Source organism: Glycine soja, chromosome 19 (genome assembly GCF_004193775.1).
Source record: "Glycine soja cultivar W05 chromosome 19, ASM419377v2, whole genome shotgun sequence".
NCBI lineage: Eukaryota > Viridiplantae > Streptophyta > Magnoliopsida > Fabales > Fabaceae > Glycine > Glycine soja.
The window spans coordinates 34,801,825-34,946,003 of NC_041020.1; the positions used below are offsets into that span (position 1 = coordinate 34,801,825).

The 144,179-nt window shown below is 33.0% G+C and overlaps 9 protein-coding genes and 2 pseudogenes across 19 annotated transcripts; 4 read left to right on the forward strand and 7 right to left on the reverse strand.

Moving 5' to 3' along the window:
- Positions 1 to 26,755: 26,755 nt before the first annotated feature.
- Positions 26,756 to 31,243, forward strand: LOC114399529 (B3 domain-containing transcription factor FUS3-like). The gene is made up of 6 exons (XM_028361727.1): positions 26,756 to 27,979; positions 29,665 to 29,754; positions 29,865 to 29,965; positions 30,158 to 30,204; positions 30,299 to 30,375; positions 30,582 to 31,243. Exons 1-6 carry the CDS (start codon positions 27,581 to 27,583, stop codon positions 30,864 to 30,866), a joined length of 999 nt encoding a protein of 332 aa, XP_028217528.1. The 5' UTR covers positions 26,756 to 27,580; the 3' UTR covers positions 30,867 to 31,243.
- Positions 31,244 to 38,894: 7,651 nt separating this feature from the next.
- Positions 38,895 to 44,325, forward strand: LOC114400772 (V-type proton ATPase subunit C-like). The gene is made up of 11 exons (XM_028363402.1): positions 38,895 to 39,061; positions 39,145 to 39,213; positions 39,307 to 39,434; positions 39,617 to 39,716; positions 41,206 to 41,273; positions 41,355 to 41,496; positions 41,699 to 41,815; positions 42,007 to 42,132; positions 42,497 to 42,580; positions 42,665 to 42,744; positions 43,838 to 44,325. The coding sequence occupies exons 1-11, from the start codon at positions 38,945 to 38,947 to the stop codon at positions 43,938 to 43,940; spliced, it is 1,134 nt and encodes a 377-aa protein (XP_028219203.1). The 5' UTR covers positions 38,895 to 38,944; the 3' UTR covers positions 43,941 to 44,325.
- Positions 44,326 to 52,635: 8,310 nt separating this feature from the next.
- Positions 52,636 to 59,025, reverse strand: LOC114399421 (annotated as a pseudogene).
- Positions 59,026 to 59,158: 133 nt separating this feature from the next.
- LOC114399420 (mitochondrial phosphate carrier protein 3, mitochondrial-like) lies at positions 59,159 to 62,982 on the reverse strand. Its single transcript, XM_028361606.1, has 6 exons — positions 62,427 to 62,982; positions 61,203 to 61,564; positions 61,032 to 61,075; positions 59,896 to 60,110; positions 59,677 to 59,801; positions 59,159 to 59,584 (listed from the first exon to the last, which is right to left on the reverse strand). Exons 1-6 carry the CDS (start codon positions 62,739 to 62,741, stop codon positions 59,518 to 59,520), a joined length of 1,128 nt encoding a protein of 375 aa, XP_028217407.1. The 5' UTR covers positions 62,742 to 62,982; the 3' UTR covers positions 59,159 to 59,517.
- A 1,254-nt stretch (positions 62,983 to 64,236) lies between these two features.
- On the reverse strand, positions 64,237 to 64,616 carry LOC114398189 (TNF receptor-associated factor homolog 1b-like). The gene is made up of 2 exons (XM_028360359.1): positions 64,550 to 64,616; positions 64,237 to 64,459 (listed from the first exon to the last, which is right to left on the reverse strand). Exons 1-2 carry the CDS (start codon positions 64,609 to 64,611, stop codon positions 64,252 to 64,254), a joined length of 270 nt encoding a protein of 89 aa, XP_028216160.1. The 5' UTR covers positions 64,612 to 64,616; the 3' UTR covers positions 64,237 to 64,251.
- A 2,177-nt stretch (positions 64,617 to 66,793) lies between these two features.
- LOC114398782 lies at positions 66,794 to 68,866 on the reverse strand. Its single transcript, XM_028360928.1, has 4 exons — positions 68,747 to 68,866; positions 68,342 to 68,572; positions 67,847 to 67,944; positions 66,794 to 67,007 (listed from the first exon to the last, which is right to left on the reverse strand). The coding sequence occupies exons 1-4, from the start codon at positions 68,864 to 68,866 to the stop codon at positions 67,001 to 67,003; spliced, it is 456 nt and encodes a 151-aa protein (XP_028216729.1). The 3' UTR covers positions 66,794 to 67,000.
- Positions 68,867 to 79,005: 10,139 nt separating this feature from the next.
- LOC114398783 lies at positions 79,006 to 83,348 on the reverse strand (annotated as a pseudogene).
- On the forward strand, positions 79,259 to 80,568 carry LOC114399222. The gene is made up of 2 exons (XM_028361358.1): positions 79,259 to 79,382; positions 79,677 to 80,568. The coding sequence occupies exons 1-2, from the start codon at positions 79,307 to 79,309 to the stop codon at positions 80,507 to 80,509; spliced, it is 909 nt and encodes a 302-aa protein (XP_028217159.1). The 5' UTR covers positions 79,259 to 79,306; the 3' UTR covers positions 80,510 to 80,568.
- Positions 83,349 to 83,372: 24 nt separating the features above from the next.
- LOC114400484 (RNA polymerase II subunit 5-mediating protein homolog) lies at positions 83,373 to 93,579 on the forward strand. 11 transcript variants are annotated; one of them, XR_003663959.1, is made up of 9 exons: positions 83,373 to 83,682; positions 83,833 to 84,063; positions 84,138 to 84,197; positions 84,281 to 84,839; positions 85,070 to 85,170; positions 85,403 to 85,541; positions 85,660 to 85,728; positions 86,522 to 86,813; positions 91,745 to 92,267. XR_003663959.1 is itself a non-coding variant. In XM_028362957.1 (4 exons), the coding sequence occupies exons 2-4, from the start codon at positions 84,061 to 84,063 to the stop codon at positions 84,488 to 84,490; spliced, it is 273 nt and encodes a 90-aa protein (XP_028218758.1). In that variant the 5' UTR covers positions 83,395 to 83,682; positions 83,833 to 84,060; the 3' UTR covers positions 84,491 to 84,673. The 11 variants fall into 11 exon arrangements, 1 of the variants encoding a protein (XP_028218758.1); XR_003663967.1 differs by lacking the exons at positions 86,522 to 86,813; positions 91,745 to 92,267 and adding exons at positions 92,426 to 92,487; positions 92,962 to 93,579 and having other exon boundaries at positions 83,382 to 83,682; XR_003663963.1 differs by lacking the exon at positions 91,745 to 92,267 and having other exon boundaries at positions 83,378 to 83,682; positions 84,996 to 85,170; positions 86,522 to 87,089.
- A 2,163-nt stretch (positions 93,580 to 95,742) lies between these two features.
- Positions 95,743 to 96,458, reverse strand: LOC114399659. The gene has a single exon (XM_028361867.1). It carries the CDS (start codon positions 96,266 to 96,268, stop codon positions 95,918 to 95,920), a length of 351 nt encoding a protein of 116 aa, XP_028217668.1. The 5' UTR covers positions 96,269 to 96,458; the 3' UTR covers positions 95,743 to 95,917.
- A 3,977-nt stretch (positions 96,459 to 100,435) lies between these two features.
- Positions 100,436 to 118,705, reverse strand: LOC114400354 (nuclear cap-binding protein subunit 1-like). The gene is made up of 19 exons (XM_028362794.1): positions 118,487 to 118,705; positions 118,334 to 118,393; positions 117,689 to 117,745; positions 116,578 to 116,649; positions 113,861 to 113,923; positions 112,818 to 112,994; positions 111,781 to 111,912; positions 110,320 to 110,386; positions 108,732 to 108,931; positions 108,052 to 108,122; positions 107,722 to 107,806; positions 106,606 to 106,674; positions 106,353 to 106,471; positions 104,322 to 104,460; positions 102,637 to 103,134; positions 102,066 to 102,365; positions 101,280 to 101,455; positions 101,049 to 101,160; positions 100,436 to 100,826 (listed from the first exon to the last, which is right to left on the reverse strand). Exons 1-19 carry the CDS (start codon positions 118,568 to 118,570, stop codon positions 100,716 to 100,718), a joined length of 2,592 nt encoding a protein of 863 aa, XP_028218595.1. The 5' UTR covers positions 118,571 to 118,705; the 3' UTR covers positions 100,436 to 100,715.
- Positions 118,706 to 144,179: the final 25,474 nt, after the last annotated feature.

Below are 144,179 nucleotides of genomic sequence, written 5' to 3' on the forward strand. Positions count from 1 at the left end.
ACAAATGTGAACCTTTTACCCACGTGAGTTCATTTTTGTTTATTATAAAAAATTATTTTATGTAACTCCGCATTTTCATATATTTTATTATATAAATATGTATATCGGGGTAAAGGGTGTCATAACGTGGGATTGAAAGGTAAAACAATTTTACATTGTCACTCTATGAAACTCAATAAAAGAATTAGAAATGAATTTCATAAAATTGAGTAAGAAATGTGCCAAACAACAAGTTGGCCAAGGTAGTTTGGATTTGATCTCTGGTCTAAAAAAAAAATGAATCCTTTTCTCACCATCTGTCCCCTTCTCTGGCTGATTGAAGTTCCAATTTGTGTGTGAAGAGATGATCACAATTTCGTATCTGACCGCATTAACCACTTACTTCAACTACGGCTTGCTCTTCTCCTTCAATCAATTCAGAGAATTCTTTTTCCTATTATTTCACTCTATCATTAACACCAACATTTTGTTCTCATTCCCTTCTACCATTCAGGGTTACGCTCTTGTCTACTTAGGACTCGAGGACTTCTACATCTATCGAATGTACCTTAGCATTCAGGTTTTGCATTTGTTTCTCTTTTCAAACCCTTAGTTTCATTTGGATTGCATTTTGCAATGTAATTGTTCGTTTCTTTTTGCATTCCTTTTTTTTGCAAGACTGCTTTGGGAAATCGATTTCAAGTGCTCCCGATGCCTAGTTCGATGTCGTGGAACGCTACTATAATGATACTAACTAGACATTAAAGTATAACTCTATCTTTTCTTTTATTTTTTTGGGGTATTACGAGGTTGTTGAATGTATGAATTTTCTTTCTACGTGTTTGAAACTGTTGTGTTTGTAATTGAGTTTAATTTTGATGCAGTGTAAATATTGTAAATGACAACCAATTAAAGAATATTATAAGAGTTTAATAGACAACATAGTTAGAGTAAATGATCTTACATTATCAACCCATTAGAAATCATTTTTTCTATGACTTCGAAGGTAGTTATTATAAGGCAAATACTAACTAGTGCATTAAGGAACTAGTGTACTAAGGGCACTAATTAAAGAATAAAAATTAGAAAGTTTTAATAAAAGAATTAAATGATCTTATGGTTTCCAATACATTATCAATGTGAATTTCAATAAAGAAAATCTATTTGGAATTCCTTAAGCAGTGTCGTAAAAACACTGTTTAGCAAGATCCTTATTATAAATGTCAATAAACTTACCATTCATGGTGGCTTGCGATTAGATGACACTTGAAAATGTAAAAAAGTGTTAGAGATAGGTGGGCAACATGAAAAATTAGCCTTGAAGCTAGAAGAAGCTTGAAGAAGTTTGGTCTTTTACATGCCTACTTCACTTGAGTGACATTTGTATTGATTGTTGTATTGTGTGTTGCATCTTAGTCTCTATCTTTTCATATGTGTATCATGCATCATCATGTAGTAGTAAAAAGAAAGGTTCTAAAGTTAGAAAATTTCTTCATTGTTTAAAACTCTTTTTTTTAATCGATTACAAGCATGATCATAATCGATTACAAGCTAATCGTAATCGATTACACAGTTCATATTAGACAATGATTGGTTTTTTAGGAGTCTCTATTTTAATTGATTACCAAGAGATCGTAATCGATTACTTTTCTCTTAAAAGTGTTTCAGAAGTGATCAAGAACACTTTAATCGATTACATCAAGAATCTAATCAATTACATTGTTCTTGAAAGTTTTCCAGATTTTGGGAAGAACACTTTAATCGATTGAAATGATACTATAATCAATTACTTCTTTGAAATAATCGATTACATTATATATTTAATCGATTACAGGTGGTTATAACTATTTTCGCTATAAATATTCATCTTGTGTTCTCTCTTCTAAGTGTGCAAAAAGTGTGAAATTAGTATGAGCTGAAGTAAGTGATACAAAGAGAGAAGATAAAGGATTAGATATAGAGTGACTTGTTAGTCGTTATTTACGACTAACTTTTGTATTGAATAATTTCATTAAATTTGCATCTTTCCCCTAATTTATTGTTCTTTTTATAGGATTTGTACATATTTTTGTGTTTAGTTGATTTTTCTCAGTAGATATTCCCAATTTTGTAAACTCATAGTGAATTAACTTCAGTTTTAGGCCATTTGAAGACAAGGCTAGCTGTTGGTGTCTCGCTAAGCGAGCCTTATGTGTTTAGCGAGTAACATCCGCTAAGCGAGGCACTCAGCCCGTTTAGCGCGTCAAAAGGTTACATGCTCAACGTGCCGCCAGCTCACCCAGCCTGGAGTTTGTCCCTTCTCGCGCTTAGGGCGCCTAGCTCGCTAAGCGAAAATTCACTTATTCGCGCTTAACGAGAAAATCGCGCTAAGTGAGCCTTCAAAATATAAAACGTTCAAGAGCCTTTTTAAACACTGAAGTTTGGAGAAAATAGAGAGAGAAGAGTCAAGAAGCAGAGGAGAGCAAGAGGAGAAGCCAAAATGACAAAGCCTCAGCTTCAAGATAGTCTTAGATTTTTTGGAGTGATTTTAGGTTTCTAAAGGTGGAGGAGACATCCTCACCATTTGTAAACTCTATTTCTCTTCCAAAAATCCATTCTTGGTGCTGAAAGTTGCTACCTTGCAATGGAAGGCTAAGCCTCTTGTTGGGGATTTCTGCTGAACATTTGATGTAACAATTCTTACTATCTATTTAAAGTTGTTTTTATGTGTTCATTGCTTATATCTGTGCTTATTTCTTGCATGCTTGTGGCTTGATCACCCATTTGTGTGTAAAGTTAGGATTTTTAGCATTGGAAAGTGTTTTAAATCCTTAGAACTTGATATAGCAGGCTAGAGAACTGTATGTCTGGACACAAAGTGCAGGGATTTAGTTTATTTTATGTCGTAATCTTAATGCAACTCATTTAGGCTAAGTTCGACGAGGGATCTAGAACGATGTTTAAATAGAGTTAGGCCATTCACTCGAGGAATTGTGGTTTGGGGTAGTTGTTTTCAGCATAGAACACTAGAACAACATTAAATAGAGAAAAATCCTGAGTAACATCAAATAGGTTCAGTAAAATGACCCAACATTTTTAATCATCTGTTTCATCTCTCATTCTCATATACGTTAGCTTGTAGTTAATTAAAGTTATAGATAAAAACCACCTTTAATCATTTACTTGCTTTATACAAATTTTTACTCATTGAACGCTTATTTTCTGAATGAAACAAGTTTTCTGAGATCGATACTCGGTTTTTACCGTTTTATATTACTTGTGTGACTCAGTACACTTGCTGTCGAGCATCGCGGATTAATTCATTTAGCAAACGAACAAGTTTTTGGCCGCGAAACATGACTCACAACTTATAAAATTTTATTATGAAGATCATATTGTGAAAAATGAGTTGTGATTTTCTCTTGAGTTCAAGAAGGTACTTACTCATTCAAGCAAGGTTCTTGTGCATGATTGATCAGACTGTGTCTTTCTATTAGGCTTTTAATCACAGAGGACCCTAGGGTTGGATACCTTAGTCTCTTTTTCTGGGATAGGAACTGAGATTACTTGTGATTGCTTGTAAGAATTCTATATGCATAGTGAAAATCTAATTCAGGTTGGATTAGATAACTGGATTAGCTTCTCTAGAGATAGAGAGTGAACCAGCATAAAAATTATTGTACATCTTCTCTTGATCTTATCTTTCTTTCTCATTCTGGTCTTGATCAATTTACTAAAGGTTAAAGAAAATATATTTTTGAAGAAAGAAATTTAACAAAGGATTTTGTGTAAAAGGTGATTGATTAAATATTGGTTTATCAGAAGTTTGTGATACGATCCTTGGAAAATAAGTTTTTTTAACTCTGGTTTTTAAAGTCTATTTTGATTTAGAAACCAATTCACCCCTCTTGGTTTGTGAGTTCCATCATTTTTTTCAAAAAACCTTTATACTATTAGTCTTTATTTTATTTTTCATATTCTAAATTTGACTTTTAAAATAATTATTACAAAAGTCAACAATTTTTAGTTATTGGGAATCTATGATTGTATAATAGTTTTTAAAAAATTGACAATCATATCACATGCCAATTTTATCTACACTATAAGCGTATTTCAATTAATTTCTTTGTAATTTATGTGGCTCCCCATTCTCCTAAAGTAGACGACCACAAAAGTAAGCTAATGTCTAAACTTGGGATCATACAACTATCTTGGTTTTGCTGCAATAGATGAATACTGCACACTAAGAGTTGTTGAGACGTTGAAATATTCATCGAGTAATGTAGCGGTAGAGTGGATGAGGGTTAAGTATATTAATTTGCAGGAGTGGTTGTTTATCTATGCATGTGCTTCAAATGTGGATTCTCTCATAGGCACAACTACACTTTAGAATGAGTAGAGGAATAGGTCGCAAGCTTTGTTTGAAAGTTGACACTTATTGTTTTTGGCATGGGCTATGTGACTAACTCTACCATTCTTCCAGTTTTGATGGGGAAGGTCTACAAAAAGGGTTTAGTGATTTTGATTCTATTAGAGATGATAATTATGTATTTGAATGAATAGTTAGTGGTATTTCTATATTTTTACAGGGGAGTCTTATCATTAGTGATTCATTGAACCATAACTCAATTGTTAATGGTGCATGAGGATCTGGAGCAACTATTTGTGTTTTTCAACACAATAGTAAGTATCTATGCTACATGCCAAAATGAGAAGCATGAGTTTAGTTTAGTAGTTGTATTTTGAGTTTCCAAATACAACAATGGTTGATTGTTATAATCTCTCATTTTATTAGGAAAGGTCTTAATTTCAATTATTGGTTGGGAGATGATGATGACTACTATCGTTAGCTAAAGTGTCAAGATTATATGTTAGTAGTCAAGTTTTTCATCATTACCTACTTGTATTTGACAAGGTGGCTTGAGATATTTTATCTGTTATACTCTAAGTATCTAACAAATACAAGTTCCATTAATTTTATCCTTTTTGTTGCAATTTTATAGGCACATTAAAACAAGTAATCCTACTTTTGATTTTTTTAATATAGGTAATAGCTATGTCCTATTGGTTTACATTAAATTTTAAAATAAAACAATAGCCATTAATATTAATATATTAATGTCATATTTTTTTTTATTTGTAGGAATTGAAGACATATATTATAAGATTTTTAATAACTCACACATCATGCTCAATCAATTGAGTTAAACCCTCTTGTATATGTCATATATCTAAACCTAGTAATTAGTAATAGCTAATCATAATAAGCATTTTTTCAAAAAAAATAATAATAAATAAACTACTAATAAAAAGGAAAATAATAGCTATTAAATTTTTGCATAACCCAATGCTCAATCATATGATCATGCAAAGGCTATAGCCAATCATAATAACCAATATCCAATCACATGTTAGTAAAAATTGATAAAAATTTGGGACCTAAGTTTGTGGCATAATTGGCCTTAGATAATAGGACCATGTTATTTTATATTGTCAAAGCATAGTTTTTTTTCTCATACGATAGCAATATAAGAATTCAAAATAAAATTCAACACTTTATAATAATGTTTATCATATAAAATCATAGCTCTTAATATAGTATAATAATTTATACTATTTTATTTTATACATGAGTATAATAAGAACCATATATTAGTTTATAAAAAGGTAATTATAAGAAATTATAAATTTAAATAATAATAATAATAATAAACCATATATTTAAAGTTTGAAAATAAACATAGTGATAATGTAAAACTCTTGGCTAATAAAACATCATTATTATAAGATAATTTCAAGTCTAATATATTTATTGAATTTTGTTATTAAAGAAAACAAGTGTTACATTATTTGAGAAATACTTTATAATGATAACTTTAACTCAACAGAATTTATACTAAAAAATATTATTATTTTTATCAAAATCATATTTATAATTATTATTATAATAAAGTATCCACTCAAACTTTATTTTAATTTCAAAATAATCATAAATAATGCTTTAATTTATACACTTTCTAATATTTATACCAATAAAATAATATCACAAACAAAAGGACCACATATGGTCACATCCCATGTAGATCAACAACCATGGATTCACTTTTTACTTCATTGTCCATAAGTGTTCATAGCAAGATCCAAACCTTCAAAAAAGTTCCTCACATGTTAATATTATCTAGCATGTTTGATTAAAAAATGAGCATAACAACATCATTTCATGTTTATAACAAGATAGCAAGCTAATAACATAAACTTATAATTATAACAACTGAAACATGGATTAAAGAGTAAATAACAAGTAAAAACTAAGAGTGAGAGAACCTCGGGGGCCAAACTTTATCCCTCTCCTTCATAGAACTTAAAATGAAAAATCACACCTTACTTCTCCCCACACCTCACACCTAAATTGATCAAAGGAGTTCGAAAGTTTTTTGCTTCCTTCGTTCCTAAGCTCTCTAGCTCCAAGATGCTCCTCAACCAACTCACACTTAGAACACTTAAGAAGAAGATAAGAACATAAGAGAATTGAGATTGTTGTTATGAAAAGGCTTGGTGAGGGATCCTATTTATAGATAGAGTGGAGTGTGTAGAAGATTCTGAAGGTAATAAAGTATTCCTGTAGAGCTTTTCTTTTAGATTAGGGAGGTGGCAAGGTTGGTCCATAAGAAGGAAACCTTGTGCATGCATGCAAGTAGAACATAGTGTAGGCTTTGTGTGTGTGAGAAGGTAAAATGATATTGTGTCTAGCATTACAACCACACACCCATGACCCACCCACCCATACACACATACTATTTTTTATTTGTTTTGGGCTTACAAAAAGGATTCTAGTGTTAGGTGTTAGGCTATTGCTTCTCACACGTCCCAGTTGCTTCTTGCACTCCTTTTTTGCCTTTTAGAATGGTCAATTTGGAATGTAAAATTACATTCTGGAATGCACTCCTTTTTTTGTCTTTCGAAATTATCAATCTGGAAGGTAAAAAAAATTCTAGAAAGAGTGCAAGAAGCAACACCCTAGATGTTATTAGTAACTAGGCCTAATCTAATTAAACTATAGTTACTTAGGTTCAATTCTAATTTTAACTAAGCCCAAACATGTGTGACAACCCAGTTTTGGGAGCTACAATTCACACTACCAATAATGCAAAATTTCTCTTTTGTCCATTCTCCAAATTCCTACACCCCCTCCTCCTTCAACTTCTTAGTCCTTTAACTGCATCGTCACGTCATCCTATTGTCCACCTCCAATGCATGCGACCCCACTCTCTTCCACCAACACCACACACGACCCCATCCCCATCATCCACCACTATGTGTGGCACCCCCCGTCCTCCACCATCGCATGCGACCCCATCCTTCTTCTCCACCACTGCGCGCCACCCTTCCCCTATCCTTCACCATCGCAGCACGAAGGTCACAGATCTGGCTACGAAGGCCATAGATCTAGTTGTAAAGGTCACCAAGTTCGTGACCCTTTCGCATCCTCTCTTTGTGTGTCTCGTCGTCGTCACCCATTGCATGATGGTTAGATCTGTGACTTGTTGCCATCAACCAATCATTGTTTGTGTTATGCATTTTTTATCTTATGTGTGTGAGAATATGGGGGAGAGGAGGAGCAAAGAGATGGGGAATTCGGGGAGGGAAAGGGACAAGGATCAACTAGATGTAACAAAAATATGATTATGTTGATAAAATTACAAATGAAATCATATTTTCATTACACACCCAGGGGTGAAAAAAAGAAAAACAATAGAATCGTATTTTCATTGTTTTATTTTTTCACCCCTATGTGTGCAATGGAAAGACAATTCCATTGTACAAGTTTATAATGGAATCGTATTTCGTGAGAATGATAATTTTTAAATTACATAAAAATCAACCCATATGAGTAGTGTCAATAGTACTTCTGGTAGTGCCAATAGCAACTACTCCTACTTTTTATTGTTACAACATACATTTTATTAAACTAATGTCCAATTAATTGTTCTTCTAGTAGTTCTAATTACTAACATTCTATTTAGTTTATTTACTAACATGACTTTTTTAAATACTAACAACCTAAGTAATTGTTTTAAACATTTGATCTATTAAAACTTTATTTATTTTATTCACATAAAATCATACACATCACATATAATTCATATAATAGGAATTAAAAACAAATAAAAATGCCAAACGTATTGCGCATTAATTTTCCGCATACCAAACAATTATTTTCAAGGTATTATTATTTCAAATTTATTTGTGACATCAAAATAATTAAACCCCATAAAACTTATCTATAAAACACATAAAAGGATAAATTCCTATCAAGCGGAAAATGGGTCGTTACATGGATTACAAAGGATCATATGCATAATTATGTGTATTGCTATCTAACCCTTTAGCCAACCTCTACTTTATGAGAATATTTGTATCTCTTAAGATAGTTTGTTGCACACTATACTTTTTGTCCTCATTTATACTTTTTCATATACTCCACTATAGCATGTTTAGTTGGATCCAATTTGTTCAGAAATAGAAAAGCACACCTTGTTAAAGCCTACACATTGGTCTAACAAAGGAACAATAATGTCCCATAGTTAAACTTGCTTCCAACAAATCTATACTAGTTATAGCTTGTATAATTGGTTCCAATTTGTTCAAAAATAGAAAAAACATGCCTTGTTAAAGCCTTCACTTTGGTCTAACAAAGGAACAATAATGTCCTATAGTTGAACTTGCTGCTAACAAATTTGGCTTTCTTCACATGAAAAAATATGTCAGGCATTTTTAAGACCAACACTTCATTGAACACAATTAGATGGACATTCAATTCCCATAGATCTCAAAGGCTCAAACCCTAGATGAGTTGGAATACAATCTCTACAAATTCTTCAAACAAGTAATTTGACCTTTAGAGGAATTTGAAGTTTCCATATCAAATTCCAATCTTCAACCACTTTCAAACGAGAACTATCAACAATTTTCTCCATGAATGTTCTATAAGTTAATTTGACTGAATATTAACCATTCTTCTTGGGGAACCATATACGCATATCCACTTCAAAGGAACATGTAAAAGTGATCCAACAACATCTTTACCCAATAAATCAAATATAAGTAGAGCATTCCATCTTTTTTCACATGGTAATGTAAGGTCATTAACAGCTAAATGATGTAAAACATTATGTTGCTCACTATTAAGCCTAAGACTATGGTTTCTCCTTAACCAAGACTCCTTCCACACCTTTATATGTGATCTTGTTCCAATTTGCAATCTATATCCTTCATTTAACAATACCTATGAACTCCAGATGCTACACCGTGCATATGACAGATTGTGACCAATGATAGCGTCCAAAAAATGTTCTCCCCTAGGAAAATATTTAGCTTTGACAATCCTCATAACCATAGCCTCTAGGTTAGACATAAACTTACAACCTTGCTTCCCTAGCATTGCTAAGTTAAATCCATAGAAATTCTAAAATCCTATATCTAAAAACTCCTTATTTATAGCTAGCTTCTACTATTCCGATCACTTAATACCTTTGGTATCCCTTCTTGATGTATCGGTTCAACATACATTGGATTTCCATACTATAGGTAGGAATAGCCTAAGCCATAACTATAACAAAAACTCACGTCCAACAACATAAAGCATATATTTAAATGTTTCCTTCTTTCTCTTGCTAACATAGACTTTTCTTGAACACCAAGCATATCAAGATAGAATCACAAGTACCTTGGTTAACATTTCTACTAAAAAGAACCTCTAATTTTAACTTGTTGACAGCTTAACCCGAGATAAGAGCTAAAACAATATCCTTAATATTGGCGCGTTCTTTGATTGAAGCCCTATCAAAGAAAAGACAATCATAGATGATAAGGTGCTCCCTAATTTTTTTTAACTCCATGTATATCCTATCCACCTTCATCTTTTCTAATCATAGATGATAGACCTTATGCAAAAATGATCAAGAGATACAGAGAGAGGGTCCCTATAATGTAACCTTGTCTCAAGCTTAATAGTGCCCACCTATTTACTATTCATAAGACCAAAATAGTTAACAATGTTGAAGCAGGACCCTTTATAAGCAAAATGTTTTAATAACAACAAACTTTTAAGAAGAAAATTCTAAGTTCTTTAGACCTATGCTACTAATGGTTTTCCTTGAGTGCTTCCAAAGAATCAAGACTTAGTCAAAAAGCATGGATAAAAGGTGTGAAGCATTGACCAACGATAAAGGTTTCTTAATTCTAAAGCTTGTCCAACTACAAAAGCAAAAAACCAAAAGCAGTAGGACATTAGAAGCTACACATGACTTAAAAGCATGATCTAGAGGTAGCATTAGTCAAGGGGTAGACATTAGAAGCTACACATGACTTAAAATTCATCAGAAGATGCAATGTAAAAACAACAATGAAGACATTTGTGTCTACATAGTCAAGAAGCACACACCAGAAGTTGTGAGGAACAAAGTCATGCACTAGTGTACTAATGCAATATCATGACAAACTCCTCTAAAATCAATGATCAAATATGAAGAAAAGAGCTAGTCACGTACTACTATTCCTATATTAATAAGTTAACCGTGAGAAACAAAAATGAGTCTCTAACATCTGCAATGTTAACAAAAGGATCTACACCATTATGTAGAAGACTCACTTTTCTAAAAGAGTAGCAAAACTCATGACTATGCTGGAGAAAGGACGAGTCATGAGTCACTAACAACAGTAAACACAAACTTTAATATTTCAACATTCAAGTTGTGTGCAAGTTATTTCAACTAAGGAAGAAGGAGTCATTTGTGTGATGGTGATGACTCATAACTGATCTCCTTGGCCTCCAAGCCTCTCTAGACAAGAAGTAACAAATCTCTTTGATCTCTAAGACAAGGTGCAATAAGTCCTCTTTAAGGCTCTATATAAGGATATTGAAGTACAACTAAAGTTCTTTGCTATGAAGGAAAATAGTATAGAAGTGGTATAGTTCAGGATCCTTATTACAAATATATATCATTAGCTTTTGATGTAATACTTCCTTAGCCTAGACTCTCTAGAAGTTTAGAGCCAAATCTATCTAGCCATAGAGAGTCTGTAAACAACTTAAAAAAAGCTTACTAATAAGTTTTCCCTGAGTGATGTATTTGGTACTTGTCCATAAATAGAACTCGTTTAGGATTGGGAACCTCAGAAAAGAAATCAGTGGATTCTTACTTTTAAAGGTGATAGAGAGTTATTCAAAGAGCATAAGGACCTAGAAGCACTTCATGAGTTGAAGGGTCCAATGACAAGGTCTAGAGCCAAGCTTCTACAAGAAGAGATGACCAAGAGGATCAAGGATGGACTACTCATCAAAGGCAAGGAAAGAGAAAATCACAAGGAGCTAAATTGGAGCACATTGCAGATTGTTGAATAGCTTGCTTAGTCGCACCAGCTCGCTAAGTGCAATTCCACAATTAGGCTTAGCGCGAATGTCTAGCTTAGTGCAATTCCAACCCAAGGAGAAATTACGCATAGCCCGAGATATTCAGCTTAGTGCAATTCCAACCCGAGGAGAATTGGGCTTAGCACAAGATGTCTAGCTTAGCCCAATTCTAGCCTGAGGAGAATTGGGCTTAGCGCGAAGTGTTCAGTGTGAATTTATGAAAATTCTTAACTCTTGTTTATTTGTGTAATGGGTTTGACTTGATGTAAATAGGCCTTATTAGAAGCTTAGTTATCTTCTTAAGCCTAGTTCTATAAATACTCAGAAACTCTTAATTGTCGGAACATTTTACGTAATTGAAATTAAGCTTGTTCTTAGAGAGAGCTTACCCTCTTTTTTGGCTTTTGACTGGAAACCAAATTGATTCTTATCAAGGAAGCTATTCCTTTGTGGTGAATCTTCCTTCAACTTATCAATTCTTTGCAGATCGTGGTGTCATTTTGTTTATCTTCTTCGTCTTCTCCATCTTTTTGGATTTTCTATTCTTGTGTTCTTTGAAGGCCAACAATGGTGATCTTGAATTTGCATCCGGAACGATCTGAACCGAGTGTCCATGGCTTGGATTGCATCACGTGGTATCAAAGCTTGAATCTGAAGAGCAGTTCGAAAATATATCCATCAATTAGGTGCAGCTTATCATTTTTGTTTTTGAGTTTTTCTGAAAAATGAGAAATTGATTTTCATTTAATTCTTGTTTGTTTGTGTTTAATTGTGTGTTTCTTGTGTGTTTTTTAGTTAATCTGGCATGTTCCTTCAATTTCCCTATCTTTTTTTGAATTTGGAGTTGATTTGGTCATAATCTGAGTTTGGGTTGTTCTTCATGAAATTCATAGCACTGCTGGAAAAAATTGTGACTTTTATCCAAAAAAAATTATGTTGGAGAGCATCGGGACATTTGTGAAAATATAAAAAAGTTTCTGGTCCTTAAAGAGAAAAATACGAGGGAACAAAGTGCAAAAAGGATAACATATTTTGGGTCAAAATTAAGGACCCAAGTGCAAAAAAAAGTTAAAAAAGAATTACAAAAAAAATTTAACGATCCTCTGTGTGCTTATTGTTGTTTTTTAATACTTTCATTTGTTTTGCATAATTGCAGTGGTTTATACTCAGCCAAAAAAAATATTTTTTTTACAACATTAGAGAAGAAAATTTTTTAATTCTTATATCTTCCTATTTATTTTTTCTTTGGCATTCCATTTTGAGCTTTTACTGCTTGTCTTCTAAACTTCCAAGATTTTGTCTTAGAGTTTTCTTTCTTCTTTGACCTCTTAAGTCAAGTTTGGATCTGTTTCATCTTTCACTTTGGATACTCCTTGAATTGAAGTCTTTGGTTGATCTCAAGGACTAAAAAAGAGTAAAATAGTGGAAAAAGACAAGAGTGAACATTATAGAAAAAGTCTTATAAGTGTGAAACACGAGTGTTGAAGAGTGTAAACACTTAGTGAGTGGTAAGGTCCAATATTTGTTTTTACTAACCTTTTTCTTGTAGCAATGGTTTCTGAAAGTGATAGTGATTCACCTTCCCCTAGATCCGCTAAGCTAATGGCTTCATTGGCTAAGCAAATGGATAAGTTGCAAATAAATATTGAGAGGAGAATGGGAAAGAGGTTTGATGAGATACAAAAAAGCACTCAAGAGTTGAGTGGAAAAATGGAAGACATAGAGAGGAGGAGGCATCATTGATCACCTTATTCTTCTCAAGGGACTAATGATGGCTATGAAGAAGGTAGAAGGCATAAGCATAGGAGGAATATGGATGTCATGGATGATGTAAAGGTTAAAATTCCCAAGTTCCTAGGTACTTATGATCTGCAGGCTTACCTTGATTGGGAAATGAAAGTGGACCAAATTTTCAATTGCAACAATTTTAGTGAAGAAAAGAAAATGCAGTTGGCTAGCTTAGAATTTGAAGGTATTCATTGGTGTGGTGGAATCAAATCCAAGTGGATAGAGAAAGATTGAGAAGACATAGAATGGACATTTGGGTGGTCATGAAGAGAATCATGAGGGAGAGATTTGTCCCACCTCACTATGTAAGGAAAATGCATAACAAATTATAAAGGCTCTATCAAGGAAGTAAAAATGTTGATGATTATTACAAGGAGATGGAGATTTCTTTGATAAGAGCTAACATTGAAGAGGCTAATGAGGCTACAATGGCTAGATTTTTGAATGGCTTGAATAGGGACATTCAAGATGTTGTAAAGCTTCAAAGCTACAACAATATTGATGAACTTATACATAAGGTTGTGAAAGTGGATCAACAATTGAAGAGGAAACAAACCTACAAGAAGACTTCTTACACTTATTCATCTTGGAAGGATAAAGACACCTCCAAGAAGGAGGGTTCTTTTTCACAATATCTTGAAAAGAAGTCTTCAAGAGATAATCCTACTTCTCCTACTTAACCCCCTCCCAATAAAACTAGTTCCATTAAATGTTTTAAGTGTTTGAGAAAGGGTCATATTACATCCCAATGTCCTAACAAAAGGACCATGATTGTGTTAGAGAAAATAAAGGTGGATAGTGAGTCTTCTAGGAGTACTCCTAGTTCCTCTAGTGAAGGGAAGGATGTTGGTTTTCTTCCACCGGAAGAGAGAGATCTTTTGATGGTAAGGAGACTCATGGGAAGCTTATACAAAGATCGAGATGTTACACAAAGAGAAAACATGTTTCATTCTAGATGTTTGCTGAATGGAAAGGTTTGTTCTTTAATCATTGATGGTGGAAGTTGTACCAATGTTGCAAGCACTAGATTAGTGGAGAAGCTTGGTTTAAAAACTACCCCTCACCCTAAGCCTTATAAGTTGCAATGGTTGAGTAACAATGATGAGTTGGTTGTGGATAAGCAAGTGTTACTTAGATTCTTCATTGGAAAGTATGTTGATGACGTGCTTTATGATATAGTTCCCATGTAAGCCAGACATGTGTTGCTTGGGAGACCTTGACAATATGATAGAGATGTTGTCCATAATGGGGTCACCAATCATTATTCTTTCTTGCATAAAGGTAAAAAGACAGTTTTTTCACCTTTGCCTCTAAGTGAGGTGTGTGAGGATAAAATAAAAATGAGATTGAAAAGAGAAAGAGAAAAAAAAATCCAAGAAGGAAAAAGTCCTTTGAGAGAGAAGAGCCAACAAGAAAAAGAAGGCAAAAAGAGTGACAAGAAAGAACAAAAGAAAAGAGTAAAAAATAATTAGTGATAAAAGAGAGTTTGTTCATCAAACCTAAAGAGGTAAAAAGAGTGATGCTAACTAGACAACCTATGTATTTACTCATTCCAAATTACATGTGTTTGTCTTCTAGTGCCCTTGAGTTGCCTTAAGGTTTTGATAAACTCTTAAAGGAGTCTGAGGATGTCTTTCCACAAGACATTCCCCATGGCTTGTCTCCTTTAAGAGGAATTGAGTATCAAATAGATCTTGTTTCGAGAGCTTCACTTCCTAATAGGGTTACCTATAGGAGTAATCCGGAAGAGACAAAGAAGATCCAAAAGCAAGTTAAAGGGTTGATACAAAGAGGATGGGTGAAAGAATGCTTGAGCCCATATGCAATGTCGGTCATCCTAGTCCCCAAGAAAGATGGCATGTGGAGGATGTGCACAGATTATAGACCCATCAACAACATCACCGTGAGGTATAGACATCCTATCTCCAGACCTAATGATATGTTGGATGAACTTCATGGTTCTTGTGTTTTCTCTAAATAAATCTGAAAAGTGGTTACCATCAAATTAGAATGAGAGAAGGTGATGAATGAAAAACAGTTTTTAAAACTAAGTTTGGACTTTATGAGTGGTTGGTCATGCCTTTTGGCCTAACCAATGCACCAAGCACTTTTATGCGACTCATGAACCATGTTTTGAGGCACTTTATTGGCAAATTTGTGGTTGTTTACTTTGATGATATCTTGATTGATAGCTTAACAATGGATGACCACTTATACTATGTTAAGAGTGTCTTGAAAGTGCTTAGACATGAAAAGTTGTTTGCTAATAGGGATAAATGTGCGCATTTTGCACTAATCAAGTAGTGTTTCTAGGATTTGTTATGAGTGCTAAGGGAGTCTAAGTGTATAATGAGAAAATTAAAGCTATTAGAGATTGACCCATACCCAAAAATGTGAGTGATGTGAGGAGTTTCCATGGGTTGACTAGTTTCTATAGCAGATTTGTCAAAGATTTTAGCACCATAGCATCTCCATTGAATGACATTGTTATGAAAAATGTGGAATTTACATGGGAGAGTGAGCAAGAGAAAACCTTCAATACATTGTAGGAAAAGTTGACAAATGCATCCATTCTTGATTTGCCAAAATTTTCAAAATCTTTTGAAATTGAATGTGATGCATCCAATTTTGGCATAGGTGTTGTATTGTTACAAGAAGGTCATCCAATTTCTTATTTAAGTGATAAAATTAAGGGTGCCATCTTGAACTATTCCACCTATGGCAAGGAACTTTGTGCACTTATTAGATCTTTGCAAACTTGGCAACACTACCTCTTTCCTAAGGAGTTTGTGATTCATAGTGACCATGAGTCACTCAAACATTTGAAAAGACAAGGAAAACTTAATAAGAGGCATGTCAAATGGGTATAGTTCTTGGAACAATTTCCTTATGTGATTAAACACAAGCAAGGCAAGGCTAATGTTGTGGCTGATGCACTTTCAAGGAGATATGCTCTAATTTCCATGCTTGAAAAAAAAGATGTTTGGATTTGATCACATAAAAGATTTGTATTCTCAAGACCATGACTTATCTAAATTGTTTGATTTTTTTGAAAAGGGTTCTCATCAAGGTTTCTTTAGGCATGAAGGATAATTGTTTAAAAATAACAGATTGTGTTTGCCTTAAAGTTCCTTGCGTGAACTCATGATTTGTAAAGCTCATAAAGGGGGGTTAATGGGACATTTTGAAGTTGAAAAGACTTTGAACATTTTGCATGAACATTTATTTTGGCCTAAAATGAAACATGATGTTATCAAGTTTTGTTCTAATTGCATTGTATGACATAAGGCAAAGTCCAAAGTCATGCATCATGGTTTGTATACTCCATTGCCAATTCCTACCTCCCCTTGGACCAACATTTCCATGGATTTTGTACTTGGTATTCCAAGGTCCGAGAGGGCCAAGGATTTGATTTTTGTGGTTGTTGATAGGTTTTCCAATATGGCACACTTCATTCCATGTCACAAGGTGGACGACGCTTGTCATGTGGTAGATCTTTTCTTCAAAGAGGTAGTGCGTCTTCATGGATTGCCTAGGAGCATTGTGTCTAATAGGGATTCCAAGTTTTTGAGCCATTTTTGGAAAACATTGTAAGGAAAACTTGGAACCAAACTTTTTTTCTCCACCACTTGCCACCCTCAAACTGATGGGAAAATCGACGTAGTGAATAGAACACTCTTACAACTCCTAAGATGTTTCGTCAAAGGTAATTTGAAAACTTGGGAAGAGTGGTTACCTCATGTTGAATTTGCCTATAACAGGGTAACCGACTCTACCACTTCTTTTTTTCCTTTTGAGGTTACTTATGGTTTTAATCCTTTATCTCCTCTTAATTTAATTCCCTTACCTAATGATTCTTCTATTTTGAGTAAGGATGGGCTTTCTAGAGCCACTTTTGTTAAGGACCTTCACGAAAGGGTGAGAAATCAAATTGAGAAGAGGATGGAGCAATATGCATGTCAAGCAAACAAAGGGAGAAAGTCCATCGTATTTAAACCCGAAGATTGAGTTTGGGTACATCTAAGGAAGGATAGGTTTCCTTCACAGAGGAAATCTAAACTCCAACCTAGGGGTGATGAACCTTTCAAGGTCCTTGAGAGGATTAATGACAATGCCTACATGATTGACTTGCCAAGTGAGTATGGGGTGAGTTCCACTTTCAACGTCATTGATCTTTCTTCTTGTGATGTAGGTGTTTTAGATGCACATCCGAGGATGGATTCTTCTCAAGAAAGAGGGGATGATAGGGGACTATCCCAAGAGCATAATTCAAGGATGGATTATTTTCAAGAAGGAGGGGATGATAGAGGGTTATCCAAAGAGCATAAGGACCTAGAATCACTACATAAGTTGAAAGGTCCAATGACAAGGTCTAGAGCCAAGTTTTTATAAGAAGAGATGGCCAAAAGGATCAAGGATGGACTATTCATCAAAGGAAAGGAAAGAGAAAATCACAAGCAACTAAATTGGAGCACCTTGAAGATTGTTGAACAGCTCGCTTAGCCACACCAACTTGCTAAGCATAATTCTAGCAATAGGGCTTAGCGCGAATGTCTGGCTTAGCACAATTCTAACCCGAGGAGAAATTGGGCTTAGCACGTGATGTCTGGCTTAGCACTATTCTAACCCGAGGAGAATTGGGCTTAGCACGAAATGTCTGGCTTAACGCAAACCTTCAACGTGAATTTATGAAAATTCTTAATTCTTGTTTATTTGTGTAATGGGCTTAAGCTTGATGTAATTAGGCCTTATTAGAGGCTTAGTTATCTTCTTAAGCCTAATTCTATAAATACTCAGAAACTCTTAATTGTAGGAACTTTTTACATAATTGAAATTAAGTTTGTGCTTAGAGAAAACTTAGCCTCTTCTTTGGTTTTTGACTGAAAACAAAATTGATTCTTATCAAGGAAGCTATTCCTTTGTGAGGAATCCTCCTTCGACTTATCGATTCTTTGTGGATCGTGGTGTCGTTCTGTTCACCTTCTTCATCTTCTCCATCTTTTTTTTATTTTTTGTTCTTATGTTCTTTGAAGGCCAACAATGATGATCTTGAATTTGCATCTGGAACGATTTGTACCGAGCATCCATGGCTTGGATTGCATAAGAAGGTTGTGAGTGACCATGACAGGTTATTGTGAGAGTCAAATAGTAGGTTTTATTATGGGTTGGAAGCCTGGAGATGCTTTTCAAAAGAATACATGGGTAGAGGTTTTAACAATGATATATCTTTGATATAAAATTATTAGAAATTTTTGCAAACAACTCTTCAAGTCCAAAAAAAATTCCTACTCACATACAAAAAAGATATATAAAATAGATTCTACCTCCCTAACTCTAAATTTTCTTGAGTAGTTTCTAAATTAGTATACGATACTATCTTTGTGTGATATTTACTAGAAAAACTATTTTAAACAAAGTGCTATCAAAGGATAATGATTGCTCCTAACAAAGCTTCTTGAAGTTAGAACTCTAATATATCTTGAAAACTTCAAAAGTGCATGTTATTATGCAAAAAATCATAATTGGTTAGGTGTCACTATTCAACCCCCTACTAGTGACCTTCTGATTCACTTAAAAAAATTGTCACACAAAGAATGACCAAATTAATTTGTTGTTGGTCATATCCTAACTTACACATCATGGCTTCTAAAAACTCCTAATCAACTATGAATGCCTTGCTAATATCAATTTTAAAAGTAATCTCCCCTTACTTCCTACACGTCTTACATGTCAAATAATGAATGATCTTTGTAGCAACCAAAGAGTTATCAAGATAGATTTATATTCTGTAAAAGCATATTACTCCTTATAAACACATTTGGAGATGACTATTATGAGCATACTAGCTAAATCCTTTGATTAATTTTTGTAAACAACATTATAAATAGCTATAGGTTTCATATCTTTCATTGAACTAGGATTGTCACATTTGGGATTAAGTACTAGATTTGTATCATTTATTGTAGCAGACAAAACTTCCCTCTCTCAAGCCATTGAGAACATGCATTTGATACATTTGTGCCACAAATATCCCAAAAGTGTTGATAGAATGCAGAATTCAACCCATCTAGACCCAAAGATTGGTTGGATGCATGCTAAAAAAAGCCTTATTGAACTTTGCATGTGTAAAAGGAACTAATAGTCCAACATTTTCTAAAATAGTAAGTCAAACATGCATTGTATTGATAACTAGCTCATAAACACCTGTACAATTAGATTTCTAGCTTCAAGAGATGTGGCACCAAGGGGTGGTGACTACCACCATGTGATGATAAGCCCCTCTTCAATATTTTTTCATGTCTTTCCATATTGCTTATACTAAAATGGCTTATGCGTCTTCCAATGTAGATGTTTGAGCTTTTATGCCCATTAAATCTTTCCATAAGCTTTTAAGTCTTTAAGGACTCATTACCACCACAAAATTAGCCTATGCGAAACCTTCCTACAACAAAAAAAAACACATAAAAAAGTCCTAGATAGAAAAACTAAGGGGGTGTTTGGTTTGACTGTTTTCTGTTTTCATTTTCAGTGAAAACAAAAAATGGTGATGAAGAAGTGTTTGGTTGGATTTTTGAAAACATTTTCAATGAAAATGAAAACAGGAAACAACCAGAAAATGAAAACAATAAAATTTTGTTTTCAGTGTTTTCAGTTCAAAACAGAAACCTCATTTTGGATAAAATGAAAATGCGATGGCAAGGAATGTAATTTTAAGCAAATCTAAAAATACAAAAAGACAAGAAGTTAACATATCATAAATTTTTAGTATTTTTATTTCCTGAAAACAGAAAACAAGAAGTCAAACCAAACATATTTTCAGAATTCTAATCTTTTGAAAATGAAAACAGTTTTTAGAAAATGAAAACATAAAATGAAAATGCAAACCAAACACAGCCTAAAGAAATCTCATATGAGAACCTCAATTAGTAGTATAGTATGTAATGCATTGTACATGTTTGTACAATGAGATGTTATGGTATGTAAGATATAATGATAATAATGAGGACCTAACCTATGAGAGGTAGGATCCTCCACATGAAATGTAAAGTGAAGCCACATGCATCTGTGTGAACCATGCATCATAACATGAACTATATGTGTTTTTCGAAAGTAAGGAAATGGGTCTATTTGAGGAGGTCAGGAAGATTTATTGAACTCTGGCCTTAAGGGTGGTAATACTTTGTGTGGAAACCATGTAAGCCTATGTTAATCCTATGGGTTGTGATCTACTTGCAAATTAGCTAGGTACCTTGACAAGTCATTGAGGGTATCATCCTGGCTAAGTGCTAGTGTTAGATGCTTATAGTGTAGCGATTTGTTGACTAGATATACCTCCTAGGCTACTTTTACAAAAGAGTTTTGAATGGTATCACATGCATATAAAGCTAAGAACATAGAACACATTACATTGCATGAATACTTGAATGTAATTGTGCTTGAAAAATGTGAATGCTAAGAGATAAATGGTGTATATGTTTGTGTTGCTACCTTGTTAACTTTTATACCACAAGCATGTGGTGAGATTTATCTCACTTCATTTGTTTTTGTGTTTTCTTTTCATACCATGTTTTTGTCATTTATTTCAAGTTTTGTCATGAGAATGTATGACTTTGATAGCTTTTGACATTGAGGCTTGAACTAGTTATAGCTTTTTGTTTTGAGTTTCATAATTTCGAACTCTAGGACTTATTGCTTTTGTAAGGTCAAATGTGAATCAATATCTTTTATTGATTATTAAAATATTTATTTATGTTTGAATTGCTTATGAGTAACACGAATGATGTTCTTTACCTTTGAGAAAGAAAAGTTTTCAATTCAATATTTATTTTGCAACGAAAAACTATACCATATTTTGCAATATTTTATTTCATAGTTAGCTAAGGAGTAAAATATGTCTCACATGGGTCATTACTGTAAGGCCCAGATTCAATCCATGCTTGCTTGGACTAGGCCCACCTTTGCTCCACTTTTTCTCCCTATAATTGATATCATTTTGTCTTTCTTCATTCTATTTCATGAAACCGTCATAAATTATTAATTGCATAAATTCTTGAATTTTTAGACTCATTGATTGGCTCCTTTCCGAAATCCTTCCTCGTTTAGAACCTGATCATTAATAACACAATTTCTCTTAGGAAATTAATAACACAATTAATGCTCCCATTATTGGCCTCCAAATTGTTATTAGAATTTGAATTGTTTCTTTACTCTGAATTTCAATCATCATCACCTCCATTCTGCAACCCCTAATTGCCATCATTCCTTCCCCTTTGTCCCTAGTATGCTCTTAGAGTAACTCTATCCCGAACCTTGTCATTCTCTTCTTTCTCAAACTGTTTTTCGCAAAAATGCTCATTGTGGCCAAAATGTACCTTACAAAACAGAATGTTCCAAGTCTTTCATACTTAAAACTCACAATCTGTTACTCTACCTTCTTTTTTTTCCTTTTTGAGAGGCTCTTTAACATTAACTCGAACTGTTACTCTCAAAAAGTTCTCCATCCTCTAGAATTATTACTTGAATCATACTCCATGAATTTCTCAATAAAGTTCCCCTAATGCTTGCCAACTATTGGCCTGCAAGAATACCATTAACCTTTTATATAAAATTATTATTTACATATTTGAGAAGAAAATAATAATTTAAAAGCTTTAGTAAAAAAATTGACAACATCATCACACATGTATTTAATTTATAAATAGTGAGATCTAATTAATTTACAAGATCAATAAGATTAAAACTACATATATTTTAAATCAAAGAAACTAAAAATGTAATTAAATTCAAATTTAGTTCAAAAGTAATTATGTGTAAATGTTTTAATTTCTTTTATGTTAATTTACTTTGAAAAATCAGATTTAATTTTTTTAAAAATAAATAAGATTAAAAATGAATTTTAATTTACAGCTTTGCAATAAATACTTTTATTGTTGTAATATCAATTTATATTTGAATAATCCAAATTAGAAAATATGTGAAGAATATATGAGATATTTTGTGAAAAATGTTAATTCATGAGTATATCTTAAATATTTAGTAAATTGCATCATTTACTCATGAGACTTTGTGAAATTACATCAAGTCTTCATATTTTTTTAACCTCCACAAAAACCTCTTAATTATTTGAAAAATACTACCCATATACTCTTTATACGTTACATTGATCCCTTAATTGTTTAGAAAAATATTACATTGTGTTTTGTTACAAGGGAGATTGTCGTAAATATTTAAAAAACACGAAGAATTCGTGTAATTTATTTTCACGAAATCTCAAAAGTATTTAATATAATTTACTCTAAAATATTTAGATTTGAATTTTCAAGTTTATGTTAGAATACATTGCTCCCTTGAAATAATATATGCTTTTTACATGTTTTAAACTTTTGGCATGTGGTTTGCGTCATTACCTAGGATGTATAATTTAACAATATAGAGGCTTATTTAGTTTTAATTATTGTGAGTGCACAATTTATTTTAGAATTTACATTTCAAGTATTGATGTTTAATTCAATGTTTATAATGTTGAATTCATAATTGAAATTTCCACATTGTAAATCAGCACTTGTTATTGTTCATCAAAGACATGCAAGCATAACAACTTAAGAAGTAATAATTTTTCAAAAAAGGACAATAAAAATTTAGTATACTTACAGTACAATTGAACAAACATTGATACTCTTTTTTAAAGAGATAATCAAACACAACTGACCATGAATTTTAAAAACTCCTAATTAGAAATAACATTTGCTCATTCTTTTTTTAAGTTTAAATATCTTTTTAGTTCTTATTATTTAATTTTTTTTATTTTTCATTCTTGTAAAATTATTTTTTTAAGTCATTAAAAATTATGTTTCTTTTAATTTATTTTTGGTCCTTAAAATACTTCAAATAATATTTTGGATAGTGAAAAAAAATAGTAACAAAAAATAAAAATAAACATAATTTAGAAGGATTAAAAATAAAAATAATTTTACAAAAAAAAAAAATAAAGAACACTAAATTACAAGCAATACAAGAAATAAAAAGTATTTCAGCCTTATTTTCAAAATGAAATTCCAATCATTGAAACGATTTTACACATTAGAGATCATACACAATCAATATTATTTTAATTCATATTTTGTCAACAAATTCAAATGATTGGCAAACCAAACACACCAATAAAACATAAAAACAATCATTAAACGCGGCAAAAATTGTCCCACAAGCAAAATAGGGAATTGCAAAGTGAAGGCCACAGTCGGAAAAGAAAATATAATAGACATACAAAAAAAACTCAAAATGAATAAAAACAAATGAAGAAAAGAAAAATAAAAATGTTAATTTAGAATAAAATAATAATAAAACTAAGAATAGTAAGAAATTTATCTTCGATTGTATAAGTTATAATTATAGATTAAAAAATAATTAATTTTTATCATAAAGTTATCAGTTTAACTGATTTAAGATTTAATTCTTAGTTAAAACAAAAGCTTAAGTAAGCTTTACATGCATAGATTCTACAGCTAGCTTGTTCCCACACCCAAAAAAGAAAAAAAGAAGATATTAACCACACCGGGGGAAAAAAGATTCTACTTGTTCACTAGATTGTGGTCGTTTATCAAATATATATTAGATAATTAGATAATAGTTAAATATATCAATTTCATTTTGAAAATTTAATAAATAATACATATACATCATATTATTTATAGAGCTTAATTAATTTTGATAAACTGTCAATGTAAGGATTATTTTATATTTTCAATTAATTAAAATATTTTATATTAATAATGTTTAGAAAATGAATTTAAATACAATGATATAATATTATTTTTTCAATGTCAGAAGAATTACAATAATTCACACACCTTCTTCAACTAATTAAATTAGATCTCTTTACTTATACATTATGTTCAATCATAATTAAAGTGTCATATAATTAAAAATTATTAACTTTATAATATATTTTTTAAAAAACAATATCAAAATATTTTATAATTGATTGACGATATAAAAATGCTTATAGTAATAGTGTATGAAAATTAAAGTCATTTTTAATTATATAAAATTAAACTATGATGTAAAATATTAAGTTTTCAATACATTCTAATTAAATTTAATTTAATTCGTGATGTTTTAAACAATTATGATAACTTACTTTCTTTTCTTTTTATTATAATATATAACTTTGAATTTAATTTCTTTATTCTCTGAGGCTTTTTTATTATTGAAGAATATACTAATCATATAAAAATAGATATTAGTATCTAATAAGAGAAATTTTATTTTTACAACACTATACTTTTGTACAATTTTGTTTTACAAGTAAACGGTAAAAAAACGAGTAATATTTCTTTCGATAACAAAAAAACGAGTAATATTATGGAGAGAAATGGAAGAAAAAAAGTTATAAATAAGTTATAAAAGGTAAGTACTAGTATTTGGAATAATGTAACTCATTCAATAAATGTGAACGTCATAGACTCGTGGTTACATTCATGTTCTTGCTTTCCTTTATTTTCTTCTTTTTATGGCGAACAAACCATTCAGTGACGAATAGCTGCAACTTTATGCGCAGAATATTTGACAAACTAACTAGTAGAAGCTAATGGCCACATTAAATTGTTTTTTGTAGATTTCTTTATATTGATTCTAAGCCAGCATTTTGCCTTACGATCGAAGGCATAAGTAACTGTAAGAGTCATATTAAATGAAGGCACTTAATTGTTCAAAGACTTTAAGCGTAAAATTTTTTTTAAATATATTTGTATTTCTAATAAATATTTTATTTGTGTTTGCTTTTTTAATAAACTTTTATTTTCTGTTGAATTTTTAATAAAATAAAGTTTTTATTGTTGTCTATAATATTTTGTTTTAGTTCCTGATAAATTAATGATTTTTGTGTTTGTTTCCTAATAAATTAAAATTTTATTTAGTCCCAATTAATAATAACTAAAAAATATTAAAAAACAAATATAAAATTCATCAATTTGCCATAGACTAAAAAAAAGTATAAAGGATTAAAAATAATTTTTATTTTATTAGAGAGACTTAATGGAAGGCACAAATTTATTTGGCAACAAACAAGACAAATCCAATACTTAGAGATCATGAAAAAAAATTGATACTTTCAATTTTCAAACCAAAGATACTTACACTATTCAATATTATAGCCAAGTACGCGTCATCCCATATTTGAATACTTCTTGTTTGCAAAATAGACATTGCGCACGCAGTAGTGCTCTTAATTAGTACTACCTCAATCTCAGTAATTATTGCGTAAAAAGAAAAAAATTATTTTAAAATAATAGTTATTTTAGTTGTTTAATATAATATATATATATTTTTTTACTTATATTCTTTATAACATTAATAATATGGGTTATAAAAGTAAAAAGAAAAATAAATTAATTAATGATGATAAAATTAATTTTGTAAAATTTTTATTTTTTTTTATCTATTTATTGATATTTTTTAGTATATATAAAACAACTTAGGATAACAATTATAATGGCACAGACAAAGTAGAAATTAATATTTGACTCTTTTAAAATATGGAGATATATTTTATATAGGAAATATATAAAGTATAATTATAATTAAATTTACGATTATTGGTCCTTTAGAAAATTGAAATCCATAGTGACTAACTAATATTTGGTTTATCATTTTGATGCGCATATAGTAATACTCACATAGTAATTACCCAAAATAACTTTCTTAATTACACTCAATAAATTAATCTAGTTCTACTTTTTCATAATTAAATAAATCTCAATTTCTGTTTTGTCCTGTGGAACACTGATAAGTGAAATTAAATTTGCTCTAAAACTAAAGGCAGCGTACGCTAGAATATGGTGTAGTAGAAGTGACAATACAAATATACATATATTAATTACTACAATAACCAAGAATAGTTAACAGGTTCATCAGAGTCAAATCCTAATTAATCTTTCAATATGAAACAAATTTTGTGAAAAATAAAATATGGTTTTGTAAGCACATACTGTTCTACTACTGGTACAAAATGAAACCGTAGTAGTATATATATTAATTAATTATAAATAATAAGGCAATTAGTTGGAGTTAATAGTGTCATTAAATGGGTTTCTCAAAAGCACCTGTGCATGGTGACCAGGTGGAGTCTGGAGCGAGTTTGGGAATCCACATATGACCTCAGAAATGAAGCAACTGTACTAGTACAAGTAAAGGAACAGCAATTATACTCTGCAGCGCGCCCCACAGGACGCCAAAAAATTAAAAGAACAATCACGTGGCTCATATCATATCTCCATCACACTACCACCAAAGAATCCAAATCAAATCACCATGTGCTACTCTTGTCACACTCCGCGCCACGTGGCGCGCTCTCAGTGCCCGAGTCCAGCATGCACTAATCAACACCCAACACACAATATTATTACAACACTCACTGGGTTTTTTTTTTTCATTCATTGTGCTTGTGCCCCATGCAATGCAACCAGTTTTTTTTTTTTGTTCAACTTTGAAATACAATACATAGCACCTTCCCCAAACTCCTCCTCCTTAATTTAAGCAAGAAAGATAAATAGAGAGTGTGTGTGGGGGGTTTTATTTAAAAGATGAAAGAGAGTGAGTGTGAGAGTAGTAGTAGTCCAATGCAAATCCAAAAAACGGCATTGATTTCTGTTGTAAGTTTCAGAACTTTAGCAACAGGTGGAGGGTGTTATCGATCACCATGTTTCCTGTGTCTTTACCATCCATCCGTCACTCACTGCTTGGGCAATCTCTAACCACCACCACCACCCCGCAGCACCAAACCCTATGCCACAAACTTAACCCTGGTTTGCACCACACCCCCTATTCACACGCAGCCACATTATCATCGATCATATCATAATGTAGCCAGCAGAAAGTGCCAAATCCAAAACCAACCCATGAATCCAATCCTCACATTTGGTCACCAAAACTCATTAACCCATATCATTTAGATAAAGGGAGAGAGAGAGAGAGAGAGAGAGAGAAAAAGAGAGTGTGTGTGAATGTGAGTGGGGGGTGGTGTTTCAATTCATTTATGTTATGGTAAAAGTAAAAGGAAGCAAAGGGAGAGGATGGGGAGAGGAGTGAATGCAGGATGCACAAATGTCATAAAAACCAGACCCTTATAATCACAAAAAACCTTGCTAAAAATAGAAAAAATCCAAAAAAAAAAAGAAGAAGAGAGAGAGAGAGAATTTGGATTGAGTTGGGTTGGGGGAAGAGAAGAGTGAATGAGAGTTCCACCATTGATCTCTTAAACACCAAACCCCACACCCATTTCGTGAGTGCCGAGCGTCGTTCTATCTATTTTTTCTCTGCCTACACACACTGATACTGAGAGAAAGAGAACCAACTACTACAGTCACAGAAAACCAAAAAAACACTGTGTTGTGTGTGTGTCAAAAAAAAAACCCTAAGCTAATGATGATGGATCAGCGACAGCGAGAGAAGCTGCTTCACAAAACCGAGGCCTGTGCTTTCGTGGCAGGTGTTGTTCCGGAGCTTTCCCTTGTCACCGTTCCAGGGAACAACACCAACAACGTTAACAACAACAACAACGTTGTTTCTCATTCTCAATCTAACGGGTCGGGTCGGATCCAGGAAAACAACCACCACCTTGGACTCGTTGCTGCTGTCACCTCCGCCTTCGGTACCGTTCAAAGGAAGAAAAGGATGGCGAGACAAAGAAGATCCACTAAACCCACTTCGTTGATGAACCATCTCAACAACCATAAGCACAACAAGCCTCGTTCTCTTCCTTCTCCCAGTGCATCCTCCTCGTACGTGGCACTCTCCTCCGCAACTCTCCAGCCCGCACGTGTGAGTTCCCCCTTTTAAATGTGTTTCTTTCTCTAAATCTCTCATCTTATATACAGTCATACATAGCTTGATTCTCAATTTTGTTGTTGCTATATCTTCGGATATTGTCTTTTCCATAAATTTTCTGCTGCCCCCATTTTTTTTTCAATCTCTTATTTTTTGGATCTTTCATAAATTAAGTGTTTTTCGCAATCTTATTAAAATTTGGAGTTTTTTTTTTCATGGACAAATGTTAATTGTTACTTTTAGGAGAGATCTGATCCATGATCTTTTTTTTCTTTCTTAACTACCTCATCAATCTTATATCTTCAAGTTTCGTCATCTTCATAATTCGCGTAATAAATGGAGTTTCATCTATGTAATTTATATTAATCTTTAATTCTATTCTTTATACGTTAATTATCGAGATAAAATTCTAATTCTGATTAGAAACTTAAAGAATTGTATTTAAGATTTATCCTTTTGGGTTTTCTTTCTTTTATATGGTTGTGTTTATTTGTCTCGTGATTCTCATACTTATTTAAATAGTTTTTACGATAATCTTTTCCGATGCTAAATGTAAAGTTCTTTAATTCTATACATATATCTTTATTGTTGAGTTACTTTAGTACCATACCTGTTTAAACAAAGCATAATTTAATTGTTTGATCTTCAATTTTGGTATTTCTACGTGTGAAAGGTGGGAAGGGTGAGAACGGAGGGCAAAAGTGGCACTCTGGTAAAGAAATGAACTAAAAAAAAAATTTATATTAAATTCCCCACCGAAGAAAAAAAAGACTAAAAGGAAACACAATATATGAAGAACTACATCTAGAAGAGAATCTCTTTCGAAAACAAGTTTTTCTTTTTATGTGGGTTTCGAAAACAAGTTAAATGAAATGAAGTGAAGACGTCATGGGCTATTATTTTCTTTTAAAATTTTTTCGTAACTCAATTTGTGTTGTATATTAAGTCGCTAAACACAAGTCAGACATACTTTGATTCCCTAGCTAGCTTGCAAATCTTGGAACCTCGTGTCTGATTGTGCAACCAAAAAATATATACGCTTACACGTAAAAAGGGGAAGAATTTTATCGCGCTGCTAAAAGGGGCATGATCAATATAAGTACGGAATTAGCCTCATAATGGATATGTGTGTGTGTGTGTATATATATATATATATATATATATATATATATATATTTATATATACAACTTTTACATATATTAAAAACAAATTATGTGGAGTTACCTAAGTTTCTATCTTCAAACTTAGTAGGACATTCACTTTTTTTGTTTTACTTTACTGGGGTGGGAAAGAGTTACAAGAGGAGTTAAATTTTGGTTATTAATTGCAAAATTGCCAAATATAGTACTACTACATAATACATGGTTACTCTTATTACTGGTATATTATCTATAATGTTAATGTCCATCCTTTTGTGTAGAGAAATAAAATAAAAAAAAGAAAAAGAAAACTGATGATTAGTGGTTATTGACGGCTTCATATTTGGGAAATTGTGTATTCAAGACATCCATAAAGCATGCTGGACATGGCAGCATTGATGTCTTAGTTATACAAAATTAGCATGTTTTGCCACAATTAATTATATTTTGCTCCCCCTTTTAGGTGAATGCCTTAGTTCCATGTTTTTATAATGAGATTGATAACAGAAATTGCCTAATTTCATTTACTTTGCTTTTAGGAAATCGATCAAAGAAGGTTGAGATTCCTTTTCCAGAAGGAGTTAAAGAACAGTGATGTTAGCTCCCTTAGGAGAATGATATTGCCAAAGGTTTGGCCTATGTCAATAACTCTTTACAGTAATATTGTCTCTACTTGATTTCTATTCCTTCGTGAGCCTAGCTATAATAATGAATTGTGCGACAAATTACAAACTTGCAGAAAGCAGCAGAGGCTTTCCTTCCAGCTCTTGAATCCAAAGAAGGAATTGTAATCAGCATGGATGATATAGATGGTCTTCATGTATGGAGTTTCAAGTACAGGTCTGTTATACATATAGTTGGTTTATATGCATGGATGGCCACAAAATAAACAAAAAATTGAATACATAGTCACATTATTTTACCACGACGAAAATTGATACTAGTTGAGAATATGATTTAAGTTTATTTTTAGTTAATTGATACTAACAATTCAAATTTATAGGTTATTGTGTTTGTATTTGAATAATGCAGGTTTTGGCCTAACAACAACAGTCGGATGTATGTACTTGAAAATACTGGTAACTAACTCCTTCATTTGCTAAAAGTAATGGTCTAACTATTGGGAAAGGTTATATTTTGGTTATGAAATATTCTTATGCTGAATGTTTTCAGGAGATTTTGTCAACACACATGGCCTTCGCTTTGGAGATTCCATTATGGTTTACCAAGATAGTGAAAACAACAATTATGTATGTCTCGCCAGAAAGTTCATTTTTTTAAAACAGTTTTGAATTAATTTCAAAATACTGTTATGCACATTTTTTTTTCTGTACATTCTGTTAAGCCTTTTTAATTGTGCTAACTTTCTAATTTTATATCGGTACATTCTGTTAAGTGTTTTTAATTGTGCAAACTTTCTAATTTTGTATCGACTGCGCGCGTTACATTTCTGCAGGTTATTCAGGCCAAAAAGGCTTCTGATCAAGATGAATTTATGGAAGAAACTAGTGATACCATCAATGATATCTTCCTTAATGATTATGAGGTGAACAAACCTGGTTGCTTCAATGTAACTAATCCTGCAGTGAATGATACAGGCATGTCATTCATATATGAGACTACCTTCTCAAATGACTCCCCTCTTGACTTTTTGGGTGGATCAATGACCAATTTTTCAAGGATTGGGCCAGTTGAAACCTTTGGCTCTGTTGAGAATTTGTCACTTGATGACTTCTATTAAAGGCATCAAATCACAAAGGAAGCACTAACGTGGTACCAAGACTAGCACTGTTAAGTGTGTGCTTCTTTATTTTGGTACTAAAGAAACATATAAAGTGTGCTTTTTGTTGTTGTTGTCATGACCATGAGAGGATTTGTGTAGAATAAAAGAGTAGCCATGCCAGGTGGGCATGTTTTGTGTTCCTCTCTCTTGAACAAGTGGGACTGCTCTATGATGTATTCCTTATATTTTTAATTTGTTGAACAGCATCTATATAAATTATTTTCAAAGTTCATACAGTATTATGCAAGTAAATCATTTAGGAGGGAATTGTTTTGCATGTGTGGAATACCAAAGTGATCAATAGAAGTGTTTTGTGTGTTCCTTTGCCTTGGAAAGCACTATGATTTATTTTGTTTTTTGATACAAGAACAGCTCTATGATATATTACTTACAATTTTAGTTGGATGGAATCTATATATATGATTTCGATTTATGTTCGTTATAATCGACACATAGAATAATGTGTAAGTAAATTTTCTTAAGAGAGACTCCTAAATCCTAATTGCAGTAACACTTGAGTTAATTTTAAAGTAATATCATGGGTATAGTATTGAAAAAAGAAGGAAGGGAGGATTGGATAAAACCTAAACAAAGGTAAAATTTTAATTCTAATTGGAAATCAATACTAAAAGGTCTTATAGAACTGTATTCAAGTTTTGTTTTGTATGAAATGGAATTTGAGAAATATGAGAAATTTATACTACTTTTTGTCACACTTTTTTTGGGGTGGGGATACTACTTTTTAACACATTTTTACTACAAGAAAATTATGTATTTGTGACGGATCATACCATGGACCTGAAGTCGATATTTGGAAATGTGACTGTTACCAATGGTTTTAGTCATAGCAACTTTGGACCTTGGATAAGTAATCAGGTAGCCACTTGTTCCTGATATAGTAGTCAATAAGTTTGCATGTTTTGGGAGGGAATGAAATCTATGTGCAAAATTACTAAGAATGTGTTTGAATAGAGTAATTTAACTAGGTAATGTATTTTTTTATAGGGAATTAAATTCTTTTTTTATTAAAAGTAACTGTTTAGATATTTTAATAAAAAGAATTTAAAATTTTAGAATTTTAAAAGAGATTTTAATTAATTGAAAGAATAGAATTTCAAATTCTATTTTCAAGGAAGTGACTCTTGAACTTTTCTCTCTCTGGTTCATCTTCTCTCTTCTCTCTTAAACTTTTTCTCTCTCTCTCTCTGGTTCGTCATTCTTCGCAGCGGTAGCAACTGTTTGGAATCAATCGCGAAAGCCACGACGGCGAGCCGATTAGCCGCGCCGAGAGAAGATATAACCAACTGCATCGCACGCTTTAGCATGTGAAGTTTCGTGCCGCTCATGTTGTTGCCAACGTCAAGCACCGTCACGAGATCCATCAGAGGCCGCCGCTGATGTCCAGAAGCGGTAGCCGTGCATAATAGAGAACACAAGCGTGGTGAAGAGGATCGCGAGAACTTGGAAAGATTGCGAGAACTCGAGCCACATGAAAGACATGAAAGCGGAAATCGCATGGTAGAAGAGCTGAAAGAAAACGAGCTTACAACGTCGTAGGACGACGAGGACGATTCTCAACATGTGAAGGAAACACGAGAGGTAGAAAAGGTAGGACCAGAAGAAAACACGACCAGAGGGACTCGTCCCAAGGGGGAAACATAGCAGCCACTGGAGCGGGTCTTGTAGCGCTGCCAGAGCCACCGCGTCTCTTTGATTTCAGTGGCGGCGGAGACCAAGAGGTCGGCGAATATGGTGACGGAGATGACGGACATCGAGAGGCTATGGAGCACGGGAATGGGTCCCAGCGGAACGAGTCTGCCACATCGAAGAAACAAGGCTAATGTCAGGTGGAGGAAAATCTAAAACTGTCATTTGGTGATAATTCTGTGATTGTTGAAGAGGTTCTATCCAAATACAAAATTTTAAAAATAAAAAAATTTAAATTAAAGTATTTGAAATTCTCAGAATTTAAAATTCTTTAAAATTTTAAATTGTCTCATCCAAACACACCTTAATGGATTTCTCATTAGTAATTTTGGTGCCTATTCAAACAAAAACTTTACGTAAAAATTTAGTGATGACTTTGTTGATGATCTGACTATCGATAATGATATTTTTCCTTATGATAAGTAAGTTGTCAATAAGTGACTGTTAGATTATTGATGTTGTTTTTAATTAGCTTTCAATAAGGGTATTTTTTGGATAAAATTATTTTTCTTTTTGGCGGTTAGTTATAGTAAGTTTTGCCTAGATGAGACACACAACTTAACTTCTTCCTCATTATTATCTCATCCAGCGCTCGCCTTTTCTTTCTGCCATAGCCAACAGTAGCTAGCAGCTCCACTAGCAAGGACCACCACTGCCACCAGCCGCTGCCAGCGACTCCGTTACCCGCGAGAACCACCACCGCTACTTGCGAGCATTGCCACATTAATCTTTTCTCTCTTCCAACAACACCATAATCCTCTCTTTCCCTCTCCAGGTCAGATTTTTTTCACACACGCTTTGTATATAATTGTTGGTGATAATCTTGTTTGCATTCTTCAAATTTGAACTTGCTGGTGATGGTTTTTTTTTTGTTTGTTGTATCAAACTTTATCTTGTTTGTGTGATATGATATTCATTAAGTTAGTCATGTTAATTTATAGAAATGTTTAATATTTTTTTAACTATCATGCTTAATTTATAAAAAAAACTTGACGAATTATATTTTTTTACATTCACGAGACTTCAACGAGACATTGTTTAAGAATATAAAGTCTAGTTCTACTGGTACCACTGATATTGATTAAATGTTAATTTTAGTTTGCTGTAATGTTTAATTAGTAATCTTAATTTACAGAAATGTTACATTTAAGTGGAATAAATTTAATAATTTTGTAGCTTTTATTTTTATCAGCTATTGAGATGATAAAAAGGTTTAATTCATATACGAAGAAAATGTAGCAGGGATTCTATATATTACGAAAACAAAATATTTTTGAATTTGATTTTTATATTTTTTTTATTCTTTTGCTTTCATAAACATATCTCTTTTCTATCGTTTAATTCGATCGGTTTCTTTTTAGTTTCATTTTTTCAAGTTTTTTGTTTTATTTATTATACTTCTCTAGAGTAAATTTCTATATATTTTCATGTTATATTTAATATTTGAAGTTTTCTGATTGATATTATTTTGTAACTTTTATGTTTTCAGTTATCGAAATTATGTAAATACTTAAATTATTGGTTTTTTAAAGGGGGAAAAAAGAAAGAGAGAATTCGTACTATCTATACATATAACCTTACTCAAGTTATTTATACCTTATTAGTTTACTATTTCAGAACCCAAGTCTTACATTTGATTTGTGAAATAATTTTGTTTAATCCTCCTGTTCTTCAAGAAAAAAGATTTTAATTAATTCAAAGCTTAATAAAAAAATAAGTAAAATTTGATAAAAAAAATTATTTTCGTCAAGAATTAAATTTAAATACGATCTGAACGATTTAATATTGATTTCAGCATAATAATTACATGTGTTTGTGAAATAATTTGGTTAATGTTTCTAAATTTCTATACATCTTATAAAGAATCGGCTAATTGACCAGCACAAGTATAAAATAAAATAATTACTATCAGCTCAACCTGGATTATGGTTTGCTTGGTGCAACACTATGTTAATGGTCTCAGTTCAAGACCTAACAAACCCTTAAACAAATAAAATAAAAACTATTATCATAAGTAGTATAAACAAAAATTACCTTCGCGCAGAATTGTTTTTGCCACGCAGGTCGCCGGAGGAAGCACCAATCTAAAGGGAGACTCCAGGTGATGTTTTGCCACGATGTCGGAGGCGCCATTTGTGTGCTGCAACTTGTCAAAAATGGCAGAATGTGTTGACCCGTTGGGAGGGGTTCAACATATAACACAACCTTTAGTTTATCATTCATTAAGAGGAACCTGAATAGAAGAAACAGTGCTTGAATGAGCAACTCAATGCATGCAAGAGTGTGTGAGTGCGAGTCTTCAATGTTTTTAAACCCATCTTTGGTTTAGTTTTACTTGGTTTTTTTTTTCGTTTTTTCTTTTATCACAACGCTTCTAGGATAGGAAATCACGCACGAAATTGCCAATAACAATTAAGTAACACTAGTCGACAACAAGTGGAGCCCGTGAGGTATACGCAAATATTTATTCATCTTTTTATGTTATTTTTTGTTTTTTTAGGTTATATCTCTTTCTTTTTACGGCTTTACCTCATAACGGGTGAAAGTTTATGTTTTTTTCTTTTGGAAAAAAGTAAATTATAGCTTTAAATATAGACATGAATGTCATATATATGATATTTTAAGTATACTAATACTACCATTTTTATATTATCATAATTATAAAATTCCGTATATAGAAAGATTGTTAATTTTTATAAAAATTATTTTACAATTTATCTTCAAAACAAAATCTAATTATTAATTATTTATATAGTATGTGAAAAACATTTAAATAAAATCTAATAAAAAATTAGGTTGCAATCCCATAATAGATGCACTATTATGTCATTAAATTTGGCCCTTTTTTCACTTGAATCAAGAGAATCATCTTAGAATCTTCTTTTCAACTTTGGTCTTGAGCTTGTAAATTTTTATCTCCTTTGCTTTCCTAGCTTTTTCCCTTGCTATTTGGCTTCATGGCCTAATTAGGCTCTTACTTCCCTTAGCTTTTCATTTTTCCTCGTAAAGGCCTTCCTTGATTTGCATCTAGATTAATAGTATAAATCCTAGCTTACACCAGTGAATTTATCTAAAAAAAAGTTTAACCTTCAACGGAAACTTCATGCAAAATCTTCAACAGGAAGAGAAAATTGAAACAAGAAAGAGAAATCCCAACAGGGGAAACCCCTTGCAGTGATTCTTTCTTATTTTTCCTACATATATGTATTTATAAAGTCTCCTTTAGGTTAACCAAATCTTCTACCTAAAATGTTGGCCCACCAAATGTTAATTAGCCCAATTACACAATTTAATCCCACAAAAGTAAGTTGAGTTGTAAAGTAAAATACTCTATCTTTGTCCATGATTTACTCAACCCTCAATGTCTTCATTAAATTGTAAATAAATTTGACCTTGAAATTTTAGCATTGGTCTCATGTCTAGATTTCAATAGCTTAAGATATGCTTGAAACACTAAATATGTTAGGTTATCAAGATGGAACAATGATTTCAAATTCATGATTCGGGCTAAATTTAGTCAACCTCTTTTTGAAAAATATAAATTTTTCTTTAATATTTTCATAGGCACAAATATAACCTCAATCACATTACCATATCTCAAGTTATGATCCAAACAAGGATGAAAGGTAAAAAAGGCTTTAAAATCCAAATATGGATCAAGATTTACATTAAAGCCTAATTAAAATCCAAATATTGATCAAGATTTACATTAAAGCCTAATTAAAATCCAAAAACATAAAGCTTAGCTAAAATACTAATAGTACACACAATAAACATGCAATAAAGCCAAATGCACATCTATAACAAGAGCCTTAAAATTCATGACCTTGTAACTATAGTTTGTTGCCCATTTATGAAAGTTGTCTTCTTTTCTTTTAAAGGATGCATCAATATTTGGTTGTACATTGAGTATGTGTCCATGAAGCTTAATAACTCCTATGTTGAGCATTTATCTACTAAATCATTGATATTAGGCTATGGGTAGGAATCATTCAAGCATGTTCTATTTAAATCAATGAAGTTGATACACATTTTCTATTTTTCACTCAACTTTTTTTACCATCACTGCGTTTGACAACCACATAAGGTGTTTACCTCTTTAAGCCTCACATAACTTCTCATCATTCTCCATGGTAGCTTTCCTCTTCCCTTCTCTAAACCTCATATTCTCCCAAGCAATTGTCTTTGCCCATGGGTCTAAAGCTAGCTTATGACAAAGAAGTATGGACCAACACCGAGCATGGTAGTTGAACCCACGCAAAGACATTGACATTTTGCTTCAGCAATCTTACTAAATCGTGTTCCATGTCCTCAATAAAGTTAGACTGATATTAGCTTTTCTTATAGTATCATCTTCAATAACAACCTCCTTAAGGTCTTTATTAGGTCATAGCCAATATAATCAATAAAAGTGTCTCTAGGTTAAATATGAGAGATAAGTAAAGGTGTCTCGAGATTGGGTTGTCATAAGTGTTAACATAATCAATTTGTAATTTTATCTTCATATTCACTAGGGTGTGTGGTTCTTAGGGGCTAGGTCAAGTGTTCAAAAAAAGGTGTTCATAGGTGTTGACATAATCAGCTCACTACTTTATTATATATTGAATTAGTGGAAAATCTCAGGTGTCACTTGAGGACTAGATGTAGGTCAAGTTAACCAAACTAGTATAAAATATTGATGTACTATTTTTTTACCCTAAACTCATTTTATTTTCTTATTTGCTTATATTTGTGGTTTGTATTGAATTTGGGTTTAGGTTTAAATTTACTCTCTTTATCTACTATTCGAGCAATTGAATTTTCAGGCATGAAAGGTTAAGCACAAAAAACATTTGGTTGAAACACATCTTTGTTCTCCTCCATTTTCCCACTTTGCAATTTCTCATTTGAAAATAAAAATATTTAGTCCCTCAATTTTTGAAAATTTGTAATTTTGATCACATTCTCAACTTTACCTATATTTATTGCTTTTATTTCATACATTTTAATTAATTAAATTATTTCTTGATATACCTTAAATGATTATATTAAGACTAGGGTTGAATTATTTGAATCAACTACCTGCACCATAGTGTCACTAAAACATGCCAAATAATCATTGCAGGGATCTAATTCAGTTGGTGTGCATGAATTATTATAAATTCTCTTACACCATCTTTAATTCTTACAAATAAAAAAAGATGTCAAATAATCTAATGTCTCTCTAACTCATTGTCGCATGTTAAATAAGTTAGTCAAAGTAATTAACTTGTTCTTGTTAATTTGTCGCAAAGTAAGTAAAAAAATTCTAGAGAAATCATTGAAAGACATGATAGATTAGTAAGGTTGCCTTGTAAGAAATGTCAATATTATATCTTTTAGTGTGTCTTTAAATATCTTACAAATAGGACATCATTTCCTTCACTTTTTTTAATTTTTAGTAAATTTTAATTAATGAAAGAGAATATATTACAAGGTGTGTTTCATTCCAATCACTCTTCTATTTTTTATAAAATAAACTTATTTAATATGTGAGAAATGATTTTTGGATACCCTATTAATTAAAGTCTAAAATATGTTTTATGTAACTAATATATTAGCCAATTTTATTTTGGATCCTTAATAAATAATTTTTTTATATTGAATCCCTAATAAAATAGAAATTTTGTTTTTGATCCTTCATAATTGATTTTAGTCATCGATAAACAAATTTTTTTCATTTTATATTAGTCCTTTGAAAAATACTTGATATGGACTAATAACAAATGAACAAAAATTATTAGGGACCTAAAACAAAATTCACTAATTTATCATGGGCTAAAATAATTTTTTTGTCTTATTAGGGACTCAATGAAAAAAATAATATATTAGTAAGTAAAAAAAATCCACTAATTTAATATGCGCCTAAAATATATTTTAGTCTTAATTAAAATATCTCATCAACACCTTTTATTTTTTTTCTTATCTTTTTTTTTATCACATTATATCATCTACTATATTTATATTTTTTCTTCTTTTTTATTGCTATTGCTAATTGTAAAAAAGTGTCAATAATATTGGGGTGTCCAAGTATGTTGTTCCTTAATATACAATAAAACGTGAAAATAAGTAAACTATATATATTAAAAGTGTAAAGTAAATCCAATCCTAACATTTGTCAGACAAAAGTGTTTATTAATTTTTATAATAATTATTTTAAATGCTACCAATAATTATTTATAACTGAACAACATAATAATTGTAATAATAAGTGGGTGTTGTAATTATTAAAAAATAGAAGGAAAATTGTAGTAACTTGATTTTACTAGATCCAATAATGAACATTGAGGCGTGACTGATCATCAGAGGCAATGGCGAGCAGGTACTGGGCAGTGTCTCTTCCCGTCCACAACTCGGCATCATCTCAGCTCTGGAACCAATTGCAGGAACGAATCTCCAAGCATTCCTTCGACACACCTCTCTACAGAGTAATTACTAATATATAACAATAATAATAATAATTACTTTCTCTGCTATTCGCTCGTTGATCTTCTTCTCTTCTGGCTCGCAGTTCAACATTCCCAACCTCCGCGTCGGAACCCTAGACTCTCTCCTCTCCCTCAGCGATGACCTCGCCAAGGTGAATCCTCATTCCGCCAAATTACACTTTTCTCTGATCTTGCGTCTCTATCCATTTATTTATTCACCTGCTTCCTCTGTAATGCATTATTAGTCCAACAATTTCGTCGAAGGAGTCACGCACAAGATCAGGCGCCAGATTGAGGAGCTCGAGAGAGTTTCCGGCATCGACAGCGGCGCCCTCACCGTCGATGGCGTCCCCGTCGATTCCTACTTGACCAGGTTTGCCTTCCGTTTCATTCACCACATCCAATCAATCTCTGATCTTCGATTTATATATATATATATTACCATGTTATTGGCTTTGCCGATCACTAATTTCCGTTGGAAAACCTGATTGGCTACTTTGGTGTGTCTCCCCTCCAAGCCATTTATTTATCTGTTTTTTTTTTTTATTGGTCCAGGTTTGTTTGGGATGAGGCAAAGTACCCGACCATGTCGCCTTTGAAGGAGATCGTGGATGGTATTCACAGTCAAGTGGCAAAGATCGAGGATGATCTCAAGGTATTCATTTTCTTGCAGCTTTCTCTTAGATTTAGGAGATGGGTAGTTGTAGCAATATGTTGTAGTGCTGAATCATTCGTTTATAGTGGGATCGCGGCTAGCTAGTTATAGTAACTTTTTTATGATTGCATGTGTTCTGCATGCTTGTAATCAACTGAGGTGAAGTGGAGTTGATAATTTAGTTAGTGTAGACTGGTTTTTTCTATTTATCTAATTTTAGGCTTAGAGGGAGGGGAGGAGGGATGCTACATGCTTGAATTCAGAATTGATGTCGGAGCAGAGTAATTTTGGCTCCTTTAAATTGAAAGGGGTTCACTTTGGAAGGAAAAGTGAGGGATCTCAACCATTTATTAGTCGACAGTTGAAATTATGTTAAAATATATGCACATTCATAACAAAGTATGGATTTTTTGTAATCTATCCCTTCTATTTGCTCATCAATATTTGAGATTCCTCGCTTTTCCTCCCAAAGTGACCCCTCACTTTAGATGGGTTGAATCCTAGAGGAACATGCAATTTAAATTGTATGTTTTGTTTAAGTCAATATGCTAAAAGTTTTTCAACTTTGATCCATGCACTTTAGGCTCCCCTGGACTTCAATTGCAAATTAAAACTCAACATTTGATTGGGCAACCTTTTCTTTGATGCCACTAAACTGTCAACTATGGTCAGTTTGGTGCTGGTGTAACTCAATCTAAGGATGGTTTTGTAGTCATGCAAGAAAAAGGAATAAGCAAGGTTTTAAATTGCAGTCACGGTTGTGGTTTCGTTGTGTTTCATTATATTGCAAGAAATTGTGGACAAATGAAGCCTCTGTGAATGCGACACATTTGTGGTCGTGGACACTCCAAAATCCTTCATGTTGCAGCCAAAATCATGGTCATGGACCTTTTTTAAAACCTTGGGAATAAGACTGAAGCTGGTTTCATGCAAAAATATAAATGACAAAGGATTCACCTTTCTCTCTCTGTTTTAGCTTGCAGAGTCACAGATAGATAGTGCCTGTTCTCATGCTAACATGTTCCGTGATGACCTCTTAGAGTTATGGACCCTTTATATTTTGTTTGAATTATAGTTAGAGGACCTCAGTTTGTCCGATATCATATAGAAGGTTCATTGATAAATTATTCCAGAAGATAAGGAGAACTGTACTTTTGTTTTTTGGGTCAATCCTCAAATACCATGGGCCACTTTATCCTGTGGATTTTGCTTTGATACTGTTCTGGTCATCATCTGTGATATTAATTTCAGCCTGCTCTCTCACTTTTAAAGGACTTCATTTTAGATCCTTAAGTTACATAACATTTTATTGTGATCCACCTTAGCCATGAATTATGAGAGACACCTCTAAAGTTGTTTTCCACTTTTCCCTCACCCCCAATTGTGAATTTTGTTTTCTGAATAATCTATTGAAGAACAACATCCCTGCTTATTTTGCATGTTGATTAATTTTCCCATTTGGCCCTTTAAACTTTGTCTTCCATGCCAGGTTCGTGTTTCTGAGTATAACAATATCCGCAGTCAGCTTAATGCTATCAACCGAAAGCAAACAGGAAGGTTTGTGGATGTTGTTATGACTGGTCTAGTTTTCTAATATAGTATATTCTTTTTCTTTGCTGACCTACTTGACTATTTCAGCTTAGCAGTTCGTGATCTTTCCAACTTGGTAAAACCTGAGGACATTGTAACTTCAGAAAATTTAACTACCCTCCTTGCAATTGTTTCCAAGTATTCACAGAAGGATTGGCTCTCAAGCTACGAAACATTGACAAACTATGTGGTAAGTAGTACCATGTTCCCTTGCCATTTTGAATTTCTTTTGCTACTTCCCTTGAATTATTGTTAATGGATCTTAGTTGTAAAATCCCTATAATCTATCTAAATATTCCAATGATGTTTTTGACACTATTGAATAATTATGAGCATGCTGTTTTTTCTAGCTTTATTCCTTATTCTGATTCTTATTAGGATAAATGTTTTAGGTCCCCAGGTCTTCTAAGAAGTTGTATGAGGATAATGAATATGCTCTTTATACTGTAACACTCTTCAGTCGTGTTGCGGATAATTTTAGAACTAGTGCACGCGAAAAAGGATTCCAAGTAAGTATTTATGTATATTTCTATTTGTTAATATTGGTAATATAGGTATTCTGTGATTTTAATCCTGCCACTTTTTAATGAAAAGTTGTGGGATGAAGGAATGCATGAGACACCTAATGGCAAGTGTTAGTTAGTATCAATGCATGAGTTGATGAAAGGTGTTTAATTGAACTTTATGTCATTTTATTCAGATTCGTGACTTTGAATACAGTCCAGAAACACATGAGAACCGAAAGCAGGAATTAGATAAATTGGTACAAGATCAGGAAAGATTGAGGACTTCTCTGTTGCAATGGTGCTATACCAGCTATGGAGAGGTATTATTTACTCATTTATTTATTACTTAATTTAATTTAATTTGTAGAAGCACCCTAGAATATTATAAGGCAGAATTTACAGGTAGTAGCAGTAGACAACCAAGGAGATTATAGAAACATGTTAAGTTGAAGGACTATTTTCAAGCTGGATTTCTTATGCCTTGATGTGTCTGTTTCTGTACTGGCCTATCTGGGATTGGCATTACAGAGTGGTCCTTAGTTTCTCTGTGCTAATTTAGTAGCATATGTTGACCTTAATTTTTTACTTTTCTCGCGTTTTTATCACTCACCACATATTCTTGTCTTGTTATCCTAAAATGCTATGGTCCTTATTCACTACTTTTTACTTTATATTTTTCCAAAGGTTTTCAGTTCCTGGATGCACTTTTGTGCTGTGCGTTTATTTGCTGAGAGCATTCTGAGATATGGTCTGCCTCCATCCTTCTTGGTAATATACTCTTCTAAAATCAAAGTTCAGTCTAATGGCCCCTGGGATTTTCAAATACTGTTCACTGACCATTGGGTATTCCAGGCATGCGTTTTAGCTCCTTCTGTAAAATCCGAGAAGAAAGTACGTTCTATCCTTGAAGGGTTGAGTGATAGCACAAACAGGCAAGTCTATGATGTCCGGTTTAGAATATATGGCCCTTGGTAATTTTACATGTTGCTGAGTCTAATTTACAGAGGCACATGGCAGATGGATTCAAGATCCATGTTTTTTTTGGTGGGGTGGGGGGGAAATAGGGCACACACTAACAGTAGCAGCTAAGATCCATGTCTGGTTTTTTTATTTTGAAGAGTCTGTCAATGAACATGATGTACCGTGTTGGATAGTACTTAACCTAAGTTTCATGCAACATATTTACATAATTCTTTCAAAGACTTGAGGCTGCATATTTGGTGATTTTTCTTTATGTATCATCACAATCCTGAATCCTTGACTAATTTAAACACATTTGAGATGTTGACATGCTTTACAGCTACATGAAAGAGGAGTGGAAGTAAACAAAAGAAATTTGTTTGCGCTTTACTCAATTTATACTATACTAATTTAAAATGACAAAATACGATACTGGTCTCTTTGCAGTTTCTAATATTCAGCAGTTTAAGACAATAGGAAGTTGTTGATAGTAGATAGTTATTTCAAATTTTAAAGCTCTTCTATTCTCTTGAGATTCTCTAAATAAATAAAATAGTTTGAGATGGTAGAAAACCTTGTGAGCTTCCCTATGAATTCGAGATCTTTCTAATTATGGGACCAAGAGTAGCAATTTCTTCTTCTTAGTGTATGAGTGAGCCTCTACGTGTGTGTCTGTGGGGAAGGGGAGGAAAGTGATTCATGTGAGAGAGTCAATCTTATGTAAGAAATAAAAAGGGTGTATTTTGATCATTGTTAGTATGAATGATTAAGAATAAAATATCAAGTCGTGTGATTTCATTAAAAGATCACGTGACATGTGTATCTTAAAGTCACACAACTTGAAAAATATTTGACTATTTTTCTGATTATGTCTACTCAAAAACTGAATTTGGGTACTTCTGTTCCTGTAGTATCATGCATTCATGTCATGCATTAGCAGAACTTGCCTTCCTCGCATATCTTGATACACACTGACAGTGTTTGTTTGTTCAGTGTATCCTTTTTGCCTCTTAATTTACTTGACTATTTTACATGCTAATATTGTACCTTTAAAATTGTGTGCAGTGCATACTGGAAGAATGAGGATGAAGTAGGTGCCGGTATGGCTGGCCTAGCAGGTGATGCCGATGGCCACCCGTACGTTTCTTTCACTATCAATCTTGCTTGAGCACTCTCAGAAACCGGCCCGATACTTAATTTAGAGTCCGTTAAGGGCTCCTTTGGACAGCAATAATGCCAATGCAAACAGGATTTGAAGAAGATATTGTACATTACGATCATATTTCATTCTTTGTTATTATCTATATAATTGAAGCAATCGAAGATTCAAGAGGATTTAATGAATTTAAGGGTAGCATCTGATGCCAGGATTTCTTGTTTCCTGTACATTAGCAACTTGTATGGTTTCCTGTAAGATTTCTTGTTGGCGATTATGTGAACTTGGAGATGTGACATACTCTTGCTCATCCCTTCAGAGAATAATGCAGCCCTGGAGAGTGTAATAATAAACTGTTATCTGTACGCAATAAAATGTACTTCTCAATTAATCAATATTTAAAGTTTTGCTATGAATCTTTTTTCAGTCAAAATTATTTGAATACGAAAAAAATTATCATTTTTTGCTGTCAAAAAATACATCTTAAAAATCAAGAGGTCAATTTTTTGTTCTGTATTGACGTTTGCAAATATTTTTCATCTATCTATAACTACTCACTAATGTTAGTTATTGCAGATTGCTTGATTAACTATGCACGTATATTTTTATTAATGAATTATACTAGCGTCGTAGTGCATGTTTAGATACTAATAGGGAGGATTCAAAATTATTTCTATTCTCAAAGCATTAAATTCTTCATTCTGTTTTTTGAAATTCAAAAATATGCATTAAAATTTTTAGGTTAAATTATCTCTCTATAGTTTCACGATTTGTACTTTTTAGTTCCTATAGATTTAGTTCCTATAGATTGAAAAGTGATTTTTTTAGTCCCTATAGTTTATATTTTAATTCTCTTTTAATTCCTATAATTTAAAAGTAATTTTTTTAGTCAAAATTATTTAAAATGTAAATTATAAGGACTAAAAAATAACTTTCAAATTACAAGGATTAAAAGAGAATTAAAATATAAACTATAGAGACTAAAAAATCATTTTAAAACTATAAGGACTAAAATATACAAATGATCAAACTATAGGGACCAAATGAGAAATTAAACCAAATTTCTAACATGTATTAAAAACATATTCTTCATTTGCATAATTTCAACACCATCAAATATAAGGTAAAGGCAAATTGTTGACCAATGACATGAAGACATTGATTAAGAAATTTTTTTTATTGAAATACACATAATTATGTTGTCTATTTTTATGATCTTTATAATAAATACTTTATCATTTTAATTCCTTAATTAATATCGTAAGGGCACTGATTAGCATGACCCTAGAATGAATATATGCAATTAGTTCATTAACTTTATATACATTGCTATAAAAGCTACAGATTGTGTACTTGTATTATAAAACTTTTTTTTTTAGCTAATTCACTATGTTTAAGAAAATTAATTATTTTGTTAGTGGCATTAAATTTGTGAATCAAGTAGTTGTATTGTTCTTCCAAAATTATCATTGATATTTTTTTAATCAATTATCTCTCTTTTCACTTTATTGTTTGTCCCCTAATTAATGAATGTTCTGGCCTATTTGGATACAAGTCTGAAAATTCTTGAGTTTCTCTAGTGAAAATATAAGGCTTTTTTCCGGTAGAAAAGCTCTCAATAGCACATTCAGTGTCCAAACAGAGACTTCTATCTTTATGTAATCTGTGGCTACTCATCTTCAATCATAATAAAAGAAGATAAAGAGTATTTCTATTTAATGTTGAGCAGTTATTAGTTTTTGGCTTAAAAAATTGTTAGTTAAGGATATTTTGAAAAAATTAATTAATTCAAAAGAACTAAAAATGATCTTATAAAAATGAACAAGTAATTTTCTGGGGAAAAAAACCTTATATATAAAAACAAAGGTAGTATTATTGATCTAACTTATTGTTATTGTAAGTGGTAAAAAAAGGAATGGATATGAAATCAGTTAAGAGACCGATGCATAATTAGGAGTGATTGAACTTTTTGAGTCTCTTTAGAAACTCATTATCAAAATGGGTCTGTTTTTTATCAAGGACCAGATGAACCTGCAATTTTTACTTGTTTTATTTTCACGTAATTCTTTGCAAAAAAAAAAAAAAAAGGAGAATGGGGATGTGGCATCCACGTAAACCAGGGGAGTGTTTGAAACAGCAAAATGTATGTGCCGATTTGTGTAGCTACTGGCACGGGTATTGTATGGTGTGAAACAGAAAAATGAAATTGTTAGTTACTGTTCCTGCGCAGCCCAAGGAACCACCAAATTGAAATTGCTGGTGCATAAGTTAGAAAACTAATTGTTGAACACGTTAAATTGCTGGTTGCAACAAAATTAAAGTATAGATTTAAAATTTGAAAAATACAAATACACAATAAAGTTACAAATAACAAAAAAAAATCTCACTTGCATAATAACTTAAAAAAAATATATGCTAACAAATATAAAGATATAAATATCACATAATATATAAAAAGAAAACACTTTTACTAAAAAACCATTAAAAAATATTGCATAATTTTTCACAAAATAGATACAATCATATAACAAAAAAACATATATTACATATACATCTAATTATACAAATACATAACATATATCTAGTAGCATATAAAAAATAAGCATCAATCACAAATTATTATTTCAATCCTGATGTAATCACAATGTGTGTTGAAATAACAATTAGCAATTGTTGGTTCCTTTTTAGTGATGGACAAACAAAATTGTTTTGCTATTTCCTTATTAGGATGGAACTATTTGCAATTTCATACTTGCTGTTAACTTGGAATGCCACATCTTCAAATTTGAGTGCTGCTAGGTGCACCCAGCAAAATTTATAAATAGCAAAAATGCCCCTGGCCTTTTTTTTCTTATAAAAGCTTTTTTTTCCTGCGCTTCACACAGCATCCATTTTTGTTCACTGTTTTTGTGGTTTTCGTGCAGCATTGTCTCGGGTTCGTTGGTTCGTTGTGAACGGTTAGGTGCGGTGAAGGTGAAGGTGCGTTGCGGTGGTTGGCGGCGGCAAATGAGGTACGCAGAAGGTGGTGGCTGTGTCGCGAACGTACGAATTACTTAAGAATCAAGTTGATCCGTAAGTCTTTTACGAATCAACTTGATCCGTAAGTTGGTGTGTTACAGTTACGGATCAAGTTGATCTGTAAGTAACTTACGGATCAACTTGATCCGTATGTGACTTACGGATCAAGTTGATCCGTAAGAAGAGTAACTATTTTTAAAATGTGATGTTTTTTGAATTCTGTTTCCATTTTTTTAAATTATTAATTTTTTTGTATGAACATTTTTTTTTGAGTTGGATAGATGGACGAAGATGAGTGGATGTATGAAATAATGTTTGAACAAGCGGATATGGATTATGAAAATGAAGAAGCATGTGGTGCGAATGAACCCCATGTTGATTGTTCCGATGCGTTCAATACTTCTCAGGTTATAATGTCAATGTTTGTCACAGATTTAATAAAATGAATACTGGTAGAAAACTTAAATTATGTGGATTACTTTGTAGGTGTTTGAGTGCCGAGAGGATGTTTTGCGGTGGGTTCGATCTGTTGCTCATGAAAACGGATTTGTGGCGGTGATTTTAAGGTCAGACACAAACACAGGTAGTAGAGGAAGGACTACATTTGTGTTAATTGACTGTGAAAGGAGTGACAAGTATAGGTGTAGGAAAAAAGAATTTATAAGAAGAGACACTGGAATTAGGAAATGTAGGTGTCCCTTCAAGCTTCGTTGCAAGCCAGTGGTTGGAGGAGAAGGCTGGATGGTGAAGTTGATTTGTGGAGTGTATAATCATGAATTGACCAAGTCATTAGTTGGACATCCATATGCGGGGCGATTGACTAAAGCTGAAAAAACACTTATTGCTGATATGACAAAGTCCATGGTGAAGCCAAGAAACATTCTGCTAACTCTGAAGGAACACAATGTCAATAGCTATATGACCATTAAACAAATATACAATGCAAGAAGTACATTCCATTCTTCCATAAGAGGAAGCGATCTTGAAATGCAACATCTGATGAAGCTTCTTGAACGTGATCAGTATATTCATTGGCACAAAATAAAGGATGAAGACGTGGTTCGTGATATCTTTTGGTGTCACCTTGATGCAGTGAAGTTAGTCAACGGATGTAATTTGGTGTTTTTGATAGACAACACCTACAAAACAAACCGGTACAGACTCTCATTGCTCGATTTTGTTGGGGTGACACCGACTGGGATGACATTCTCTGCCGGTTTTGCATGTCTGGAGGGTGAACGCGTTAATAATTTGGTCTGGACTTTACAATGCTTTCGAGGCCTTTTTTTAAAGCGTGATGCCCTCCCTAGAGTTATTGTCACTAACAGAGACCAATCATTGATGAATGCAGTGAAGGATGTATTCCCTGAATGTACAAATTTGTTGTGCAGCTTTCACATAAACAAGAATGTGAAGGTCAAATGTAAATCACTAATTGTGCAAAAAAATGCTTGGGATTATGTCATGGATTGTTGGGGATGTCTGACTGATTGTCCTTCAGAACAGTAGTTTGATGAATGTCTGAAGAAGTTCGAAATGGCTTGCGCACCTTGGCCAATGTTTGTTAACTATGTCAAGGAAACATGGATAATACCACACAAGGAAAAATTTGTTTCTGCTTGCACTAATAAGGTGATGCACTTAGGAAACACAACAATAAACAGGTATGAAATTGTTCAACTATTTATATTAACGTTGATGAATTAATGGAATTGTATTATTGTATATTTTTATTTTTATTTGTGTATTTGAAATATAGGGTTGAATCTACTCACTCGTCTTTAAAAAGACTGTTACAAAATAGCCTTGGAAACTTATGCAGTGTGTGGGATGCCATGAACAACATGATTACGTTGCAGCACACGGAGATTAAAACATCATTTGAAACAAGTACACATGTTGTTGGACATGTGTTCAAAAAAACCTTATACAGGAGGCTTCTTGGAATGGTTTCAAGATATGCTTTAAATCAGATTACTGCTGAATTAGAGCGTGTTGACTATGCTGGCAAGAATCCCTCAAGTTGTGGTTGTGTGGTGACAACCACACTTGGTCTTCCTTGTGCTTGTGAGCTATCCAAATATGTTAGTGGTTGCATCCCACTGAATTCAATCCATATGTTCTGGAGGAGACTCAGTTTTTCAGACCAAGGATTATCTGAGCCCGAGGTGAGCATCAAGGAAGTAATGGAAACAATATCCAAAAGATTCGAAGAACTTGATGTTTGTGGCAAGTTTACTCTGAAGACTAAACTTTGGGAAATTGCATACCCTGATCAGAATTCGATGTGTCCTCCTCCAGCAAAGGTTAACACAAAAGGGGCATCGAAGAAAGCTATGAGCAGGAACCCAAGGTCAACAAAGTGTGATCCATCTTACTGTGAGTATATAAATGCCTTTGAATCTATGCAAAATAGCAATTCGTCGGCGAGACGTATTGCATCATCCTCTGAGCAACTGAATCGAAGAACGATGATGTCCAAGTTGGACCAATTTTAGCCATTTATGCACGACTTCATTGATAAGATTGTTGATGTCAAAGCTGATGGTAACTATGGATATTGGTCGGTTGCCGATTTATTAGGTATGGATAAAGACTCTTGGTCGGTGGTCTGCAACCATCTACTTAAAGAACTTGCCAAATTCTCAGAAGACTATATCAAGCTCTTTGGTGGCACGAAGAGATTTGAGGAATTAAGGATGTCACTACTTGTTGATGGGTTAACCAAGGTATGTAATTTATGTATTTGATTTTTAAGACTTAACTTTGAAATTAAGTTTGACGTGTATATTTGTTTCATTCAGGTGACTACGGATAAGTGGATTAATATAATGGACATGGGACATGTCATTGCATCAAGGTTTAACGTAATCATTGTATCCTTGTCTAAACAACAAAGCACGACATTCTTTTCTCTTAGAAGTCAATCGCTGGCAAATTCTTCATTGCATCGTATAATTTGTATCGATCATGTGTATGACCATCATTTTGTTGAGGTACATTGTAGATATGAAGTGTTTTTTTTTATATTTATGCAATGAGTTTTGTAGGATTGAGTTAACACTTTTTTCGCATGTACAACAGGTTTATTTAAAAGAACGTTATCCCTTACCGCCTGTAGCATTGTTATGGTCTAGCAATTGTCATCCTCAGGCGAAGCCGTGGCCAAATCCATATATTAGCATAATGCAGCCTTACAAGAGCTTCGTGATGTTCAAGAGAGACTGTGTTGACATAAATGATGATTGAACATGTAATTTATAATGACTAATCGTTTTGAATTGGATATTCACATTTATTTGTTACGTCCACAACAAAATTATTACTTAATTCTAAAAAAGCATGTATGATATATTGTTGTCTGAGTTGACAACACATTGTGAAAAAATGTGTATGATAAATTGTTGTCTGCATTAACATAAAGTGCGTGAAAGGACCTTGTACAGCATGACTACACATGTAGATCTGATGCAAGCTAAAGCATGTCACGTCATTGGTGTAGTTGACAACACATACAGAAAGCATGTGCATGTGTATTGTTAATCTTTAAAAAATGCAGCACTAATATTAAAACTCATCTATATATATGACACAACCTAACACTATAGAAAACCACAAGTTTCAGTCTCAACCCAAATGGATCCATTGTTCACAACGACAGTGGTGTTTCCTTTCAAGCTTCCACTCCAGTTCCCATTCGAGTACCTAACGGGTGTGATTTTCAAACGTTAAAAACCAGAATACACAATACCCTTAAGCTAATCGACAAGTAATTTTTGGATGAAATTTACTACCGGCAGCCTTTCACATATGCAGGTAATCAATTTCGGTTTCAATGTATGCAATTGAAAGATGATGTTGATGTTAACACAATGTTAATGTGTAATCATGAATTTTCGTTTGTTGGTCCGATTAAGTTATTGTGTAGCATTGTTAGAACCCCAAATGGTATTTTAAACTTACTTCAAGTCACTATGACCCATACTCATGATGTCCTGCTATATTACAATGGGAGGTGGGACATGTCACGCCAAAATGAGTTAGTTGGTTACTCGTTCATAGGAAAAAATCCCAAAAAGTTTGGCATTCCCACCGGATGAACCGAAGGATTTGATCAAGCAAGTTGCGCCTCCTGGGATTCCCCCTTATGGTATTGATGAAACACAAATGGTAAGACGATTGTTTTTTTGGAAACCAAATCACCATGAGTATTCAAAAAAAGTTATAAAATTCGAAATAATAGAACTCAAAACCAACGATGACGTGATGAAGGTGTTCATTGAGTCTAACTAGTGGAAAAAGATAGGACCAATAGAAATTTTAGCTTTTTTCAGTAAACTTGTATCGGAAATGGAAGACAAATTGTCCTTGTCGCAAAATTAACATGAGTTAGTTATAGTATTTGATGCAAATTTAATTTCATTCGACTATGTTGAAGTTAATGTACTGTTTGAATTCATGTATCGCATAATCGTTTTTTTTTTCTGGAAATGGAATATGACTTCTCGTTCTCTGTTAAATTTGATTTTTACTACTTTTACTTTTTTGTCAGTCTTGCAATTTTATTTTAAATTAAAAAAAAACAACTACAACAACCGAAAAATAACAATTAATTATTTATAACCGAGTAGTTCATTTTTTGTAAAGAAACTACTATAAAATTAAAATTTAATTAAAATATATTTTGTCATCAATTTAAAATAATTTAATGTTGAACTAACTAAAAATATTTAATAAAGTACATTTAACTCTGATGCAAAATATAGAAATGAAGAAAATAAATAAATTATATGAGTCAATTAGTAATTTAATATGATGTATGATGCTTCAAATGAGAAGGTTTTATTTTTTAGTCTCTCAAATTAGAAGGTTTTATTTTTTAGTCTCTTAGGAGAGAAATTAAAAAAAAAACATTTTTTTTAATTTGATAGAATAAAATTATAAAATATTTTAATTACAAGTTTTTTAATTAGAAGGTTTTATTTTTTAGTCTCTTAGGAGAGAAATTAAAAAAAAAACATTTTTTTTAATTTGATAGAGTAAAATTATAAAATATTTTTAATTACAAGTTTGTTAAGCATGTGTGTCCACAAATAATTCAAAATTAGATTCATTAAATTAGTTGTAAGGCTCAAGATTTTGTGGTTCTTAATAAATTTAATCCAATCAAAAAGTTGTGTTTAAAAGTGTGTGTTATAACATTTTCTAACTAGAAATATCTAGTTTTTACTCTTTAAACATCTTAAATAAATCTCACTATAACCCGTCATTATTTTTACTCTTGACAACTTGAACAAATTACCACTCTTAGCCAATAATTTTCAAAAAGGTTATTAATACAAACCCCACACATAATCTCTCAACCTTATGTTTTGATATCGTAGCATTTCTTAAAGGTACAAATATATTGACCCACATAAAATATTTAAGCATTGATACTTAGATAACTACATCATGCTTCCCACACTCTAATTAAACATTCTCCCTTAGCACCACATCTTTTATTAAAATAAAATATTTTTTAGTCTCGTAAAATAAAATATAAATGTTACGCTTAATTATAAAATTATAAAATATAAATACGGATTTTTATCTGAGGAGAGAAATTAAAAAAACATTTTTTTTAATTTGATAGAATAAAATTATAAAAATTTAGAAGCTAGATTACGCAAAGGGAATACACAATCAATGGAAATAAATAAAACTAATATTACTAATGGAAATAAATAAAACCAACATTACTAATGAAATGGGTTCAAGTACAATATCTGTATATACATCGAATATCAATATAAAATATGTAAATAATCTACGCTTGGTCCGTGCGCCGCCTGCGTCGAGACCTAATATATACTAGATGGTCTTGTGTAACACTCCTGGCCATCCTGAGGCATTCTTCGATCACCTCATGTGTCGATGAGCCTGGCTTGACCACCCCTAAGCTCAGATGGCGCTCCAACCTCTCAACAATCCCATGGCAAACTTCTTGTTAAATATAAAACAAACAGATCACATATATTATTATGAAAATATTGACGTAAATGACGTAAATTATTAGTATTACTTACCACTGCATGTTTAGACTCCTCCACAACGGGCCTTGCAGATGTCGACGGTGCTCCTGGCTCCGGCACGTGAGGGATATCTGTCTGTGGGGCCTGAGGGATGACTCGGGGATGCGGAGCATGACCATCTGGCAGAGGATCTGATGCCTGGTCTGATGTCATGAAAGGATGCGAGATGCGAAAGAACCAGTCCATGTAGTCACTGACACACTGACCTGACACAGTGCACACCTCACCAGCTGGAACCATATGATCCGAGTAGTGAATCCACCTGTCGTGTATATCATCATATGACACCCATGAATCGACAAGCGGAGCAGGAATGGTCTGGGTGTATCCAACCTGCCGCACGACCCTCTCTGGTCGATAATACACAGCAACGGGCCCCCAGCCCAGGAGACCGGAATAGAATGAAATCAAATGGAAGTCCCAGACTGGTCGGTGCTCCCCATATGGGATCCAACAGACATCCAAAATCCAGAGTTGGTCCAGGCGCTCCCTGTACGCCGGTGTACATATGCTCTTCATGGTCTTCTTCGTCGCAATCCACCTACAGGCACGCGGTGAATCCTCGTAGTAGTCCTGATCAGCAGTGGACTCCGCGACTGAGGGAAAGTGCTCGTATATCCAACACTACAGAGGTAACATCAAAATGATAAACATTAATAATGAAAGTCTAACAAAATTTAAAGTTAAACATTGTTGAACCTCAACGAATGAAAAACATGTTTGTTACCTGCAGTAATGTGATGTAACTGTCAAGCTGTCGGCTGCTGCTGATAGAGGCATCGTTCATCTGGTCGTACATATGCACCAGCGCAGCTACTCCCCAAGCGTACCTCCCGGTCTAACTGAGGTCACGAAGGGCCTCCAAATATACAACATGCACATTGGTTGCACTCTTGTTAGCAAACAGAGTGCAACCCAGAAGATGAAGAAGATATGCGCGAGCCGCAGTTGTCCAATGACCTGCCTGGCATCGGTGCTCGTAGATATCATATACCCATTGCAGGCGTACGTACGGTCCACGACACTGCCCTGTCTCAGCCCTGACAGCCTCTGCAGAGACCATCAATAAGTCCACCAACATCTGAACTGCATCATCTACATGCAAGGGCTGAAAGGCGTGCAAGTCGTCAACCACGGGCAGATGCAGAAGTGATGAGACGTCGTCCAGCATGATCGTCACCTCTCTCACAGGGAGATGGAAACTAGACATCTCCCGGTGCCACCGCTCGACAAATGAGGACAAAATTGTCCTATCGCCAGTGTCTACCGAACATGCGATCAGAGGACTTAGTCCTGTCCCAGCAACTAGTCCCTCAATGGCAGGGACAGACCTGCCTAAAGTATGGACCTTCCTCCCGTGAGAGGATAACTTCAACTCAGGACGCTCCTGAATTGAAGTATAAAAGAACGCAAAATTTGTTAAAATCATCATTTAAAGGAAAATTAATTTCAATCATAAAGTATAATTAACAAGTAACTAAAAATAAATATTATAAATACCTCTCTCGTCCATACGCTACAAGCAACGTGATCCGCATACTGGGTCAGCACGGATAGGTCGTTCGGACCACCCGGAAATCCCTCATGCTCATTCTCAGCAGCCTGCGGCCCTGTGTCTAGAGGAATGTCTGCACCAGTGTCCTCTACATCAGCTGGTGCCATTAGGTCATCCGGAAATACATCAACCTCTACATCTGGCGCAGGGACCACTGGCTCATCGTGCGCAGCAGTCATAAGTACTCGCTGCCTTCGTGCGGATGCGGTAGGTCGTTGACGCTGCAGAGCATCATCATAATCATCACGATTTCCTCTACCCACACCTCTGCAAGTAACGTGACCTAAGGCACAACCTAATCCTCTGGCCCTAACCATGATCTGCAAATCAGTACCGTAAATTTCATCACTGATTTCATTCACTCAAATTTCATTGCTCTAACGCAAATTTCATCTACTCAAACTCACACAAGTTGTCGGGATTGCATTGAGGAATGTGTATGCAAAGCTGCTTGGAACAAGGTCAAAACTTCCATAGACACTCTCATAACTTCCATGGACACTCTGGAATGTATTTTCTTTTTGGCTTTCGGAATGATTAATTTGAAAGGTCAAAACAATTCTAGAAAGAGTACAGAAAACAATTGGGAAGTGCAAGAAGCAACAACCCTTGACATGGGACGAGTGAGGACATTTCTACCTAGGCCATTCTTAGTTAACCTAAATACCTAGCAAAATTGATTAGTCCAACCCAATCTTAACTTTCATCCTACGGTTGTCAATATTGCCCAAAACAAAAAACCATCATGCAATGTATCATTGTATTGAACAAACATGTTTCTATTGGATTGTGATTGTTTCAAAGAATTAAGCAACAAGTATTTTTACTCTTTTTCATCAATAATTAGCTTAAACTTATACCTATAATATGTGGTTAAAATTTTGATTGAGTCATTATCCACTGCTCACAAATCTCTAGTCATGTGGAAACCAACGATTATCTTGGTGCGTAGATTGATTTTCCATATCTTAAACCATTCTCTACCATGCCATTGCCATTATCAGAGAATCAATGTTGATATATATCATTTTAAAATATATATTTTTTGTTGCACAGATCCTGTGAGAATGATTGCTAGAACGAACATTTGGACATACATAGCGTAGAAGAATTATTATTATTGGGAAGCAATTGCAATAGCAGTAGCGAACATGGAGATGTCTTTGCAACTAAACTGCAAAATGACATTCGCCAATAGAAGAACTTTTTTGGGGTTTAGAGCTGGATTGTTCTTCCCTACCACTAGCCAATGCCACCCGACTAGTTACTCTCCCAATTCATCCTACAATTGTTTTCTTTTTCATTTATTCTTAAACTTGATGTTGTATTTCACCTTCATCAAGTAACAATCATAATTTCATTCAGGCAACTGTTAATCAATATCCTATATTCTTATTAAAAAATGTTATTAACATACTCTCAGCTGTAATTTTTAATATATTTTCAACATGATGCTTACACCATAATTATGGGTTATGTTAATGTGCTTATGCTTTTAGACATCTTAATTAATATAACAGAATTAATCTTTCTTTTTTTACCATGGCGATGTCAATTCAAGGCTGGTTGGCGCTCTATTTGCATCAATGCTAGTGCAGGTTTATTAGCTATCCTTGTTCTAATTTTTTATACTTGTTATGCCATATGATTGATCCTGTCCACCTCGCTTTGTTCAAGTTTGTATAATTGAGCTATATCTTTTGGTTTAAAAAAATAGAACACATTAAATTTCTTCTATCAGTATGTACTTTAACTTCCATAGACACTCTCGTAGCTTTTCCAATAGCTGATACATAAATCCATTCTGGATTCAAGAAATAAATTCATTTCATTTTACATTCCTATTTTCTTCTATGAATATTTATAAAATACATTATCTGAATAGTGCTTAACTAGTTTTTTTTAGTCACCAATTCAGCATTCAATCCTGAATTCAAGTTCAAGGGATATAAGGTTAGACAAATGAAACTATAGCTAAGGGTATAAGGTTCATCCAAAGTAATGGCACCTTGGATGAAACCTATGAACCATACATAAACAAAGCCAAGAATTCAAGTTCAAGGGGTGATGTCATTTTGGCAGCAGGTGCATTAGGTAGTCCCCAACTTATGATGCTAAGTGACAATTATGTAAGGCAATTACATTTTTGCATTAAATCCAATTGAAACAATTGATATTCTCCAAAATGACACTATTTATCAAATATTTAGCATAGATTCAAAGGTGATCCTAATAACCAAAATTCCTAATTTCAAAAAAAAAACTCACTATTTATCAAATATTCAGCAATTTTTAAAATTAAGATTGAAATATTCAACAATTTTTAAAATTAAGATTGAAGTTTCCTGATCAACATGATCCGTAAACTATCTTCGAGTAATTTACGAATCATGTTGATCCGAAAGCATCATCCGGATCAACTTGATTCGGAAGATGCTTACGGATCAACATGATCCGTAAACTACTCGAAACATCCCTACTCCGACAACAATGGCGGAAACATGGTTACGGCGCTTACCTCGACGGTGGACGGTGACGACGCTCCCTCGACGGTGGACAGTGGTGTTGCTCTTCACGAAAACCTCCTCAATGCACCTCGCAACCTCTTCATGACAAGCTCCTCTTCACGGCAACAATGGTTCGTGGCTGAAGAAGAAGAACAACCTTTCCCGACAATGGTGACAAATGGAGACGCCGGTGAGGTCAGCAAAAAAATACGAAAATGACTGAGGTGAGGAAGAAGAAGAACGAAATGGTCTGAGGAAGAAGAAGAAGGAATCGGTCTGAGGAAGAAGAAGAAGGAAACAGTGTGAGGAAGAAGAAACCGAAATGCAGCGAGAGAAACAGAATAGCGGGAGAGAAAGTCATGCATTTTTAAAAAAATTAAGTCAAGGATATTACGGGCTTTTCACCTCAAGTATTGGGTGCACCAACAAAAATGCTAGGTACACCTAGCAACACTCTTCAAATTTTCTGTTTGATCCAATCTTTGGTCAAAACAGACTTATGCCTGCCATATATTTTAAAACAAGCCTATTTCGATAATAAATTTCTAAAAGAATCACTCGCATTGAGATTTTAAAATTAAATATTTTGTATATTAAATATATATATATATATATATATATATATATATATATATATTACAATTACAACGATTATAACATGTGTAGAAGACTTGCAACGAAATGAGAAAATGAAAACCAAATCAAATGTTGGTGAAGGGAAAAGGAGAAAAGATAAAACCGTTCTAACTTCTAAGTTGTAACCTCTTTTTTATAGAAAAATAAGATCTCCCATCCAACCAACACGATCATGCCATCAGTAGATGCATCCAATGGCAAGAAATCAAACATCACGGCCACAGAGACCAATGGACATAATCAAGCTGTCAGTAGAAGCCTGTGCAATTTAAATCCAATGGCTCTCACTAGCAGCATATGATTATTTATAAAAAAAATTATAAAAAAAACTTTAGCCTTAAGGGCCAAGATGCATACAGTTTGAAAAGTAATTGCAGAGGATCTTAAACAATCAAAATCATAAATTCATAAATAGTAGCATATACATCCCACAAGTATTAATGGTGAGAAATGATGACCATCGAAATATTTTCTCTAGCTAAGAAATATTCAGCGCCCACGTTAACACACCATTTAAGCGTGAGACACTCCATATTTGACAAAATTAGTTAAAAATTACTTAAAGTGGAAGTTGAAAAGATAATTGATAGTTGAAAACTGAAAAATCATATTATTGAATCATAAATATGTAATCATAAATGTTTGATAAAATTACATAAAAGATAAAAATAGTTAAATTTTATATTAAATAAAAAATATTAAAAAGAAAAACTAATAAATACTTGAGAACAAAAAAGATAAATATAAAAAAATTAAAAAACTAATGTTTTAAAAAAAGCACTTCCAAAACAGCTAAAAGCTATTAAAAAAAATTTCTCTGTAAAATAAATTTTGCAAGTTAATGAAAAAAACTGAATTCCTCGCTTCCGATATTCATAATCAAATTCATTCGTAGTCCTAATTAAAGTCAACTGAGAACCCACCCGATGGCCTCTTCTCGGAATTGGTTATTTACAAATCCCAGCTCAATGAGCTTGAATCATGTTCTTACCTTCTTAGGGCAGCCAGACCCTTAACCTTTTTTTTTTAAAAAAAAAAAAAAGCAAACTGTCAAACGTGTGAATCACACTAACTAAAATTGAAACGCGACCCACAAGCTATCATAAACAGTAATAGAGCTTTGAGTTACCTCGTGGCTTTTGGTGTGCAATCTTAATATATGCATCAGCTCAAAATCATTCAAGACCCAAAAGGAGAAGTCCAGCATATCGATAGGTGACTGGATTCTGTATCGCTTGTAATGGCGGCGCAACAAACTATATTCTCATCATTTTTGCATTTGTCCCAGGAACCAAGGGATGAAATGTCTGGCAGTTCACTCATGAATCTGGCATGATAACAGTCGTTGAAGAGAGCTGATGATAGCAATACAATAAAACGTAATGCAACAAAAAAGATGTATATTTTCCAAACGACAAATAATCAAGTAAAACTAGCGAGTAAAAATGATCTCAATCTAGGCATTGCATATGTGTCGGTGCTTATGCACAGACAAGAAAACAAATGTGTTCCCGTTTGACAATTGGCATGTAGAGAACCTAACATGCAAAATTATATCATTCCTACCTACAAAGTTTTCAGCAAGTGGAAGGATGAGAGCAAAACCATCCTCCCAAAAATTCAAAATACTTAAATATAAGAAAAATGGAAACAATGTCTGAACTTTAAAAGAATATTATCCAACCAAGCTTGAGTTCCACTCAAGCAACTTCATTCAGCAGTCCTCTATTTATTTATGGTCCCTATTCACTGGCTTTCTAAGTTTCGTAAAACATTGTTGCTTGTCATCATTGGACATTCTATGCCTTTGCTAGCTCAGAACCAGGAGCTGGAGCAGCTGCAGGAGCAGGACCACCAGTGGTTGGCCTGGGAAGGGGGAAAAAATCTCATTAGCACGTCCATGATGAAGGAATGAAAGAATGGAACCCTATCATTGACTAGCAATTGTGTAAACTTACAATCCGACGAAGACTTTGAATGCATCATATATTCCCCATTGGGCTCCAGTAAGAGTTCCAATCATAACAATTCGGAGGGGGAGACCACGCGTAAAGAGACCCCACAAACCAAGCTTCTTCACCGCCTGCATTATATAGTATATAAAATCAAAGAAACTCGTCAAAAACAGATGTAATACAAAACAATGACACTAAACATGCACCAAGTCTGAAACTCACATCACCAACTGTTGCTCCTTTTGCATTGTTCAGAAAAGAGACAAGATTATCAGCAGGATGAGACACAATTGCACAAAGTACACCAGCAACATATCCACCAGCAAAACTGACACCAAGTTGCAGGCTTTTGGTGCACTCATTCTTTGGTGTTGGGATGGCATGCTTATAGATCAGCTCAACAATGGTCTCAAAAGAAGCAAACTTCATCATTGTGTCTGCAAGAAAGAACATTTTTATGTCATACAGGTTTTATTATCAGGTACCAGGACCTTTTATATATCAAGTTATAAGATGTAAATGAAACAAAGCTCAAACTAATACAGCACAAAACATCAAATTTCACCACCAATATTCACAATGACACATAGCATCATTTCTCAACAGACAAAATTAAATTTTTAAACTGAGTAAAGAGCACAGAACAAAAATAACAATTCCATATAATGATAAATGCAGCATAAATAAGATTTAAAAAAAACTAAGAAAAACAAACAACCCAAACCAACCATACTTTGCAATATGGAAATGCTGAGTACCAATAATGTGGTATCAATATCATAATATAGTGTAAATAATCAGGGTTTTATAGGCATATGCATCCAAAATCTACAATAAATGACAACTAATTCCAAGGGAGGAAAAAAAAGGCAACTAATCAGCAACTTCATAAAGAAATTGATAAAGCAGAAACACGATAAGATCATTGAAAAATTTGTACAAAGACAGCAAACAGAATTAAACAACTTATACCCTTCAATCCTAAGCAAGCAAGATTTTGAACTACTCTACAAGGAATTTTCTAAATTTCAACCAAGAAATTAATCTATAGTCATGTTGGTAAATAGAAATCATTGCTAATACTAAATAATAATAAATTTTAACAAAGCAAATAAGCAGACAGGAATATTCAGTTTTTAAATGTGAATTGTAATGCAACAAGGAAGTGCCACACTGGCTCAACCATCAGGGTATGAGAATTTAGTAAACTGAAATATCTAAAAGTTGGAGTACAAACTAAAACACCTCATCTATTCTGGTAACCCAAATGATACTGAACAATGCACAAACATCCAATTCAGTAAGAGGGCACTAAACAGTATAATGAAAACTACAAACTATATGAATGGTCAACTTACATGGAATTTGTCGTCCCCAGAGAGGCACTAACCCCTTGTACAGCCTGAAATCATAAGACACTGCATAAGATGGCATCCTAATCTTAATTCTCAGCATAGATCAACAAAGAAAGATTATAGTACATCCTCTACCAAAAACAATGTAAGAGTTAACAGCATTTGTAAGCATACCCTAAGGTTCCTTCAGATCTGACAAATTTTGGGAGCCCATCAGACAAACCCCTTGCAAAACCAGGCTGAGTTTGGACACGGACCTTCACAGCCTCAAATGGGCAAAGAGCAATATCAGCAATAACCTCAGCAGATGCTGAACCAGCAAGGTAGATCAAGGTCTTGTACTTGCTTGCATACTCTGGGCCAGCAATATCAGAATAGTACTTCTTAAAGAACTCGTAAAATCCAAATTTGCAAGCACCCTGAGCACTATAACCAAGCAAGGTAGGCACCCAGCCACGAAAAAAGCCCCTGAATCCCTGCTCCTTAAGCAAAACTCCAAAACCAGACGAGATGCTCTTGTACTTAGCAGGGTCAATCTGAAATCAATAACCAATTCAAACACAAATCCTAGTAACAACCCCAATTCCAATGCCATGCACTAGAAATTAACATTAGGATTTGACTCCTCTAAAGTACTTATAAAGTAAGTAATATTCCAACACAACCATAATTCTATGCATGCGCATGTAATATCAAAAGTTGACTTTCTTATCAACACAAACTAAGATTACTTACTTTAGAAGAGTCGGATCCTTAACATTACATCACAAATCACAACTAATCATTACAGGTTCAGCACTTCAAGACGGCTCTAATGTAACAATGTGTCAGATGAAGTTTCTCACGCAGAATCACACTCAGCACCTCAACGGATTAAAACTACTGAGGAGCTGAATCCTTAACATTACAACTTACAACACAAATCACGACTATTCACAATTACAGATTCAGCACTTGAACAAAAACAAACTTCCATCTCTTCTAATGTAACGATGAGCCTAACGAAGATTCTCTCGCGGAATCGTGAAACTAGATAATCTAACAGATTTAATCGGGAAAAAAAACTGCAAAATCATGAAACTAGAAAGACAAGGATAGCACACGTCCGAAACTAGAAATGAAAAATAAAAAAATTGAAATCGAGCTAGAAACGTCAGGAAATACGAGGCGAACGATGCTTCAACTAAACACAACTTCCAAGCGTACCAGATCTAATTAACGAAGACGCGAGAATCACGTCCAAGCCGCAGATCTAAACCATCACGAAGCAAAATAGTAACAAACACAGCACAATCGAGCGGAACGAGAGTTAAATCTAAGCACGGTATGTCAGATCGATATATATATATATATATATATATATATATAGAGAGAGAGAGAGAGAGAGAGAGAGAGGACCTGCATATTACACTTGACTAGGTCAAGAGGAGTGACGGTCATGTGAGTGAGGCCACAGCTGAGGATTCCACCGGCGGTGCAGGCGGCGTAGAAGGCGGGGGAGTACAACTCGATCTTGCGTGACTCGCTGGGAGAGGGAATCATGAGGCCACGCGATCCGGCGTCGAGATTGGCCGGCGGCGGGGAGGGAGCGGCGGCGGCGGCAGCGGAGGCGGTGTTGAGCATGTGGTGGAGAGGGAGCGTTTTGGAGGAAGAGGAGTAGATGAAGGAGGGGATCAGGGAGTTGCGACGGGAAGAAGAGTCTGGGAGAGCCATTACGACACACAGAGAAAGAAAGAAAGAAAGAAGGAAGACGCAGACAAAGCAAGGGTCAGAAGCGTCAAAGGAAAGCGAGCGATAGAGAAGGGTAAGGGTCTTTCTCTCTCTCTCTTTCTCTCTCTCTTTCTATCTCCCAATGCTGCGTTTGCTTCCGAGATTTGTGCGCCATTGGCTGCACGTTCGTGCTACTTTATATTGGTTTGGTGGTGCCAATTGTTTTGCGGACAATATGCCCCCGCTAACGTGTCTGAATTACCGTCTTGACACTAGATAATAGGAGAAATGGAAATCTGCTTGCTACTCAACTACTTTGCTTTTGATTTAAAAATCAGAAAGAAAATCCAGAATAAAGTTTGAGAAATACTACAAGCAAATGCTAATTAGGTTATTCGTTAAGAAATTAAATTGAAAAATATTATTAAAATATATAAAATTATACTGATCAGTGATGTTTTTGGTGCTTTCCAAGGAATCTCATAATAAATATTTTATCTTTTAATTGTTTAACCAATTTTCTTAACACATTCATTAATAAAACTCATATTAATGTTCAATTAAGCCCTTTTTATTTTCTTTAAATTTTAACTAATCAAATTATTTGTTGATGATACTTTAAAAAAATTATGTTAGATCTAGTGTTTAATTGTAATGAAATAAAAGAAATGAAATATATATACAAAATTAAGAATTAAATAAAAAAAATTATGATTTAAAAAATGAAGACTAAAATCATAAAAAAATAAAGAGATTAAAATCATAATTCAAAAATTAAAAAAAAATATTTTTGACACAAATTTTTGCACTTGAGTCTCTTCTCCATGAATTCTGAACTTGGGCTGCAAACTGCAAATTCCAAAGAATATGTTTCACAGAAGGCCTTTCAGTTGGGTCACCAGAGAGACACCTTACACATATCTCCATCATGGTCATTAAGGATTTGTTTGACGAATGTCACTAGCATCAGAAGAGTAACTAAAACATGTCCTTGTAGGAGTGGAAAGCCTTGAAAGTGCAAAAGAATGTGATTACAAAGCCCATTTAATCTTGACATCTACATAGCTAATAGAAATGATAGTAGAATGGAAGAATTTAAAAATAAAATCATAATAGAAAGAAGAAAAGTATAAACATATTTTTTCCCATGAATACTTCAATTATAATGCAGACCAACCTTTAAACAAGAGAAACATTAAAGCATCAAATTGGTTTTCAGCCTTGATGATAAATTTTATTTTCATCTCATTTCCAAATCCCAAAGAAATAAGATAAACCGGGGTGTACAGTCATTCTCATTTTTAAGACCAATATAATTTTTTCTTTTAAAGTCATTCTCAATTAGCAAAACACTCTAGGTTGTCCTTGATGGTAAAAAAAAATATGAAAAAGTTAACAGGTAATCTATCATGAGGGAGCAGCACTTAGAACAGAAAACTTGAAAGGAAGGATAGACAAAAAGAGGATGTAGATAGTGATCGCAGTAAATCATGAAAGGATAGGCTTTTGGAAATTATACAACCTTTCTGATGACCTGCTGATCGAGCCACTTTAATCGATCCTGCAAGCAGAGAACAACACCCTCAGGCTCGGATCCACCTAACTTGCTACTTCCAGACTCATTAACATCTACAACATCTGCAGCAGAACCGGATGGCTGACTATCCATTTCTGTTGTCCAACTGCCCACATTACATGATGCTTTTACTTGGTTCTTACCTCTACAGATAAGCAGTGCCAAATCAAATTAACATGACAGACTAACCATTGATATTCATCCACCTAAAAGAAACATTACATTATATACTTACCTGTTAGGTGACTTTTGGACTTTGTAATTTAAAAAAGAGTTCCCCTTGTAGTGGTCATTCATCACCATTGAAAACTCAAATTCACCCTCCACCTTAGGGGGCAGAGGAGGGTATTATAGATATGCAATAAAGAACAACTAAGCTAGCATAGGGAATGCTCTAACCAAAAGCTAAAGCAAACAAGGCAACAAATAGTAGCAAAAGTTCAAAACACGATCACCATACCATCTGGCCTTGTTTGGCACTTTTCTTTATCTCCAAAATCAGTTTCTTCTCCTGTGACTGCAAATCTTGTCTCTCTCATTCTATTTCTCTAACTGATTTGTCCAACATTCTCTTATTTTCCCGCAAAAGTTCTGAAAGCCACAACTTTATTACAATGACGTACAATGATATCAACAGAGAGTGCATCAGTATATGAACATTACATTGAATACCATCATGTCAACCTAAAAGTGTACACAATGAAGGCTATGTAAAGGTGTTCATCATTTGCACAACTCCTCAACGTGTTACTTTTCATGCTGTCAAAAATACATTGTACTCACACATGAATAAAATTGACGAGTAACTTGAGCAAACTTGATATTATGCCAAAGAAAATGTTAAAATATTAGATGCAAACTTTAATGACATAAGTAAAATTTAAGCAACAGAATCGAAAGAAAAAACACGAAAAAATTAGAATTTTTTATTTTATTTTTCTGAATGAATGTAATGAAATAGTTGAATTATAGGAGGAAACAAAAGAACCTGCGACATGATGCCTTAATCAAAAGAATCAAAAGATGAAACTCAAAGCACGCGAGAAGACGCAAATTGAAATCCGTGTACCTTGAAAATCGAGAGGAGGCAGCGATAGGATTTGAGAATGTGGTGTTGGTGGGGGTGGGGGTGGGGGTGGTGCTGGTGCTGTCACACTTGTCCTCACCACCCCATTGGCCTGAAAAAAAGGAAGAAGAAGAAGAAGAAGAAGAATGTTTGTGCTTTCGGTAAGTGTTGTTAAGATTCTTGGGTTTTGGCTTTGGGTGGAATATGCGACACAGGTTTGGTCTTCTGCAGGTGCCGCAACCTAGTTTCATGGGCACGGTGTTCAGAAGAAGCTTCTTTCTGGAGCCAGACATTGCTGTGGTGTCTGTGTTTCCGTGAGTACTTGCTAACATGAAAAAGAAAGAAAGGGAACAGATTGAACAATGAGCTTAGTGTGGCTTTTTTATTTATGGTGATGGCTTGCTAAATGCTAGAAATGTGAGGAGGAGGGTCTTATTGGAAAAGTATGGATGGGCATCCAACATCCAATGAGTCATTATACACATAGTAATAGATAAACGAGAATAAAATATATTATAGATATTATGATGTGATATAATAATAATAATAATAATAAAATCATGAGTATTTGATTAAGTGTTTAAAAAGTGATACTTATGTATCATGCTTGGTCTTATTAATTGGGTTTGCATGTGACTTAGAGTTAAAAGGTCCCTACAATATGAAGGTTTAATTTATCTCTTTTTAATACTATTTTCTTTAATTGGAATATTCTCATTTCATCATATGAAAGAGGACTGATTGGCAATCCAAAATATCGTTACATTGGAATGAAAGAGATTAGAAAGTTTTGAAGGAAGAGATTACTTTACAAATGATCACTTTTTGATTTTTGGCTTGATTTTGACTTTATTTAAACTCTAATATATCATCCTTATTTATAGTAATAATTTTTCCTAAACAAATGGTTAGAATTTTGCCAACTATCACTTAATCCAATGGCTACAAATAATTCTTTAAAATTTTCCTTATAAATACAAACTTACTTACTCATTCTAAAATATTTTATAAGTTACTTTAGGATTATCTTCTACAATAGATCTCTGTATAGAACATTCTTTTAGAATCTTATCTTAACATGTCTTTTAGAATCTTTTAGAACTTGAACTTTTTGATAAAAACCCCAAATCAAGTTTATATTTCAGTATGCTCAAGGTTTAATTTGGCCAATTTTTTTCTTGACATAAAAATTTAGGGAGTAACATGGTGCTTTAATTCAAGGGGAAAAAACTTCCAAATTCAAACAATATTTATAAAAGAACTTATATTATCCTCCTTCTACTTTATTCATCACAATCAATAACCAGACTTTCGCTTAATATATCAGTGAACAAATTAAAAGGAAACTTTTATTATTTAACTTTCTTTAACAGATCCAAAGAATTGTCTGAAGAAGCTAACTTGATTCGAGCAGAGTACAAAAGCATGAGGAACTTTGAAATTAATTTACGTGTCACTTGCAAACTAAAATCTCAAAATTCAGAATTTAGCTAAAGGCTAATTAAGAGATTTTTTTTTCCTAATAAATATGTCCTTACCATCCATAAGGAAATTGATGACTGACTCCACTTATTCAAGTGCCTTTGTCCAAATGTTGTGTCCTTTGCAAGCCTGAACCTCTTAGGAACTGCAATACGGAGATGACCAAGGACGGAGTTAGATACAAAAAAAGAAATATAGAAAGTAGAAAAGTATATTTGCCCCAATTTTCAAAGTTGTCTGCTCTACTTACGCATCAAACTTTATTAATTGTCTAGCTGACTTTTCTACCCAAACTTACATATATATATAAATATGAGTCTCAAGTATGAAATCTCTCTCTTTCCTCTCAATCACTGATAAGTATTCCATTACAATTAATTGTGCTCTGCACGGGATATATCTACCCAATATCCACCCAATAATGCCTATAAAAGGACAATCCAATGACTGTCTTTGAGTTTATAAGTATATTTTATATTGAAGATTTCAGCTACTCGGATAAAAAAAGGTTCTTAATTAGGTATGTGCTATAACTTAATTTTCAGTATTTAACATTCAAACTCAAATCTTTTTTATCAAACTAAACAATTTTACGCCAATTACTCCTAACTCAAATTCTAAAACCTTCTTCCTATTTCTTTTCACTCCATTTCTACCCAAATAAACAAACATCAATAAAATAACGATTTTCTTAACATGTGAGTGTTTTAAATAGACATAATAATTTGTGGACATTAAAAATTGGTCGTAGTAGTTTTGTTTTTTGGTACAAGAGTTATGAAATACTCTGATATTATTGTTGCATTATAACTGCTAGAATTTTTTAAAATAAAAAAACTAAATTATACACTAACAAATTCCTGAAAAAGGAATATCCTTAACCATCATGTCAAGTAACTCAGCAACATCTTGTACTCTATAAGCCATGAAATATTCAATTTAAGAACTCCAATGGAAGGTTTCACAGCTATTTAAAAATCTAACCTGTCATCAGAACTTGACAATGTCATATCAGAGCCACTGGATGTCCTATAATTAGAACTCAATTCAGCTCTATTGATGATTGCTTTGGAAGAGACATCCTGTGAAACAACAAAAGAAATGGATGAATGATGTACTTAGAAACTAGAAAGTACATAAATATCCTATCATTGGATTTCAAAGACACTCTTTATATACGAGAGGATGTCTTGGCTTTGATTTTCTGCCCCTCTGAGATCTTGAAAGTTATTTACAATTAGTCATAAATATCTTCTAACTAAATCCAGTGATTAAATACGAGTAAATTGTTAGTTGTGCAAGTGTCTTTTACAGCTGATTGAAGATAAACTGGTGTGTATATATGTCTAATTAAGGAGTAGGAAATAATATTATTGAATTATTTACATGAATTATGGAGCAGTTAGTTACCTAGTTTTTCCAAATTAAAATAAAAATAAATAACACTATGGCAGAGAGACTGACAAGTATGTAGCATACCACTAAAGGAGGTATATCTTCTCCATCTTTAAACTTCGACTGTTGCTCAGTAATCTGCTGTTCACACCAGAGAAAGACAGGTACATAGTAATGATAAATCCTAGCCTTTTGAGGCTCTGTAAGGAACAATTCATTAAGCTGAAACAGTCTGCATAGGTACCAGCCATATAACAACCCATTCCTGTACTCATGCCAGAAACAAAGGAACTGTTCTGCAGCCCTGAACTTCCACTAACTACAGGAAGGAAGTGTTGCAATTGCAAATTAAAGATTTAAATAACAGCAGCATCAAAAAAATGTAGTTGATGAAGATGAAAATACAGCTCCTAATAAAGTTCATTTCATTTTTCATGCTCTTCTCCTACATCTTCCATCATGAAAATCAATATGTTCTTGCAAGTGGACTCCATTCTTAGCAGTACTATTTGGTGCATCTTCATCTTCATCAGAACCAGTCCCAGGCTGATATCTATCCAAAGCTTCTATTTTGTCATTCTGTTCAACATTCTTAGCATTACTACTCATTAAATTGTGCCATGTTCATCACCTAGAGCTCTTGATGACGCATTTGCCTTTTGACCATGACCCTTGGGAACCCATGAACTTGCAATATGTTAAGGAACTCAAAGGTTTCCTGTAAGTGAAGTAAAATCTCAAAAAATAGCATCCTTATTATATAAAAACTAATGTTGAACCAAACTTCAAGAAAATCACACAGTAGCACCTCGACATGAGAACAAACACATTCACAAACCTGTCATCATTCAAAACTAACTCATCATTTTGAAACCATAACTTCCATCGTTAAGAAGAAGTGTTAGATCGGCAAACTTCACGGCATCTATCATGCCATTGATATCATTCGGACATTCCACAAACTGCAAACTGCACCCGCCTTTGCTTCCCTGACATATGTGATACACAACAATCATCGTTAACCAAGTCCAGAGAAATTCTGAAATACACACATGCATTGATAAACAAATAAAAGCATGGGTATAGAAAAAACAATCACAGACCTGATACGATGGTAATTAGACCTCTCACATCGGGCAAATTATGCTTCATGTAATGCTTAACCAAAAACTTTATCAACAGTGACTTCCCAACCTGAAATCAGAGCAAGATTAGCAACTAATTGCGTTGTGTTGAGTTGAATTCGAGAGAAAGAAAAGAGAATAGAATAATATGCACCTGAGGAGGGCCCTGCACGACAACGACGTAGGGAGCAGGCTCGCCGTAGGAGCGGTCGATGACGGGAGCGTGGAGGCGGCGCTGCTCTTTCTCGACGGCGCGTGATTGCAAGCACTTGGCTTTGTTGGAGGAAGAAAAGGCGAATGCCTTAGGGTTTTGCTTCCTCGGATCCTCAGACGTTATCAAGATTCTACTTCTGCTTCTTCTTAGTCTTCTTCTTTGCTGCTCAGAAAAAAATTGGTTTTCATGTGAATAAAATTTATTTATTATGGCCTTATAGAGACTTGAATTCTTTTATCATTTCCTGAAAACCTTATCTTATTTTTTTTTTTGACTTTTACCTACATTATGATAAATAATTGTGGGTATAAGTATTTTTTTTTTACTTTTACCTACACTAATTTATGTGTGTAGACAAAAGTTTCTGTAGGTATATGTCATTTTTTTTGTAGTGAAGTCTGATTCCCGCCATAGGTTTTGATAGCCATGGCAATAGTTGCTTCCATTCTCCATAATCATGAGTATGATTCCTTTCCAAATTCTTGAAGAACCACTGGTTGAAATCAAGGCTCCTAAAATCTGGGAGCAAGTTAATTGTCACCGCAATCATCTCCGAGACCTCCAACACTTTCCTTCAATCTCTAAGTGTAATCAAGTGTAAGGGTTTTTCTTTTACGTTAAAAAACCAAAGGTAGCTAAATTAAAAGCGTCAACTGATGGAGCTTAGTGGATAATGACTTCCTGTGTTCGAGGTCAGGAAATACCTCCAGAAAGAAAGGTGAGAAGATAGTGTTTTAGCTTGCAAATTCTTGTCCCCTTTTCATTGATATCTCACTATTTATAGGCTTACATTAGCTAATAGGATAAGGACAACAATAACAGAATAATAAAAACGAAACAAGCATAACGGAAGCATAACAGAATGGTTAGGCACTAGGGGACAACCACTAACAAATACCACTAACAGATATTGATCCCACTACTAACAGAATTCTGGTGATGGTCTGATCATTTAGTGAATAAACTCTTCCCACCCTTGTGGCCTTTTGATAATTCTTTTGGGCTTGCAATTAACCTTTTAGTCCAGGTTGCTATCAATCCCTATTGCTTTAAGAATCACCTTGTCCTCAAGGTGGTAACGGGCTTGTAACTCAGTCCAACTTTCCCAAGTCGAATCTTCTGGCGGCAAGCCCAACCACTGGACAAGGACACGCAGCTGAGGTGGGTCTGGATTGTCCCACTTATGGTCCAAGATCGTGAGAGGCTCAATGATGGGCTAATTGTCCAAAGTTGTTGGTGGTAATGACTGGTCCGAGGCCATAGGACCATTGTGGGGCTTCAACAACGAGCAATGGAACACATGGTGGATCTTCGTAGAAGATGGGAGAGCCAACTTGTACACTATTGGGCCCACCCTTCCTATGACCTGATATGGTCCATAGTAGCATTTTCCCAACTTCTGATAGTTGTTTCCAACCAGAGAAGTCTTTCGGTAGGGTCGTAGTTTCACGTAGACCCAATCACCAACGGAGAAGGAGAAGTCCGAGTGGTGGCTATCGGCAGACCTCGTCATCTTCTCCTGGGCACGCTCTTGTTTTCTCCTGAGGAGTATGAACATATCCTGTCGAGAAGTAAGCAGGAAATCGACTGCCTCCATAGATGAGGAGTCGATATATAATTGGGAATACTGAGCGGCAGTTTACCATAGGTGACCTCATATGGCGATAAGTTGGTGGCAGAATGGCATGAGGTGTTATAACACCATTCAGTAAGACATAAAAACTCTCCCCACTAGGAAGGTTTATGGTGCACGAAGCTGTGCAGGTATTGTTCCACCACACGGTTAAGCACCTCGGTCTGGCTGTCACTCTGGGGGTGATAGGTCGTGCTCATACGCAATTTAGTGTCGTTGATCTTGAATAGCTCGTGCCAGAATCGGCTCATGAAGATAGGTATCTGTTAGAGATCAAGCTCCTGGGAAATCCATGGAGCTTGCAAACGATCTTGATTAAAAGTTGGGCCACTTTATGTGCTGTGAAGTGAGTGGGAAGCATGCCAAAATGAGCACCCTTCGAAAAATGATCAGCAATTGTCGGGATGACGGTGGCGTCCTAGTAATTGGGAAGCCCAGTGATAAAATCGAGGGCCATGTCCTCCCATGGGCTCGACGGAGGAGGAATTGGTTGAAGCAAGCCGACAGGCCTCTGTGAGACGTATTTGGTTTGTTGGCAATCTGAACATTGTGTGATGTACTACCAGATGTCTTGTTTCATGCCGGTCTAGAAGAAGTTTTGCTGAAGGCGACTCAAGGTTTTTGTCAAACCTATGTGGCCACTAAGAGGAGACTTATGATATTCCTCCAGCAATAATGTGACAAATGAGTTTCCTTTGTTTAGCCAAATGTGTCCTTTGTAGAGGAGAAGGTCGTCCCTAATTTTGAATTTAGGGTTGTTCTATGGCTCGTTGCAGACAGAATTGAATAACGAGGTGCATTCCTCTGTTTGGAATAGCTCGCGCTTGAGGTCATCAAAGAACTGAAAATGGGGCACTGTTAGAATCCAGAAAGCCTCTGGCGATGGTTCATGAATGCGCAAAAAGGCATCAACCACAACGTTGTTATGTTCTACCTTGTATTGGATAGTATAATCATACCTCAATAGCTTGGTGAGGTAAATATGTTGCTCTGGTGTTTGAATGGGCTGGGTCATTAACTCGCGCAAGCTCTTATGATCCGTCAAGATGACGAAAGAGTGGCCCAATAGATAATGGCACCAACATTTCACGGCGGCCGTAATCGCGTGTAACTCGCGAATATAAGTGGAAGAACACAACAACTTTGGGAAAAATTGCTTGCTAAAGTAAGCAATTGGATGACCCCTTTGCATCAACACAACACCCATGCCCATACCAAAAGCATTAGTCTCCAGAACGAACGGAATATTGAAATCGGGGAGGGATAGTACTGATGTCTGAGTCATCACCCTTTTGAGGGTGTCGAAGGTCGTTTGAGCATCAGGGGACCAGGGGTGACACCATTTCAGCTGGGGTAAGCTTTTTGAAAGTTGTTTTTGGTGGGGCTGGAAGGAAGGGATGGAGTTGTGGTAAGGGTAAAGAAGAAATGGGAGATGGCGGGAGGGAAGGGGAGGGGCGATGGCGAGAATGATGACAGGAGTCATTGAACTTGTCCTCCTGCAACTTGGCAAGGGCAGCGGCCTGAACCAAGGACAATGGTTGAAGGGCGAGGACATCCCGACAAATGTTCGACGAAAGACCGAAAATAAAATAGCTTAGGAGGAATGGCGAAGGGAGGTCGACAATACAGTTGGCAAAGGCTTCAAACTCGAAAAGGTAGGCATTAACTGAGCCCTGCTAAGTGAGTTTGAAGAGTGTGCCGCGGGGGTCATCGTAGAAGGAAGGTGCAAAACGCATCTCCAAAGCTTGAAGAAAACCAGACCAAGAGGGCAGTTAATCGTTACGGAACATCCATTGAAACCAGCTGAAGGTTGGCCCGTCAAGGTAGAAAGAGGCGACTTGGAGTTGTTCGTCGTTAGGGGTACCATGGTAGTAAAAAAATTGACTAATCTTGAATATCCAAGACATGGCATCAATCCCGTCGAAGCGAGGAACCTTAAGGTTCATACGGGGAGGTGGGGGCCGCAATGAACGGAGAGGTGAAGCTATTTCCAGGGTGTGAAGACAAGAAATAACCTCGTCCAATTTTGGAATGGATGAAGCTCTATGTGGAGGTGAATGCGCTTTGGTTCTAGGTCAAGAGGGTCACAACCTCCTCGACGCAAGACAAGGAATGAGGACGAGTATTACTGGCCATGGGGAGGGATCAATGAAAGCACCAAATGATGGAGCTCAGTGGATAATGGCTTCCTATATTCGAGGTCAGGAAATACCTCCAAAAAGAAAGGTGAGAAGATAGTGTTTTAGCTTGCAAATTCTTGTCCCTTTTTCATTGATATCTCACTATTTATAGGCCTACATGAGCTAATAGGATAAGGACAACAATAACAGAATAATAAAAACAAAATAAGCATCACGGAAGCATAATAGAATGGCTAGGCACTAGGGGACAACCACTAACAAATACCACTAATAGATATTTATCCCACTACTAACAGAATTTTGGTGATGGTCCGATCATTTAGTGAATAAACTCTTCCCACCCTTGTGACCTTTTGATAATTCTTTTGGGCCTGCGATTAACCTCTGAGTCTAGGTTGCTATCATTAGCTTTTTTTTTTTTATCAAAGTATTATCTTTTTTTTTTACATAGTGGTGTCTAATAACTAAAAGTATTTTATTAGAATAAAAAAATTAATTTAGTTTTTAGTTTTTATGTAGAAACCTTGAAAGACAAGAAAAAAAACACATAGGAGAGTCTTACTGATAAATGTCTTAAAGACACAGGTTAAATTTTTTTAAAAAAAAAATTATTATGAAAACAATATAAAAATATACAAAAATTGTAATACTAGGTGTTTTAAGTCATTTTATTTTAAAATAAAATGCATTGATAAAATAAAACGCTCAGTATTTTACAACAACCAAAATAAAACGTCCAATATTAGACATCACCATTTTTTTTTACTTTTATATAAAATTATAACAAACAAATTAAATAATTGTAATGTGATATTCTTAATAAATATAATTTTGTTAATAATATAATACCATAAAATAATAATATAATTTCTTAAATGAAAATAGTTGTATGAGTTATTTTTATTCTTATTAAAAAAATTAACACAGCCTAAAGTTTTGTGAAATTATACTAACTTTTGCTTTTTTAACGTTTCAAGCAACCCCTAAATTGTTCAAAGATGCAAGCATGTTGGATCGAAGCAGACCTTTGGAATCAGATCTCCCCATTGATGGATCAAGTTGATAGCTTCTATGATTTTGTGTTTAAGCTTCTACTTTCTATCCCTGAAAGCTAAAGTACTAAGTGCATGTGTGATGCTCAAATGTAACGTGGACACAACTTTTTTTTTTAAGCTAATGGGAAGATGGGCGTGGGGATGTGCTTAGGTGATGAATGGGGTGTTTTAATTTAAAGGAGCTCGTGTGCTCTGCATGGACTTTTTGGCCCAAGTTCATGAAGATGAAGCCCTAGCTTTTTTTCGAAGCTATTAGTTGGCTTAAGAATAAACTCCTAAAAGACATTATCATAGAGGTTTACTGTCAGAAGATTACCTTGTCTCTGGCACAAGGCAAAGAAGACATATGTTTTTGGTTGCATCATGAAAAAGAGTCGTGATCAATTGAAGTCTCTCCCAAACTATAGAGCTTGCTTTGTTAGGAGACAAGCCAATTTAGTGGCTCATGGCTTAGTTAGGGTTTCTAGATTTTGGTCTTCATAATTTTTATCAACTTCCTATTTGTATTGTTGACCAATTCTTGAAAGAAATAACATGAGTTGGTGTTCTAAAAAAAATGTTTCAAGCAACCTCTTTTATTGAAGAACATGATATAATATTTTTCAAACAATTAAAAAATTTAATATAATATATAATGGGTATCATTGTAAAATTTTTCAAATAATTTAATAGTTAACGCTGAGATAGAAAAAATAAGCAGATTTTGTTAATCTTACCAAACAGAAAGTAGGGAATGTAACTATTGTAATTTACTCTAGTAAAAATTAAATTTATCACTTCACGTAAATTCTCGCAATTGAATGTAATTATAATGGCTTAAATGATCATATCGGTAGTATAAACCATCTCGAGGATTTCCTCTTGGAAGCATATTCTAAGATTTTATTTTTCATTGGAATGCTCAATTGTCGTGCATCTGTAATTAAAACAAGAATGAATGGCATTTGTTGCATATGTTGTAAAGACTAAAAAGAGGGACGAGTCGAGGGCGGTGGTAATGTGGTATATACCATAGACTATATTCTTTCCGCCATAATGTTGGAATCATCAATCGCCGCTATCTTGCCATTCTTATATTTTAATTTAATCTTTATTGACAATATATACCTTAATGTATTCTCTTCATTTGTCAAGACACGCAACCGTAATATTGGTTAACCATTAACATTTTTTTATAGTAATATCAAATCATTAAATATTTTTTTAAAAAAAATATGTTAATTTTTGGGACACGCCTTCTCTGCCTAATTTCTTGTCTATAATTTTTTTTGCTGACCTCAAGGACAACAACCCAAGCTAAAAAGTAAAAACCTCTATAAAAAGAAACACTAACCGTGTTTTTTACTTACTTAATGTTGATTTTCGTGTTTTTGATTTCTTTCCTGATTTTGTATCTTTGATGTTGTTCCCTAACTTCTTGCCTATTGGTGTAATGTTTCCTGGACCTTAGTTTCATTTTTTAATGTAACAGAAAAATAAAATAAAAATAACCTAAATTTCTTTCAATTTTTTTAATAATATTTAACATTTAAATTAATCTATTTTTATTAAAGTTTGATTTTAGGTGAAAATAATTTTTAATCAGATTTTACTTACCCCTCGATCAAATTTCAGATTAGTCAAGGTTTCTTTTCCTTGATGAACCATAAAATTAAAACCAAAATAATTTAATTTGTGCTAAACTTTTATTCTCTTTTAGTTGATTGTAAGTCCTATGGAAAACTATTGATATTTAAAATAATTAAATGAAAAAGTCACGATATTTAAAAAGATTAAATAGGAAATAAAATTTTCACTTAACAAAAGAAAATTAATGAAAGACTAATAGAAGATTCATTTGGTAAATAACTTTTTCTCATGAAGAACTCATTTTTCAAAAGAGAAAACAATGATTTTTTATATAGTGAAATTAAATTTTATTAATCAAGTTAGTTCATATAATTAACCATCAATTAACTTCCTTAAAAGCATCTCTTAACGTGGGGTGCTTAAATGAGTTGTTTAAAGTTAAGCAATAATGTTTAACAAATATTATCATTGAAGTTGATTACTTGACATTGTATTGTTTAAGTGGGTTACTTATATAATTAAGCAATAAAAAAAGAACAATTTTTTCAATAAAAATTTAATGTGTCTCAAGTACTTACTCTAACAACTTTAGTATTGACATAAATTTTTATGCAAAATTATTAAATATGTGGTATCATAAAACTCACAAATTTAAAATAAATAATTCATTTAAACAATTATATATTATAAATGCTCTAAGAAATATTCAACATGACACATCATAAGAAATGTTTCCTATTCATGAAGACATAAATGGAAATCAAATTAACAATAAATTGATAATTTTAAGTACTAAGATGACATTAAACTACATAAAATTATAATGTATGTCCACCAAAATTGATCCTTATCAACAAAATATTTAAAAGTTCATGGAACCCCACCAGCGATCACCCTCACTCCCTACTCACAAACCTATTTTCTTCCTCTACTCCCTTGTAATAGCCACTTTCATCTCCTCTACCATCACGTGTTGCTTTGCATAAAAAGGTCATGGCAAATCAATTGGACTAATCAGGCTAGCCTGATCATGCTCGATAAAATTTAGGGTTTTAGGACTATAAATTTTGAATTTGAATTGAACTCGAACTTTTTATCTTGATTTGACCAAACCTAAGTCATAATCATGGCTCAGGAGCTCAATTGAATTTGGGTCCTAGCTCCTTTTTTTAGTTTTGATGAGAGAAAATGAGACCAAAATTTTTAGGAGAATAAAAACAATCACTAACTCACTTTCCGAAATTTTTATTTTTTGACATAAGATTTGATATTTTATTTTGGAAAATGCTATACACAGTGTTACAATACAAGTTTCTAAGTTGCATGCTATCCTTTTTTATCTACATATATTTAATATGTTTTTTAGAGAAAATATATTTAATATGTTAGGATGCCTTTGAAACTTTAATTTATTAGCCATATGATTTTGACATGGATTACTTATAGAATTACAATATATGCTTCCAACTTGCATATTATATGTTTGAGCTACATATATTTAAAATAGTAAAAAACCTTTGCAACATTTACAAAGTCATTAGAGTAAACCATTAAATATAAAGTACCATGTTATACAAGTAAATCACTAAAATATAGTTATAAGATTGGTTTAGTGGTTGAGAGGAAAATGAGAAAGGAAGAGGCCCTGAATTCTAATATCTCTCAATAACAAAAACTAATGATTAACATTTGTTCATAATTTTTTTTTAATAAAATGATAGTATATGAAACTACTCTATGATATGTAAGCATTTTTATATTAAAAACAATTACAGTCATTATCACAGCATCACTTTTCATTATTTTTTTCTAAATGTAATAATAAAATAAAATAATTATCTATTTTTATTTATTGTACTAAAATAAATATACCAATAAAAAATGATCATAATAATTGTTATCCTATAAATTTAGTAGAATGAAAAAAAAAACTATCACAATAACCATTAGTTTGTTTTATCCGTAGAAATCAAAGACATATATACCAAGAGATGATAACAACTTAGAGATTTTGCTCACCTTACTAAACTAGACCCTTTAGTATTGTTAGACTTTTTGTCATATGTAGTGGGTTCATGACTTAAGAGTGAGGGTGGTTGTTGTGGAGCAAAGGGAAGAAAGATATGTTTATGATTAAGGAGTGAGAGTGAGACGTGAAGGTCTCATGATTTTTTTTTAATGTTTTGTTGATAAAGACCAATCATTGAAGATTATCTATCCTAAATCTGACTCGTTAGTGTTTTTGTAGTTTAATATCATTTTATTTCCTGAAATCATCAACTTATTATCAATTTGATTTCTGATAGTATATATATATGATTGGACAATCACATAACATATAACATGCCACATCACAAGTTTCTTAACAGAGTTAATAAAATACTAACAAAAAAAAACTAATTTGACTAATATTTTCAATCTCAATCACTTATTTATCATGTTTCAAATTTCAAGGACTATTATAATAACACCCCACAATTATAAGGACCCAAATGATAATTTACTATTTTCAAAAAAATAAAAATGAAGAATTAAATAAGAAATTATGAATAATTAGGCCTTAACCCATTCTTTTTCATTTTCAGAATTTTATTTGCTTTGTTACTTTTTTGTTTTTTTTTTTCATTTTATATGCACCTTTATGTTTCTATGTAGACATTTCACTATAGGGTAAGATTAATTATGACCAAAGATTCCTCCAATTTCTTTTAGTCTAGGCCAGAGATCACAAGAGAATCATTCAATCTACTGGATCAGAGATTAATTGTGATTGGGACGTGATTATCATTGGTCTAAAGGAACTTCCGTATTTTACAAAAAAATAAAAAATCAAACATAAATTTTTTTGTTAAATAGATCACCACCCTATATGTAAACTTAGCTGTCTTACCTTATCAATCCTATGGGTTATAGGGTAATTAATTATGACCAAAGATACCTCCAACTTTTTAATTGTGTTGCGAGCTATATACAGCTGCCACTATCAATATTAAACTCATTACTAAATACGTATATTTTAAAGAAACGAGATTATTGGAGTGGTTTCCAGAAAGTCAGCCTACATATTTATGAGTTATAATGAGCACATTTGGTTAAAATAGTATATTGAAAACTATAGAACTCTCCTATAGAATGCGTTCGAATTTGAAAAAGAATGTGCTTAACGTTTGTCGGCTGCTATATACAAAGTCCATGACCTAAAACTTACTTTTCAAATTCCTTACTTGCTCCTTTACACTTTACCCTGTTGTCCCCGTTTGGTCCTCTAATAAATTATCTTGCTCTGAGGTGATTAGAGTTGACACATTTGTTAATGGAGAATAAAGATCCTAAATCATGGAGTTCTGCTCATATCTACCAGTCTCAGTGGCTTCAAACCACCATATCAGGTATCTGTCTCTCTCTCTCTGGGTCATTCTCATTCACACATATACACAGGCATGCACGCTGAGGTGTAACAATTATGCTGCATGTTGCACACTAAATATATGTGCAACTAGTATTCCCATTTTTAACAAGTTGTAGCTTTCTTTGACTTGACTTTGTTTTGTTGGTTGAAAGCATATAGTAAAGTTGCAAATAATAAAGTTGAAATTGGAAATCTGGGATCTGTCTTATTTCATTCTGGGATGTCTGTCTTATTTGCAGTCTTCACTCAAACTTGTGTTTTTATTGATTTTTAGATTTGGATGAGAAATTGGATGCTATGAAAACCATTTTAAATGGTGACAATTCTCCAAACCAAGAAAGCATGGATTGCAAATGGAGAGGAGACCTCATACAGATGCTTGATGAATTTGGGCAATCTTACCGTGTATTAGCCTTAGCATACAACCAATTGAAGTTCAACACTTCTAATGGTACCTTCAATTCAGGATCTTTATCATCTTCTGGTACATCAAATACCATTTGTGCTATCTGCAATAAAAGAGCAACAGGTAACTTGGAGGATAAAAAACTCAACGAGGGCTGGAATCACCATCCAAAATATTCTGCAGAGCATTCCAATATCAAATTTGATGGTAGTAACCTTGGTTTTGATCAATTCAACAAGCAAGGAGATGAATGCCGTGAATTCTTATCAGCTGACCCATGCAACATGAAATTTAAATCAGAACTTGAATGCAGAGACACTCAAATGGAAGACAGAATGAACAAAATTTCTACCACAGAAAATGTTCTTATGAAGATTGAGGATTCGGAATTAAATCAGAGAAATGAAGATCCATCAATGATCAATTTCAAATTTGACAATATGTGGTCAACGCTGAAGTATCAAATTACAAAACTTACAGAGGACAATATGCATCAGTTGGTAGAGTTGGTCCAAAGAAATGATGAAAAGAGAGAAACCATTAGAAGGCTTCAATTTGAGGTGGAAACATTGAAGTGTGAGAACAAGGCCCTCCAGACTTCTTTAAGGCACTCCAATGCTGATTCAGAATGTGATCAACCACAGATATCAAGAGCAGGAGGAAGATCTATGGGCAACCTCTTCAGAGGTTGTTCTCCATGATATTTTGTAGACTTTATGTCCCTCACCATCTTGAATAATTCTAAAAGAATTTGCTATGATATACTTTGACCTTTAGCAAGCAATTGAGCATTTGAACCAACGCCGCTATAGGGGCAACTTTACATGTGCTTTAAGGCATTTAAGTCAAAACAGTTACTGTATGTTATTTGCACTTTGTTTTATGGTGCTATCTTGATAGTACTATAACACTGTATATTCTGACTGGGAATATACAATCTAAAAGAACAGCTGGATTTTTCTCTCACTATCCTTACAGCAACTAATTGATTCACCATTCATTCCAAAAACAAATTAATTAGTGTTCAAGACAGATATGCACTTCCAGAGACATTATAGTTATGTGCATGTCTGGCCTATATAATGAAGAAATAATGCACAACCTCCACTACAGATTTTGACTCTCTTTATTTCAATTGCTGTCACCAATAGTCCCCACATGAACACGACCCTTCCTTGAAATGATGAAACCGCTTAGAATCTCTGACAACAATTTCTCGATTTACTACTTTGAAAATCAATTTAATTACAACGTTGCAGTCACCACAAATTCTAAGATTTTTTATGATATGGATTATTGACCCAGGAACTGAATTCATGATTCCAAAGGCAACTGCCAGTTTCTCACTGTGAACTCTTAGAACCATTCCTTTCTCTTCCTCATCAACATCATGAAGCACCATATTGCATTTGGCATATACCCAAGTTCTTGCAGCTTGACATTTTATTTGTCCAGATACTCATAAATCTTCTCATGCTGAGGATGTTCTTTGTCTCCAACTAATAATACATGTATCCTACCTTTAAGTTCAACTATACTAAATCCAGGGGCTTTAAGCAATCCACGACTCTTCATCAATATCCTCATCCTCTCAACTTCATCCCACCTTCCAGCATCAGCATATATATTGGAGAGTAGCACATAGTACCCACAATTACTTCAATCTAACTCAAATAGTTTTCTTGCAGAGATCTCCCCTAGTTCCACATTCTTGTGAATCCTACAAGCCCCAAGAAGGGAACCCCAGATTATAAAATCAGGCTTCGCATTCATTTCCTTTATCAAACCATAACATTAAGATAGCCAGCACGCCCAAGGAGATCAACCATGCACAAGTAATGCTCAATCCCAGGTTCAACAATAAATTCACATTTCATTCTATTAAACCAATGTCAGCCCTCCTTTAACATACCAGCATGGCTGCAAGCAGCTAAAACTGACACAAAAGTAATGTAATTTGGCTTGACCCCAGACCTTATCATCTTGTAGAAGATTTCCATAGCCTCTTTTGCACGGCCATGCATTCCATAACCAGCAACCATAGCAGTCCATGACTTAACATTCTTCACTTTCATGCAATCAAATGCCTTCCTAGCCATCTCAACTCTCTCACATTTGCAGTAAATATCAACAATAGAAGTACCTACAAACACACTATCCTCCAAATCCATCTTTATAACCTACAGTACAAGAAAACGAGCAAGTTAGACCAACAATTCTCACCTAGGCATTTGTTAAATTATTTTGTACACATATACAATAATTGGACAAAAAATAAGAACAAGCTAAAATTAAAATTTGATCCCTCAACTTGGACAGTTTACACCACTTTTCCATTTTGGTCCTCATTAAATGAGAAAAAAACTCTACATTTTGGTTTACACAAAAAAACAACATTTACAAATTTGCCCCAATCATTTGTCACGGTTACAAAGCTAATAGATGTTTGTTGAGTTTGACAAACATTTGCCAACTCAACAAATATCCAGCATCGTTATATTATAAAATGTTAACTAACTCAGCATCATCATAAGTTCAACAAGCAGTTAGGACTTAGGACCAATACATAAACAATTTTTCAGGTAAGGACCAAATATAGAGTTTTTCAAGTAAACACTAAAACGTAAAACAATGTCGAAACTCGAAAGACCAAATCTTTTTAATTGAACTGATTCATTATATAACATACCTGATGATGTATGCACTTCCCCAGCTGCAAAGCTCCTGAAAGACCAATCCATGATCACCGCGTTATATCTAAAGTTGCCACTCTTCACCATGTCACCAAAAACAGAAAAAGCCTCAGCTGACAACCCATTCTGCGCATACTCAGCAATCACAGAGTTCCAAAAATAGTGATCACTCTCATTCATCCCATCAAACACCTTCGCCACCCCCATCTCCCCAAACTTGGCATAAGCATCCATCAAAGTATTCCCAACCCCCACACACCTCTCAAAACCCCTCTTGATCACCAATCCATGAACACCTTCTGTCACACCTCTCCACCCCAGCTGCGAAAACGCCGAAACAACACACCCCAGAAGCACCGAGTCCACGAAAACACCATCCTCGGACTCCACACTCCCACTCTCCTCAACCAGCAGCTCCTTAAAGACGCGAACCGCGTCCCTAGCGCGGTCGTTTTGGACGCAACCGGCAATGATGGAGGTCCAGGAGACCACGCTTCGGTCGGGAATTTCGTCGAACAGGTGACGGGAGTCTTTGACGCGAATTTTGCAAATTAGTACTGAAATTACTGTCTACGACTATGACACTAACATTTTTTAGTCCTAAGTTTTTTTTTTTTATATTTTATGAATTTGAAGTCGTAATGTTTTTTTTTTTCGTGTTTTAAGCTTTAATTACTTGTATTTTAATTTCTTTTGCTTTCAATTTTTTAAAAATTATAAATAATTTTATTTATTTAATTATTAAATAAATATTTTTAATTTTACTTGTTATTAGTTTTATTTAATATCACTACTGCAAAAAGTATTTATTATGACATCTCAATTACGACGGTCGGCCAAAAACCATTTTTGAAAAATATTTGTGGTAATATTGTAATAAATTATGAGTTTAAGGACGGCTATTTAGAAGACCATTGTAGTTGAATGATGTACAAAGATGGTCTTTCAAACTCGTCTTTGTATTTTTATGGCACTGAGTGAGGTGGTTCACTCTCTCTGCCTCTTTCTCTTCTCTGTTCCTAGAAACAAACCATCATCTTCTTAGATCTATACCAACGTCGAAGGAAATAATCTCTTGCCAAAAGCAAAACCCTAAACACTTCCTCCGAGTATTTACCAGAACCATAGTTTTTAAAAGCTGAGAGCGTCAAAGGCACAGCTGTCGCGTGGGAAGGTCCCAAGTAAGTGTCTTCTACTGATCTTTGTTTATTTTATAGCTATTTGTATCAATTGCAAGCATCGAGCCATCTAATGGTTTAATCCATGTATTATGTTTGAGACTTGTGCTTTTCTTTGCATAATTTTTAATCAATAAAATTCCTTTGCTGCAGTGTGTGCTAGAAATTAAAAAGATCATTGACACCATTGCCGAAGAAGGGGTCTGTGACCTCACTCGTGTCCCTCTTCCCAGTAGAGGAGGTGCAGAAGGTGGCCAAGCGCGTTGAAGACACCATTGCCGACAAGCAGAGCGAAATCAACCGCGTACGAGGTTTTGTCGTCGACAAAACAGCCTCATCAACCTTGTCCACAAGCTCCTTGAACAGCTCTCCCACGACATCATGGTAATCAACAAACAAATCCTCCTTTTTCACACATTTCAACTTTCACATTCATTAACTTGGTAGTGGGTGTTTAGGTTCCGTTTGGGAAAGCAACATTCTTCCCAGGTCGTTTGATTCACACCAATGAGTTCCTGGTATGCACTTTCTTCCCTTCAATTCTTTGATTTAGTGTGCATTTTCTCAGCATCAAGAGGTTTTGTTTTGTTTTGGTTGCTAGGTTCTTTTGGGAGAAGGATATTATGCTGAGAGAACTTCGAAGCAAACCGTTGAGATTTTACAGCGAAGAGGGAAGTCCTTGGATTCGCGGGTTGATTCTCTTGAGGCCAATATCAAGGACCCAGAAGCAGAGGCTTCATTTCTCAATGCCACGGCTTCATTTTTGGTTGCTAGGTTCTTTTGGGAGAAGGGTATTATGCTGAATTTTTAATGCTGAAATGCTGAATTTGTTCTATGTTAATTTTTCCATTAAAAATATTGGGAATTTTGATTTTTTATCTCAAACGTGTAGAGAGACTCGAGAGCCTGTGACCGTCAATTTTTATGTGTACAATGGAAGCAATTTTTCATGTTAATTCTGCAGTTCAATTCAACTTCTAATTTGTGATGTCTATCTTATCAATTATTTTATATGCATTATTATTATTATTATTGGTTTGCTACCATGGAAATGACCTATCAGGGAAGGGAACAGAGTGAAATAGTAGAGAGATGGCAGGTGTACTCCTTCACCAGATGTGCCAAGTTTTACAGTAATTTATGGATGAGTAGACAGCCAGGTGAATGTACACTTTTATTTATTCTTTTGTGGTAGGATTTGAGGACAAGACTCAATATAACTACTCATTGAATCACTGGCTGATTGAAAAAGAAAGATAAGAAATCTTAGCCATATATATTAAGATTAAGTGATTTCTATGATATTAATTAATTAGGTAAAAGGAACATGGGTGTAGATATTTTCAACTCTTAAAAAGCTTCACGAATCTCACAGCTATTGGTGCAACAGTTTTTGCATATTGAGGTAGAGAACCACTTCAAGCATGTTCATTTGCTACTCCAAATGCATTTGTACCTACTTGGAAAAATTCTGTAGACCCAAGAAGGAAGGTAATTAATGGACATTGCTTCTTCTTTTGATATGTAGGATTCTGAGAGTGCCCGAATTTGGGATTCTGAACTAAAATGGCATCTATAGTTTACTTATTAATAATTCTACTTATTTCTTCAAAGCCATCTATATATAGTTTACTTAAGTGTGTGAATTGTTATAAATCATCACTTACCTGTTATGTGTCCATTGTTGCCCCTATTATATTTTTTACATCATATATATATGCAGGATTATGGTAGGACTACCATCTGGGGAGAACACGGAAAAGATTTTGAGGAATCTTTTGGCAAAAGAAAAGGTGGACAACGAAGTTGAGTTTAAGGAACTTGCAACTATGACAGAAGGATATACTGGAAGTGATCTAAAGGTTGCTACTATTCTTTTATATTGTTCACATTGGATATAACACTATCTTGTAACAAGTGTTTTTTGTTTATTGTGCTTTTAATTATATCATTTATTCATTGTCAACCTGTCCATTGTAGAACTTGTGCACAAATGCTACTTATCGGCCTGTTAGAGAGCTAATTCATCAAGAGAGGCTAAAGAGTCTGGTAAGTGGCACTTATATAATTTATTTTGAGTTTAATTGGTATGACTTAAAAAATTCTGCCCTTATATTTATTAAAGATATCTTTCATAGGGGTATTGAAATTTTGAAATCAGATTACTTAACAATATTTAGTTAGTTCGTGCCTGCTTACTAAAATTCATTAATTTATAATACATATTATTGAGAGTCATATGGTGATGGTCTCATAACTCTTTCCTTGCTAATTCAATACTGCTAAATTTTAGCGGTGGATTTTAAAAAAAAAATTACTTTAGATTGTTTGGTTGCTATTTTTTAATTTATTAGAGGAGACTTAATTCATTTAATTGAAATTGGTTAGTTAGTTCATTAATTTCTGGTTACCACTTGGAGTATCACGGGGTATTGAGGACATGTGGGAAACAATTTTTTTATTGTGTATAATTTTCTATTAAGAGTCTAGGAAAGTAAATAAAATAATAATAATTTATTTAAGTTAAAATTAGTTTATACGTAAGTTAAAAATATTTTTTAAGAAATTAGTACAAGAGTGTCTACAAATTAATTTATGTAGAAGCTAATTTTAGTTTATGAAAAATGGAAAAAATTTATTTTATTTTATTTTTTTCTTTTGCAAGTGTTTCTAGAAAAATTTACTTAAACATGCTCTAAAGAAGCTAAATCTACCATTTTATGATAATTCTGGCTAGAATAGAAAAGTTGCATACAAATAAAAAAGTTACTACATTCTTTTTCTAGAAAAAAAAAAGAAAAAACAATGATACATGCCTAATTTATTTTTTTTGTAAATGAAGTTGTATGAGAAGGGCACTTGGTGTGGTGGGTCTTCCTAATCCATTGAAGAGAAATTATTAAAATATGAAGTCTGCTCTTATCTAAATCACCCTTATTTATCCAGATTAAGATAACCTTTAGTAGAATATAGGAAGCTGCAAAGTTCCTTCTTTTGGGGTAGAGTAAATTCATCAATTAGGAGTTGGTGAGAGAATGGAAGCCACGTAGCAGAACAAATCAAAGGTGGTGTTGATTGATTCTTTGCAGTCATGGGAGTTCCATGTCAACCAAGCCTATAATCAGAATACTCCTGTAAGACACTCATTTTATGCCAAAGTTTGGGTCTTTTTTATTTTTTCAACCCTGGTCTGGAAAGAGTGTGCAAAATGGGCATTTATGCTTCAAGTTATTTACAAAATCCATTTTTGACTAAGATTTTGTATTTTTGGTTTTCAATGTTTGTTTTAATTTGTCTTCTTGTTCTTCCTTGTGGATATGGTATATTAACTTATGGCTTATGTATTTTGTGGGATCGATGGATCAATATGGGTTGCTGATATATATTATTTTTAATTACTTATATTTATATTTACAAAATCCATTAATATTAATTGTAATCATGCTAATATATATTATTTTTAATTATTTATATTTTTTCTGATGGGATATCAACCAGAAAAAGTATAAATAATTAAAAATAATATTCAATTCAAAGACGGTGCTTACATCAGTACCGTCTTTGAAAGTACGCATTCTTAGACGGTGCTTACATCAGCAACGTCTTAGAATGTCTATTTTCAAATACGTTGCTAAGGTAAGCACCGTCTTAGAATGCGTACTTTCAAAGACGGTGCTTACCTCAACAACGTCTTTGAAAGTAGGCATTTAAAGACGGTGCTTACCTCAGCAACGTCTTAGAATACCTACTTTCAAAGACGTTGCTAAGGTAAGTACCGTCTTTGAAAGTTGCTCACTTTCAAAGACGGTGTTTTGGGACCCGTCGTTGAAATTTTTAAGTTTTGACGACGTCACATTCAATGACGTTCAAGAAACAACATTGTATCCCGTATTTGACCGTCGTAGAATCGCTTCTTTCTAGTAGTGTATGTTGTACATTTTTTAGGGTTTTATTTAATATGTTATATATTTTTTTAATATTGTTTTATTTAAAATATTTAATATATTTTTTTAACATTTTTTTATTTAATATATTTTGTATATTTAAAATTTATATAATATTTTAATAAAAAGAGATACTAAAATTAAAAGGAGATACTAAATTTTTAAAACACTTTAATTTAAAAATCCAAGACATTTAAATGAAAATTGCATGTTTTTTTAACAAAAAAATTAATAATGAGATGTTGTCTCACAACGAGTTCTTCTAGATATTCGTCAAGATCTCTCATCTTATTGCATTAGATTTGCATGTGATTGTTATTCTCTTGTTCTACGATCTTTACCTTCTCTTGTTCTTGGATGACCACGTGTGATTGTGTATTGTTGTTGAAGAACATGATCACCACCGTTGTCATCATCATCATCATTGATATTATCATCATCATCCTCCTCATCTTCGTGACCCATGTCACGCATTTGAGTAGGTAATAATGGACAATAACAAGAACTCGATGGTGGTAGATTCTATGCAGATGACAAAGTGTTGAAAGTGGTGTCAAACCTTTGTGAGACTCCATCAAAAATATTTGAGATAGAAGGAACTTAAAATGAGTATTGAGGCATATATGATGAGAACCCTAATGGTTGAAAACTTTGTTGACATCCTTAAGGCATGTACCCAGGAAAACCAATTGATTGATATTGTGCTTGTGATTGATAATGTTGGGGCATATATCTAGAAACATGTATCAGAGGTACACTGGATTCAACATATGATTGATGTTGGTGATGACCAATATAATACTATGAATTAAGATTTATGAAGTTAGAAATAATAATGAATAATAATAGAAAAAATTTATTAAAATTCTAAATTAAACTTACAACCTCAGGAGATCGTGTTCCCTCATGTGATATATATCGTCGTCTAGTTCGACGTATATACCATTGCATGTCTTCTCAATTTTCACCAAAAAGACCTTGGTCCATTTCACTGTGAACAATATAATCATTCCAATGATTCCATTTGGCAATCCAGTGGCGATGATGGTGAGGCCAAAAAATATTTGTTCTCCTTCTCATAACTATGTCATGGAGTTTATCTAGGTTTGGTGAGTTATATGGAATAATTTGTCACATTCCAAATTGTCTCATCTCATGACCTTGTTTGTTAGATGTCTTCCACAATTGCAAAACATGAGAGGGACTTTTGCCCGAACAATCATTGATACCTCAACATAATTAATGAATGACCTTATTTCTAGTGTGCCATAAGGAGTCCACAAGAACGGCAAGACATATATTATTATTGTCACATATTTAAGTTCGAATAGGAAATAGAAAAAAATACTTAATATGAAAATTAAGAAATGAACCTCAATCATATGTAGTCTATCTAATATGACGCGTATCAATCTGACTAAATTGGTGGCAATATTTGTTTTGGTCGTCAAACGAGACCACCTTCGTGCAAGAGGAAATCCAAGTTCTTGTACTTCTTCCACAAATAGGTGATGTATCTTCGGGGCAATACATTTAATGTGGTCTCACACCCATGATTGTAGCAGCAACAAACATCCACCGATTTCTGTTTGTTCAAGCTTCACAGCCCGATCTAAAGCTCAAAAAAGGGATGCTAATACTGTTGCACCCCAACTGTAATGACCTGCCTCAGTCAAATTCGATAATAAAAGGAGATACATAAAACGAACTACCTGATGTATCTGGTATCAAACAGCCGCCTATCAACATCATAATGTGAGCTCTAGCATGTTGTGCAATGACAACATCATCAACATCAACTAGAAGTTGCTGAAATTTTTTTGCCCAAGCAGCTAAAATAAATCATTTTACCATTTATATACTTATCAGATGGAGTGTCCCCTAGTAATGCCTAACAAGCAACATGTACATAACCGGTGATGATATCAGTTACTGGCAATCCATCAATCTTCAAGCCCAACTCCAGGGTCGCATCTTGTAAAGTTATGGTTGCCTCTTCATGTATAAAATGAAATGTGTGAGTTTCGGTTCTCCAACGTTCAACCAACGCACTAACCAAATGCTGGTTAATATCAATTTTTTTGACATTTATAACAAGACCAAAACCAGCTAAAGTGATTAGGTTTTTGACACGATTATCTATCTGATCCAAGTGTGTAAAAGCCCAAACAGAATTATACCTCGGACAAATCATTCTCTCTTGGCCTTCCCACACTTGATTCGAAATATGGTTGTCTTGTAAGCACAACAACAAGCCATCAATAGGTCTAGGTTGTGCATGTGTCATTGGTTCACAATGAAGGAAACAAGAAATGGATAGAAGGATGAAAAAAGTGGGATGTAGACAAACAAAAACAAGCTTCATGAGGAAACTTAGGTTGGATGAAAATAAGACAGGAGAAGAATGAAAGTGCAAGTGAATAAAGGCACACTATATTTATACAAGCTTCATGTGAAATGCATCACACACTTAATGAGTATTGCTTTTTTTTTAAAAGTGTAGGCTTTGGATAACTTACTTGTATAAAGCCTATATCCATCACGTGGAATGCAATATACACAACACGATACTATTCATGGGTTTGATGTTTCAAGATGCATGCAATATTTGTCTTTAGCCAACTTGATTGGACCTCACACATTTAATGGTTTCAGTTCGCGAGATGACAAATTGACATGCATTTGAGTTAATGTTGAACTTAGTACAACCATCAAAACTTTCAACCAGCTAAGATTTGGACTTTTTTGAACACGTAGCCTTGGTGTCTTCAACTTATTCATCAGCTGTAAAACATGCACCTAAACTTTCAACCTACTATTTTTCTGTCATGCTTCACGAGTATGATACTTACTTTCATGTAAGCTACCCTCTGCAATATTCAGCAGCCTAACGTGTACTAGCATGATGCATTGAATGACGGTCCATTAATGAAATAAATTTACTATTATACTATTCATGCATGTGCCATGCTTCACGAGACAACTAAGTTGCTACAATTTTTCTACACTTTGATTCACCGGTTCATTGCGTTCAAATGGCCAAAATGGTGTAATTTTTTTGCATTTTTCTTGCACTTTAATTCACCTATTCACTGCGTGCAAATGACCAAAATAGTTCAATATTTTTCTACATTTTTCCTGCACTTTGATTCACCAATTCTCTACATGCAAATGGCCAAAATGGTGCAGTTTTTATGCATTTTTCCTACGGTTTGCTTCACCAATTCACTGCCAAAATGGTGCAGCTTAGAAGTCGTTCATTGGCCATGACTTCAAAGTCGTGAAGGATGGCACGACTTCACTACTTGAATGGACGGTTGGATGCAATTTCATGCATAATGGATGATGGGATGGAAGGTCGATTTTGGTCCCACGACTTCAAAGTCGTGAAGCAAGTCACGACATCACTATTCATTTTAAAATATTATATTGTAATTTTAAAAGAATATATGTTATTATATATTTAATATTATAACTGTTAACTCTTTTAATAAATTATAAGTGTTAAGTTAATATTATTTTAGGGTTTTAGAAATTTAAATAAGTTATTAGATAATAATATTTTAGAGTTTAGTCTTTTAATAAGTTATAAGTTATTATTATTTTAGGGTTTAGTCTTTTAATAAATAATAAGTAAGTTAATATTATTTTTGTGTTTTAGAAATTTAAATAAGTTATTAGATAATAGTATTTTGGAGTTGTTACTATTATTTATACAAAAATGTTACTAGTTAATTATATGCACACTATACATGAAATGAAAAGTCTTGCTATGAAAATACTATTATTTTCATTGATAGAAGCATATGATTCATTATTCACTATTCACTGTTCATGTTCATTATAAAAGGGAGGTCTGGTTCACACTGCATTTCACGAAGTAACAGTCTTGCATATTTTTCAGAATACAAAAGTATCTGTCATTTTCACATTTCTCTTACCGTTTTCCCGATATATTTTTTTATTTAACGTTAGATACACTAAATTAGGGAGTCTTACCAGAAGGGTGTGTTTTTTTTTCAATTTTTCGCAGTATGGTTTTTTTTATTTAACGTTAGATACACTAAATTATTTACATTTTCACTAATAAGCTACATTTATATTTTTTGACAAATGACTAGTGAAGAACCCATAATAAGAGATAATGCTAGCGACTTCAGTGACGATGAGCAACAACACGATGTTCATGAACATGGAGAACCAAACAATCAAAGTGGGTCATCTTCATATTTTGAAACTATTAGTAGCCAACTTTCAGAAAATCAAGAGTAGTCAAATCCTTATCAGAACAGAGGCAATGCTAGTACAAATAACCTTTATGAAGGCTTGATATTTGAATCAAAACAAGCAGTTGTGGATGCCATTCAACAATTTCATTTTGTCAATTCATTTATTTTTCATGTGGTAAAGAACAAGAGTGACAAGTATGTTGTCATGTGTAATCAATATGGTAATGGATGTAACTGGAGGGTGAGAGTATCGTTAAGAAAAATACACAACAGGTGGGAGTTGAAGAAAATAAATGGTATTCACACTCACACAACTTCTATCATATCAAAAGATCATGTTAGGTTAGACTCATCTGTAATTGCTTATAATATTTTTTATTTAGTGAAAACAAATCTTGGTCTATCGAAATCAAAACCTTGATTGCAAGCATGCTACAATGGTTTGGTTATACTGTTTCATAAAAAAAATATGCATAACTAAATAAAAAGCCCTTGAAATGACATTTGGAAGTTAGGAACAATCATACAGTTATTTGCCTATATGGATGGCAGTTGCTTAACACTTTGTATCAGGTACAATAGTAAGATACAAAACTTCTTCTTCAATGGAGGATGGCGAGGATGAGTCTCCTAAGGTGATTCTTAATCGTGTATTTTGGACTTTTAAGTCATGCATTGAAGGCTTTCAATATTGCAAGTCAATTGTGCAAGTAGATGGAACATTTTTAACTGGAAAATATCGTGGTATTTTGTTGACTACCATTGGACAAGATGGTAGCAGGAACAATTTTTCACTTGCTTTTGCAATTGTTGAAAGCGAGACCAAAGAAGCTTGAATGTGGTTCTTGCATTATATGAGGAAATATGTTACACCTCAACCAAATTTGTGTATTATATTAGACAGGGGAACCTACTAGTAGTTTTGCAATCATAATGAGTTGGGTGGATTGGACCAGATGTTTCCTCTGTGTATTGCATTCACCACATTGCATCAAATTTCAACAAATAGTTTAAAAATGTTGACTTAAAAAAAACAAGTCATCAATATGGGTATGCTTCTAACCATTTCATGCATCAAAAGCTTGCTATTGTTTTATCTTTTTCCATAGGATATGATATGAGGAAACCACGATTTGAGGCAAAGTTTCTTGCAATGCGAGCAGAGTTTCCATAAGCAGCAAATTGGTTGGACCAGATTCCCAAGAGTAAATGGACTCAGGCCTAAGATGAAGGAAAACAGTATGACCATATGACTACCAACCCTGCCAAATGTATGAATTATGTTTTGAAAGGAGCCCGAGCATTACCTATTACTGCCTTAGCCAATGAAATATTTAATAAAATAAATGATTCATTTGTTACTAATGACATGAAAATCATGAATATGATAAAGGCAGGACATAGGTACTTTGAAGACGTATATGTCATGATGCAAGAAAATCAACACATTGTTACCTCACATTATGTTCACATGTATGTTCGAGAAAGAGGGGAGTTTGAGGTTCAAGAAATTATAAATAGGCAGCTTGGTCAACAAGCAATGGCATATACTGTCAAATTGAATGAATGGTCATGTGATTGTGGACAATTTCAAGCATTTCGAATTCATTGGTTGCATGTGATTGTAGCATGTGCTTTTTACAATTTATATTATGATGACTTTGTTGATCTTGTATACAAGTTGAAAAACATTTCAAAGTTTATGAGCATCACTTTCTTTCCCTTTGAAGTGAAGACAAATGACCTCAATATTTAGGTCAATATTTTATGTCTGATTATTCGAAATGACTCGTAAAGGCCAGTCACTACTCGTATAAATAATGAGATGGACAAACCAATTCTAAATAGGCTTAAGAAATGCTCATTGTGTAGAAGTGAAAGATATAATCGTAGTAATTGTCCATACAAACAAATAGATGACCAATATAGTTTCTACTTTTTATGTTTCTCTTTAATTTGTATTGTTCATTCTATATTAATGTATTATGTTGTTTTTAATTTAAAAACTACTTTTATTACTAAATTATTAGATGTTGTTAATAGTAATTTCCTTTAAACAAAATAAATAATATTATTTCATAAATTATAAGTTAATATTAGTAACAAAATATTTTAATATTTGATTTAAAATTTTAGTTTTTAAAATTTAAGTATTTAAAATAAAACAAATATTCAAAAAAATATTAAATATCATTAAGTTACTTTTTTATTTCATTTAAAAAAAACCAAATTCAATAACATTATTAAAAGATTATCTAAATTTTAAATATATAAAATATATTAAATAAAACAATATTAAAAAAATATATAACATATTAAATAAAACCATAAAAAATATACAACATATTAAATCAAACTAATAACAAGTAAAATTAAAAATATTTATTTAATAAATAAATAAAATTATTTATAATTTTTAAAAAATTGAAAGCAAAAGTAAATAAAATACAAGTAATTAAAGCGTAAAACACAAAAAAAAAAATATTACGACTTCAAAGTCGTAAAATATAAAAAAAAACTTACGACTTCAAAATTGTAAAAGAAAAAAAAATAAAAATAAATAACTAACGATTTTGAAGTTGTAAATAAAAAAATATTAAGCTGAAGTTGTAAACAATTTTACGACTTTAGTGGAACAAAATAAAAAATAGTAAGTCATAACAGATATTACGACTTGTAACTCAGAAGTCGTAGCACCTATTACGATTTATCTCATTTTTATAAATAATTTGAAAATGACCCATATGAAAAAAAAAAAAAAAATACCCCAAATGGTAAAACTCCCTAATAAAAATGTTGAAGTAATGAAAGTGAGTACAAACTACTACTAAGTGCAATTATTTTTGGATTGTTTAGGAGTGAGAGAGAGAGAGAGAAAAAGAGAGATATATTTAGTAAATAACATAAATATCCCTATATAAAATGGAGTATTGTTAAAAAAATATTATTTGTAAATAAAACTAATCCACTAAAAATATTTTAATTTAGTTTATTTACTAATTTTTCTTAATTTTTTAAATTAATTTTTAATTTCATTATTAATTCTTATAATAAGAAAATTTTAAAATAAAGGACAAGGATGCATATATTTAAATTATTAACAAAAGACGCGGGAGGTTGATGATATTTGCAGGTTAAATTGTCTAATTTATTCTTTGATATTAAATAGTTTAAGCGAGTTATGAGTCTGATGTTTGCTAACCGAACCAACTTCTTGGCTCAAATTGTCCAAAATTTGAAACTACGCACAACAATCAAAGCAAATTCAATAAAATAATTTCCAAATAGTTTAGAGGGAAATAGGTTAATGTAAACTTTTAAGAATCAAATTAATTAATAGCTTCTGGATTTTTCTGAATTAATAGCATAAGAAACTATTTGTAAAAGGAGTATAATTTAAACAAACAATTGACTCTTTTGTAAGTTTGGATATATACTTTGATGCTTAAATGTACAAAGTGGTCGACAACTTATTTTTTGCTATCAACATATCCATTTTAGTGAAATTGAATAAAATCTTCGCGTCACGGAGTATTCGGTGATTGCAGTGATGCGTTTCACAACGATTCAACGAATATGATCTAAAGAGTAAACGCTATAAAGCCAGTATAATAATAAATGTTTTCAATTTGAGGGATTATATCTGTATGGCAAGTATAATTTTTTCACAACAGAACAAAATTGGAAGAACAAAAACAGAAGTATAAGATAGAGTATGTATTTGATTTGCCATTTTATTCCGTTGAACGTGAATTGCGAAGAGGTGTATTTATGTTAATGTGATTTGAAAAGAGGGAAACAGGCAAAAACAACACTAACAATACTAGTAGTTCAATTTTCCCATAGCAAGTTTTCAAATCCTAGCTAATGTGGAACAAAAATTATGTGACTTACGAATACAAACGAGATTTGCTGAATTCGGCATAAGTAAGCCATCACGTATATTAATTAAGCAAGCAACAAAGAAATCACTGAACATGGACTAATAGAAAAGAAGAACACTATGCTCTATGCTCTAGTGGATGAAATTCACAACCCCTTTAAGACAAGTACCATGGTACATGCTCAAACAACAACTATGCTACTTAAGAAGGCACAACATAGTAGAACACCAACAATGGCACCTGCACAATTCAACCTAGCTGAAGCAGAAGACTTCTTGCCCTCAAACTCTCCTGAACTGGGTGCCGGTGCTGGTGCCTCGGCCTCAAAAGGAGCACCAGAACTCATTGGTTGATTGGCTCTTGGAGTGGGGAAAAATGAGGAAATATCTGGGGCAGTCACATAAGGCAAAACACCAGGAGAAGCTGAAATTGTAGGCTCACTAGTTGAACTTGAACTCACACCCTTTGAATTGGTAAGCAAGATAACCAAAATGGCAAGGTAAAATAATAACTTGATCATAGTAGCAGCCATGAGTCACTAAACTCTCAGAATTTTGGCTAAACAGAAGGGTGCAGAATGAAGATAGTTATAATGGAGTCTAGTAATGTGTTTGTTTCAAGATAAAGATAAAGATATAATATAAAGCAGTAACAATATATATATAGCAGCGTGGATGATGTTGTGACAGTTTAATTTTTAGGTGCATTTGGTGAGCATCACGGGGTAAGCAAGAGGGGTGTAGTATATAAAATTAATTATCTCTTTTGCATCCATATTTATTAAAACCTTCTGTTTCTCTTGATTTGTCGGTTGTCATCAGTGCAAAAGAGATTCCATTTTTCTAAGGGCAATGAGGAGATTGAAACTGTGCTGGGGACAATGCACTTGCTTGTACTGCTGCCACGATGAGATTCATTTAACAGTTCACATGGTGAGGGCTTTGGATTCTTTTTAATAGAAGGGGCCCCAGTTTTTTTTGGCCTTGTGGTAGTACACCCTACCATGTGAGTACTAGACCATGGTACATGATGAGGATATTCATCCTATCTTCCGGTTTTCAAATAGAGGCACATATATGCATGTCTAATGTAAAATATAACAGGCAAAAATTTAAAATTCTCCCTCCATACATATCAAACTCTTCCATGGCACCCATAAAGTTTGACACAATCTGTAGATGGTTAAATCCCTTGAGTATGTTCACTACAATGTTGTTTGGATGAACTTCTCAATAAATGTTTATATAGAAAAAAATACAAAAGGTAAAAATTATTAAGATTCTACGTAAGCTAAAATCAGTTTATGTACTTCAATTTTTATAAAAGTTGTCATTTAACTTTTCCAACAATTTTATTAAATTTAAAGTGCATGAGTTGATTTTAACTTGTAAAAAGTTTCTTTCGTTAGTTCATTTTAATTTATTATTTTGTTATCATGTGTTTAATGAAAATTTTATCTAAGCAAAGTCTAAGGTTCAATTCCTAGTTGAATAAAATTGATAAAATTGTTTTTTGGAGTTTGGTTTAAGGGAATGAATTTACACTGCAAGTGATTTGAGATGAAAGTTGTGAATTGGGATGTTTGGAGGGGGTCATATGAAGCTAAAATATTTGAAAAAGATGTGGGTAAGGGAGTGAAAGTATGGGTTGGTGAGAGAAAATCGTGAGTGTACATTGCATACTGCTGAGAGGACATTTGATTATTTTTCTATTAGTTTTTTTTATTTATCTATTAGTTTAATTCAATTATTTATTTATTTTTTAAGCTCTATTTCATCTCAATCAAACAACTAACTTAATGTTTTCTTTCATTTCTTTTTATTCCTTTTCATCCCCTTACACTTCCATCACTCTCTAATAAACACACTCTAAGTGATTTGCATGTCTCAACAAGAATTAGTCTCATTGTTATTTGGAAATACTCCTATAGCAGATTTGCACATGTATGCACATACACAATAATTCTTCTAGACCAACAACAATAAAGTGTGTTGCAATGTTGCACTTGTTAGCTTCACCTATAGTAGAGTAGGAAATGTGAATCCTTGAAGCAAAGATAACATAGTAATTGAAAAATCACCGAGACCATGTGAATGTCACATGACCGAATGGACTGCAGCATGGTCCACAAGGCAAAGGTACAGAGAAGTGAAAAACGCCATTTCAAAGTTAAAAGACAACAAAGAGTATGGGTGTAAACTCGGAGGTTTTCTGCTGATGATCTCACCGCTCCTATGGTCCCTTTCTATTGAATTTGAATAGTCCAAGATAGTTTCAGAACAAAATATAATTTTTGTAACGATCTTTGATTGGTAATAGAATAATTACAATGTCAAAATTCTTAATCCAAAGCAATTGTACCTTCTGAAGTACATGCAATACAGAAGCAACTTTCGTAAAACTACAAATGAAAGATAAATGATCCAACTATCCAAACTATTGCATCATTTCCCTACCTGGTGTTGACCAATGACCAATGCAGATATAAATAAATAGTTGGTGCAAATGTGAATAAATAGGGATTGCAACAAATGTGAATAAATAAATGTTGCAATATAAGGTTCCAATTCATGTGAATTGACGAATAGCAACCCCTAAGCTCTAATATTATAAATTCCAAAAAATGCCAAAATTCGGTGCCCTGTGAGTAAAGCTTCTCTAACTATAGAAACCTAAGGTGTGCTATGTCATTTTGTTTGCCCACTAGTTCTCAAGGAATGCAGCAACACTGTCAGAACCTAAGGTGTGCTATGAATTTAAAATTTTGAGACCAACACATTTAAAAACTGAACCATTTATAACTCCACTTGTCTAAGTCAAGGTGCAGTAATTAGAAAATTCTGGCTGGAACCTCTCAATGTTTTTTACTTCCAAAACTTGTTTGCTGTCAATTGAACCTTAGAAGCATGTGATTTCAATAATAAACATTTCTTTCTTGTCACATATATTTTGGATTTGATTTAGAAAAAGGTACTATTATTGTTACCACCAAAAATGCTATTGTCACTACCCACACATGAGTGAATTTTTAGATAATTCCAAAATTACCCTCCCATTACGGAAACAGTTTCGTTGTAGACTTTTACAATAAAATTGTGTTTTTGTTACATACTGGGAAGTGGAAAAAAAAAAATGCAAACAATTTTGTTGTAGTGTTCAACTGAATCATGGTATTTCCATTTAATTTAATTATAGAGGTGAACAAAAAAAATAAAAATAAAACAACGAATCCTTTGAACAATGTACATAGTGTAAAGGGCAGATTTGTTGCGTACACAGTGTACAACAACATAATCATGGCTCAACATCCCCAACCCACCATCCCTAATCCATTGACAATCACAAACCCAACAAACAGATTCAAAACACCTCACCCTGAAACCCATAAACCCCTCAACAAAATATGCAACAAAATTCAAAGACGACAAACAAGGGGCAAGGGGAACCACTCCTCGACAGGCAAGGTGGTCGTTGCGGTGGCGGAGGAAGATGCGACGAAGGGTTAGACTGTGATGGTGGATATGGGTGTTGGTCTGGGACCAAGTAGAGGAATTTCTTGCTCATTCAATAGCAAAGTTGGTAGTGAAAATAACAGTCCCCTAAATAAATTGCACATTCAAAATTTGGAGTTGTGAAGGAATAATAACTTAATCTAACCCATTCCTTGCTCACCCCTTACAGTGTTGTTAAATAGCATCTATGGTCTCGCCATGACGGAATGGTGTGGTGGATTTTTACCAACCGTCATAGGCAATATGTGAAAGAAGGCTCGCCATGGTGACACCATAACGTGCAATGATGTGTTTATATGGTGGAATTTTGACCTTCCACCATCCGCATAACACTGATCCATTGTCAAATGTAAGCTCTTAACATGGATTCAAATACAATATGTCAAGTTAATTTTGTCAATGCATTCCAGATATTAATGCATGCCCTCAACAACATAAGATCTAGACCTTGTTTGAATAAATTTTCATGTAAGAGCTCATAAAAAGTAAAAAAGTAAAATATGCAAGAAACTAAAATTAAACTATACACTTTAGTTTTGAAGAAATTAAATAGAAAAGGATCTATATAAGTTGATTTAAACTAATAGAAGTTCAATTTTTTTTTTTAATCTTTTCTCCTATAAATATTTATATAAAGTTATTCAAACCTGACCTTAATGTCACCAAAATCATACTTAATAGCTTTTAAAGTTTTCACCTTATCCAGCCTGCTTTGATATGGGGACAAACACACAAAGTTGCCGGCATTGCATGCCAAGGGGAATTGTAGACGTTTGTTGTAATTTAAAATAGGTTTAATTATTATTTTAATTCTTTAATTTATTTTTAAGTTTAATTTAATCCTTTTATTATCAAATAGGTTCAATTAAATCTTATAATTTTTTAAAATTATTCAATTAAGTCCTTTTATTTTTAAAAGATGTTTAATTAACATCTTTTATTTTTTTAAAATTCAATTATATCCCTTATTTTTTAAAATGAGTTAAATTTGATCCATTAAAAACCAAATTGGATCTCATTTTAAAAAATATAAGAAAAATAAGATCAATTTTAAAAAACAAAGAACGTAATTGAACATTTTAATAATAAGATAATCAAATTGAACCATTTTTAAAAATTAGAGAACCTAATTGAATCTTTTAATGATAAGAGAATCAAACTGAATTTAAAAAATAAGAAGACCAAAATAACAATTCAATCTTAATATTCAGCCTGCTTTTCAGAGACCATCTTCAACGTTAAACGAGAATTACATACGCAGCTACTGTCATTTTTAGTTACTTATTTGATTACCATTTAAAATCAAATTTTATAGACTCCTCATACCAACCTTTTCATTTACATTACAATTGCATACAGCTTTACGCTTTTTGGTAGACTAAGAAAATGCTTAACTAACAGACTAAAGAATGGATTTAAGTTATTCTAAAAATAAAACATAGCTTAGAAGTGAAATTATCAAATTGATCAAGCGTCATGAATTGGTCTTCGAAGACCAGAATAAACAGATGACCGAAAAAGAAGAGGTGCATCTTCTGTCAATACCTCTGCATCCAACTTTTCAACATGGGGCCATATCTGCCAGCAACAAAATTATCAAAATGGTATTAAACAATAATTAAGAAGACGACAACAGAACTGTGCAAAACCTTCACACAAGATCTGGTTTTTTGCAAACTTAGAGCAATCTAACTCTGGAGGAACATGTGCAAGTTTTGATATGCAAAATGTTGTTTTCATTGCATTCCCTTTTAAATAACTAAGATAATATTCAAATGCAAGCAGTGAATCGAACAATACCTCAGCGGCATACTGCCTAGAAAAGGCCTTCACATAACCCAAAGTGATGATACACCACTGCTCCTTTTCACCTACATTATAAGCACCACCTTTCTTCTCGCCATTTGTCTGACTGTACAAGAGATTAGGAAACCAATATTACTATATAGTATTTATAAGCATATTTCCACAAAGCAAGAAAAAAAATTATTCTTTATTATTTATCTAGGTCAGAAGGAATGACACGGGAACCTGTTTTGAGGTCTCTGACTCTCATTGTCTAATTCCATTGATGATGGCTCTTCAGGGTCCACCGCCATCACCACATCAACTTGTGCAGACTTCAACTCATGCAGTGTTCTAGCTCCTTCAGGAAGGCGCTCTATGAACACGTTTGAGAAGCTTTTGTACAACAAGAGAAACAATGCCTGTATGTAATGCAATGATAATATTATGAGGAACATAACTTCAAGGGCATCTAATTCAAATTAAATAGCAGTTGAGCAGGCCAAAAATGGCCCAGGAAATGGCTTTTTATAACTCCAATTTAAAGCAAATTCAACTTGTGTTAACAAAAGCCAGGGGACAAGTAGCAACTACAAAATACAAAAAAGTGACTCCTAGGGTGTTATTTTAAGTGTCTTATGTAACACTCCGATTGAATCACATTAAAATGAAAGGAATCCAAAGGTTTTGCAGGTATGGAACTGCACAGTTAAGGATGACTTAAAGGAATTAATTAATACTACCTATAGCAGCAAGATGCATCTACATTTTAGTAGTCTATCACTTAAGAATTTCACAAATAAACGTGCTTGACTTGGAGTATCCTGAAAGCAGATTGTTGAGAATGAATATTTCTAATTTAAGAAACACTTTTGGCACATCCACTTTTTTCCAACACAGATTGAAAAGTTTTCTCCAATCATAACAGAAAACTGTTAGTGTTCAAAGACATTGTACCAGCACTTTAAACATATGTTTGATATGCAAAACTGTCTGCAGACAATTAACCAATACCAATTTTACATCAGTTACCTCATTTTCCTCCATTGCTTGGGCAAGAAGAGCTTCCTTGGCTTCTGAAGATTTTTGAAGAGACACCACCTCCTTCTTTGTCTTTTCAGCATGTAATTTCAATCTATTCAATCTAGTAGGATTGTCACCAAGAACTGGTTCGCCATCCACTAGTGTAAGTTTTGACTCTGCAGCATCTAACTCTGCTTTTGCCTCCTTTGCAGTTTCTTCAGCAGATGAAAAATTCTTTTTAAGAGATAATATTTCTTTCCTTAGATCAGAAATACGATTGTGTGTCTTGCTTACTGCATTTCTAAGAATCTGTTCAATGGAAAACAGGGTAAAATTACTATATGAAAGAACAAACTATAATGAAGGTCAACTCAATTAAATACATGCTATCATTCGTAAACCAAGACAATCAAACAAAAATCAAAAAATGTAAAGTCTTCAGCACTTATAAATTTAAAAATTCAAAGCTGGTCACGTCAAAATACAATTGAAAGAAAAAGGCAGATGGTTTCAAACCCCAGTAGACTTAACAGAGGAGGGAATTTGCAAACAATCTATCCAAAAGACCAAGATTAAGTACCTCCCATGGACGATCTGATGTATGAAATTGCTCAATATTTTCTGCTGAGAAGACCCATCTCACAATAGCCAGATTTGAAACAAGTCGATAACCCATCATCCTGTCAATAGCTATTGCTGTCATTTGGGTGTTACTCTTCCAGAAAGCACTCACTTCAGCTATCAGCATGACTTGCTTATCCTGGTCGGGACATACTTTTGCAAAGACTTGCCCATATCTCTCTAAGACAGTCATCAAATGAGTGAAACTCTTGGATCCAATATTGAGAAGAGTTTGTACAACCACTCTAAGAGTAACTTCTAGACCATTATTTGGAAACACACTTTCATCAATCCATGAGATTATTTCACGGACAGGTGCCTTTCCTTTAACCATGTTGTTGAGCTGTCCAGACAGTACATGCTCATTGCTTTCTTTACCATCTTCTGCACCAAAACTAAAGTTCGGCCCACCCTTTGGAGGAAGCAATTCTTCTAAACCAGGTGCATTTTCAATACTCTACAAAATATCATGAAATATACCATAAAAACATTAATATGCCAAGTATACAAAACAAAACTAAAGCCTATTCAATTAATTCAGTTGCTGATAGAAAAACATCCAATGTAGTCAAAATCAAGATTTTACATAGGATTGGGAGGGGGATAAAATATCATAAATCACAGAATCATAACACGGACCATAAGATCCTATTAAAAATGCATAATCATGATTAACATATACAACTGCATAGGAAATAACATAGATAATGAAAATAAGCTCTAAATTACATTACATAATTAAACTAAATTTAAGCTGAAAATCCATAAATGTGACATCCCATAAAAGTCATAAGTTACAATTAATCATATAACAGAAGTTTTTCATAACATAGCACAACCAAAACACAAGAAAATAGTCCAACTGTTTGATTATAGAATCTAAAATTTTAAACTAAAGGTTGACAAAAAAAATAGTAATGACAAGTGTTTTAGTTAATTAAAGTTGTTTGTTTCTTCCAGATAAAATAATACAAAGCTAAAAACAGAGATGAGAGATTGGGGGAGGGACACTAGATGTGATAGAAGAGAAGCTTCTCTCCTCTGCAGTAAGCTCCACCGTCTGTTTGTCTCCCCTCTGTTGTAAGCTCCACAGCGCCTGGCAGACCAAAGCATGAGGGTAAGAGAACAGCACAGTGGGTTCTCCCTTCTCTGCTCTGATTATGGCTTTGGTTGGGGGCTTGTAGAAACAGAGAGGGTGAGAGAAGGCTGAGACCAACACCTGTGTTAGGGTGGGTTTCATACCTGAACAGGTTGAGAAAAAAATACGTTTTCTTACTAAAATGAGAATCCAACCCGATACCCACTTCTGGTGAAATTGCGTAAGCCATTCCAAGCTCACAATTTTATGCTCCAACTCAAGATTCCACCACAATTCCACTGATACAAGATTCTGGTGGTGAGTTGCCTTGCAAGGCAACTGGAAAATCACAAAATCATGTGATTTCACAATTTTAACATTGAAAGAATCCATTCCTCTACATCAACAAAAACAGATAAAGAAACTTCTCTTTATCCTTTTATGATTTTACTATGAGATCCATAACCATAAAAAAGATCATGAGTGGCAATGCAGTCTAGTGGTGTCCTTTTGGGGCAATTTGCAACAAAAATAACATTTCTTATGGTTCTGGCATGGATAATTACCTGCTTAACTTTGTCCCAGTATGACAAGCGAACTTCCCTCTCCAAAACCTCCTGAACAAAGACGCGTTGAGGGGCCCACCTTGGGAGGTCTAGGACATAAGCCCACTCTTCCCAAGGCCAGATGAACTGGAAGTTTGATCTGCCAGCAAAAACCATCAACCAAATTGAATATGAACACACAACTTCGGCAACATGTCAATTTTGAATGTAAAAAAAGATGTGACATAAAAGATATTTTATTTTAGCCATAATCAGTAACACTGGAATTGTTAAACCTAATTCTCAAACAAAACAAGAGGGCATGACACAATGTTGTAAATATAGCAGGAAGAAGGTATAACAAGCTAGATCATCAACCATGTTGAGAGCATGGTGAGTTAAATAGAGCATATGTGTAAAACGAGGGGGGGAAGGAGCCAAACACAATAGGACATAGACAAAGCATATATATGTTAAACTATTACTTGACATCTGGAAAAAGTAGGCAATTGGAAAAATTATTAGTTCATCATCACAATGCACCAAAATGTAAGAGCTATAAATTAGCAACTAATGTGTTTAATACACTTGTACATCCATTAAACCAGTTTTATGCATCATTATCATAAACTTTTGTGCCTCAGCAGTTAGTGCCACTTTCTTTAATATTACAAAGCCACAATTATCCAGACAATGTATAGGATTATTCCAAACATGACACAACCACTGATTCCAGCAACATGTTCGCCATGATCTTGGAATCAGTTAAACCCACCATTTAACGCTAATACCAACTTCAATATAAACATCAAATGCCTCATCAATATCACCAGCACAATTTCTCAATTTCCTTAATCCTTACAGGTTGTAATCATTCACTTTTCTTAGAGCCACAAGATCTCCATTTCCTTTTTTACCATAATAACTCCCCACATTGCAGTCATAAAAGACGCTGCAATCTGATTTGAAGTCACTATAACTTTCTATTAGATCAGAAACACTGGCATTTAACAATGGATCAACATCAATTAAAGCAGCCCATGAAAAGGACATTCAGGCAATATTGTAGCATGGACCAGAGGCTACAAATATCAGAATTGCAGCTTGAGTTTCCTTCTATTCTGTTGATCGAGTTGAACTTTAACTTTGATAGGGGAGGGAGGATTAATCACTGAACCAATTAATGATTTTTAAAGTGTGGTTAACAAGTAACAACATTACAACATATTGACTTAAACCACTGAGTTGCTGATTATTCCTAAATTAGATATACTTCTATCAGAACTTCCTTTCTTATATTTCCTTATTTTTATTAGAAAATATACTCACTAGAGAGAAATAAGACCGGGCACAGAGGCAATATCAGATATTATCTGTTAAAAATGAAAATACAATTACAAAAGAGAAAACAATATTTTGTGCTAACAATCATTTTTGGTACCCTATTATCAATCCAGTAATGGTAATTGGTAAATAAATTTTATCCATTTAGTTGAATGGTCGTAACATCAATGGCTAACATTTAAGAAAGGTTGTGATAGGCTTGCTTGAGCTTGGGTAAAACGGCTAATGGTTAATTGATAATCTAGTAGTTAATAAAGTAATTGTTGCACAATTGTCCTAAACCAATACAAGCATGACTATTATGTTAAAAACTTAATCATGTCCAAACAGATGGTAACAGGCATTCTTTAAATCATTTACAGTTTATGGAAATATAAAGCTTGCGATAAAATGTTAAGAAATATGATTCAAAAATAGCAGTTTCACTTCAATGATGTCCTCTCACCATTGAACATCACTGTGGCAGAGAATTTTAATGTCAGAATCATGAATAGTATCTTTCAATGTTAACTTGCAACTTTAGCATATAGACTCAACAAAAGCTTATGCAAGATTTTTTTTTCTTTTTTTATGAACAAATTGTATTAGAGAAATGAAATAACAAGGTCAAGTTGGGGAGGACAAGATATACTTCAAGCAGAACATGCACAGAATATATTATCTTGAATGATGCACGGTGTAATGCAATTACTAAGATTCCGAACATACAAATGGTGTGAGAACCAAAGGATCAGACGTGTCCGACACTCCATATCCAAATCAGCAATCCTCTCAAAGAGAGTACGAACTGCTCCAGCTACAACTGCAGGAAAAGCTCCAGGAAGAGCCTATTGGGTAGCCACATGATTAGAAAGCATTAAACATGAAAAGAAATTTGAAATCTATATAAAATGTGTATTGAAGCAACAATAATTCCCCCGTGACAAAAAAAGTCAGCAATGTCATGTGCACTTGACAATACCTTACAAAGGTCAATAATAACCAGTGTGTAATATACTGGTTTGAAAGGTGGTTGTGGCAGCATCAGCAGCTGCAAAAGATATAGATATAGCATTACCAAATCTGCCAATATTCTAAGTCACCCGCACCCACTCATATCAAAAGTACAAACCCACAAATGTCAGCAACATCAAAAAATAAAAATAAAAATAGTTGATGGATTCACTATGCCATCTTCCAGTTTTCAATTGCTGAAATTATTCCCTTCAAACAATAATATAGAAGAAATGCTTACATTGTACTTTATCAATATACACTAAAACAGAATAGTCAAATAGTTAATTGCATGCTATGAAGCCAAAGCAGAGTGGAGTGCATCTGAGAAACACTACAGGGTTCCTGACACAGCTGATATAATGGCAAATCATGACCATCACAGCTGCTATATTGAAACAGGTAAAAATCCATCTTTGCCTCCCTTGAGAGCTTCCCAGCCATCTTTTTACAATTTTTTTATTTCCACTTTATTTTTGGCATCAGAAACATAATAGGGTTCAAAACCCTTCCCTGATCAAATATGCATAAAACTCTTATAAGTTGACCTCTGTTTCAACCCAAACAATGACCCAGTGCTCACAGCACCATGACTGTTCACCAGCCACACCCACTATTTGTCTGGCCTTTTCCAACACACTCATGGCTTGCAGGCTTCTGTTTACCCATGAGTCTCTGTTCACACAGGTCTCTATTCAATTCTTGTTTGTTTTGTGTTCTTGACACCCACACCCTATCTGTTCTGGGTTTTTTTTTCTCATTGATTCAATCATCTTCCTCTTTTTTTTTTGTATGGCAATTGTATGTTTAGACTATGAATATGTATTTAATTTTAAATAACTCATTAGTTTTGAGCATTTTATGTGTGAAGTATATCGTCTTGGTCTGGGATCTATAATCATCTGTACAGCAGCCAACCAACTATTCATTATCCTGCTATAGTGTCTTGTTCTTATGCTTCTAAAAGCAAGTTGCTTGAGTCCATTTGAAGGCCAAAAGAAAGCTTCCACAATAATGCTAATTGCTAAAGCTGTTTAGTTACAGAATACGTAAGGGGCAAGGATTGCAATTTTACATGTAATACCTGAGAGAATATTGTTTCAGCCATGAGGTACTCATATCTGAAGGAAACTGGCAGACCAACCATGAAAGAAGCGCATTCCTTTCGACTAGCTTTGCATTAACCCAAAAATGACGAGTTATAATTACATCAAAAACATTTTTATAGGAAAAAGTTAAGAAGAAAAGCAGAGATGAAGCGGATATGAAATATAAAAGACTAGAGAAATTCTAAGTAAATTCTAAATAAAATAAATGCACATAATGTGTTTACTGTTTTAATATTTTTTTTATTATTCAAACTCCATCACAGGGTACTCTTCTAGTAAAAAGAAAAGGAGTGGTGTATACAAACCAGCCATTTAAGAACAGAAGCACATCTAGGAGATACTCTTCCATAACAAATCTGTCTATAGGCTGTAGATCCTGCATCCAAAAAATTCATTTCATTGAACCCACATATATGATTGGAAAAAATGATATTACCAAAAACCTAAGGTAGCTACAACACATGAAAATGAACAGTTTTACATGCTACGAAAATAAGCAGCAGGCACATCATGCAAAAGCAGTTTGATCCTTACTAAAACAAAAAATAAAACCATTTTGAAGGCTGTTAAAAGAAGGAATTTAATTAGAGAAAAGAAAGAGAAGTACAGAAGCAGACAATAAGATATTATCCTTCAAAAGAAACCACAAAATACAAAGGATATTAGCAGGCACAAAATTGAAGAGGATGCATCTTAGCATATCACAGGTTTAAATGTAGACTGGTAAACAAATTTAAGAATTAAAAAACTATCACCTTTAACATATATATACTTGAATTAGCCATCAAATTACAAAACAAAACATTATTTCATTCAAATTAATAATCTCATAGTCGTAGATTAATTTGTAATGAATTTATAACAGATTTCTTGAAGTTCCAAATATAAATAAAAGAAGTTTCTATAAAAAAAATTAAAAAATAGATTAAAAGAAAGGAAATCAGTGTAGAGATGCTAGACCAGTAGCATATAGAACGCAAATCACCTCAATTTTACCAGGAGGAAATATGTTTAGCCGGTGTATCCTTTGAGGGTATTTTAATTCTGCTTCATGCTTCTGTTTACCAATAGACACGCCAGAAGGGACTGAAGGCGGGCTTGGTAAGCGGGGGCAGCATATTGGCCCAAATTCATGAGACTTCCCAGCAACCAGCTGAGCTTCAAATGAAAGATGAGGTCTTGGAACTAACAATTGAAACAGAAAATAATCAAGCAGGGAATAAAACAGAAGAAAATAAATAAAGGTAAACAAAAGTAATGTGTATAACATGAAAAAATATAACAAAAGAAGGAAAGGAAAAGATAAAGGAAATGAACAAATTATTCATAACAAGGATATCATAAGCTTAGTTAATATTTATGAGGAATATGTTTTTGTCATACTCTCCTCGCATTACCCTAGTGTAAGATTAGAATTTGAAAGGAAAGCTTTATAGTAATTTAATAGCCTTAAAACTAAAAGTATTAAAGAAAAAGTAAAACGCCAGTAAGATATTTTGAGAACAGCAAGCAAACACCCTCTTGCTATCTAGTTTTGCTTGGCACATACAATGTATTATCTATGTGAGGAGGATCTACAATGTCCCTTCATTATGTGGGTTTCATTAATCCCACCCTCCAAGATGCTCAAAAACGAGGTAAATAGCAACACAACTTTAATATAGGAAAGGTTAGCTTTGGTCCTTGGGTCAGACAGAAAGTACTATGTGGGCAACTTCCAAGTAAATGGAATAAAACAGAAGGGTTTGCAAGGAAATACAACACAGCTCCAAAAAACAAAGACAACAACACATCAGTTAGGAAGGACTATCTTGTCTCTTTGGAGTTTGATGTCTTACAAGGAACCCATCCATTCCCCCAAAAAAATTAAGAGTGCAGAAAAACAAGCCTGCCTCAGATAGATGCAAATATCTCTAGCTGAAGATTCCCACATAACCAACTCACATGATAAAATAAGTTCAATGATTTTAGTTGAAGTTATGTACACATAAACTATCTGCTCCAAATATGTATGAAGGGCAAGAAAAACATCATGTTCCATGCATTACATACACAGATACACCGAAACCAAGACATTTACAGCAGGCAGAATGTCACCAAAGGGAAAAAGAAATTCATCACTCAAAGTAAGAGGGAAGCCATAGCTATTGCTTGTATGCTTAATTAAAAACACTACACATACTGATAGAATTTGCAGATGCCTGGCAGAGAATAATAATGGGTGCGAAGAGGGATGGCAATGGTGATTACAATTTTTCATGGGTATAGGGATAAGTTTTACAAATAAATAAAACTGCAGCCTCAATACTGCTAATATTTAAATATTCCAGATCTATCTTGGCAAAAGAAGAGTACAAAATGAATAGATTAGCAAAAGTTAAGTTTTACTTTAAGACATTCTCTGTAAGCTTAACATCAATTCATATAGGGGAAAAACACAAAATATGAACATGTAATAGTAGTACAAAATGCCCTGAAAAGACAAGTGAAAAACAGTGTAAATGATTATAATTTTTTATAAAGGTACAGTAGCATAACCTACTATGCACTCCACATAGAAAAGAGAAAATTACCACTGTCAACCTTCCATCCGTGGCTTGATAAAACCTGTATTCTATCCCATAAATCTTCCAAAAAATCCTGGAAAATGGAAATGAAATGTTACAAAAATAAACATTTTCAGGCACCCTCTAAACTATTATTGAAAGGGAATAGTAATTGAGACAAACACAATAGGATAAAAAAAATTCTTAAATTACAAGAAAATGGGCTCTATGTTGCCAGTGTGATTCCTTGGATCTACTCTCAACTGTCTAGAGAAATAATCCTTCATTAATTTTGGAATTTAAATAATTGAAACCCTAGTTAAACACTGGTGTTCTGAGAAGCAATAAAACGTAATACAAGATCAACAAAAAAAAAAAATATTTATCCCAATGGGAGAGGGTTCTCTTCAACATGCAACAAAATTTGAAATGACACATTAGGATTTGAAGTGTTATGCATTTGACACAAGTGTCTGACAATTATAAGTTTATAACCCAAGACAATTATATATTAGTATGGTATACTCCTAAAGTACTATTCAGGCTTCATTAAATGCACCGCAATAAGACCCAAATCAGATAAATAAACAAAGCAAAGAAAACAAATATTCAGGAGAAACATTGATACATAGCTCAAAGGACAGACAAAGAAAGTGTAAATTGTAACTAGAGTAAATTACACATGTCTCCCCTCTTTTTGTAAAACCTACACATGTCTCTCCTTCTTTTGTAAAACCTACACATGCCTCCCCTGAGGTTTAAGAAAATTACACATATTTCCCTTATGTTTTTAAAACCTACACAAATCCCCTAAATGTAGTCTGAACATTTGATAATAACAAGCCATATACGTTGATAAATTTGATTAAAAATGCTAAAATATGTTTTTTGTCCTCATAAATATAGAAATGTTAGGAATCCATCACTACAAAATGTTTTGTCGTCGCAAAATTTAAATGTTACTTTTTGATCTGGAACTAGGTTCAGGTTACTCAAACCTACGTGTATGTTGTAGAAGAAAATGTCAGGTTTATCAACTTTTTTACATCGGTTATATGTATACAAATGTAGAAAAGTTGAAAAACCTAACACTATCTACAGCAGCATACATGTAGGTACGGATGTACCCGAACCTAGCTCCAGGCCAAAAAGTAACTGATTTAAATTTTGCGAGGAAGAAAAATAGACAAAAATTTGCAGTGACTTTGAACATTTTCATATTTATGAGAACGAAAAACATACTTTAGCCTTTTTTAATCAAAATTGTCAACGCACATGACTTGCTACTGTCAAATGCTTAGACAACATTTAGGGAATTTGTGTAGGTTTTTAAAAACAGAAGGGAAGCGTGTGTAATTTCCTTAAACCTCATGGGAGACATGTGTAGGTTTTACAAAAAGAGAAGAGGCATGTGTAATTTCCTTAAACCTCGAGAGAGGCATGTGTAATTTACTCTTGTAATTAAGTATTAGCTAAACAGGAGCCAACCTTGTCACTAAGACCTTTCCCGTTTTCATCATCATTCTCGAAAAAGGATAATCCGATGTCAAATGTATGCTTTCTGATGCTCAAGTAAGCTTCTACACCAACCATCACTCTCTCAATATCTTCAGGAACTTGCTGTGAACAGACATGCCATTAAATGGAAAAAGAATTCAGCAATAATGAAATCCATATTTGTAACTGAATTTCGTATATATTGTATGAATTCATACATGTTATTGGTTGCTATTTAAAGTACAGTAGAAGTACACACAAAAAAGGAAGAAAAATTCTAATAAATGATGCTGCTAATCAGCATAAATACTTTCCTAAAAGAACAGATTAAACAAGTAAAAGATTCCTTTACAATCATTCCATTTATTTGGGATTCTATGAAAGACACCTTTTCAACAATATTGTAACCTGAACAAACATGCATATATTAAAAAAAGAAAGAAAAAGTGCCAAGAACTGCTAGTTGTTGTATCATTTGCTGCAATGTTTATAACTTATCAACATAATGAAAGTTTGTGACATGTGAATCACATTCTTCATTCATTGTTGCCATAATATGAGCTGCTCACACCTCAACTGCCATACCAATGAAGGGATCAACCAATGCTACCAACTGATACCAACCCACAAATTGAAGATACAATAACTCTAATCACAAACATCTTTTAATACAGATAACTCCAACCATAGAAAGGAAAAATAAGTGAATTTTGTCTTTATTCAGATATGAAAAACAAACTAAAAAAAAGGCAATATGTTGTTCTTGAATAAGCAATTAAACAGTCAAATTTATAATAGCTCATATTACTTTAAGACATTAGATAAAAATAACAGTAATATATAACAATAAAAAATTAAAATGACAGTAAATACAGAAATTGATACATTTAATAATCAGACAGAGAAACAGTTAGAAAATGAACAAAGGAATATTTTAAATTACAAGGTCATACTGCAGACAGAAAAGTAAATCCAACAGCTTAAATAAAGTTGAAATTTTTTCCAAATTATAAGCATCCAATAATTACCTCAATAAGTTCTGCTCCGCCCCATGGGAGGCATGATAAAATGCAAGTTATGTAAAAGTCAGCACATGACTGCCATAAGGGATTCCCTTTCTCATCATCTACTGTTGTGGCAGCTGATGATAAAAATGTTTCAAACACAGCCACCAAAGAGCTTGGTTGAAGAACCTTACTGCTCATCTAAAGAATTTACAAGAAAACAACATAAAAAAACTTGCATTCAGTTACATAAATACTCCACAACACATGAACACACAATGACACGAATAGGAAGATAAAAATGTGAACATATTTAGAAACCAGATGGGGTTAGGAATATAAATAAGTGTACTTGGATTAGCCAAGGAAAAAAAACCTTATTTCAATAATCAATTATAATTATATCTTTATAATGAACTATAGGAAATAAGTTTTATGTTTGGATATGTTCGGTAAAGTGATTATAAGATAATCTATTTTGTTTCGATTGTACAAAATAATAATAATTTCTTTTTAATAGTAAAATTACAAATAAGAGTATGAAGTTATTTGTAGTAATTTGTTTTGTATTGAAAATAATCAAAAAAATCAATTATTAGGGATAAAATAGGAAAACAAAAATTAAATGAAAAATAAGTTAACTTTCCATCATAAGCTCCACAATTTTGCTTATTCAAAATGGCATTTTCCCTTCTGTAAGAGTAATATTCTCTTACACTTTGCAATAGAAATAATCCAATATTATAATCTCATTTTCACCAATAATAGTTAATACAAAACAAGAGCGAACAGGATCCTAATCAGCTTTTTTTATGGAAACAGCATTTCTTTTATGGATTATAATCAATAACAAACATGCTCTATAAGTTGTACACGTAAAAAACACTAAATGACAAGGAAAATCATACTCAAACACAGGACAATCATTTATAAATGTAGAATGAACCCATGGTGAAAGCATGAAGGATTTCCGATCTACCACATACTGCCAATGATATATCAATCAACAGTTTAAATGTCAATAATGCTACACAACTTTTCTGCAAAAAAACAATGGCAATACATACCATAACAGTCAAAAGCCGCATTAGAATACGAACCCCGTTGCAGTTTCCAGAATCTAAGGCATCCTAAATTTAAAAATAAAAAAATGAGACATACAAAAATAAAATTATAGGAATAAATCAAACAAAGTCAGCAGAATCACTAAAGAATCAGATTAAAATAAGTCCTTACATTCAAAATTTTGCAGCAAATTAAAGAAATATGCAGTGGCAATTATTTTGAATGAACAAAACAAATTCAAATTGCAAATTGAGAGTGTTATTGAAAAACCATTAGTAAGAACGAGTAAATAGGCAAATCATATTGTTTGCATCAAATCAAACAAACCTTAACCATTAAAAACTATTGTCAATGTTTTTCTTTATAAAAATTTATCAGAAATAAGTTTCACAGACAATTAATAGCTCGTTTGGGTACCCATTTCACAAGTGAACGTATATTTAAAGTACGTTGGAGGAAGGATGACCTTTGTAACTTCTGAGTTAAAAGTAATTTTGAAAGTTTGAAATGGTAATCCAAACGTAGGCTTAAATATTTCAACCTGATTTATATGATCACAACAGGATCAAAATGGCAATGCCAATCCCACTACAATTAAGGGAAAACCAATGGAGTGTCAAGTGATAACATGACACTTCTGGTAAAGCTTGTGTCTACCTAGTGGTCAATGATACAATATTTTATTCGGTATCTTTGTCAAAGTCTAATCAAACTTTAACATAAGCCATCACCATAAGGTAGGGGTGGGAATAGGCCAGGCCGGCCTACAGGGGCCTACGACCTGGCCTACATAAAACCTGGCCTAAACTGGCCTATTTAATTAAAAGGTTAGGCTCAGGCTTTTTTAAAAGCCTATTAAATTAAATAGACCAGGCTTAGGCTTATTAAAAAGCCTTATAAGCCTGATAGGCCGACCTATATATATATATATATATATATATATATATATATATATATATATATATATATATTATTTTTTGGGTACCAATATATAATATTATTTTTTGGATACAATTAATTTTTTTTTGAAACTATCAGACTTTGATTACACATTACTGCTTCATCACTTCTATTCCTATAATCAAGGACTTTAATTACAATTTAGGTGTGAGTCATGTGTCATTTTATATTCCTCATTATTTTGATTTAACTTTCCTATTACGTTCCTACTCCATAAAATATTAAATATTTATTGTGAAGAAGGCTTTTAAAAAGGCTATCAGACCAGACCAGCCTTTTAAAAAGGTCAGGCCAAGCCATAAAAACCTTTGATAGGCTACAGGCCAGGTTCAGGCCTCAAAGATTCATCGTAGGATAGGCTCAGGCCTTTCAAAGCCTGGCCTATTCCCACCCCTAACCATAAGCACCATAAGCAAAATTCTTCATATATGATATTATTCGTGAATAAGTGCTTTCATTTATCAATCCATTATGGCAGTCGATGGCAGCAGGCCAAAAAATCACCAGATTTATGGCAAGTGGGGTATGGCAACCAAAGCCAGATGAAAGAAGATACATTTAAGAAAAAAAATTAAAATAAAAAATAAACAAAATAAAACAATAGTATTGAATCAAGATACTTTATAAAGTAAATAAAAAGGCTTAATAATTTACAGCAAGAAAAATAAACAAAATAGTCTATTCAACCAAACACTAACTCATTTTTATTTATTATTTTTCTAGTTCAATCTTCATTTTCGTATTTTTTGTTTTTATTACAATAGTCAGTCATTTAATTAGGGATACAGTCTGATTTTCAGTAGCCCATAGCCTCATATCAGAGAAAAAAAATTTAAAAAGTGGTTAAAGATGTGTCTTAAGTGAGGATTTCTTTATAATATCCTCCCATTCTCCGCCTCCTTTCACGAGTGTTTCAGCAAAGCCATAAGTGAAAATGTGGAAGGATTTCAGTGTAACTAACGAACCACATTCTGTTCATAATTTGGAAGGTAAGGTATACAACAAGAAAAAAGGATTTGGGTGAGGCTAGTAGCTTGTTTTGAGAGAAGTAAAGCTTGATGGAGTTGGGAACCTACTTTATTGCATCATTACAACCTCAGTATCAAAGAGGCAATGGGTATTTTTGGAGGAATTAAACTGTTTTTGAATCAGACATGGTCAAAAGGCAAATACATTCCAAAAATCACAAGCTCATTCATTGGTTAGGAATGAGGACAGATGAGATTCCACTTTTGGACATGGCTGGTAGCAAGATACCAGTGGTGCCACCATAATCAACCCACCACACCAACACCTGGATATTTTTATGGCAAGAAGCATCAAACTTTCCATGACACTCCACCATGGCCAGCTTTGACAATACTAAATTAAATGGAGACAGTCTGCTCCCATCTAAAATAATGGTTTGATTTTTTACAACCAAGCATCCACATACATGAAACTCAAAATTTGATTTCTATAGGAAAAAAAATCCTAGTTTCAGATCCGTATACCTAATAATCCTACATAGCCAGCAGTCAATTGCTGTGAAAACTAATACATTAAATTTCACATTCTAATCTACCCCATTAGATTTTAGAATTACTAATCAAAAATCAACTAATTATAGACAGCTTAGTGCCTTAGTCACATGGACATTGTACTACCCTTAATTAATTACACATCCAGATAATGAACTAATGTTAATTAAAGGAATCAAGACAGTGAAAATGCAACACCATGAAACCAACCTAGCAGCTTCAGTGACTTAATTGCTTACCTGAAATTTACTTTGAGTTTTCACCACTAGTTGTTTCACAAAGTCCTCATTTTCCAAGTTAATTAAGCCAATCTGAAATGAAATGCATACATAGGAAATAAGAGGTTCAGAAACTTCCATTTGGAAACTATGCAAGCAAGAGAAATTTCACAATACACAATTGAGTGGTAATTAGCTACACAATTACAGCATACTGACACACATAACTGATATTTGAAGTAAAATGCAGCAAATAAATAAATAATAGGATAATGCAACAGCAGAAAGGAGCAGACTTGTCAGATTAGGTTAATTATATTGCTTCTTTTATTGTTGAAGTATCAAATTTTACAACTTTTCATCCAAATTCTGACAGTTACATAAACTCCAATTTTGAAATGCACGTCTACTATACATCGTCTATGAACATTATTGCCATCATGATGTTAAGAACAAATAATGTTCCCTAAAAAATACTGCTTCCCAAATGCATTTGCAAAATGTAATTTCCAGTGCTATAGGTTAATAAACTAAACTGTATCTTTAATAAACTGTTTTAACTTTTAACTGTATTGACATCTACAGGTTACACCAAAATTGTCTGTGTCAGTATACTTAATTGACAGGACTTTTGACACAGAGCTGACTAGCAACATAAAATTTATTAAGCTTGCAATTGAAAATTTAACAGCACAAGGAACAAAAAGTGTGAAAGTTAAAGATATAAAGATTTCCAATAAAATGGAAAGAAGAAAATATTCCAAAATTTAAAAATAAGGTTAATCAGATACATTGTCGTGAGTAATAACTAGCAGTCCTATTCTAGATACAGGCCATAACACTGAGTAGCACTTCCACTGTCATAAACACAACAACAATAAATTAAGTTCACCCAGTACTGATATCTTGCATTTCACCATATAAAGCTACCTCTGAAAAAGGAACACAACCACACCACACACCCAAAAATAACAATACTAATGAGAAGAAGAAGAAGAACACTACATATCTGTGTAACCTTCATGCATGCATACACATCCAGAATAAGAGATAAATATTGCAACATACATGAAAACAAATACCAGATGCCATTACAGTTCAAGAGAGAGAGAGAGAGAGAAGAAATCTCTACCAGGGTACCATACAGAGGAATCTTGTGAGGCAATTGCTCAGCACACATGAGAAGGAACTGCGTGAATACAATAAAGCAAATACATCACGATACCAAGCATGACAGTGCCATATAATAGTACAGAAAAAGACAACAGATACAATTACTAGACACTACACAAAATCTATATTAAACATTTGAAAAAGCATGTAGAGAACTCGGTGAGAGAGCAACCAACAAGTCCGCACTCCGCATACACTATATTACAGCTGTAATATTATAAAACAGTTCTAATCAACTTTCAATGTTTCAGATTTCTGAAGCAAATAAGTGTTCCCACAACATGAAAAACGAAAAGCCAAAAGAAAGCATAACTAAACAGAAAAAAAAAATCCAATATTCACGTCATATTTTTTCCCGGCTCTTTACATTAAGCACCTAGCAGTAGCACACGGATAATTCAGAACAAATATTGCCTCGCGTTTGCTTCGTAAACATAAATTTAGGTTAACTGAACGTAGATTACAATTTTTTTTACCATTCCCGTGGCTACAAGTACAAGACTCAATCCTCTCGAGAAGAAGAAAAAAGCGAATCGAAAACATTTCAATTGACTTAACTATCCAAAACACGAGCAAAATGCGAAAGAGAAGAATCTCCGTTTACCTCCAGAATCTCGGATTGAGAGAGGTCGAGCTCGCGGCGAAGGGCGCCAAAGCACGTATCCTGAGAAATCAAAAGCAGAAGAGAAGAGAAGAGACATTAGGCGCGTGCGATTCAGAGCGAAAGGGAGAAGAAGAAGAAGAATAGAAAGCGAACAATGTGATCTTTGTAGTCGGAGGAGACTCCATATTCAGGGCTCTTGTCGCCGATTCGTAGAAGAAGGCTTCTCCAACTGCTCATCGTTTCCTACACTTCAGAGAGGAACAAAAATGAAGGAAGGGGCAACGGTAATAAGAAGGGGTTTTCTTTTCAGGGTTTTGGGTCTCTGAGGCCCCAAGAAAGGATTTTCAACTTTCAACCCTAACAGTGGTTGCTTAGTACTTAGAGGCTGCCCGCTGCCCGCACCCTGCAGTGAGAACTGAGAAGGTACTTCGAATTTTACTTCGTAACGTCGTAACAAATGCAAATTCGGTCCACGAAAATGATTTTTCTAAAGTTTTAAATGTAAAAAATATATAAGCTTATTTTTCCATTTTTGTTTTCCTATTATTTTCATTTTACAAATTTTTAGTTTTTTTATTTTTAAATTTAATTTCATTATTTTAATTATGTAACTTTATATCATTTAAACTCGATATTAATTACTCCCTTCGTCCAAAAGAAGTGTGATCTTATATTATTTTACATAGATCAAGAAAAACAAATAAATAAATAAAAAATAATAATAACTTTATAAGATCAACCTTAGTATTAAGGATGTGTTTGGTCTAACTTATTTTTTACTTAAAATATATTTTTGAGTAAAAGTAAAAAATTAGAGCTTAAAAAATAAGTATAAGTTGTTTGTCAAATTTATTTATTTTTTAGTTTAAAAGAAACTTTTAAGCTAAAAGTTGTTTAATAATTTTTTTAAAATGTTAGTTTTATTTAAAATTAGTTATAGTTTCTAATAAAAATTAAATTCATAAATAAAAAATAGTGCAAAACTAATTTAACTTACATAAATTTATTTTAATGATAAAAGATTAAATAAAAATACTTTAAAGTAAAAGTAATTAATTTTTTGAGTTTTTAGACATACCAAAATTTATTTTAATTAACAAAATTTTGTACCATATACAGGTATTGATTCATTCTTCATATCTAGTCCAACTTTACAACCCTTTACAGGTTGGTTAGAAGTCAGTCTTCTTTGATAAAATTCTATTGAATAAAATAGAGAAAAGAGAATATTTGATCGGAACAACGGTCAACAAAGACTGTAATTACATAGATAATTACTCCTCATTTTCTATATTTTAATGATGATTTGAAATAGTATATATTGACTACAAATAACTAAAATATCTTAAGTTATTATATATATTTTGTTCAATCATATATTGAAAGAAATAGAAATAAAAAATGTTTAGACCTAATTCAATAATATTAAATTACATTAAAAATATTGAATAAATAATTTGCAACTAATACATAAATATTGAATAACTCAAGAGTCAACAATTTCTATTTTCATCAATGCATTTGTTATTTGATTTCAAACTCTATCCATATAACACAAGTGGTAGCAGGAATATGTGCCTTCTCTATAGCACCAATGCACCCTTTAAAATATTTCCCATATCTATGATTATCCGTTAGTTTGGATGGAACCTCAAGAAAGCTCATATCAAGAGGCCTTGCAATTTCTTGAACCAAGAAACATAAATCATCTAAAACTTCAGTAAACTTTTTACTTACCGTCTCTCCTAATTTCCAAATTTGTTTTGGATATTTTGATTTGCTTGACTAAGTGCACAACTTCAAAGAAGCATAGCAAGTGTCTCTAGTGATGTCATTTCCTTAGATGAATGTAACCATCCTTTATTGACCAATAATTTTTCTAATTTTAATACAACATGAGCTTCCATCCTAAACATGTTGTAACTTTCACCTAGAGTATCAAAAGTTTGTTGAACCAAATTTCATTCTTGAGAATAAAGATATCTATTACCTTGCTTCATCAAATACTTCATGTGATGATCACATGCAATTGTCACTGCATCATAGCATATTTTATAAAATTTTGCACATTTCTATTTTCTTTTTAAACTTTTCTTGAATGTTCAACGGTTTGATTAGAAGTCATCTGTAAAACAATTTGAAAACACAAAATTAATAATATTACAAAATGCAAATATACATTTATATTAATAATTCAAATTCGTAAACATAAATGTAAATATGAAGTTCAAATTTTAGCATGTCAATAACAAATAAAAAAAATGAAATCTTAACTTAACCATTACGTTTTTTGTATGAGTCATAATTGTATAGAACACATTCTGCAACTTCATCCATTGAATCTTTTATGGGCATAAGTATGATTCTATTTTGAGGGTCTTTAAAGCAAAGCTAAATTGATGACCATTCAAAAGTTTTTGTCCATTTAGACTTTTCAAGATTCCAATGCAATTTGAGATGCAATGTTCTCCATGGACATCAAATTTGTTAAATAAGTAGTCTTAATAACTTAAGAGGGGTGAATTAAGTTTAAAAAAATTTCCCCTAACAAATTTTAATTATCTCTTGAAATGAAATATGCAGACTTAATATAAACAAAGTAAAGAACAATTCAATCAATACTTCTTTAAAATAAGCAAAGTAAAATTAAAATGCAATAAATTAAAGAAGTTTAGGGAAGAGAGAAATGCAAACTCAGTTTTATACTGTTTCAGCCACGCCCTGTGCCTACGTGTAGTCTTCAAGTAACCCACTTGAGATTTCCACTAACTTGTAAATTCCTTTTACAATTTCTGAACCACACAGGGATACTCTTCCCTTATGTTCAGAGATCCTTACAAATCAAGAGACCCACTGTCTCTTGAATAACAGTTGTTTTCTTTGAAGTAAAGAAGAATGTTTCTCTCTTATAGAGAAGAATGTTACAAGATGAAGATCTTATAAGAATCTTTAATGATTTTGCAAGTGTTTGGCCAAAGGTTTTCTTTTGAGAGGATAGGACAATTATTGTTCTAAAAAACTCTAAAGAATTTCGAACACAAGTCACATATTTATAGGTCTTTGGTGACCTTTCAAAAACTTGTGAAGAGTTGTGACTTTTCAGAGTTATTTTCAAAATTTCCTCAATGGTAATCAATTATAGATATGTGGTAATCGATTACATAGTTAATTTTGAGGAGTTATAACTCTTCAAATTTTCATGACTGGTAATCGATTACACAATTGTTGTAAGCGATTACATATTTAAAATTTAAATTCAAAACTTTCTGCAAGCTGTTTTAAAATAGTTTTGCCTCTGGTAATGGATTACACATTTAAAATTCAAATTTAAATCTTTTCTAAAATTGTTTTAAAACTATTTTTGCTTCTGGCAATCGATTACAACATCTGGTAATTAATTACAAGAGAGAAAAACATATTTTTCAAAACAGAAATTAACTTAAAAACTTTGTAAGGTGTTTTGAAAGATTAACTTAAGGTCAAACCTTTACAATCTCTTTTAAGAGATTCTTTTAACATATAAAGGACAAATTGTTAATCGTTTCTCTTGATTTCTTGATCTTGACTTGGATCAATGTTAATAGCTTTCATCTTTTTGGCATCATCAAAAGCTTCATACAACATATGCATCTACAAGATTTAGCTTCAATTTCAACTTTCTCACCTTTATTGTGAGTTTCAACTACTTGAACTAATCGTTCTCAATTTTTCTCATAGTTGTTGCAATCTTAGTTTTTCTTTTACCATTTGTCATTTTTTACTTGCGATATCTTTTTTTCTTTTATAGTTTGAGTGTTTTCCATAAGGCTAATGTTGTCATAAAGATGGATTTCCTTGCTATTAAATTCAATAATATCTTGTGGTGCATTTGTAGTAGTATTTGTGTCATTTGATTCAAGTGGTACATCCAGAGTTGCTGACCATGTATCTTTACTTGTTGTCATTGTCCCTCTAAATATGAGTTCTAGTTCATTACAAAATTTCAATCTTTGATAACAAAATTTATCTTTGGATTCTAATAAACCCCTAATGTGGATCAAGATTCAAGTGGTACACCTAGAGCTGGTGACCATGCATCTTCACTCGTTGTCATTGTCCCTCCAAATATGAATTCTAGTTCATCACAAAATTTTCATCCTTGATATCTAAATTTACCATGATTTGGATTCTAATGTGATCCCTAATATGGATCAAATTTCAGCATCATCAATTTGAGAATTTTGACAAAATTAAGAAAAAAAAGATGGATTAAGATAAGAAGAGGAAAGAATAACGCCACAATTTGAATGAATTTATGAGTTAAGGTAGATCCATCACAAAGAATGGAATTCTTTAATGAGAATCAAGGTTCCAAGGATAAGCACTCCCAATTAGGAATGACAATGGATAGGATACTTTAGTGTCCATCCACATACCCGTGTTTGAAAAAAATACTTGTACTCAACCCATACTCGCGTGAGTAGTAACTTTAATCTCCATCCTTATATTCATTGAGTACCTATATACCCATTTTTGCTACCTGCACTTTACTTATATATAAAGTCAATAAATCAATAAAAATTATTAATTAAAAAAACTACTACAACTAAATTGAAAATTCACTCTTGACTCATCCAAACATAACATTAAAAGCATTCAAATATAACATAAAGTCATTCAAACATAAGTCATAAAACAATATTACATATACAATAATTCAATAAATCAATGTTAAGCGTAATGATTGGAAATTGTCTTCTAATAAGCTTAAAAGGCCATGGAGATTGAGATGGAGACATAGACATGTGTGGTATATAGATTTCACCCTGCATTTGTTTTCCCAGACATTATCTTTGCCCCAATCACTTGATTAGCTAGCATTGTGACAATTAAGCGAGTACCATTACATAAGCCTTTAGCTTGATCTAAATTCCTTAAGAGCATCACTGTTGTGCTAATCTTCAATTTGATTTGGAAGGCATGATGTTCTAAGAGAATTTAAAAATTCTGGTGTTAGTATCTCGAATGTTCTATCTTCAGTTGATTTTGAATTGTCCAAAGAATCTAAACTGAGATATTTTTTTTACATTACCTACAACAAAGCCAAGAAAAAATAGGATATAATTATAAACAGTTCAATTAATTTCAGTGTTTTAAATGAAAGATATTTCTGTCACTTTTTCAAATGGCAGATAAGATCATGAAAAAAATACTTGAAATTAAAGATAATACATACTCATTGAATTGGTCGATTGTTTCAATTGTCAATGCCAATATAGCTCTTGATTGCAAATATTGATGTATTAAACTAGTAATTGAGGATATGTGCTTTAGACAATAGCATCAATGGGGTCATCAAACTCAGTAATCAATAAGTCTTTCAAAATGTCAATTTCAACAAAGTCATCATTTGATTTAAATGACTTGCCATCTCTTATCTTTAATATCAATTCTGAGAAATCTCTAAGTTTGTATGTGTTAATGCTTGCTACTCCAATCTATAAACACATATTCCTATTAAGTGATAAAACCTGGCAATGATCCCACAAATAAGATGCATTAATTATGGCCTGAACAATGTCTGAATGACTTCCCCATGGAATGACAGGTAATGTTCGCCTAAAGTCTCCTTCGAAAATAATGACTTTACCACCAAAGATTGAATCCAATCTATCTTCACCTGCTATTATATCCCTTAGACTTTTGTTGAGTGCTTCAAAACAAAACTTATGTGCCATCAACACTTCATCCCATATGATTAATTTTGTTTGTTTCAATAACTTCGCAAGTTCACTTCCTTAATGGATGTTGCATATTGAGTTCTCAACTGTGGAAATTGAAATTTTAAATTTAGAGTCAGTTCTTCTTCCTCCAAGTAACAATAGAGATGTTATCCCACTCAAAGCTACCATTAGTACAATCTGATGATGAGATCTTAATGCATAAGCTAATGTTCTCCACATAAAAGTTTTCCTGGTTCCACCATAACCATATAAGAAAAACATACTATCTTGTTGCTTGCTTATTGTCTGCATGATCTTATGAAAAATATCTCTTTGCTCATCTGAACAATAATGTAAATTCAAGTATATATTAGAGTTTTAAAATGATTGATTTAATACAAATATGAAAAAATTAGATTGGTAATACAATATATGATATTACCTGCAAGAGAACAGAAGCATGCTTGGAATTGGGATTACCAATAAGCAACATTATAATTAAGTTCGGCATGCATCGATTGATTTTCCAAATTACTTGTGACATAATCATTTGGATATGACATTGGTGGATAGTCCTTTAAGCTTTTTTTGTGTGATTGTAATAATTTTTCTATCTCCACTAGAGTTAAATTTTGAATTTCCTCATTGCATAGCTTCAAATCTATGTAAAAGATAAATTACTTTCAAAAACATTATATTTGAAATTAGAATTCAAATTTAAAATAAGTAATTAAATTGTAACATACCATATATGTTAGATAACTTTCTTTGTTCATAGAGAATCTCATCCAAAAGTCATTCCCATGTTTTCTTCCATACATCTAGTGGTCTATTGATGCTATTGGATAAGAGCATTGTTACAAACAACTTCCTCAAATAGTGTCCTGAACCCCAATGTATTCTCTATCATCAGTCAGAAATCCCAAAGCAAAACATGTTTCTTTGGAAGTAGGATGGGGTGTGTTGTTAACATTTCTAATATCCTCATAAGACAATGGCTCTTTAGCAACTGTTATCATCATCATCAAATAAAATAGGTCACCAATACTTGGTGGTACCCAGATAAGCCTTCCAATAGTAGTATCCTGACTTGCTTGGTTTCCAACAACTATTTCTTTTAACAAAAATTTTTGTATACAAATTAGGCATAGGTGAAATTTTTTGCCTTAGGAAATTTTGTATTACATCCATCCAAGAGATGAACATTAAGTTTGTAACACCTGACTTTAAAAGTACATCATCAATGGAATCGTGGTCATTAAAACTAATTGATTGTTGACCTAGTAAGTGACAAAATATCATCGTCAATTCCTTGGTCATAAGATGATGTCTTAGCTTGAGTGGGGACAATTATAGTTGTTATTTGATTGTACCCCTTTGTTGATGTATTTGAATAAGTGCTTTATTGAAGTGATTTGATTACACCATTCCATGTTAATGTGTATGTGGTACTTCAATAACAACACCAAATCTTAAGGTACAACACTAAGGTTGTCAAGTGTGACACCATTTTTTAACATTAGTATTACCACGATATCTTCTTCTATAGATCGGATAACTACCTTGATCAATAATCGTGACATTCTGAAATTTCTTTATATAATATTAGAGCACTATCCTTCTTTCATGCAAAGTGATGATCTGTTAGCTACACCATAAGGACCATGAACCATGTGAGTCTTAACAAAATTGTATAATTCTATTTATTCCTTGTCACATGATGTTTTAGCATAAATGATATTGTCTATGTCACCAACAATGAGATATTTATTGGATGGATGCAAGAAGTTTAGTAAGTGTGCATGTGGCAATCCATATTTCTGAAACTTAATTGTATACATATCTGAAAGGTAAAATAAAGGATTAGTAAGAAAATTCATTCCATTTCCAGTTAAAAAATGCTAAAAATATAAAAATGAAATATTGGATTTAAATAAAGCTTGTATGCAAGTACTTTGCCCATAACATGTTTTTTGTCAAATCAGCCAAAAGTTCTTCAAATTTGGTTTTGAATACTCTAAAAATAATATCAAGACGGTCTGATGCTTGCAAATTCATGGGACCAAGTAATTTTTGAATCTCTAGCCAATATGATTGCATGCAAATGTAATGAACAAATTTGAAAAGCCAACATGGTCACAAATTGCCATAACATCAAAATATAAATGTTTCATATATTGTCGCGGGCCCACAAATGATGAAGGTAGTACGAATCTCTTCCCCTTGTTAGCACCTTTAGTCTGGGCATTGAAATCTAGCTAACTTAGATTATTAAATTTATCAATTCTAAGCTTAATTTGGTTTTTCATGATAAAAGATAACCTTTCTTACTCAAGCATTGTATATCCATCAACTAGAAATTGTTGGAATAGTCTTCTAGATCTTAAAAAAGTTTGTGCCTCATTTGATCTGGATGGATTCTAAAACAAAGTCATCACCAATAAGAAAATAAAAGGAGATATTGAGTTGCACTTGTTGATCGATGACTTACATAATGCCTATAGTCATCCTCACTATAAGAAAATAAAAGGAGATATTGAAATCCTAAATAACTTGTGTGCAACTTATCTATCCTTTCAAGTAGCCCACTTCATGTCTCTATGATTATGCCTCTCTTTGATGCAGTGTCTACATCATCAATAATTAGAGTTACAACTTCAGAAACATTAGGGATGTTGTAAATTCTTTCATCCTTATGTCTATCAGAAATCAATTTTAATCTTAGATCTTGAACTAGTTCATCCCTAAGCCTGTCTCTAGCCATCCTAAATGACTTAGCATGTGTATTAAATTCATCAAGCATGGTTGTTAGTCTACAGACAATTTATAGGTCAATATGACTTTTGTCCCTGTAATTACACAAATATGAAAACAAATGACAAGCAAAAAGGTCAGTCACCAATTTATTTTAATTGTATATGCACGTAACTATTGCAAGGAACAAGTATTTAAATTATTTTGCACCTTAGAGCATGTAATCTATTTTGTATTTCATTTTTTGTATCATAGATGTAAATTTGTTCAAACTTTGGTGCATGGCCAAGCATAGGCAGCATACTACCAATTCTATGGCATGACTAACCTTGAGTCCAAACTGTTAGTGGTCCTCTACCATTATTGATAGACTTGTCAATTTTTGCTCCAGGTAAGGTATAGACAAACATCATATTATATACATGAATATGTCATTGATAATTTTTACTATCAACAACATTTTGATCAAATATAAGATGTTGAAGCATGAGAGGTGGACTTTCCAAGAATGGAAATTAAACTTTCCCATCACCACAACATAAATAAAAACTTTGGAGTTGTAGTGTGTCTTTGTTTCCTGATTCTCTCTTGATACCACATAGATGCATTACGGTGTTCACATTTGATGATTGGATCTCCAATATCAACATAACCTATAAAAAATAGCTTTTAAAGTATGTTGTACTCATAAAAAATGTAAGTTTAACCATGTCTAATTATTACAACATAATCAAACACTACTACATTGAATTAATAACTAATACATATAATCAACAATATCAAACCTTGAGGAAGATTCATAACAGAAAATGAATTGAAATTATAAATGGTTTCTTCATCCTCAGAACTTGAGTTGGAATCAGAAAATGATTATGTTCAAGAAAAAGTTAGTAATGTAAGTAAATGTGATAGAAAATAGATTTTTTTTATTCTAAAAAAATGACTTATTGAAAATAGATTTATCATTTGTATTGTTACCTTCCCTTGAATCAACATGAAAAGTCTCACTGTGTCCTATATGTTGATCATTACCAAGTGATGTTGTTGAGTTTAGTTGAGTACTTAATAAGAACCTAAGACTTGATGTAGGTGCTGGGATAGTTAAGGTAGGACCGTTGGCAGTGTTAACAGTTTGTGCATTTGATGTATTTTCATTGACCTCAACCAACTTGTTCAACAAATTTTCACTATGGAAATGAATATGACTTATACTTCCTTTCCTTTGTAAAAGAATTTGATGTGCCCTTGGTTGAGTATAGATGTCATTTAACACAAAATTTGGTTGATTTTGTAGGTTGAGGATGTTAGAACTAACATCACAAAGTGGGGAAGTGTTTCTTGATCTTTGGTGACAACATAATTGTTTGGTTTGAACTTCACCAATTGAACAATTTGCATTCTTTTCCTGTGACACATTCTTTCTTTTCAGATGTGCTTTAGTAATAAATCCTTTGGCTAAATTTCGTTCATTCTCCATGTCTATGAAAGATACACGCAAAGAACTGTTTATTTAAATTTGTAAATTTGGTAGCATGCCACTATATATTTAGGTAAATAAGCCATGTTTATTTATGTCATTTTTCACCTAAGCATTATATTAGCATAGGCTAAAAGTAAACAAATTTTTACTTCTGTCAAGAGACATAAGACTTAATCTAACATTTATCTGCCAATATAGTACCTAACAACGCACAACATCTTCACAGGTTCATTTGTGCACTATGAACCTGAGTATTTTATTAGCAAGACTTAGAGGCTAAAAAAACAAACATTAAAATTATACATAAATGTTTACTTCTTATATCAACACATTTCTCAAACCAATAGTCCTACCCCTAGTAAACACAATGACTAATCTTAAATAGCATACTCACTTTTGACTATTTGTAAACAATTTGTTTATTATGGTATAAGAAGTAAAACAATCCATAAGAATATTGAAATATTCGTAAAAAATTAAATAACACAACAATAAAAAAAAAGCTCTATGGAAATTCAATATTTTTCCTTATACAAAGAAGATAATAATCTATTATCTATCTATTAAAATAACATACAATGAAAATTTGATCTATAACCTCTTCTAAATGATTGAAATTTAAGAACAAATTAGAAGAATATAGACATATAAGAACAACCAAAAAAGCTCGACTTAAAAAAATCTCTTACGCTCATATAAGAAGAACACATATGTAAAATTAACATTGTGTTAATTTCAGCCAAGATTATTGTATTAAATTTTGTTGTTGAAACGGGAGGAAAAAAACAAGTAAACATGGATATAATGATTAAAGTGACTATGATTTTCTTCACATACAATATTTATTGGGCTTGAAGTAGTTTATTGGTTTTATTTCTAATCTAATATGGAACTCTTATCCAGTTTCTAATACTTTTTAGCATCCTCTCTTGTCATAGGCAATTGATAAAGTAATTCAATATCCTCTTGTCCATAAACGTTACCACATCAATCCAAATCATCACTACCAATTAATTAAATGTTGCAGCAATAATAATAATAATAATAATAATAATAATTAGAGTGATAGTGCAACTTAACTTGAGTAAGCTTCTTGGATTTGTGAAAATTTTGTTTGCCTTTTCCAACAATTGTAGGATTTTAAGCCTAGTTGTTTGAGTGTCACCTTTTCTCACTTGAAGTAGGATATATAATTTAAAAATAAGATCAGAATCATTGATCGAAAAGTTTTGCCTCGGGTTTTTAGAGTGTAATGGATGACCTTTTTTAATCATGTATTATTTCAATATTGTCAAAGTAGAACACAAAGCATGAGGTTACATTTCAATCTAAACAGAAGTAACAAATTATAGGACAAAATTCAAAATTAATTTGCATGTGGGCTATCAGCATTCAACAAGTCCAAAGATTGTGGTTTGTCAGTTAAACATGTCCTCAGTCAAAGAACTACATAGACAACAAACACTTTCAAAGTTATTAAAATAAAAAAGAGAATCCTAAATCAAACTTCAAATAACCAACCATGAATTAAACTGCTTTACACTGCTGAAATCATCTCATAGATATTCCCATAATAAAAAGTTTTGGTTTTGGGGATAATACGATTGCTTAGTGGTGTCATGCAAAAAGAGGATCGAGGTGATCATTCTGAATTGATAACCTATGCATGATCAATGACTTGTTTGAATTGATCAACAATAGACCTCCTATAGGTGCACTTGTAATAAAAGTAATAACTCAAATATATGAAAATTCTTCACTTGCTAAAAAAATATCAAATTACATTGACCCTAAATCAACACAAGCTTTTTCGATTTTTACTCTTTGACCACAACATTTTTGAATATTTACTAACTTTATTGTCTTTTCTATTTAATGCTGCTAAAAAAATGTGAGTCATCTCAATTTGAATAAAATGAGGCTTCCTTAGCTATAATATACATTTAGTAAGATAATTATAATATATATTCAGTAAGAGAACCCTCAATCTTTGAATATGAATGTGTATATAGCACTAAAAAGAAACACACTACATATACTCAAACATAAAGTAGTTGTTTATAACTACTACCATTAACAAAACATAGTGACTAAATATTGAACAACAAAACAACTTTAAACATAAGATTAAAAATACAACAACAACTTGCTTAAGACATTGCTCAATCTTTATCAACTTTAAAGGCAACCCATATATATGGAAAATATTTGTCCAGGAATGTGAAATTCCATGATCAAAATATTGCCACTAAAGTTGGATTTGGGAGATCTTAGAATATCTCATTTAAGTTACAAAAATAGCAAGCATGAAATATTTAATGCCATTCAAAAACTACAGGAGTAGACAACATTTTCATTCACTTTTGATCTGTTTAGTCATCTTGGTGGATGATAATTGTGTAAAGGCAATTTCTTGAGACAATAACTCATCATTACATTGCCTTTCTGAACCCAATCTCTTTATGATTGAGTGGTCAAGGTCATGGTTAGTAGTGACATATAAAGATTGTTGTAAAAAAGAAAACATTAGAACATAAACATGTTGACAACCTCATTAAAACCATAAACAACCCCTAGTTTAAAGTTCTTATAGTGGCCAACTAAGGGCTCGTTTGGATGTAGCCCAAAAGATCTTTTATCATCTTATCTATTAGAAAAATATATTTTTTATTTTTTAAAAGTGTTTGGTTATTAATATTTTTTTAGCTTTTGGAAAAGTGAAAGCTATGAGCAGATCTTTTCCTGAAGTTCAAATCTGCAGTTTATGAAATTTTGCTTTTCGGGAATCTATTCCCTAAACAATGTTTGGGCAATTATATCCTCAAAAAAATTCAAAATGACAAAGCATGCCCTCCTCATTTTCTAAACCCTCAAAATTTCTCTCTCCAGTCCCTCACAACCCGTGCGTGTTGTGCCTTCCTCAATTCTCTTTCGTGCTTCAATCTCCTTCCTCATCCTTTCCGATCTCCTTCCTCATCTCTTTCGATCATCTCTTCTTCTTCCTTTGTTAGCATCACGGGTTAACCAATTCTTCATTAATTTCTTTTTCTTCTCATTAAATTTTGAATTGTTATGGATTAAGGTTATACTTTTGTTTGTTTCATTAAGCTTGTGAAATGTCTCTCAATCAAGTTCCTGTGAAAAGAAAGAAAGTAGAATGGTATGATAAAAATACTGAGGTTATGTTGAAAGTGTGCATAGAAGAGGTGAATGCTGGAAATAAACCTCATAGCCACTTCACTAAGCTTGGTTGGGCAAATATTGCAGAAAAGTTCAATAAGGCAACAAATTTGAAATATGAATATAAACAATTCAGAAATAGGTGGGATTCTTTGAAAAATGAATGACAATTATGGGTTAAGCTTATAGGGAAGGACAGAGGTCTTGGCTGGGATGGGGAGAAGAAAACCATTGCAGCTAGTGATGAATGGTGGAAAACCAAAATTCAGGTATGTATTATTCAACAAAAATAGAGTTTTTGTGCAGACCACTTGTAACATCCCAATTTTTCGTAAATAAATTTAAAAAGCTTTTTAGTAAAAAATAAATAAATAAATAAATATAGAGAAGATAATAGACTGAGTACCTAGGTATAAATAGTTATGTTAAGTTAGCTGCTTTCTTTTTGGCCTCATTTTCGTTTTTCCCCTTCTCCTCTCAAAACCCTTTCTTTTTCCAGCAGTCCACCAAACCTGTCTCAGAAAAACGACGATCTCGAACCCGTTCACCGTTGGATCGTCGTGAAATTTGAGTATCATGTTCACAACCAAATTCTGAACATTTTCACCGTTGGGAATTTTAAAATCATATCTGAGCTTAGAGGAAAACCCTTCGCATTGTAGCATTTTAATTTCCCGCAGAAACCAAAAACTGTCTCGGTAAAACTACGATCTCGGTTTCGTTAGCCGTTGGATTTTCATGAAATTTGGATATGTTGTTCGAAATTCAATTCCGCACGCTTCTACCGTTGGGATTTGCGAGATAATATTCGTGGAGGGAGAAAAAGGAATCACATGAAGACAGTACAAGTGGAGGTTTCAATCTCTTCTCCGTCTCTCTGACGTTTGGGAATTCTATCGGAGCAGTCGGATGAATAATTGAAAGAATTTCAGGAAACCGCTAGAGATGTTACTATCGCTGGCTGAAGACACGTGAGTCCGCTCAGAGGTAAGGAATGAGTTATTCACAGTTGTGGATTAGTGAGAACATGTGTAGGGATCCTTAGAAGATTAAATTGGGGTTTTATTTTGAGATGTTCATTAAATTGCAATTTTTCCTTTATGATTATAAATAAAATATTGATGTCCTAATGAAAATTTCTTGATAAATTGTGCTCTTGATATTTGTATATTTCGACCTATGATTTTGATATAATTGTGTAATATTATTTAAGGGGTTTTAGTCCTAATGTTGTGATAGTCTTTTATATAAATTGTTATATTGAGGATATGAAATGATGATTCAAATTGTGAGTATGTGATGAATTGTAGAAGAACATGTTGCTGTGAGATTATAATATTGTTATTGAGATTGAGTATAAGTGTAAAGTTCAACATGTGTTAATTTGTGAGATACGTGTAAACATGTGATGGTGAATTGTGATACTATGAGATGTGAAATTGTGAATGAGTTCTAGTTGTGGATAAGTGTGTAGTTAACACTTGATGTGAAATTACTTGTGTTGTAAGCTATGAATTGTACAATAACCCGACCAGCGTTATCTTGAGAAAAGCATTGATGCGCAGTGTTAAAGAGAAAATGTAGGTTCCCTATTTAGGAACCAGTGTTAAATCGTAGCGCAATTGTGTTGAACGTGTTTAAAACACGAGTGTAAGGTCGTGGGTATTATATAATTCATGAGCAGTGTCTGCATGTAAAAAAAATTATTTTAGGGGTTGGACCTGAATCAGGAGGGAGAGGCCCTGACGTACTCTTCGGAGTGTAGGCCTTGGGGGTCACCGGGTTTGAGTGCTCCTTTAAGCCTATGCTGATCCCATAAGGTTGGAGCATTCTCGCAAAACATCGTGACCCTGACTGGTCTCCCTATGATCTTACTTAGTGAGAGTGACCTGACAAACCCATTGTGTGGTGTGTCTTGTTATGTACTCCTAAGCGCCCCAGGGTGGTTTTTCACTGACATGGTACCACATTGCATATAGGATTGAGTCTTAGCATAACTATTGCATATGCTTGCTAATTGATGTGTTATTATATCTTGATCGAAGTGTGGGATTCTTGTGTAATGTGATTGATAATTGAAAAGTGAATTTTGAATGATGAAGTGGTGAAGTTACGTGAGCTATGTTTAAGCAAGTGGTATCTCATTTATATTATATGTATATTTAATTGTCTTGTTTCTCTATTAGCTAGGAATGTGATAACTCACTCCCTGTGTGTTGTTGTGTTTGGATCCTGTGATGATCTTGAACTTGTGTTCGGGGGAGCAGATGAATAGGTGGATGACTATGAAGAACCTCATGCTAGAGGACACGGGAACACAACGTTCTGATAGGACGTGACATTAGGATATAGGTTCTATATTAATTGTATGAAGCTTAGACGACCTTGTTGAGTCGAGAATACTTTATTATTTATTTGGACAAGTTTGAATATGATGTAGAAGAAAATGAATGTGAGCCTTTTTCCCCTTTGAAAGACTTGTTTAAAAAAAATGTTTTAAAAATACTTTTAATTAATATTTGAGGGGTAGAGGGTGTCACACCACTCTTTTATTTTTTATGTGTGATTCTTGACTTTGCGGCAAAAATTGAAGTTGCAGACTGTTTTTTAGAAGCTTGCGTATGAAATTTTAGTTGATAATTAGGTTGGTTATTACTCTGTTACTTGTTGCAATTGAGGTAGTTTACATGCAAAGAAATGAATGTGTTGATATAGTGATGTTTCTTTTAAAACCTAATGAAATGGAAATGTATTGGCATGTTTTTTATTACTCTATTTTTATTGTCTGCTGCATGTTTATCTGCATCGTTTGGTATTGCATAAAGGCATGCTTTGTTATCTGTAAATTTATAAAGGAATAGTTCTCTTTCTATTGATTCATGTAAATGTACAGAATATAACAAAAGATTGGTCTAATGGGTAAAAAATGAAATGCACCATGCTGATGTAGTGGCCATACCTGTTGGACACTTCCAATTTTATACATGTTGGACAGATGATTTGCAAAATGTTGCAGCTTCAGCAACTGCAAAGCTCTTATCATGATCAGTTGTTTAATGCCACTTGCAATCTCATCACAGTGGCAAACACATGAGTTGTTCTAGTTACTACAAATCCAATGTTCCTCCTTTCACTTTTGTGCTAACAGTTTTCATAACGTCTGAAGTAATGGCTAGACAGATGTTTGTGAATACCATCATTTTCATCTCATTTGCATCATGAGGCAATATGTGCATGCCATTTTTTATTTTTTTGACATTTTGTATGGTTTCCTTACTTGACTGTATGGGACCATTGGAAGATCCAAAGTTATTTAATGGCATAGGGACGAAACAATTGTCATCATTCTTCAGAGAAATTCCAAAAGTGCAAGTCACTTCTCTGTCAAAATCTACCCAAAGGTGTAAATATATATAGTCATTCGTCATGATTTAAAACCTATTAGGATTTTTTTTTGTTCCAACATGTAAATAGAAAGTAGGCAGAAAAACAATTTTCCAACTCTATTATTTTTGCTTTCACAGATGACTGAAGTGAAAATATGTTGCTGCCTTGTTCTTTTTTTTTAAAGCCTTGGAATGGTTTGAATATCTAATTCGCAAAAATATATTAGTATCTTAGATTTTAAGCAATGATTTGGTTTGTTGTACTTGTGCTGGGTATTTTTGGAAATTTTGGTGATTAAGGTAAGTAATTTTGGACTTTAGAGTAATGAGATTATTGATTTCTTTTTTGGTCTCAACGTGATCATTGTTTTGTGGTTATTAGTTTTTTCTAGTGTCTAAAATCTAATTTGATTTCATGGGAGTTGCTATGAAGTGAAAGGAAGCCCATGCTTTTTGTCGGGTTTGATGTTTATGACATTATCTTTTTAAATCCAAATTTGAGTTTTGGTTGATGACGTGGTCTTCATAATTACTGGATGGAGTTTCTATGATGATGATGATGGAGTTTTATTAGAGTTGAAGTAGAAAAAATATGTACGTGAGAAATAGAATAAGATGTTGTAGACAATGTTAGGATTCTGGAATATATCATCTACACCCCATATTATTATTAGTTCAAGAGGCAATTGCGCAGACATGTGTTGAAGCATTATTGGGGTCATGTGCTATAGGTACTTAAAATAGAAATTAGGACAAGAATAATGTGCTTTAGACTTGAATAGTGGAAGGGCATGTGAAGGAGGTGAGGTTTGTCCTTTTGAAGTGTTTTTTACTGAAAATTTGGTATAGCATTGAAGGGAACCTTATTTTGCTTCGTTCTTGTCACAACAGAGATGTCAAGGTTTCTGGAGTGACATTGAAATTCATATGGGTCTAGTATTGTTCTTTTTGAATTGAGATAGTAAATGTTGCATCATTTTCTTAATCAAACATTTATATTAAAAATTCTGAGTTAGCTTTATTTACAACATCAGAATGCCTATATGTCTCCTCATCTTCATTCATGTCTACCTTGTCCAGGAAGCACCTTCTACCAATTTCTAACTCACCAGCACATTTGTGTACATCACTAGCTGTTGGCTTCTCAATGTGATGGTCCCTTGAGTTTATTTGGTCCTAAAAAACTGCATGCTCTTCATGTGTACGGACACTGCTACCTTGCGATGTTTTCAAGCTATCTATTAAAATACTTCTCTTTTCTTCCTTCAAAGATCTATGCTCTTTATTCATTGATTTAGAATTCTTACCTTTCACCAATGAGATTAATGATGCATCTGTCATGTCACCAAAACCATCTAATGAGTGAGGAAGCACTCATACCTTAATTTAAGGCATGCATAATTAGGATTATGGTCATTATAAACATAAAGCCTTAAAGTGCTAATTAGTTTGTCATGTTCCACATGATATGTACAACAGCTCAAGAGTTATCCTGTCATAACTTATGGTCACTTGCCATTATGAATATTTGTGTTATTAAACATAAATAGAAGCCTAAATCTCTGGCTTGGATGTGCCAGTATGTATTCCATTTCTTACAGAATATGTTTACATAAAACAACTCCTTGGACACCAATGATTGTGGGAAGCAGATGTAGTTAATCGTTTCCTTTTGATTTGGGCACTGCATAATAATCTGGTTTTGTAGGATGTGGTTTGTCATCAAATTTGTAATCTGTTTTGGGTTTGGGGTTCTCAAGCTTTGAATTTCACTATTTATCATTTTTTTACAATGAAGGCAACACAGCTTCAAACCTATAAGTCTATATATAACATCATACATTTTATTTCAACCTCCACGATAGGGTCGGTGACCCTAGGAGATTAGCATGTTTAGTTTTTTTTTTTTTACCGTAATTTATATTGTATTGTCATGTATTTTTTTTAAGAAGTTTTAACTTTATCGATCTTTGTGTGTATAACCTATAATTCCTTATATGCTCATGTCATAAGATAATTATCATGGGATTAAGACTGCCGTTAACTTTTTCTTTTAAGACTGGACTAGACTATTTATTAGTAGTTAACAAGACTTTTTTATTAGAATGTACTGAAATTTAACTAATACTAGTAGTAATAGTATTATTAAAGTGTATGTTCCAACAAAATATTAAAGTGTGTTAGTAGAATTAAGGATGTGATAGTGACTTTTTAATTGAGATGATATGCTTATGCATTCCACGTAAAATTACTTCTGAAGTACTCAAAATGACAACGCACTATGGTGAGCTCAATTTTTGTGAGAAGTTGTGTCTTGTGTGTGCTATTATAAACTTTGTGGTACCCATAAGATGTGCATGATTACCCTTCCAGGTGGTAGATTAATTTGACTACAGAGATTTTTTTTAATGTAAAGTTTTGAGGTTTGTGGGGACTACGCAGAGTTTTGAACCTGCAAAAGTTAAAAGTTTATAGCTTTTTTCTTTAGGGAGAATCTATCCCAGATGACGAATCTTCTTACTCTCGGTATATTTGGAATTATGGATTATGGAGTTGAGAGGTACTGGACTATTCTAGGGAGATAAAATATTTTAAACTTGATTCCATAATTTGTTGCCTGATTTCTGGATTTTATTTTTTAAGAATAATAAATTAAATGTGAGACAATTCTTCCAATGGTCCCTATTGTGGGATTCAAATCCCCTCACCCAGGCCAGGGCCACGAGAATATGCCGTTTTCCAAATTAAATCTGTTTGAAGAAAAGATCACCCACAAATGTATGCTCTTGTAAATTTCATGCTTGAAATGTTTGAAGAAAATAACTAAAATAATAAAAATTATGATACCAAATAAGACTAGTTTGTTTATGAACTAAAATAATAAAAATTATCATACCAAGGAGTATGTATTTCATTGATGTAATTACCCCTTAAACAAATATGATCTTTACAAGCACAATGGTTATTCTTTCTTGTTTTTAGTAATATTCTTCAACTGTTGTTGCTGTTATCTTTATTTTCTAGCCACAACCCACAAACATAGATTCCTTTGTCCTTGTTGTGTGCCTTCGAAATGCATGACGAGAATCTATGATGCAGGACTAAATGTAACATGAGTAATATTTGAAGGCACTTCTATATATTATAATGAGATTGATTTTTATCTCTTCACTTCCATGCCAAATATATATTATAATTCTTATTTTTTATTTTATAGGAGGATCTTGAAGTAGCAAAGTTTAGAGAGTAAGACCTCAAATTCTTACCTGAGATGGAATTCCTTTTTAAGGGTACTATTGCTACTGGTTTTGCAGCATATGCACCATCTGAGGATTCAAGACAATATGAAGGATTCAACACAAGAACGGAAGAGACAAATGATAACATTGATGATAACACTGACATGGAAGTGAATGAGCTTGAGATAGACACGACAACTCAAAACATGTCTTCGGCAAAGGAAAGTGGACAGAGGAAGAGAGGTAGAGAGGGTGACAAAAGAATTGGGGTTGCTACCATGCTTTCCTCACAATTAGATCATATTATTCAAACATTTGAATCTAGTGCATCTGCTCAAGACCCAACTAGCATTACTACATGTGTAGCAAAGTTGAAAGATCTACCAGGACTTGAGCGTGGGAGTGAACTATTTTACAAAGCCACTAGACTTAAGAAAAAAAGGGCAAACAAGATCACCTTTGTTGCTTTAGAAGAGCCTGAGCTACAACTTGGATGGATCAAGTCTGACACTTAAGCACAAGTTCCTTAGTTTCTCCTCTATCTGATATCATTGACACTTGCTAGTTTTGCTTGGTTATGAACCTTGGTTGTGTTATGGATCTTAGTTTTTAATTTCAGTTATGTCATGGATCTTTGATTTTAATTTTGGTTATGTTATGGATATTAGTTATGGTTTGGCTCTTGATTTTTTTATTTTCAGTTGTGTTACGAATTTTTTTTCCTTCTACAGGATATCTTCATCATTATCATCAAATGACTCATCACTATCATCAAATGACTCTTCATCTGACGATGATGATCACATTATGAAGAACAAAGTGTTGATGTTTGTTGTAGCTAATGTTACCAATTATTTCATGAATTATGTTGTGAAAAATCCATGTAGAGATTCAAGCATGACAGACCATCGTTGGGTATATGAAATTCTAAATGGTCATCCAATATGTTCTTATCAGATGTTTAGAATGAAGAAACTTGTCTTTCTTGAATTATATGATATCTTGGAAACCAAGTACAACTTAAAGAAAACTTGAAATGTCAGCATTTATGAGCAAGTTGGCTTGTTTTTATACATGTTGAGTCAACCAGGTTCTGTTTGTAATTGTGAGGAAAGATTTCAACATTCAGGTGAAATAATATCTAGACATTTCCATAATGTCTTAAAAGCTGTGTGTATGTTTGGAAAGGATATAATTAAGCCTTTTGATTCATCATTTAGGAATACTCTTGATGAGATTCTAAAAGATGTCAGATATTGCCCTTACTTTAGAGATTGTATTGGTGCAATAGATGGTACTCATATACGAGTTTGTGTTTCCTCTCATCTACAAGGAGTCTATATTGGTCGAAAAGGCTACACTACCACTAATGTCATGGTTGTTTGTGACTTTAGCATGTGTTTCACTTTTGTTTGGGCAGGTTGGGAAGGTTCTGCACATGATACTAAGATATTTATGAAGGCTTTATGTAAGCCTGCATTGCATTTTCCACATCCTCCTCAAGGTACTTAAAATTTATATATTATAAATATATGTATCATTATAATTTTGTGTTCTAACATGCTCTATTGTTTTATTCTTTAGGTAAATATTATCTTGTTGATTCTGGTTACCCTACTTTTATGGGTTTTCTAGGACCGTACAAGAAAACTAGGTATCATCTCCCGCAATTTAGAATTGGGCCTAGAATCAGGGGGAGAGTTGAAGTTTTTAATTATTATCATTCAAGTCTTCGAAGTACAATTGAACGTGCATTTGGTTTATGTAAAGCAAGATGGAAGATATTGGGTAATATGCCACCTTTTGCTTTGAAGACACAAAACCAAATAATTGTTGTTTGCATGGCTATACATAACTTCATTCAAAGAAATGACAAGAGTGATGGAGAATTTGATTCGCTAGATGAAGATAACGAATATATAGATAGTGATGAGGATGAAAGTGAAGTTGGTCCTAGTACTACAACATGGGAAGAACCGGATGCTCAAAGTACTCTACAAATGGAACAATTTAGAGAATCTCTGAAGAATACGTTTCCAACACGTATTTAATTTCTTTATTTTTTAATACTACAAGGTTGCATGTTTATGGTATGGGTACATTTGAACAATTTTATATTGGAAGACATTATTGATCGTATCATTACCAATTTATTGATATTTTATATTTTGTTATAAATTATAATTACATAGATAATAATTAAATTATAAACTAGAATGTATGTGACAACATTACTAAAACAATAAATTATTTAGATTTTAAATATGAAAAGTAATTATGTAGAAAGACGTATAATTATATTTTTATGAGATACATTTATTTTATTTTTATGAAAATAATTATTTTTTAATCAAAATTTATAGAAAATATATATCAATATTTTAAATATAATGATAAAGTTAAAATATTTTTATAAATGAAATAGAAGAAAAAAATAATTTTTATTATTTTTAATAATAATATTTAATTATTCAAGGCATTTAATAATTATATAATAATGTTTAAGTATTTAATTATTAGTTTTAATAATGTCAAAGCATATAATATCCTTTTTGGTAATTTTAATTATACAAAAGACCTTCTACAATTTCATCCAAACACCATATTAATTTAAATAAGCACTTAAGAGTTTATCATCCAAACATCAAATTAACTTATGTAAAAGTAACTTTTTAGATAAATGCTTCTTGAATAAGTTCTTTGTCTATAAGATCTTTTACAATAGTGTATCCCAATAGGCCCTAAGTTGTTTCACCGATTTCATAGATTTCCTTATTTGCTTGGGATGTATTCTGATAAAAGACACATGTTAGTAAAAAAAAATAATAACTTGTCCCAAGTTGTATAGTTGAATATAGGATTACCTAATCATAATCAAGTTGTTCTTTAATTAAATTTATAAGTTCTAAATCATCAACCATCCTTGATATAGGAAAATTGTTGAACTTGATGCTATACTTTACCCTAAAGGCTGAAGTACAACCAATCATGTTATCTAGGTGTTTTGGATATAGTCTTAGGTCATCTTCACCAACCTATAACAATTTCCAAGCAAATCGTAGCCAATCAAGAGTACAAAATACAACTAAGTAATAGAAGTGATTGGTAAATCTATAACAACATACTTCAATCATCAATTTCTTGAGGTCAACAATTGATAGTCTAATTAGGCGGGTACAATTAGCATCCCAAAACATAAATTTTGCATGATGTTTACCATAAAACACCTTAATCTCAAGCTTATACCTATGGATAGTGCACTAAAAAGTTAGAATAAAAATAATAGGCAATATGTCTAACAATGGTTATCTATTAAAGAATCAAATAGGGTTGTAAACACCTTCAAATGAGACTGTCATTGTATGTCTCACATTCACATGTGAAAGATGTTTCCTTAATTTTTTAGTGACAATTGTTGCATGCTGGATAATATCAATCCTCTTTTCCCATTATAAATTTTCCTATGGTGCCAACAATGACAATAGATGTGTCCTATTTCAAAAAATATACTCAAAGGAAAATTTTAACATGCAATCTGAGATTAATAAATGGAAATTAATTAGATAATTGTTATAAACAATAACACTTTTTAAAGCCGATTGAGCTCACAAATATTTTTGACAACTGCTTTAAATAGGAATTTGTCTTAAACTAAATATTGTGAGCTTGATTGTGTCAATTGGGTCCGATGTTGGCTTTGAGTTTATTCTCCATCACTTTTTTGAAGTGAAGCAAAGCTACTCAGAATAATAAGTTGGTTAAATTAAATATCATACAAACAATTGGAATTTGAAACCACTAACAATATGTAGTAATTAACTGATTTACCTCTTTCTAAAGTTTTTGATATCTGACATTGCTTCATTGATCATAACTTTTGGCCCATACATTGAACTTGATATGGATGCAACATAGGTTCCTATGATCATGACAAATCTACATAATATTCTTAGTGGAAACAATGAGTAAACTTTGTATTGCCCCACATTCGCTACTACCTCAAAATTGTTCATCACATAAGTACTTCCTTCCTTCAACTTGGACTCCTAAAACTCAAATGTTCCCCTTTTTCACAACTTGATGTATCTTGTCCCCATGTATTAACACATTACAATCTAGGCTTGAATAGAAATTAAAAATTGTTTCATTAATGAGAGACATACCTTGGGATCTAAGGTAATCATTTTGAGACTCCTTGTATTTTGGGCCTGAATAGGCCACAAATCAGTTATCCTAACAACATGTTTTAATGTTTGTCTCGTACCATTAATTTCTTTAATGACATCAAACTTCCTTGCTATTGCTTTGATTAACAATAATAACTAAAAAACACTTTTTTAAAAAATTAAACAGCAGTAACCCTGATGCACATGATGATTTCAAATACTGAACTAAAGAGATAAATCAATTCTATTACTAGAAACATCAAGTTTACATTTGTTGAAATAAGTGCTTGACAATATGAAACTAAAAGCTTACATAAGTTCAATAACTGAATTGAATTCATAGATTAAAAGTCATACCAAAAGCATAATCACCTCTCCCAACATTTTTTTTTGTAAACAACCAATGTTTAGAGATTTACCCCGAAAGTGTTTTGAAAGTGATAAAGTGTGGAAATGTCTTCCATTAAGGGTATATCTATGGTACAACTATATGAAGATAAAAGACAAGTTGTGACAGCTAAATCATAATCTCAAAAATGATCTTATTTTGCATTGTCCTTACTCTTGTGTTTTGTCTTGTCTTTTCTTGACATTCTATCTTGATTTTTATTTTATTTCTTTTATCCTTTTATTGCTTGGATTTTAAAAATTCATTAGTTTTGTCTTGGAGTTTTCCTTATTCTTTGGACTGTTGAGTTGAGTTATGATTTGTTACATCTTTCACTTGGATACAAATTCTTGATTAGTTGATCGAGAGTACTTCTTAAGAACTAAAGAGGAGTTTTAGTGAAAAAAGACAAGAGAGCATATACAAAAAGCCTTCAAAAAGTGAAACACGAGTGGACTTGAGTACATACACTCATAGAGTGGTGAGGTCCAATTGGAGCAAAAAAGAAACTACATTATGGTTCCACAAATGTGCACATGAAAGGTTGACTAACTATTTTTTCACAAAAATTCTTTTATGTGTTATGCTTTATGAAACATTTGTTTTAAATACTATTTCGAACTATGTTTTTCTCTCTCCTTAAAATAGAATTTTTTGTATTATGCTTTATGCAATATTGTTCTAAACTATGTTTTATCCAAAATAGAAAGTAAACCACAATATATCTTTTGAGAATTGCACATATGATGTCTTCTTTGTCAGCCAATGCATGACAACTTTTATCCAATCTTTGCATCATGTTGAAAAATCCACAACCTACATACTTGTTGCATGATGTGAAAGCCAATGCTAGTGTGAAATATTATAAATATTATGAAACACTTATTACTACTCAAGTTGGAAGTCATGTAGCCTTGGACAAGTATGCAACCAATCAACCATTGTGTGTGATGCAAAATAGGACATGGTTGCCACTTTAATTTAAAGAATGTTCACCTTGATGTGATAAAAAAATCTGTGATTTCAACTACTATAAGCTTTAGGCAATTGAAGAGGAGTATCATCTGAAAGCGAACTCTATTGAAGAAGAGTTGCAAAAAAAATTTGACAAAAAGTTTGAAATGGAGATAATGATTGTTGTGTTTACACGACAAATGAAACAACTTGGTGGCACCACAACAAGGAAGCATTGACTTCGTTATAAGTATTTTGGGTAGGTTGAATGATGGTTGATATATTTTGAAATACATGTGTAATGTGGTCTTTTGGTTAGGTTGTGTGATGCTTGACTTCTTATGAAAGAAATGGGTAAAGAACATGTATTTTGATTTCATGTTTATTTTTTGTTGTTACGAGAATGGTCTCCAACCTTAAACTTTGGTCATGGTGTAGAAAAAGTGGAGTTGGACACTTTCGAAAAAGTTGATTGTGTTAGAAACCAATGGCTATGGTTGAATGAATGATAATAGTTGCTAATTTTTGTTATTGTATGGTAACGTTTCTAGTGATCATTAAAATTCCATTAATGCTAGTATTTTTAAATTTAAGAAA

Bases quoted from the DNA above. Each gene is read 5' to 3' on its own strand.
- LOC114399529 (XM_028361727.1), top strand. From the start codon at position 27,581: ATGATGATGGATCAGCGACAGCGAGAGAAGCTGCTTCACAAAACCGAG. The intron at 29,966-30,157 runs GTCTGTTATACA...TGAATAATGCAG, and splicing joins GTATGGAGTTTCAAGTACAG to GTTTTGGCCTAACAACAACA. The intron at 30,205-30,298 runs GTAACTAACTCC...GAATGTTTTCAG, and splicing joins GTATGTACTTGAAAATACTG to GAGATTTTGTCAACACACAT.
- LOC114400772 (XM_028363402.1), top strand. From the start codon at position 38,945: ATGGCGAGCAGGTACTGGGCAGTGTCTCTTCCCGTCCACAACTCGGCA. The intron at 39,062-39,144 runs GTAATTACTAAT...TCTGGCTCGCAG, and splicing joins TCGACACACCTCTCTACAGA to TTCAACATTCCCAACCTCCG. The intron at 41,274-41,354 runs GTTTGTGGATGT...TGACTATTTCAG, and splicing joins AACCGAAAGCAAACAGGAAG to CTTAGCAGTTCGTGATCTTT.
- LOC114399420 (XM_028361606.1), bottom strand. From the start codon at position 62,741: ATGGCTCTCCCAGACTCTTCTTCCCGTCGCAACTCCCTGATCCCCTCC. The intron at 61,565-62,426 runs GTCCTCTCTCTC...TATTGATTTCAG, and splicing joins TAGTCAAGTGTAATATGCAG to ATTGACCCTGCTAAGTACAA. The intron at 59,585-59,676 runs GTAAGTTTACAC...CCCCCTTCCCAG, and splicing joins TTCAAAGTCTTCGTCGGATT to GCCAACCACTGGTGGTCCTG.
- LOC114398189 (XM_028360359.1), bottom strand. From the start codon at position 64,611: ATGAATGACCACTACAAGGGGAACTCTTTTTTAAATTACAAAGTCCAA. The intron at 64,460-64,549 runs GTAAGTATATAA...GCTTATCTGTAG, and splicing joins GTCCAAAAGTCACCTAACAG to AGGTAAGAACCAAGTAAAAG.
- LOC114398782 (XM_028360928.1), bottom strand. From the start codon at position 68,866: ATGAGTAGTAATGCTAAGAATGTTGAACAGAATGACAAAATAGAAGCT. The intron at 68,573-68,746 runs GTCCACTTGCAA...TCCTGTAGTTAG, and splicing joins ATAGTACTGCTAAGAATGGA to TGGAAGTTCAGGGCTGCAGA. The intron at 67,945-68,341 runs GTATGCTACATA...GTTGTTTCACAG, and splicing joins AAGATATACCTCCTTTAGTG to GATGTCTCTTCCAAAGCAAT.
- LOC114399222 (XM_028361358.1), top strand. From the start codon at position 79,307: ATGGAGAATAAAGATCCTAAATCATGGAGTTCTGCTCATATCTACCAG. The intron at 79,383-79,676 runs GTATCTGTCTCT...ATTGATTTTTAG, and splicing joins GCTTCAAACCACCATATCAG to ATTTGGATGAGAAATTGGAT.
- LOC114400484 (XM_028362957.1), top strand. The intron at 84,198-84,280 runs GTATGCACTTTC...TTTGGTTGCTAG, and splicing joins TTCACACCAATGAGTTCCTG to GTTCTTTTGGGAGAAGGATA.
- LOC114399659 (XM_028361867.1), bottom strand. From the start codon at position 96,268: ATGGCTGCTACTATGATCAAGTTATTATTTTACCTTGCCATTTTGGTT.
- LOC114400354 (XM_028362794.1), bottom strand. From the start codon at position 118,570: ATGAGCAGTTGGAGAAGCCTTCTTCTACGAATCGGCGACAAGAGCCCT. The intron at 113,924-116,577 runs GTAAGCAATTAA...TTTTAAATTTAG, and splicing joins AAACTCAAAGTAAATTTCAG to GATGCCTTAGATTCTGGAAA. The intron at 110,387-111,780 runs GTTGGCTCCTGT...TCCATTTTCCAG, and splicing joins GGAAAGGTCTTAGTGACAAG to GATTTTTTGGAAGATTTATG.